At 42.4% G+C, this 109,787-nt stretch overlaps 25 protein-coding genes across 25 annotated transcripts; 11 read left to right on the top strand and 14 right to left on the bottom strand.

The window, feature by feature from the left end:
• The first annotated feature begins 8,190 nt into the window (after nt 1–8,190).
• K444DRAFT_669319 (uncharacterized protein) lies at nt 8,191–10,615 on the top strand. The gene is made up of 3 exons (XM_024887512.1): nt 8,191–8,219; nt 8,313–8,933; nt 9,389–10,615. The coding sequence occupies exons 2-3, from the start codon at nt 8,333–8,335 to the stop codon at nt 10,495–10,497; spliced, it is 1,710 nt and encodes a 569-aa protein (XP_024728447.1). The 5' UTR covers nt 8,191–8,219; nt 8,313–8,332; the 3' UTR covers nt 10,498–10,615.
• Nucleotides 10,616–13,113: 2,498 nt separating this feature from the next.
• On the bottom strand, nt 13,114–14,280 carry K444DRAFT_620639 (uncharacterized protein). Its single transcript, XM_024881749.1, has one exon. The coding sequence runs from the start codon at nt 14,070–14,072 to the stop codon at nt 13,269–13,271; it is 804 nt and encodes a 267-aa protein (XP_024728446.1). The 5' UTR covers nt 14,073–14,280; the 3' UTR covers nt 13,114–13,268.
• A 1,388-nt stretch (nt 14,281–15,668) lies between these two features.
• Nucleotides 15,669–19,797, bottom strand: K444DRAFT_620635 (uncharacterized protein). The gene has a single exon (XM_024881748.1). It carries the CDS (start codon nt 19,644–19,646, stop codon nt 15,843–15,845), a length of 3,804 nt encoding a protein of 1,267 aa, XP_024728445.1. The 5' UTR covers nt 19,647–19,797; the 3' UTR covers nt 15,669–15,842.
• Nucleotides 19,798–20,296: 499 nt separating this feature from the next.
• Nucleotides 20,297–22,563, bottom strand: K444DRAFT_620634 (uncharacterized protein). Its single transcript, XM_024881747.1, has one exon. It carries the CDS (start codon nt 22,521–22,523, stop codon nt 20,475–20,477), a length of 2,049 nt encoding a protein of 682 aa, XP_024728444.1. The 5' UTR covers nt 22,524–22,563; the 3' UTR covers nt 20,297–20,474.
• Nucleotides 22,564–22,756: 193 nt separating this feature from the next.
• Nucleotides 22,757–24,120, top strand: K444DRAFT_544612 (GPI transamidase-like protein component PIG-U; the record flags this gene model as incomplete). The annotated part of the gene is made up of 3 exons (XM_024876067.1): nt 22,757–22,898; nt 22,949–23,216; nt 23,265–24,120. The coding sequence occupies 3 exons, from the start codon at nt 22,757–22,759 to the stop codon at nt 24,118–24,120; spliced, it is 1,266 nt and encodes a 421-aa protein (XP_024728443.1).
• A 316-nt stretch (nt 24,121–24,436) lies between these two features.
• K444DRAFT_233896 (uncharacterized protein) lies at nt 24,437–25,419 on the bottom strand. Its single transcript, XM_024871256.1, has one exon. It carries the CDS (start codon nt 25,171–25,173, stop codon nt 24,634–24,636), a length of 540 nt encoding a protein of 179 aa, XP_024728442.1. The 5' UTR covers nt 25,174–25,419; the 3' UTR covers nt 24,437–24,633.
• A 338-nt stretch (nt 25,420–25,757) lies between these two features.
• On the top strand, nt 25,758–27,488 carry K444DRAFT_504630 (uncharacterized protein; the record flags this gene model as incomplete). The annotated part of the gene is made up of 2 exons (XM_024873382.1): nt 25,758–26,193; nt 26,269–27,488. Coding segments are annotated over 2 exons (1,656 nt in total), but the record flags the coding sequence as incomplete, so codon positions are not given.
• A 236-nt stretch (nt 27,489–27,724) lies between these two features.
• On the bottom strand, nt 27,725–28,767 carry K444DRAFT_233879 (uncharacterized protein). The gene has a single exon (XM_024871255.1). It carries the CDS (start codon nt 28,407–28,409, stop codon nt 27,873–27,875), a length of 537 nt encoding a protein of 178 aa, XP_024728440.1. The 5' UTR covers nt 28,410–28,767; the 3' UTR covers nt 27,725–27,872.
• Nucleotides 28,768–30,527: 1,760 nt separating this feature from the next.
• On the top strand, nt 30,528–31,654 carry K444DRAFT_636817 (uncharacterized protein; the record flags this gene model as incomplete). The annotated part of the gene is made up of 2 exons (XM_024884051.1): nt 30,528–31,415; nt 31,466–31,654. 2 exons carry the CDS (start codon nt 30,528–30,530, stop codon nt 31,652–31,654), a joined length of 1,077 nt encoding a protein of 358 aa, XP_024728439.1.
• Nucleotides 31,655–33,612: 1,958 nt separating this feature from the next.
• On the bottom strand, nt 33,613–36,881 carry K444DRAFT_620630 (glycoside hydrolase family 94 protein). Its single transcript, XM_024881746.1, has one exon. The coding sequence runs from the start codon at nt 36,726–36,728 to the stop codon at nt 34,113–34,115; it is 2,616 nt and encodes an 871-aa protein (XP_024728438.1). The 5' UTR covers nt 36,729–36,881; the 3' UTR covers nt 33,613–34,112.
• A 2,409-nt stretch (nt 36,882–39,290) lies between these two features.
• K444DRAFT_636815 (uncharacterized protein) lies at nt 39,291–40,333 on the bottom strand (the record flags this gene model as incomplete). The annotated part of the gene is made up of 2 exons (XM_024884050.1): nt 39,291–40,122; nt 40,182–40,333. 2 exons carry the CDS (start codon nt 40,331–40,333, stop codon nt 39,291–39,293), a joined length of 984 nt encoding a protein of 327 aa, XP_024728437.1.
• A 2,618-nt stretch (nt 40,334–42,951) lies between these two features.
• On the bottom strand, nt 42,952–44,052 carry K444DRAFT_656757 (uncharacterized protein; the record flags this gene model as incomplete). The annotated part of the gene is made up of 2 exons (XM_024886112.1): nt 42,952–43,062; nt 43,357–44,052. The coding sequence occupies 2 exons, from the start codon at nt 44,050–44,052 to the stop codon at nt 42,952–42,954; spliced, it is 807 nt and encodes a 268-aa protein (XP_024728436.1).
• A 3,405-nt stretch (nt 44,053–47,457) lies between these two features.
• K444DRAFT_669308 (uncharacterized protein) lies at nt 47,458–51,074 on the bottom strand. The gene is made up of 5 exons (XM_024887511.1): nt 50,617–51,074; nt 50,338–50,567; nt 50,081–50,279; nt 49,454–50,035; nt 47,458–49,404 (listed from the first exon to the last, which is right to left on the bottom strand). The coding sequence occupies exons 1-5, from the start codon at nt 51,042–51,044 to the stop codon at nt 47,580–47,582; spliced, it is 3,264 nt and encodes a 1,087-aa protein (XP_024728435.1). The 5' UTR covers nt 51,045–51,074; the 3' UTR covers nt 47,458–47,579.
• A 1,551-nt stretch (nt 51,075–52,625) lies between these two features.
• On the top strand, nt 52,626–55,827 carry K444DRAFT_601880 (HET-domain-containing protein; the record flags this gene model as incomplete). Its single annotated transcript, XM_024878702.1, has 3 exons — nt 52,626–52,870; nt 52,997–55,365; nt 55,504–55,827. The coding sequence occupies 3 exons, from the start codon at nt 52,626–52,628 to the stop codon at nt 55,671–55,673; spliced, it is 2,784 nt and encodes a 927-aa protein (XP_024728434.1). The 3' UTR covers nt 55,674–55,827.
• Nucleotides 55,828–66,058: 10,231 nt separating this feature from the next.
• Nucleotides 66,059–66,235, top strand: K444DRAFT_620624 (uncharacterized protein). Its single transcript, XM_024881745.1, has one exon. The coding sequence runs from the start codon at nt 66,071–66,073 to the stop codon at nt 66,227–66,229; it is 159 nt and encodes a 52-aa protein (XP_024728433.1). The 5' UTR covers nt 66,059–66,070; the 3' UTR covers nt 66,230–66,235.
• A 493-nt stretch (nt 66,236–66,728) lies between these two features.
• Nucleotides 66,729–67,986, bottom strand: K444DRAFT_233716 (uncharacterized protein). Its single transcript, XM_024871253.1, has one exon. It carries the CDS (start codon nt 67,511–67,513, stop codon nt 66,824–66,826), a length of 690 nt encoding a protein of 229 aa, XP_024728432.1. The 5' UTR covers nt 67,514–67,986; the 3' UTR covers nt 66,729–66,823.
• On the top strand, nt 67,889–69,270 carry K444DRAFT_656756 (putative meiotically up-regulated gene 86 protein; the record flags this gene model as incomplete). The annotated part of the gene is made up of 4 exons (XM_024886111.1): nt 67,889–67,967; nt 68,270–68,480; nt 68,537–68,941; nt 69,112–69,270. The coding sequence occupies 4 exons, from the start codon at nt 67,889–67,891 to the stop codon at nt 69,206–69,208; spliced, it is 792 nt and encodes a 263-aa protein (XP_024728431.1). The 3' UTR covers nt 69,209–69,270.
• A 261-nt stretch (nt 69,271–69,531) lies between these two features.
• Nucleotides 69,532–70,463, top strand: K444DRAFT_233724 (uncharacterized protein). The gene has a single exon (XM_024871254.1). It carries the CDS (start codon nt 69,855–69,857, stop codon nt 70,338–70,340), a length of 486 nt encoding a protein of 161 aa, XP_024728430.1. The 5' UTR covers nt 69,532–69,854; the 3' UTR covers nt 70,341–70,463.
• A 2,327-nt stretch (nt 70,464–72,790) lies between these two features.
• On the bottom strand, nt 72,791–73,900 carry K444DRAFT_636809 (uncharacterized protein; the record flags this gene model as incomplete). Its single annotated transcript, XM_024884049.1, has 7 exons — nt 72,791–72,914; nt 72,962–73,071; nt 73,130–73,158; nt 73,213–73,365; nt 73,422–73,453; nt 73,556–73,704; nt 73,760–73,900. 7 exons carry the CDS (start codon nt 73,898–73,900, stop codon nt 72,791–72,793), a joined length of 738 nt encoding a protein of 245 aa, XP_024728429.1.
• A 5,066-nt stretch (nt 73,901–78,966) lies between these two features.
• K444DRAFT_669304 (uncharacterized protein) lies at nt 78,967–80,740 on the bottom strand (the record flags this gene model as incomplete). Its single annotated transcript, XM_024887510.1, has 1 exon — nt 78,967–80,740. The coding sequence occupies one exon, from the start codon at nt 80,738–80,740 to the stop codon at nt 79,013–79,015; it is 1,728 nt and encodes a 575-aa protein (XP_024728428.1). The 3' UTR covers nt 78,967–79,012.
• A 3,251-nt stretch (nt 80,741–83,991) lies between these two features.
• On the top strand, nt 83,992–85,559 carry K444DRAFT_669303 (uncharacterized protein; the record flags this gene model as incomplete). The annotated part of the gene is made up of 3 exons (XM_024887509.1): nt 83,992–84,046; nt 84,123–84,594; nt 84,640–85,559. Exons 2-3 carry the CDS (start codon nt 84,219–84,221, stop codon nt 85,557–85,559), a joined length of 1,296 nt encoding a protein of 431 aa, XP_024728427.1. The 5' UTR covers nt 83,992–84,046; nt 84,123–84,218.
• Nucleotides 85,560–86,443: 884 nt separating this feature from the next.
• K444DRAFT_574095 (HET-domain-containing protein) lies at nt 86,444–88,634 on the top strand. Its single transcript, XM_024877422.1, has 2 exons — nt 86,444–86,823; nt 86,877–88,634. Exons 1-2 carry the CDS (start codon nt 86,466–86,468, stop codon nt 88,442–88,444), a joined length of 1,926 nt encoding a protein of 641 aa, XP_024728426.1. The 5' UTR covers nt 86,444–86,465; the 3' UTR covers nt 88,445–88,634.
• A 385-nt stretch (nt 88,635–89,019) lies between these two features.
• K444DRAFT_620617 (amino acid transporter) lies at nt 89,020–91,618 on the bottom strand. Its single transcript, XM_024881744.1, has 8 exons — nt 91,312–91,618; nt 91,140–91,210; nt 91,046–91,069; nt 90,888–90,977; nt 90,746–90,828; nt 90,286–90,683; nt 89,882–90,214; nt 89,020–89,811 (listed from the first exon to the last, which is right to left on the bottom strand). The coding sequence occupies exons 1-8, from the start codon at nt 91,444–91,446 to the stop codon at nt 89,329–89,331; spliced, it is 1,617 nt and encodes a 538-aa protein (XP_024728425.1). The 5' UTR covers nt 91,447–91,618; the 3' UTR covers nt 89,020–89,328.
• A 2,048-nt stretch (nt 91,619–93,666) lies between these two features.
• Nucleotides 93,667–95,096, top strand: K444DRAFT_601868 (uncharacterized protein; the record flags this gene model as incomplete). Its single annotated transcript, XM_024878701.1, has 4 exons — nt 93,667–93,933; nt 94,005–94,229; nt 94,328–94,476; nt 94,568–95,096. 4 exons carry the CDS (start codon nt 93,667–93,669, stop codon nt 95,013–95,015), a joined length of 1,089 nt encoding a protein of 362 aa, XP_024728424.1. The 3' UTR covers nt 95,016–95,096.
• A 1,022-nt stretch (nt 95,097–96,118) lies between these two features.
• K444DRAFT_656751 (uncharacterized protein) lies at nt 96,119–97,812 on the bottom strand (the record flags this gene model as incomplete). Its single annotated transcript, XM_024886110.1, has 4 exons — nt 96,119–96,815; nt 96,868–96,995; nt 97,063–97,305; nt 97,773–97,812. The coding sequence occupies 4 exons, from the start codon at nt 97,810–97,812 to the stop codon at nt 96,249–96,251; spliced, it is 978 nt and encodes a 325-aa protein (XP_024728423.1). The 3' UTR covers nt 96,119–96,248.
• Nucleotides 97,813–109,787: the final 11,975 nt, after the last annotated feature.

Genomic DNA, 109,787 nt, shown 5'->3' with positions numbered 1-109,787 from the left:
TTGTTCGCGTGGCTGTTCTCCTTGCTCCCACCACCATTGGAACCACCCCCTGATCTGGTATAACCACATTGGGTTGTACGGGCACTTCCACTAGTGCCTTTCCCTTAGGGAGCACCTTTGTCCGATTTGATACTCTCGGAGCAGCCTTTTTGGCCTTCGGAACAGTACAATTTGGCTGCGTCTTTGGTATCTTTTTGGCCACCGTAGCTCGCCCCTTGGCCTCCCTCCCTTTCGCCATCTTAGCCCCCCTCTCAGCCCTCTCCTTGGCTTTCCTCTCTTTTTCTAGCTTATTTTTGAGGGCATTTGCGGCTCTCTTGATCTTTCTTTCTAATTTCGCCTCCTCCTCAGCTGCTTTCAGTGCTTCCTTTTACTCCTGATATTCCCTAGCCTTAACTACCTGCGCAGGAGAGTAGCAATCGACAATACCCTTATTTGGCTGGCCACAAAGATTCAGACAAACTCCTTATTGACCCTTTTTCTTTTGGAGATCAATGGCCTTAAATAAGCCTCGGTTTTGGTATTATAGGCAAGCTACTTATATAGAGAGGTATAAGGTAATAGCAAAGATGTCACGAGCACAAGATCTAGGGCCTGGAAGGTATGGTTAGACTGTCTCTATTCCGACGATTCAAAGCTAAAGAGAGAAGAGGATCTCGAAGGAGCCTCGGATCTAAATAATCGCGAGCTACGCACGGGCCCACGTACTAGCTTAAGGTCGGGGTCACGTGTAATCATCAGGTAACTACAGATGCCAGATGCCTAGCTAGCTCTAGTCTAACCCCTACTAGTACCGTATATTGTAATAACCGTAACATTACCCCCCCCCTCGAAGTAAGCTCGTTCCCGAGCTTCGAAAGTCCCTGTCGAATTCTTAAGTTGCAGTTACATACGAAAGGCCAGGGCCTTTTATATATAACTTACAAGAATTTCCGTCCGTATTATACGGTTCCGGTAGCATCTTATTCTTAGTATAGTCTAACTAATAGGGGAGATTCTGGGGCGATCCTGGCTATTCGGGGTTCTTATTATAGAAGCTCTAAAGAGCCAGAGCGCTATTACTTAATAAGAATACAGAATACCACTCCGGATCTGGATTTTATCCTTTTCACTAGACTCGATACTTGAGCTTCCTACAGAGCAGCCTTACTACTAGTACCTCTTGAACTTTATATTCCGTTTCCCCGTCTTATAGTTCCAATAGCAGAGGCTCCGGATTTGCTTATCCGGAAAGGGGATTATCTGGGTCCTTATATAGCTTCTCTATATAGAATACCGGATATATTCTTATAGATTCCGGAAGCTTAAGCCTAAAGAAATATCCTACTTATTCCAGAATTTCGTATAGTTCTTCTATTTAGTAAGCCAGCTTGCGGCTCGGATAGTTATTCTTCTAGTACTTGGTAGTAATTTACACCTTATCTCCTACTTTAAAGTCTACTAGTCAGTAGTACTTATTAGCTTAGATAGTATAATACTCTTATACTTATATTATATTCTCTTATATCTTTTACTATAATTTATAGAGTCATACTATTAGGGCCTTTACTTCTTGCCTATTTAGCTCTTCTTTCGGAATATCCGATTATACTTGAATTTCCTAGTTAAATAATATCTATAGCTTATAGCCCTTCTCTATAAGAAATAGAAATTGGCCTATAGTCTTATAGACCAGAGCTACCTACTAGTAATTAATTATTACTATCTATTTATCCCAATTATTCTAGTAGTAATTTATATAGAGATATAGCTATTAGTTAAAATACTAGTTAATAATCTCTATCTAGCTATTGGTTTAGGGATAATTAATAGTTAATAACTTAAGCTTTATACTAATATATTTATAGAACTTATTCCAGAAATCCGATATAAACTAGAGGCCTTAATTAGATACTATAGTTTCCGGAATACCGACTTAGCAAATTATATAGATAAGAAATAGGGGTATTAACTCTTTAATTATTACTATATTTCGGATAGAAATTATAATAAAGCATTTATTTAGGCAGTTAATAAAAATTATTACTATATTATACTTATTTCTATTCTCTAGGCACTTCTTAAAATCCACTAATATATATTACTAGAGGCAGTCAGAAACTAGTAATAGATATAAGAGCCCTAGCTTCTTATCTCTAGAAATATAAAATTATTAGTAGATATAGTAGTTATCCCTATACTAATTAATATCTATACCTTAGCCTAGCTAGTAATAGCGGGCCTAAAGAAGCTATTAAAGCTTGGCTTATTCTAGATATTCTATTAGAGGCTATATATATATCTCCTAAATAAGGGCAATATATAGAGATATTTCGGGTATTATTATACTATTAGATATAAATAGTTTACTATATTATAAAAGAAGGCCGTCTTATAATATTTAAGTGCCTTCCTTCTTATTTCTTGCCTTATTCCGTAGCTTTTCTAGCTCTAATAACTCTCGGTTCTTATTTAATAGCTTATTTACTAGCTAGATACTATTATACTAGATTTCTTCCTAAGCCTAGCTTACTAAAGCCTTAATTAGGGCTAACTAGAGATCCTATATAATATTATTATTAATCTTTTATTATAGGAAGAGAATTTAGGTTTAATAGGCTACTATTACCTTATTCTAGATAATTATATCCTTATACTTTCTATTTAGAGTATTTACTTATTTATTTGACTTGCCTACCTAATATATAAGCTTGAAATAGTAGCGGAAAAGATACTTTACCTAGTAAGCTTATTTTACTAAAAGCTTCTTTATAGTTATAAAGTACTTAAAGGCTTAATAGTCTAAATAAATTATAAAGGGTGCCTCCTATAGACCTTCTAGCTCTACTTGCTATTTGGTTAAAAAGAGAATAATAGTAAATATCTCTTTATTATAGATATTATAATTCAGTTCTACCGGCTATATAGTCTTAAAAAAGAATACTACCAGGTACCAGAGTTCTATCTAAAGGTCTTATTATAAGAGAATACCGGCTATAACTCTATTTAATATATTTGTCTTAACTATAATAGAAAGATTCGGATTATAGTAATATAGAATCGGTACTAAGAATATAGCTTATTTTAGCTTTATAAAACCTTCTTAATACTAATCTATCTATTTAAACGGAACTCTCTTATATATTAGAGCTATTAGAGGCTTTACTATATAGCTATATTCTATAATAAAGTACTAATAAAAGTTATAAAAACCCAGAAAGCCTTATATTTCCTTAACTATCTTTAGTAATTATTAGTTTTTAATAACCGCTATTTTATCTAAATCTACTTTAATATTTCTAGTAGAAATAATAAAGCCTAGATACTTTATATAAGTAACTTTAAACTCGGATTTCTTAATATCCGCTTAAAGGCCAGTATTCTATAACTACTAAAGAACTTTTTATATATAGTCTTTATACTTTAGGGAATTATCCGAATAAATTAGAATATTATTTAAATAAACTATATAAAAGATATTAAGGTAATTAAAGAGAATATTATTTATATATCTCTAATATATAATAAAGCTATTAGTTAGGCCTTCCTAAAGGACTTTATACTTATAGGCCCTATATCTTATACGGAATATTATAAGTTCTTCTAATTCTAGATCTATTTAGATCTAATAGAATATTTACTAAATATCTAGCTTTATATAGATCTTAGCTTAAGCTAGCTATATAAGAATCTCGTAAATAAGAGAGAGAGGATAATAGTTCTTTTATATTAAATTATTTAGCTTATAATAGTTAATATAGAATCGGAAAGCTTTATTAGCTTTCTTTATAAAGAGAATCGGAAATATAAAAAAGAACTAGCTTGGTTTAATAAAGCCCTATTAGAGATTCTCTTTAAGAAAGCGCTTAATCTTCTATAGCTTATAGATTAACTATTAATAAAGCAGGAAATACTTTAGATTCTCTAGGCCTTTAGAATTATTAATCTAAATCTTATAATTATATAGTTAATATAGAAATAAGATATTTAATACTTTCTTTAAGAAAATATTTATAAAATTCTTAAACTCTTCTAGTAAAACTTTTACTAGCTACTATAGCTCTGTCTCTTCTAGCTATTACTTGCCCGGAATAAACTTATTCTCTTACTATAATTCTAGCTTTTTATTAATCTCGAAAAATAATATTATAAAGAAAAGATTCTTCTTTTTCTATAGATTTATCTAAAAAGCGGCCGGTAAAATACCTATAATATTAACTAAAGGCCTTAACTAAATCTTATAGCTTTTCTTTAAATAATATAGTTTTAATATCTCTATTTTTAGCTTAGAAGAAACTTCTATATTCCCTAAGGCTACTTGCATTTCTCTATAATATTAAGCTTAATTCTTTTACTATATATAGCTTTCTAAGCCCGGCTTAGAAAGAAAATAAGAGAATTTCCTCTTTATAAGCTAAGATCTCTAGAACTTATCTATAGCTATAGCTTTATCTCTTCTATCTATATCTTCTTAATACTAGTCGCTTTTCCCAGATTTCAAGTTCTTATATATAATAGTTAGGATCTTATCCTAACCCTTCTTTCTAGGCTAATTATCTGGCCAGATTAACCTTCTATTCTTATAATTAATTAGGATACTAGTACTTATAAACTATTATTATCTCAAAATTATATTATATTTACCTAACCCTATAATTAGTATAAATACTAGAACCTTCCGTCTATTAATTAAGAATATAAGCTTAATATAGTAAGTAATAAATATGGCCTACTTGCTATTAAACCCTTTTATATTATAGGATAACACTAATTAAATAGGCTTAATATCTAGAAATTATTTAATTATTTTTATAAACTTAAAATTAATAAAAATATATTTATTTACTTTGGTATTAATAAGAGAAGAAGTTTTAATATCTAATTCATTATTATTAACTATATAAAGAAATATAAACGCTTTACTTTCTAGTAGCTAGCTTAAATCAACTTCTATTATATCTATATAATATAGCCCTAAAAAGAAGACTTTCTTTAGAGGTCTTTATTTCTCTATTCTATATCCTTAGATAGCTTACTTATAATAAATACCGCTAGCTTAGCTACTAAAACTTGTTTTATATATTCTATTTTAGGCTCTAGATAGTTTCTAGATATATAATTAAATCTATTATAATTATAGTACTTAAGATCTAAGAATTCGGGCTTTAGAATAGTAGGCTTATCTATTACTAGAATCTTGGAAGCGGGCTTTATATAAAAGGCGCTTTCTAGGCTTAACTTATCTATATCTTTATTAGCTTTCTTGGATATCTATTCTTTCTTTTTATAGCAAGCTCGAATTTACTAGTTATTTATAGTATAATATTATACAAACTCTATAGTATAAATAGCCGGGTTATTATAGTATATAGCTATAGCCTCTTAGAGCTTTCAGGTAAACTTATTATTTAGGTTATTCTTAAGGTTCTATAGATTAATATTTCCGTCCGCTATATACTTTAGAAATAGAATATAGAACTTCTAAAAAATCTAGCCCTTTTTTATAGATAGTTTTTTAAATACTTACCGAGTATTATACTCTTTATTTGGGTTACTATATAGCTTTTCCAGATAGATATATAGTTCCCTAATAGTCTTATATATATATTAACTATTCTAGTTTAAGTAAAAAGAGATTAGTATAAGAATATAGCTATCTATATAGCCGGATATATAAATAATCTTAAGGTTTTCTATCTAATAGATATTAAAGTTACTATAAAGCTTATTCTTAATCTGAATTAATTAATTATTAAAAGTAATACTATTTTTAGTTATATCTTCGAAAATAGAAGGGTTAGAAAGTTTAACTAAGTATCTATTTTCTAAAGTAGAAGAACCGGTTATTCCGGCAGGCTATATAATAAGCTTCTTAATAATAGCTTTATTCTTTTATAGGGCTTACTTAGTTTCTCTTAGCTAATTATAATAATTCTCGCTATAGGCAAGGATATTATATATCTTTAGAATTAGCTTAATAATTTCTTTATATAAAGCCTCTAGATTCCGAAATAACTTTTAGAACTTCGCCTTTAATAAGGCAGGTCCCTCTTCTTTCTCGGCTCTTTAAAAGAGAGTATCTCTCCTATTATAAGTATTAATAGGATATTCGGATCCCTTAAGAGACTTAATAAGAGGCTCTAGTTCATCTTCTAGTAGTATACTAGTAGTATCTCGCACTATAGCTCCTTCTGACTTGCCCAGTTATTCCGGAACTTGCTTTCTTATAGATCTTTGTCTAGTAGTAAAGTTACTAGCCTATTCGCTTGCCTGGCTGGTCCAGGGCTTTCTTGCCTAGTTATTCTAGGGCTTTCTTTTATTCTAATATTAGTTAACCGGTACGGGAGTAGCTATAGCGTATTGCGTCTATACTCGTTAAAAAACTAATTGGATAGGTATTATTTAAATCCTCTGCAGGATTGAGAAGTGGGTAAGCTTTAAATTATATTATAAGTATAAGATCTAGGGCCTGGAAGGCATAATTAGACTGTCTCTATTCCGACGATTTAAAGCTAAAAAGAGAAGAGGATCTCGAAGGAGCCTCGGATCTAAATAATTGCGAGCTATATACGGGCCTATATACTAGCTTAAGGTCGGGGTTATATATAATTATTAGGTGACTATAGATGCCAGATACCTAGCTAGCTCTAGTCTAACCCCTACTAGTACCGTATATTGTAATAACCGTAATAAAAGAGTTTCTTGACTTTGTCTTTAGTTAGTTCTTTATTATATATAAGCTAAAATTAATAAATTGCTTTTAAAGTCTTAGGTATACGTAATTCTTAAGTCTTTTTAAGTAAAGAGAGTATAGAATAACTAATTATCTTAATAATTATACTTCTATCTATTAGCCAGATACCCGATTTATAAAAAGTAAATTGGATATTATCCTTAGTAAAAGCTTTATTAAATGCAATCTTAAATCTCGGCCAAAAAAGTTCTTTTATTATTCTAATTATTTCTATTATTTCGTCTATTAATTTATTAATTTTAATAGAGTAATATATTAAGAGGGGTTAGAAAAGGCTAATATTGAGAGATTAAAGGCAATAGATTATATAAGGTAGTAAAATCAAAAGAATTATACTATATTAATTAGTTTAATTAATAAATACTATATTAATATAGCTTAAATATCTATCTATAATTAAAAGACGCTTTTATATTATATATTTGGGCTTGGTATAGCATTTAAAGACCTTCTGAAGCTATACTAGCCCGATTGCATTATTAGACTATCTATTACTTAAAACCGTAAAATATACTATCGAATCTGTCTTTACTTTATTAACCCATATATTTATTAAATTACCCGATTCGCCTTTATATATTAGAAGTAGTAGTACCTATTTTCCAATTACAAATATATATACCAAGATACTAATAAACTCCCGGCTTCTATCCTGCTTAGCTTTCGTAATTCTCCCTAAACGTAAAGCTTCTTATATTATTATTCTCTTTAAGGAATATCTAAACCCTATCAAGAATCCCTTTTTATCGAAATTATATATATTTTCGGCCGTAATTCTGTATTTTTCAATAACTATCGCAAGCTAGGGGGCCAGATATATATTAGTAAGTATTCAGATAATAAATATACAAAATAAAATAGAAAAGTGGCTTATAATACTAAAGAAGAATTAAAATATTTGGGGCATATTCGGTACCAGCTTGTAAATTATTAATATTATAAAGGTAAAGGCTTTTTAGCCTAATACTATAGCGCTTAACAAAATGGCCCACCCAGTTCTTCCCCACTTATTCTCCCCTGATTTCCTCTGCAAGATTCTTGACAATATAACTAGTGGGCGGTATACCCCGATCGGTAAGGTAATTGATTCGATGAATTAGAACCTCCTCTTGCTTAATGGTAAGGCATTGGTACCAAAAAGAGTTAGCTTGCTATCGAGTCTTCGTAAGGCCCCGAATATGTCGAGAAACAGCCGAATGCGAGCATCCATAGTAATCAGCTGCCTTGCTGTAATCAGTAAACTCTCCTCTTTGAATTACATCAATTGCCTTCGTAACACGAGCTGATTTGTCGATTCTAGCCATGGTTTTGATGCTGGTGGTGGGACGTGATTTAGCGTGTTTTTGGTCGGGTCGTGCTTTTGGTGGGGAGTTCGGTTATGTGTTGATATAAAATCCACTGCGGCTCAGTTTTTGGTAGCAGACCTCTTCGTCAAACACAAAGTTCTTTGGCCCGCCCCAAATAAGTTTTTGTAAAACGTATTCTAAAAGTACGGTGCAGTTTCTTCATTCAATCTAATATCACTTCGTATTAGAGACACCTATTCACTTGTCGTCATAGCCGAAGCTAACTGGGGCTTCAGATTGCCAATATCACCGAATCATGGCCGAAAAGACACCCGCGAGCGAAATCCAAAACCACCCCGTTACCGATGCGGAGGAGCAAAATGGCAGTCAAGCAGGATTACCTGGCAGCAGTCTATATCGACTCGAAGGCTCGATCATATGGTACCTACTCGCAGTCATAGCCTACGCATTGAGTTCTATCGGTCTGGCAATATACATGTCAAGATGTCCAGTGGAAGCGCCAGCCATTAGGGTCCTTCCAACTGGAAACTTGAAAGTGGACCCCTTCTACGCATCCCTTGCCCTCTCGTGTCTAGTGACTCCCGCCGCTATTTGCATCAGATCATTTTCAAACGATTTAGCTCTGCTCCATCCGTTCGCTGTGGCCTCGAAAAAGCAGGTGAGAGTGAGCGATCTCGATAAACTTATGGATCCTGGACTTTGTTCCCTCATCTGTCTCTTCAAATACACCACAACATCCGCTCTTGTCCAAACATTTTTAATGATTGTTGGCGCGACATTTGTTCCCATTGGTACCTTACTTGTGTACACTGGCACTTATGCCCCCACCTCCTTCTCAGACATCACTGTCGTTGGAATACCTAACCTTAACGGATTCTCCCTTAGCGTTGAATTGGGTGTAGGAGATGAAGTAACCACAGTCAAAACTATTGAACTGGGATCGATTTATCGGTGGAAAATCGATATATTGGAGATTGACAATCTGTAGAATGACTAGTTTTGACTAGATACAGGAGAGTGATTCCATAAAAAACAGAGGGAATGGGTTCCCTAGCTATATTCCTGATTCCCAGCCCACCATGTGATTTACCCCGCACTTACTTGGTGGTGGGAACGATTTACCAATCTGATTCCTGAACGTACGTTTAAGGAACGTAATCGAATGGCGATACTAATAAACGATTGGTGTGCTCGTACGTAAGTAATACCCAATAATCGGACGAACTGAATTAGTGATTGAACCTGGAGTGGAAGGAATGGATGCTAGCCAAGCTAGCTAGTTCAACAAAAACACCAGATGCCTTCCTCCCCGCCAACACGGAGGTATTCACGGGACTTATCATCCGACAAGCTGGTATTGTCACCCCGACAAGCCCTCGGCTGGGCCCGCAGCCTACGACTAATCTAACCTACGTCGAGGGTGCATGGTACGAAGGAATCGTGACCTACTCCTGGAAATCTGGCTGCAACTACACAGAAGACATCACGTTTGCAATTGACAAGTCCGGAAATTATGGAGACGGGACTTTCAACATTACATTTCCTAACGGCCATCAGGTAGTGAACCAGGATCCACTAATTTCAGGTCCCTACATGACCAATATCACCTCAAGCAGCAACATCACCACCACATACTACGCAGTGATAGGCGATACGTCGCAATTCGCCAACGTAACCCAGGCCCAAGCTGCAGGCGCAATCCAAGTCATAGACAGCTCGTTCTTGATCTCCCGCGTAGCATGCACGCCCACCTTCAATTGGGAACTAAGCACCTGTCAATGGAAAAACAACTCTATGACCTCTTGCTCCCCTGCTCCAAACACCAACACCACCGTCATCGACAATGCGGGCCTCGACGCCCTTTCCTTCTACATGAGTGCCATTCCCATGTCCGCCAACAGCGACGACACGCTTGTGTTAGGCTACCCTACTCTGTATTTGGCCCTCATAGTGGATTCCGCAGCCAATAATGGTGGCTCCGTTTTAGCCATTGCCCCTCAACTGTCTAATTACGATAATATGTACGGCCTCGTCGCGCAATCTCTCGCGATCCTTACGACCTCGGGGTACTATGGAGTGTCGAAAGTCCCGGCTTCGATCCCGAAACCGGTATATCTCGTACGCATGTATATTCTCGCTGTCGTGGTCGCCATCCTAGTGCTCGCTCCCCTCCTCACAATATTAATCCTATTGTCAAATTTGCGGCATCAGATCCCCCTGCGCCGAGCGACGTTCCTTACTGTTGCAGTTGCCGTAAGAGGTCCTGGTTGGGATAAGACTTTTTTTGGGCTTTGTGTTATGGGACATGGGAAGTTGGTGAAGAAGTTTAAGAGTTTGAGTGTTATGTTTGGTGTTGATGTTGACACGAGCAGTCATGTGGGATTTGCGAAGAAGGTTGATCCGATTAAGAAGGAGGATTTGTATACTGGGGTTGAGGGAATGGAGAGAAAGGAGAAGTAGAACCTGTGAAGGGGTTTTCCTTCACTCATTACCGTTCTACTATTGCATGCTCTGACATTGTATCTTTTAAGAGGAGGTACAAATAATAAGCTGCTATGCCCTGCTTGTGACGGTATTTGAGAACTTCACAGTATTTCCCCCAGTTTTTCCTGCCATCTACGCAAATGCGAGGCGCAAGAGACCAAGACCCAGAATGCGATCTAGGCCCAAGTTGTCGGGTCTCGAGGAAGGCTCGGAGGACAAAACTCGAATCTCGTTGCGAGAAGCGTCGAAAAAGTACCTCTAGAAGAATCATCAAGGCCCTGTATATCAAGGTGTCGATGAGAGACATGGTGACAGCAAATTGATAATTGACCGCAAAGTTCATACATCTGTGGGAGTTGGAAATGGATCCTTGACCCATCAAGCAAAATCCGAAACACTTTTCGACGCGAATTTCGGTCCTCGAGCCGTTGGCTTTCCGGTCGGCAAGCACTTGCCCACACATTGAACCAGTTAATATATGCTGGGAGGGGTTTTTATACTGTCCCAAGCAAGCGGGCCTGACGAATGGCCAGAGCCCAGACCGAGGGAGTGTTGTAAATCTAGGACGTACTGTGCGTACTTGATCTTACTACTCTCTCACTCTCCTTTCATCCTCTCCCCATCGTTCGCTTCAACATCACGTCCCTGCTTCTTACCCATCCACCTTCTCCACGGCAGCAACATACTCCCCACCCAAACACACAGCACCAACAGTGTCAACGGAATAGCAACCGCCCAATAATACTTAAACCCATCTTTAAGAACCGGAAGATCACCGCCGTCCCAATTAAAGAATGGCATCGCATAGAGAGCCTATATCATTAGTTAAGATTCTGCTCATTCCCCTTTCCTGCAATTCGAGAAAATGGGGTATTAGCAAGAGAGGAGGGGAAGGGTGGTACATACAGCGAGGAATGTCCCGGGCAAGAAACACATAGTCAGCACAGCAATAGCCTTCATTGCCGAGCTATCTTTCTTGCTTTCCCTCGCGATAATGGTCGTCGTTTCCGCGAGCGAGAGATTGACTTTTGAGTCTTTCTGCACCATGAATTGGTAGACCTGCCAATATTAGTCAGACACTTAATTCAATCCTTGAAGGAGAAGAAGGGATAGGAGGGTTGAAGGTTGACATACGACCGCAATCTGTGTCTGCAGCCTCTGATTCTCGAATTCGGCTCGATGGATAAAATTATGGCATGTATTTGCATGATAGGCGATTAACTCCTTTAACCTCGCTCCTTCTTCCTTCAAGTCTCGAGCCCCCTCATTCCCCGCGTCGCAATTGCGGAGGAAGTCAATCTCAGCCTTCACGTTCTCAAGAACAAGAAGATTCGCTTTGCATCTCCAGATCTCCATGTTTAGCCACCTAGACGCGAAATTCAACTGCTTCGTCGCAGACGGGAAGTCGAGTGCAAGAGGGTCTCCCACCGCAAGATCAACCCACTCATGCTGTCCGGCTGCACGCTCTAGGCCATCAATTCGTTGGGCCGCGGACTGGATACGCGGGGCTGAGGACTCGACACTCAGTTCTGCTATGAGTACGGGGAGGTAGAGTGGGTGGGGTGCCAGTGAGGGGTTGTTGGTGAGTGTTTGAATGATGGTGGAGTAGGGGGAGGGCACATCGTAACGGGGTTTGAAGAGGAGGAGGGCGTAGGTTAGATTTTGTTGGGGAGAGTAGCTGGTGGATATGTGGTACTGGCCGTCGCCAAAGAGGGCTACTTTGTGGACGAAACCTGGGCCTTGGTTCGATGGGAGGCCGTTGGATAGTAAAGGGGGGATGAGACTCACAGGTTGCGGGGGTGAAGATGTATGACCCTGAGGGAGAGCACGAGAACTTAAAGGAGCGCGATAAAGTGGTTGTCATTGAGGGAATGAATTGGGAGGGGAGTTGGAAGTGTTCGGAGATGATGTGGAACTTCTCTTCTGCGAAGGGGAGGAGACGATAGCTATTTTCAGACTCGAAATCGCACTGTCCAAGTCTGTAAAGGTCAGCCACCATGATATTTTGAAGATTAGATATGCGCTTACAATAGTCTGAGGCCGCCAGTGAAAATTTCAGTTGTGCCTTCAGAGTCTGCTCCTTGCCCGGTGACATCCTGGTCTTATGAGTAAGGCACCAATGAATAAGGAAGGGATATAACCTTAAACAGCCAGTCTTCTAACGACGAATCGTCTAGATCCCCACTCGAGGTCTTGACCACTGTACCATTTGAGGCATCATAATTCAGAATATCGAAGTAGAGGCAGTTTGTCTCGAGGCTAAACTTGGTCCCCCGCTCGAAGGAAGGATATCCATACTCCAAGTCTCCGCGATTGAGATCAATTCCCATAGTAATCGGCCGTGATATGTGACAGAGGCTATCGTCAAGAGAATTGTCGGTGGAGGCGTGGCCGTCTTGAAGCCTCGTTCAACTTGGGGTGTATGCCGTCTCTCAGCCGCAGTTGCAGGGGTCGAGATGCAGCCTTGCGGAAAGCCTGTGGGAGGCGGCACGAACTCCTTCGCCAACGGCATTCAAAGATCACTTGATCATGCCAAAAGGCGTTGGGCATCGGAGGACAAGAAAAAAGGAAACAGAAGAGTTTGAACTTGGAGGGAATTTTGGGAAATCTGCGGTCAGAAATCAATGTTGTTATTGATGCAGACGGACCCCTTCCTGAACCCCGTTATCCTGACCCCAACCAACCCTAACGCCGTTTCCTATGCCACTAGTATACACGCTGCTTTTATCTCGTCGATGTCCCATTCTCTAATCCTGATCACACCATCCAATTCCCCCAATCCAAGCCTTTCGTCCGGCGCAATGAAGGCACTTCTTGTCCGCACCAAGATTGCTAACCGAACAGCTTTGGCACACCTGCTTCCCACAGCTAGTGCAACAATGATTTCCACCATCCATATCAATATCCATCATCATATCGACGTCCATTGCATCCCCGCCCGCATCTACCGAGGGGTTGAGCGAAGAATTACAATTTTCACAATGGGTAGCTTGGAAGAATGCATTCATTGCGGAAGTTGTAGATGGTGTATTTGCTGATGACGAGGCATTACTCGATGGGGATGATTGGCGCAGAGATGACGGAATCGCCCAGAAGGAATGCAGTGTCGATTGCTGCGTCGACTGATTGCTCGCAGGGAGAGATTCGACTGGTTGTTGTGGTTGAAAGGGAGTAGGGGCTTGGAATTGAGATTGGGGAGTTTGTTGCGCAGAGTAGAGAAGGGATAATGTGTGTTCTGCAGATGGAATTAATGCCAGGGACTGGGCTGACGGGAAGGAGGGTCGCATACGGTGGACGTCGGATTCCGCGGGTCGGTTGTCTCTGTGTCTCTTCCTGGTTCTCGCTGAGAAGAGAGATGGCTGTGAGATTGAATGATAGCTGTCAATATGCATCATGCTCGCGGATGGAGGTGATGAGAGAAGGGAGCTAGAGCTCGAGATTTCAGAGTCGGATCGCTTTCGCTTTAAAACCATGGTTGAGGGTTGTGGATGGGTAATTGAGAATGCCGTGGGTTGGAAATTGGATTGGAACGATGTTGCGAGAATTCCCATCTTGATTGATGAGACGCTAGAATGATGTTAGGGGAATTGACATAGTCAGCGTGGAGATGTTGGATGAAGTGAGAAATGAAGGAGGTTGGAGAGACGCGAAAGGCGCGAACCACTTTAGTGGAGAAAACGCGCTAGTCATTTCGCGACCAACCTTCTCCAGGCCTCACTCTACTCTTCAAACAACAACAATATTATACCTCAATCATTTGCTGTGTGGACACGACGATTTGAGCGGCCTCAATCTCTTGCTCTCTAATATCTCTTTTCTGATCTATTGTTCCCTGTCATCGCTGACTTCCGGTCGGGTCATCTTACCCCAAAACAATTTCTCCAATGAGGTCTTCGAAACTCGCTTTCCAATGCTATAACTTATGAGAGTGAATCGTATGCCTCGCTTCCTGCTGTAGATTCTTTATCTTCAATAGATTATCATCCGCCTGTATTGAAGTCTATCGTGGTCAACTTACCTTACAGAAGCAAGCATGAATGAATCCCACGAGTGTCTCCCTCGTCCCAAAAGACGGAGCTTAGCCTCACAACACCAATTGAACCTTCTCTGTTGTTCATTACCTGCCACCAAGCACGAAAGCTGTCGAGAAGCCCAACCTCTCGTTATCGAATGTGGCAAAGACCCTCCATCACAAGCACCAAAGCACCAAACCTCGAATCAAGTCTATATCCACAACATAAAGAAGTCAGTTGGGCCCGCGAAATAAACTGCCAAGCTGTTGGCTTGGATGCAACTAGAGCAAGTAGCTACAACGTTGTTGGCATAGCATATGTGGGACCGAGCATTGTACGGGACGCAATGCAAAAATAACAAGTCAAACAGCGCCGAGCTTGTGCAGGGCTTGCCAAGGAGAAACACATGCCATTCCACATCTTGTGTTCGCTTCACTTTTCCTTTCCGTTCAATTGTGCCACTGTGGGATATGTTCATATATTAGCGGAGCTGGACCAGCTCCGAGGGCAAAGAAGTTGGAAATTTGGTTTGGGGAGAATAGTTCTGTGTTGGTTCCGGTCTTAGTTAAGACCATTGTCTTATGCATGAATTAAAGCTTGGCAAAGTGGCTTTGGGCTTTGCTATAATGCCACCTGTTTTTGCCCTGAAGGCCTCCTCGCAGCAGGATAACTTCTTTTCGCTAAAGCTACAAAGGAGTGGTTGAATTGTTCTTATTTTCCTCTCGAAGGGCCACTTGCTTTTACCAACTACGAGTGGAGCGAAGGTGGGAGGAAGAATCGACTATTATATCTTTCCTGAGATGCAAGTGGGACCAGTACAATCTTTGATGAACGAGGCCATGACTAACAAAAACTGGATAATCATATTATTCTATCAACTTTAAATTAATAAAAGTATTTTTATTAACTCTAGTATTAATAAGAAAAAAAGTCTTAATACCTAGTTCATTATTACTAATTATTTTAGAGAGTATAAATGTATGACCTTTAAGTATGTGCTAAAATAATCCGACTCTCGCATGAAGTGGTTACTTGCCACAAGGCAATGATGTTTGCACTGGCAAAATTGTGATCCCGAGATGGGTCGAAAGTAACTCATGACCTTGCGTGAGTGAAATTGACATGGAAGACACACAAAAAAAGAACAGATAAGCAGCTGGCTTCAATTTCGACAGGAGTATGTGCACACATCATTACAATTAACTGATCGGGTATCAAATGCCATCCCACACTGATGCAAACCGCAAACCACAACCCTCATCACAACCCCCTCATGGGCCACTTCTCACTAACACAGGAATCCAATCTCTACAACCAAAACAACCACCTAACCGCCGCAACTGCGCCCCTCCCAACCCCCATTACAACCCTGACAAGCACAACCATAAACCAAAGCCACCACATAACGCCCACCAGCGCCCACTCCACCATCACCCAGCCCCCGCGTCTTAACCATCTGAACTTCCTGCTCCGTCTCCGCATCATCTTCGCGATCGTATCACTGATACTCTTCACCTGCAACGTTTGGCTCGTAACCAGATCCTTAGACACTTCATCCGCCTCATCAGCCGCTTTCCTTGTAAGAGGCGTGAGCGTATCGCCAACTCGTGAACGAAGAGTCTCGATTTTATCGAGCAGTTCAGAGACAGTGGTATTGCAGAAGGTTTCAGCTGACGCGTGCCACATCTGCGACGAGAGCTGGATATCTTCAGAGATGATCTTTGCAGCGAGGCGATGCTCTTGGCTTTTCGGTACAAGCTTGAGCTCTTCCTTGGCGAGGAGGGCGACGTCTTTGTACCGTGAGCCTTCATCGGTTCGTATATCTTTGGGAGCGGCTGCTCGACGGGAGATTTCTTTGGCTTTGATGCCGGAGGAGAGGAGAAGGGCTCGCACGCGGGCAATCTCTCGCTTTGTCATGGGACCACGGTTGACGGAGGTGCCACGGTCGGAGATGGACCATTGTCGCTTGCCATCCAGTGATGGACGTGTATCATGACTTGTTTCCAAACTAGATAGACCAGTGATCGGTAGAGCGTTTCGGCGTAAGCCCAAGATCGCGTTCAGACGTGCATCTGCGTCGTGAACACCATTCGAGTAACTGCCTCTTGTCGATTCGATATCCGAGACAGACGAATCCCTATGGGAATGATCCATCGCACCAAGATCAGGTGATGAGGTAGGAGAGGCAGACTGGACATCAATCCGTGGTGGTAGATCCAAGAGATGGGCTCGAGAGAACTTTCTTCTCTCCTCTCGTGCCTGTTTCTCTTGGCTCATTGATGGCTCTGGTGAGACTGGATCATCTTTAGGTCGTGTAGATCTACCACGCCGATCAAAAGGCGATGTGAAGACAGGCATGTCAAGAATGAACGATGGCTTCTCTTTCCGTGCTGCGATGGCATCAAACTCGTCAAGGGGTGTCCCAGCAGAACTTTCACGGGAGCCTTTCTTCTCTGACTTCGTCTGAGATGATCGCACATCCTCAGTGTCCGACTCGTCTGTAGAAAACCCCGACGAAATGCCAGTAGACTCCTTCTTCCAGAAAAAGTCGCTCACCCTAGTGACAGGGTTCTTGCTGCCTTTGAACAAGCCCCGAATCCCCGAATCCTCTCCCTTTCCTCGACGTATACTGCCAGCTCTCCTGCTTAGCTTCGAGCTGTCATCTGTCTTCCGGGACTCTACTCGTTTGATTGGGCTTCGTGATCGTTGTCGGTCTTCTGGCGTATCTGGACTTTCAGGAGTAGGCTCTTTTGAGCCAGAGAGGATCTCGTGAATCTCATCTTCACCACGTACACGACTAGAGTCACGGGTTCGCTCGTAGAATGGCAGAATTTTCGACCTGACTTTAGACAGCGGTCTGTGGCTCGGAGATGTATTCCTGCTTCTCGGTGGAGACAAATCCATCGCAATGCTCGGAACAAAGGCATACTCGGCTTTTGAAGCTTTCGTTTCCGGCGAATTTGGGGCAGTGGAATCGAATTCCAGAGACCTTCTTGGGTTTCCACCCGGCACCTCAAGACTCGCTCTTCCTGATGAGCCTCTCTTCAGAGAATCTCGTTTCAAGCGGCTGTCCTGCTTCACCAATGACGCGGATCTGCTGTGACTGGGCGACGAAGAGGTTTTGTATCTATCGAGAACCCCATTCTGTGACGGCCTTCGGGACTCGGCCGAGTCCACAATCTGTTGGCTTTGTGGATTATGCGGTATTACCCATTCTGTCTGCTTAGCTTCTTTGGCCAGCATCTCCATCATCTGCCTTTCGAGAATATCCCTGCCACGATCCGCGCTGCTTACCGTCCCACTTCGTCTTCTCCTTTGCCTTCCCATATCACTGTCCGAGGAGTCCGAGTCCGACCGACTACGAGACCGTAGAAACCGACGATCATTTATTGAGCCATTATTACGGTGATGAATGCGTGTAGCATCACGAACGTCCCGCAACTTTTGCCGTGCCCTCGATGCTGGGCTATCGTATGCCTTGTCGGAGTCAGGCTTGACTGACTTGAACTCTGGCAATTTCGTGTCTATGCGGAGGTTCGGTTCGGGCGTCTCTTTCTTGACGACAGCTGGACTAGGTGCCATTTTCGGCTCTGGCTCCTCACTTCTTCTTGAAATTGGCCTTCTTAGCTCCGTTCGTTGGGGAAAGATTATTCTTCCATGATGATCCTCAATGAGTTTCTTGTTGTCATCTTGCTCCAGCCAGAAAATATCAGCAATCATATCTGCCGGATTGGTGACCCAGTCTATCCTAGGACGCCTGATCTTCGCGCTCGTAGTTTGAGTCTTGCCGGCTGATGGAGGTGAAGTGTGAGGAGACGCTGCATCTTCAGCAGTTTTGGGGAATGCAGGTAACATCAAGCAGTCTGCGGCTTGATAATCGGCGGAAATTGCTTCCTTTGTTACATCGTCCACCCAAGACATGACCCTGAAAACATCTCCAAATCCTTGCGCCTCGCCATCTATCGCTTTCGAATTCCGTGCTCGCACTTTGCGGTTCCTTATGTATTGCAATGGGTTATATGGTCTGCCAAGTTGCCGAGCTTGAGCAGAGGCTGAGACAGACCGTGATGCCGCCGAAAATGTTGGTGAACCAGGAGCAGTTCCCGCTGTACTCCCAGTGTCAAGCCTCTCAAGAGTCTGCGGTTTTAACGGTGGAACAAATTGCAAAAGCCGACGATATTGAGCCATCAGTTCAATAGCACTCTTTGCCTTCTCTGCCCTTGCAAATGTAGATGCTGAAAAATGGTACTGGTATGGCCCATCTGGGTGTGTATCGAAGGCTGCTTGTAGAGGACTGTTGATTCTCTGCCCTGAGGGGAGTCGAGACGCTCGTTCTGTGCGATCAGGCTTCGGCGATATGTTTCGAGGCACGCGCCGTTGCTGTTGTAGATGTTGTCGTAAGCTCCCTCCCACAGTGCTGTCTCCAATACCTCCCGAAAGTTGGGGAAGCGGCTGTGACAAGACCCGTCTCGAGGCATTTCGTCTGCTCTCACTCAGATTCAAAGCAAGATTGACAATCTGCGCAGAGTCCACATCCAGCGGTGTTGCCGCAGCTTTCGTGGCAGAGTCCCCTTCGTTTGTTTTATCCGCGGCAGAATCTCCCCTATGGCCACTGTGCTCCGGTGATTCAGTCCCAGCGCTGATAACGTTCGCAGCCAAAGGGCTCCCGCCTAGACTGGCCCCGACATTTGGCCGCCGTTTCGTATGTTTCTTCTCAGCACTTCTCAGGGGAGCTTTCCCTTTGCTCTCATGAGTTGAATGTCGTTGTCGGGCTTGTACTTCCGCAGCATTTTCAACAGGCTGGTCAAATCCCGCATTCGAAAGTAGGAATCCACCACTATTCCTGCTTCTGTGACTCCTGTGGCTTCCTCTGCTGTCCTTTCTTGGCATCTCTACATCCAAGCTGCCCTTCTGCCTAGTCGCCTCGTCTGCCACGCCATCGCTGAAGCCAGAAGTAATGAGGCTATTCCGTTTGCTTACTGCCGTGCTACTCTCACCCGTCTCGGTACTCGCACTGCTAAATCGATTCGACAAACTCGAGAATCCCGTGCTCGATGTAGTGTGACGTTGGAGAAGGCTGCGTGATGGCTCGGCATTTGGATTGGAGGTCATAGTGGTGCTCTGAGCGAGATGCACCCTTCATTCACGTCGTGATTCGCGCACTCATGTTTGCATGGAGGCGGAGGGAGAAAATATGGAAACAGGTCACGGCGACGTGTTGGGTTGCGATATCTTCACATGCACCATGGACAGGGAAGCGTTCAAGTTTCGCCAGTGACATTTTCAGGCGTGTAGGACGCGACCCAGCTATGGCACGCTTGGTTTCTGGGGAAGCTTGAAGCTAAGCCTGAAGGAGAAAATTCGGACCTCTCGCTTGCAAGGAACACCGCGAGCTTCAACAACTCGTTGCAAAAAAAGTTGCAAAAATAAGACTGAGGAACAAAAGAATCGAAAGGTCGGAAGTATGGGAACCGAGCCTTAAGACCAGAAACTATGCATGTTTACTGTGGCAGAGCGGCTCTCTTTAAAGCCGAACCCGTTATAGCTGTACCCGGTGTAGCAGCTAGGGTGAGTATAGCTAGGGTATTATCCCATACCATACTCGAAACTTAATTCACGACTGGAGATCTCTGGAGGCAAAAATCCTTATTTGAAATTATTAAGAGGGAGCGGAAAACGGAGTGAATCGTGAAAACAAATTCGCGTATCGATGGCTTTACTTCATGGCGACCGCAGCGCGAGAAGTCGAGGATCAAGTTGAAGTCGGTTTTTAAAATGTGCTTCACACCTGGCTTTCGAGAAGCAGTACGTGGATGTTAAATAGCCTTTACATGTCATTGAAGGCTATCTGTCTACTGTTCAAGAGTCATAGCTACTCCGAGCCAAATACAGAAACTCCGCCCATTGATCGTCTCTAACGCCACACTTTTGCCCGCGCACTCAAACTCTAGGAGCGCCCTTCCCCGACTTCTCAATCTTTCTCCTCTTAGCTCTCAGCAACTCAGCCTCAGCATCCTTCTTCTTGTTACTATAAACCATCTTCTCCATGATCTTCCTCTTCTTCCTGCTCATCATCATCTTTGCTCGCCCGAGCTCCTCCTCTTCCTCCTTCGCCCTCTGTGCTGCTTTTTTCCTCGCATCAGCCTTCGCCTTGGCTCTTGGGTCGAACTCCTTTTCTTCCAATGCAACACCGGTCAACTCAGCTTCCAGCTCGCGTTGTCTTTGCAATGAAGTCGATGTAGCCTCGTCTTCCTCTTCCTCGGCATCGGAGAATCCACCAAATGAGTCTGCATCCTCGTTTTCTGAGGACTCGCCGTCTTCTGATCCTGCGACATCCATACCCTCAGCAGTAGCATCGACTTCGTTTTCGGTGAGAATTTTTGGCTTCTGAACAGCCAAATCGTCTTCATCAGAGAGGTCTTCCTCTTCGTCCATGTCGCTATCGGCTTCCAATTCCTCATCCTCACGCTCTTGCTCATTAAGAGGGGCACTGGGATCGTATTGGCCGCGGACCTTCTTGACGAATGGGCTGAGATGAGGAGGTAACTGGGCACCTGGGGCATAAAGATCTGGTCGCTTGAGCTCCTCGTCATTGATACAGTCCCAAACCCATTGCGGTTGAACGTATATACGTCCAGGTACTCTTGTGCCAGCTTTGAGCTTCTGAGCAGTCTGGCTGTCCTCGAATTCTTCTTCGTTTGCGTTGCCTTCTTGAATGGCTTGAATAGGAGGTCGATCAACGATTTGATGTGTAATTGATGGATCTAGCTCGTTGTGTGTGGATGCACCTTCGCCAAGAACTGCATCCCAGCCAATACGTTTGCAGCCAAAAGCTCTGAGGATGAACTCGAGAGGTTGTCGAGGAGTCTCTCGGGAAAGGAAGAATGTGAAGTTTGAGAATAAAGTAGAAGGGTCGGTCGCAGAATATGAAGGTTGAAGTAGAATATCTCCACCTGGTGCTGCAGGCTCGAACTTGTCGATTGTGTCGGTGCTCTGCTCCTCTTCTTCTCCTTCCTCTGCCAACGTCTGACTGGTTGCCGGTTCCTTCTCAGGCTCATTCAATTGTGACATGAGCTTGTCAATCTCTGCTTGTAGCTTGGGGTCAGGTTTGGCCGATTCTCTATTTGTGATCTGCTTTGGCTGCTCAATTGCTCCGACTCCATTTGCTTCCAGCGAAAATGCTCCCAACTCAGCACCCTGATCATCTCTCATCTTGTCAAACTTTGGCGGGTATACCAGTCCAATAGACGTGTAAAGTTTGAAATTAACAAATCCCAAGAGCGTCTGGTAGAATTCCACGAATGTACCCATGATTCTGAAATCCACATCTCCAGTAACCCTCTGGTTGAATTTGTATGGGACCAACCACAAAATGTCTTGTCCCTGAACTGTCGCCTGGTAATAAATCCCCTTGATAGATAAGAACGACTTGCGCAAGCTATTCGAGACAATCAGATAGTGTTGGAACTCAAGACATAACCGCTCGCATCTCGCGATCATCTTTGCAGGAACAGTCGGTGTGGATGGTAAATTCGCGAACAAGAACAACATGGACAAACAATCGTCGAGATCCCTTAGCGCGTCAATAAACGTAGGATATCTCTCTCGAATAACATGGTCAAGCGTATATTTCGTCTTCCCCGTCTTCTCTGGTCTAGAAGCATTGCGCTCGAGTCTCTGCGCATCATGAGCGTCTCCCCTTCCTAATGCCTTCGAAATCTTCTTCTCAAGCGCCTTTTGATCTCGGAATTTCTGCAGCAGCGGCTCATGGAGAAGATATTGGATGTCTTTGGTGTAGTAGAAGGTTGTCGAGGCGGTCGAGGATTTCGAGGCTTTCTTCTTGTTTCGTGGTTCTCGAGGGTAGATTCCTTTCCAGATGCAGAGTTTTCGGAAATCGGGGAGGCTGATTTGGAGTTTTCGCACGGCTTGGGTTCGGGTGATGAAGTTCTTGGCCTGGCCAGAGACACCCTTCTTCTTGATTTTACCCATTGTTGCTGATTGTGGTGGAAGTCAATTTTGGAAGCTGCAAATCGTGGGGTTGAAATCTTCCAGGAGAAAATGTTCGGGCGGGAAAGCTCAACGGGCAGAAATCTCCTCACCGCCTTTCGGACCAATCAACTCACAGCCAGGGAGGACAGAACGTGAGAAAGGTCTCGAGGCTGTGATCAATCCACGCTCCGGAACGATTGAGCGTCATTCTCTTGCTCTTTTACGAATTCACGATGAACATCGACAGAAGGAAAGCAACGTTGTTCGGTGCAGCCGCTGCAGTCCGACTTCTCCTTTTCACTTCCTTTCCAGGCCTGCCGGATCTGTTGACAGCACGCGTCGAAATATCAACGCCAGTGACCAGCTTCAAAAGATGTAAGACGTCATAGGACGATACTATGAATTCGAAGCTCACATTGAAGCAGTACAAGAAGGAGTCTTCCTCTACAATCACAACGTCTCACCGTACGATGGCGGAGTCTACCACCAAGCACCTCTCCTCTTACCCCTTTTCTCCCTCCTCCCGAGCTCTGCGACATACCCCGCCTTTACATACCTCCTCTACATAATACTGGACCTGTTGAGCGCAAATGCTTTGATGTGCATTGCACAGTCTGGAGAAGCTGTGTCCTCGAAGCTCTTTACTTCCCCGAGGAAGGACAAAAGATGGAGCAACTTTGCCATTGCAGCAGCGTAAGCTTCCAAGAACAAGGACGGTGTGCGAGCACTGACTCTTCCCAGTTTTCTGTTTAACCCTTTCACGATTGCAAGTTGTATAGGACGACCAACGAGTGTATTCACAAACTGCGCCATCCTTCATGCAATCTCGAAAGCCGTGAACGGCAACTCCTTTACTGCCATGTTCGCACTCTCCTTCGCAGCGTACCTCTCTATGTACCCAATCCTCTTATTTCCACCTCTAGCACTGCTTTGTTATGATCGCCGCCCACCGTTGAAGAATCCAGAATCGATCTACAGCTTCGTGCTTGGGAATGCCGTTGCCGTGGGTGGATCGTTATACTCGCTCCTACATATGTCCTCTCTCATAACTGGATCATGGGAGTTTCTATCCTCTACATACGGCGTTCAACTTCTGCTACCAGACTTGACGCCAAACGTTGGTCTGTGGTGGTATTTCTTCATTGAGATGTTCGACTCTTTCAGGAACTTCTTCCTGGGAGTATTCTGGATCCATCTCTCATCCTATGTCGCCGGTCTGACCATTCGACTTCGACGACAACCACTATTCGTTCTTACACTTCTTCTTGGAATCTTCGCAATCTTCAAGCCGTATCCTTCCATCTCTGACACATCACTCTTCCTAGCCATGTTACCACTTTACCGACACGTATTTCCATTGATGAGATACACGTTCTTGGCATCATCAACTGTCCTTTACGCAACTCTGCTCGGACCAGCTTTCTACTATCTATGGATCTATGCAGGAAGTGGAAATGCGAATTTCTTCTACGCCATTACATTGGTGTGGAGTTTGGGCTTGAGTCTGCTGACTTCAGATGCATTGTTTGCGGTGTTGAGAGACGAACTGGAAGTTGAGAGACCAGAGATGAAGGGCATGGAAATACGGCAGATATAGGCATGAATGAAAATTTACGAGGTTGATTCCGTCCAAACTTCAGCTGTTCATGTACTTCTAACTATCCTAGATCCAATCCCCCAATCCCGGCCGTGTTGGATATGACCAATCGTGAACATCTCTATCTCCTTCCAGATTATCTACCAACATTAGATCCTCCCCAGTTTCTAGCCACTCCTCCAACGGCGAAGTACGACCAATACATCCATCACGCCGTGCCTCCCACCTTGAGGACCTCCCCATGATAGTCGTGCTCCGGAGATAGAGCAGCAACTGCCACGGACGGTCCTGCCTCCTTCACATTCCGCTTTTCAAACAACGCCATAACACTCCTCTGAACTCGAAAACTTCTAGCTAAAGTGACAATCACTCAAGTGTTCGCCCTCACATTCTTCTCCTTCCTCTCCTGTTCTCACCGCCTTTTAACGCCTTCCATCATTTCACAGATTCTCCTCTTCTAAGCATCAGCTCTGTTCCACTTGTCGCGTTAGGGACTCATACGCGCCTTGACCTTCACAAAAGCAAGTTTTTGCCTCTCTTCTTGTCACGTTTGACAAAGAAGCTGTTGCGCTCGCGAAAGTCTTGGAATCGGTCTCTCAACCGTTCGCCCAGGGTCTCTCGGATGACTTGGTCCTTGTACGCAGGATTGGAGGAGTTCTCATCGTCGCTGATATAAGCGTTGCCGGACCAGAACTCGGTTACGTCTCTGTATGAGACTGTGACTTGCTGGGAGTTGTGTTCCCCTGTATATCTGGGAAGTCTCTCAGCGCCGGGATTGGAGGTTTCAGCAATGGCGTTGAGATCGGCGATTCCTTCATTTTCAGGGGGAGGAACACGATGGATTGGAGATGAAGAGGTGGACAAGTCGGCGACACCAGAGTCAACCGTTGGAGTATTGGATTTCTTGCGCGCATTTTCGGAAGAGCGGCGCCAGAAAGGCTTCTTGGGCGGTGGGGGTGTTGGGAGGAACCGAGGGTGAAGCTCTTTGGCGCGGGGAGGTAATGAGCGGTGGAGTTCATTGGCGCGAGAAGGGACGAGGAGGCAGGCCCTCATTGTGTTGGAATTTGTGAGGCGCCCAGGGCACCCGTTGGAGTGGGAGCGTGTACGAAGGAGATTCTGGGGAGGAAGTTGGTCGGGGAGGACCAAGGAGCCCTTATAACTTGGGTTACGATGGCATGGAGATGCTGAGCAGTGTGTGATGCAAAGCTCTGCTCACTTGTGGAATAGTCATGCTTGAGTTCAAGGGGCTTATGTGAGTTCGGTAAGGCAGCCGAGACTAAAAGGGGGAATGAGGGATGGGACCCATTCTTGACAGCTGTCAGCGTCACCACCTCGAAATTCTGACCACATACACATAATTGTATCTCCGACGATCTAATCATTAGCTACGCAACTGTGACTTCAAATTTAACAGCCCCCTGCCTCCACGTGATGTCTCCTTTCCAGCCCTTACCCTTCGACTTGAATCCAGCCTAGCACAGCCTCGCCTCACCTCAAAAATTCAACAGCCTCCCTCTCCTCCCAACCACAGTCATGGCCACACAATGTCCTCTCCCTCTCCCACTCTCTCCATCGAAACCCCCAATGCCGACCGCATCATTCCAAATTCTAATTCAGATTCCGACTCCCTAACGCCCTCCCCCACACGCCCGAACCGCTGGAAGGGCCCGCCCTCAACATGGACTTCCTTAACCTCCCAAGAGCGCGGCCTCGCCGCCTCTCTTGACTCGATCCGCAATTCCGACCTCTCTATCCATCTATACAACTCTTATGCACTCAAAAGACGAGCGCGCGATGTTGACAACGGGGAGGTCGAGAAGGGGTTGGGCCATTTGCCGGAAGAGGATATCGCGTGGGAACCGCCGAGGTACTGGACTGCTTGGCCCTTGCAGCCGGAGGATGTTCCGAGGGAGGGGGAGCAGGTAGGGCCAGAGGATCCAGATGAGAAATACACATTTAGGAGAGGAAAAGAACAAATGCCGAGTCGTGTGTTGGAAGAGGTTTTGGTCGGGACTACATTGAGGTTCGCGAAGGAGAGATTCCTGGGGAGGGAGACGGCAGGGGAGAATGAGCGTGTTGGGCTGGGAGGCAATGAGGAGGAAATTGATAATTTAGGCATGGATGAAATAGAAACCGCGGGTCAAAAAGCCGGGGAAGCATCTGAGGCTGCCGCCCGCGACGGGAATACTGGGGAGATACCGCAATCTGCGCAAGGCCAGGAGGAACTGGCGGAATCCGTCATAAAGGAGGCATCTGAGCCTCCGCAGCCTGAAATACTGTTAAAGGCAGTTGTATCAGCGGACGACGACAGATCTGGGGAGCTTCTACGACCCTCAATCCGACATACTCTCTCCAAATTGGACGAAGTGCTCATGGCTCTTCATCACGCAAGGAAGACATGTCGACAGTACTCTCAATCTGAACCGAACAGCGATGACGAGACACCAACTGTTGAAGAAGAGCCTACAACACCAGTTAAAAGACCGAAGGGCAGACCTCGAAAATTTGCGAATCTACCTAACCGCTCAAGAAGTCAAGCTGAACCAATTGACGACGCTGACCTCTTTCGTGCCAAAAAGACGCATCGAGGGCGACCACAGAAAGTCTATGAACGCCTGGAAGGAGAATCACAGCAAGACTACTTGATAAGAATCGCTCGTATCCAAAAGAAACCTCTCCCAGCCTTCGCACCACCACGGGAGACACCAGAAACGCCGGAGCCTGGAAGAAATGGCAGGTCGCCTGCGAGGGTGGCTACTGAAGGGGAAAAGGAGAAACAGCGACAGAGGAGAACTCGACCTCGCGATTGGAGCGAAGTTCTCGGTGCAGCTGCTTTGGTCGGATTCCCGCCAGATGTGATTGCACGAGCAACCCAGCGGTGTGCAAATTTGTTTGGGGAAGGTATGAGTTTGAGGACTATGGCTGAGTTGCCATACTCTGAGAAGGGTGACGATGTTCTTAGTCATTATCGACCTCAAGCCATGCCTGACTTCGGTGAGGGAGAGGCGATTGAGAGCTCAGAGAGTGTGGACTCGGGTAATTCGTCATCCGAGTCGAGGGATAGAAGGGAGCATAAGGCAAGGTCAAAACACCGCATCCAGCTGGGTCAAGCGCCGTTAAGACAGACCTGTTTCTGCCCAATCCCGGATTGCCCGAGAAAGACTAGGGGTTTCAATGGAGTTGGTAAACTCAAGAAACACTTACAAGGGGGTCACCAAATTCCGAAGGATGAGCTTGATGAGTACATCCTTCCGAGTGATGAGGAAATGGATGGTGCTGTTCATGTTGATGGCTTTTTGAAGCCACTGAAGCGGATGGGTGGGGCAAGAGGGAGGTATAAAAAAGAGGGGAAGAGGAGTCGAGATGAGAGTGAAGGAGAAGAGTTTGAAGAGCAGGAGGAGCCAACCTCGAGAGTGAAGCTTCGGACCAATGAGGCGTCAGGTAGTGAAGGATAGCCGGTGAGGATTTTTCTGACGAATAACCTCAATGATATCCCATGTTGACATGGTAAGCACAATTCGTTGTCTAAGGCACGCAAATATACTTTTCCCCCCTCAGATTCACGCCTGGTTTTACATGTTGCGGAAGTTTCCTTCGACGAGGCACCAGCAAGAGTATGATTCATCCGAACGGAAGTCAATCCAAGTGTCAAGTAATTTTCATACTCGCCGTCTGACATTTATTTCCTAATAATTAACGCTACAACTCAAAACTCTATGCGAGCAGTCCTCCAATCAATGCCAACTGAAGATTCAATCTCCAAGTTCCTTCTCGAGGTTGGAGGGTTTGCCACGGTCGACAGCACCGCGCCTCCGATCGATTCTTTGCCTCAAGCGCCCAGGTTCGAAAAGCGCTTCACTACGGGTCCTATCGGAACTTGATTGCAACTTTTTATCTCCTTCGTTCTGTTTGTTGTTTTTCCTCGTTTCGTCACGCTGGTGGGGATTTGGCTGTTTTTCGTAGTTCCTGGTCTTCTGGCTCTGGCCTTTCTGCTTCTCAACAGAAGTTCCAGGACGGATCTCCACCTCTTTGCCGATATAGAACGCCCACGGCACTTTCGCATCACAGATGATATGTGCTATGAGTCCGATAGTTTTGTAGCCGCCGCCTTCCGAACTATCCTTTAGCTTGGTCCATCCATTGCAGTGGCAGGCGATCTCATCACAGTTTCGAGGCTCATCTGATGGTATGTCACCGGAAGGATGCCCAGCTGAACTCTCGCCGATCGTTTCGGTACAAAGAGTCTGAGCGTCCCAATCAGCCCCCGAGGGGGAAGATTTGGTGCACATGTTGATGGTCTTCAATATCAATTATTTTCGGTATCTGTTCAACTCAATCGTAATTGTCAATGGTTGGAGCGTCTGGTTCTGAGGCCAATGGCCTTGAATATATTTCCTTTTGCTAAACAGCGGTGTATAGTTTGCATCGTAGAATATTTCGCCCTGGGGGAAGAATTCGTTTGCATGAGGAGTCATGTAATCTTACATCTGTTTGCAATGACAATTGCTGATGCAAGCGTGACTTCAGAGCAAACGAGCGCTGCCAACCCCCCCCCCCCCCCCCAAAAAAAACCAAAAAAAAATCTGTCAACAAGTATGAAAATTAGGGGCAGGAGTCAGTTGACCATCTCCATCTCTATAGTTTGGATATTCTGTCATTGTCCGCAAAGAGCTCGCACTATGCCTTCGGAAGTTACGCTCGTCTATTTTGGCCTTTTGCTCAATTGATGATTATCTCGATCACAACTTCCCACGTCACGATAGCCATTGCCTCACATGAAACGGTCTACTTGCGTTAGAATCCTGCATCTCTGTACTTGTAACGGTGGTAGAACTCATATCAGCTCCCTCGTTTCGATTCATGGCGCCTGACATCACTGGTGGAGTTTTCGGGGTGCTTTCCAGTGGGGTTCGATCTCTGTGTGCGCTCAACTTCAGTGTTTCCCGGTAGGTAGCTATGATCAATTATACGTTGAGCTGAGTCTATCGTTAAGCAAGTGTTGGCTCAATTTTCATCTAGGGCCTGAGCAGGGATACACTGGATACTTTCGAAGGTGCTGAGTCTTTCTGATGACGTCAAATGAAGTAGTTGTAATCCCCAAGTCACACGACAGTAGCGCTGTCTGTTTCTTGCTTCACCAAGCCATACCGCATCTGCTGTATTCTCGGATAACCGGCAACAGTTATTGAATGGAAACATCTTCCAGCTACTGCATCATTGGATGGCGCCACCAACAGATTCAAGGACGATCACGTGATGGCATTGAGCGACTTTTCACTCTCTAAGCTTTTCCAATACTTTTAAGTCCGAGAGAACATTGAGATTGCTCAAAAATAAGATCTTGCATTTAATATCAAATCAACACACATCCAAACCACATTATCTCAGAAAACAGGAAGCGCCGGCGTTGTGTAGAACGCTCTTGACGAGGTGTTGTCGTTAAAACTGTCGACAAGCACCAAGATCATCGCTCAATCTTGAGAAAATTGGTCTGATACTCAGTACAAACAATGCCTCATGGTTCTAAGTGGTCTCAGAGAAGACGCATGGGGGTGTTCTTTCTCACTAGGCCGTATTAGATATACAGTCTTCTAGCAAGAATGCACGTTTGGAAGACTCACGAGCGTTGCGGAGGCGAGGTATTCCCGTTGGAACAATGAAGATTGCCACCAATCTATCCAGCTCTATCCTCCTGTCCGATGAGAACCATTCGGCCGTGTTGAACCATTCCATTATTTCAGACTCCGTCAAGTTCCGCAAATGGTCCTCATTCGGGGAGAGAACGATTCGATCTCGACGAATATGTGCCTCGGATACTTTGGCCAGCATGGTATATTGGGGGCTTTCGGTGATTGGTTGCCGTTCACATCCGGCAGCCTTCTTGTAAAGATAGAAAATAGTGGTTGGCATTGCTCTGAAGTTTTATGAATCAGGAGTCTGAAGGGGGAGTCAATGAGGGCTCTGGATTTGAGGTGGAGGTCGATAAGAAGCAAGATACCGGGGAAGGGAGTGGGGTTTTATGTTCTCACACCTGGATTCACTTCAGAAGCTGGGATGAGTTGATACCGTCGGGCATGGCGAAGACGTGGTGTACGCAGACTCCTCCAGCCCACAATGAGTTTTACTTTGCTCACATTTCGTTCAGAGGATCAGATGACATATTGATGTGTGGCAGTGAAGTCATGTCCTGCTTGAAGCTTCTGGAGTTTCTAAACGTTTTGGGGAAGCACGGAGAACTTCATCACGGTGTGGCAAAAGACAACCGAACGCGACACATCCAGAACAAACATCCAGCAAGATTAATAAATTCAACCTATGCATCAAATATGAGTCAGGGCCCCTTGAACTGTAACATTCGACGGCTATAAGAAAGGTATTTTGCATGAGGAAAAGGCACACGTTCTGTAATGGGCTGTTGTAAATCGAAAATCTTATCTTCTATTATTCGCCTTCAAGACCATCCAAAGACTTCGGCTCCAATGGGTTCCAACACAAGAACAGGTTCGGGAAAAGGAAAGTTTGAATGCACGTTGAACATCACAGGAATGAACATCGCTGGCGAATGGAACGTCAGAGAGGTCCAGTTCTTACCCAACCAGCAAGCCGAGCAAGCATCTGACTCGAATTCTCGGGATGATGAGGAACACGCGTTGCACGACGACATGGGAAGCAATAGCACGGAAATTGCGCTGGAGCGATTGAATCGTCTCTCCGCAGAAGTCGACTACCATTCAGACGATTCCGGTGACTCAGGTGACTCAGACAACTACACTCCATTTCACCAGAACGCAGAAGCAGGTCCCTCCAATGCCCCCAACAGCGCTTCAAGCTTTCACTTTCCTTCTGGCGCAGCGCTGACCTTCAACAACGAGCACGTACCGGACAAAGACGTGGCGAAAGTGGAACGCTTCATCCGGGTTCTCCACTCCGGGTCAGATGAGTGGGCGATTCTCCAATACAACGGGGTTCTTCAGCCACCCTTCTCTGATGGTATTCTCACACGAGGGATCTTCACTTTGCACAGCGATGAGCTCAGGAGAAAGAACATTTGGACGGTTCTCGACATTGTGAAGAAAGTGAGCATTGGTAAGAAGTGGGGGATAGTTTGGAAACCATCGAATCCTGTCAATGCTGTGAGAAGCATCAATTCCTTGGACGATGCGATCAGATTTGCAGGGCAATCGAATCGGGCGTATCCTCATTTGAAGAGGCCGAACTCGAAGAAGGAGTGGGACGAGGCCTGGGAAGAGGCAAAACGGAAGACTGCCCATCTTGTGAGGCGTTACTGGATCTGCGTAAGTGGCATTTCTATCCTTGAGAAAGAAGCGCTTCTGATGATTTGCAGTGTGTGTGTTACCCACGGAATAGTAACAGAGATCGCCACACCAATTTGAACCACCTCAAGAACACTTCCTGTCATTGTGATCATATAAGATGCAATAGCTGTGAAGATGGCACAGGTATTGGATACCACGCCGTGCAAGAAGTCATTATTGATAAAGAGTGGGAGAAGAATGGGTGGTCAGATCACTAGGGATGAGGGAGATGAGGCTTGGGGGCCACAATGTTGAAATAGTAATCAATGATTTTTTTCTCACCATTCATCTGTGATCTGCAGTTCATGCAAAACTCCTGCACAACAGCGGCTAAACTTACACGCTGAAAAATTACATCGCATTTGTTCTAGCCCAGTCACGAATGAACCCCTTCGCGAATGGCGTAGTATTCGTGACTTACAGGTCTTTTCACGAATAGCATCTGCTGCACTAGTAAAGAATTCTAGTCTATTCTTGACTAGCATATGCCAATGGCGGGTGTGAGGTTATTCTCAACTGGCATATGCTATTCGAAAATAGACTGAAAAGAAGTATTCAGGTGTAAGTGTTTAAATCAATCTAGCTACTTCACTACTCACCCCTAGCAGTATTCAAAATTGGACAGCAACACATGAACAATGGCCAGGGATAGAAGAATCAAGCTTGCAATCAATGTGGTAAATGGAAAGTATTAGGAACACTTCAACGCTACTTTGTAATTTACGTACTGATTAGACTAAGTAGGGTAGTAAAGGCATTCCCAACTGGCACAGGCCCTTCACCAATGGCCTCACATTGGCGTCCTCCTTCTGGACTGGAAGGTTCTATTCGCGAAGGGGAATATTCGTGGTTGGACTTGAACACATTATAACTCACAAGCCCTACCATTTCCTCCTCCCTTCCCCTCCCATCACTTACCCTTCAAAACCTCACACCTCTCACACCGTCCATGTCCACAAATTGCCAACTTATCTCCATCAACTCTAATCCCGGAAACATCGCCCTCGCAAAAAGTGCATCTTCATCTTCGCCTTCAACCGCCTCATTAATTGCATCGCATTCGCACTTTCACGTCAGTCTGATCCCCACAACCCCACAAACCCCAAAGACCTCGAAACTCAGAGCAGGGGGGAGAAAGCAACTAACGCATTTCCACTTCAGCATTTCTTTCTTGTCGTGGATGAACACCCACTGTAATTCATCGATGTCCTTAGAGTTGTCTTTGGGCTTTGACTGACCTCTTGTCCAGCCTCTAAAATACTCCACCAAGTTAAGTGGCAGCGAAATCTGGTTGAATTTAGGCGAGCGGGGACTCCCCTTCGGTACCTTGAGAGAAGTTGTAATCTGGTTCTTCCTGCAAGACTCAAAGATATTTTCCTTAGAAGTGGAAAGTAAAAGACATTTGGATGTCAAGCAGAACCTGAGCTGCGGGTCAAGAGTAGCTATAATATTTGACGGAAAGATACTAGGATGTTTGACGAGCACATGAAGATTTGGGTACGGTATATAGCAAGTCGTTGTAGCAAGCGTATAATTTCTGGACACGAGTTTGGGGTTGGCAGGACTGGCTGAGTGTGTTGGGCAGCCCATGACTTTGCTGGATGGGTGGGAATGAGGTCCAAAATAGTTGGATTTTTGAACAGATGCTGAGAGATACCTTTGAGTCTAGCTTGGAACATCGGATTGAGGACTATAACTATATATACCAATCTTCCCTCTCCACAGTCTTCCATTTTCATGTTGATTCTGAGGAGGCATGAGATGAGTTCCCGCCGTCATATCCATTCGGTTCTAATCAAACAAAGAAATCACGGATAACTCACATTATCTTCTGAATCACCGTCCTACATCCGACTCATCACACCCAAACTCCCTTAATTTTCATATCACGTGACTATAACCTCCCTCAACTTCTAACTCCTCATCTCCCGGCGCGCTTCCACCGTTGACAGTCATCAAGAACCAAGTAGTCAACTTGCGAACACAGCAAGTATCGATATGAAGAATAAGATGACGAGGAGGCTGGACGATCCATGCTGGAAGAAGCACGTGACACGTGATCGCCAGGACAGACTCCGCTGTGGAGCCAATAAGAGTAGCTCGACTAATTTAGTGTAAAGTTTTCAAGTCTATTTTAACCTCACTTGTTCCTGTTCACATATCCATGTACTCACAAGCTCACTTGATTGCCATTTAATTTACATTCATTTTCCAAGCATTACAACGTGATGAGGACATTTATTAAAGAAAAGTAAGTGGCAAGTTGACGTTACTCATTTTGCGGCAATCAAGACAACCACTGTACAGCAGGCATAGACACAAGATTCTGAAGAGGAAAATGCCGAATCTTGCGATTCATTCGGGATCTAACGTACGGAAGTTTCGCCTTTCGATCCAGAAGATGACCAGCCCAGCCCAACCCAATCCATTTCAAGCCTCCCTCATTCCAGTTCAGCAACCTGGTTGCGCTCGCCCGCCCACTGCCTTCCCAAACCAGTTGGATTTTGGTTCGTGACTCTAAAGATATAAACACTAAAGTTCACTACGCAAAAATGACGCACAAGTGCAAACCACCACCTCCAAAGCCAGATGATCTAAACGCAAAACTCCAAAGTTGCAAATTCAGAATCGCTGACCAGTCAGTCTACCCGCCAATGCATCATGGCAGCGCTCAAATTAGCGCGGCACGGAAACAGAAACCTGGTACGTCTTCCCTGCCTCGAAGTCTTTGATGTACGCTTCAGGCACTACCTTCTCTCCAATCTTGACGATCACCTCCTCGACATCCTGATGCCTGATATCGAGCACAAATTTAGCGCCACGGAAGAGACGTGTGACTTTGATGCTGTTCCACTGTGAAGGCAACTGCGGGTTCACGCGCAGGCCGTGCTCATCGCCACGGAGACCACAGAGGCCTTCGACGAGGCAGCGGTAGACCCACGGCATGGTGCCTGTGTTGAATAGATGGCTGGACCGACCTGCAGTGCGTGGGAACTCGTGGTATGCGCCTCGGTAGTAGTTCGGGATATAAACTGGAAGCTGACCACGTTGAAGGTAGTCCTCTTCCGATGGACCAGGCAGCATCTGGCGAAGGAGCTTGAAGGCGCGATCGTGCTCGCCGATGGTGTACAAGCTGTAGATGTAGAAAATGGCAGCGTGGTTGTAGACTGAGCCGTTCTCTGCTGAACCTGGGTACTTCTGTGTCACGCGACCGACGTCTTCACGCATGCTTTGGAACGGAGGCGCAAACATGGCAATGCCATACGGTGTGCCAAGTTGCTTCTCCACCTGTGGGATGATCTTTGCTCGCTGTTCTAAACTCGCTGCTCCACTGAGAATGGCCCACACTTGCGGGTTGAGCCAGATGCGGCCTTCAGTGTCTTTCTGGGTGCCGAAGACCACACCATCATCGGTGATGCCCCGTGCAAACCACTCGCCGTCCCAAAGATGGGTATTGGCAGCTTCGTTGACCGCTTGTACTCCAGCGCGGTATCTTGCAGCCAGCCTGGGTTGGCCTTGTTGGTCGCAGATACCAGCCCAAATCTTCAGCGCCACTCCGCTAGCAACAGTCAGCCAGCCCGAAACACCTTTACCTTTGTACCCGACCATATTCATCGGATCACACCAATCTCCCTCCTTGATGTAGCTGAGGCCACGCTCGTCGCGCGCAGCGATCAACCAGTCCATGGCTTTGCAGAAGCCCCAGAACACAGTGTTGGTGGTTCCATCAACCCTCTTCACCTCCTCGTCCAGGACATCATAATCGCCAGTCTCGGCAAGGTAGACTTCCAACGTGACCGGCAACCAGACACAATGGTCGGTGTGTGGTACCTGATTGATGTACTTCAATTCCGCACCTTCTGCCAAGAGAATTCCGTCTGGCATGTTTCCGCTTGCTTCCTGTTGCGAGAGTGCTTTGAGGAAAGCTTTGCGTGTGACCTCTGGCTTGATGAAGCTCATTCCCATGTTGTCTTGCAGGTAGTTTCTGGTCTGGGGATCAGTGGTTAAGCGGTTCACATCGCCGTGGTAGTACACTTGGCGAGGTAACCAATTGTTCACGAAGTTGTCGAGATGCTTATCCGGGGTTTCGATGTGGAGACATCCCCGCCCCTGCTCGATATACAACGCATAGTCGCGCTGTGACTTGGCGAAGCCCTCCTCGCTGAGATACTTCTTGCGCATAGAATGAATCTCAGTATCATCGACGGCTGGACCGAACAGGAAACGGTAAGCACGCTGCTCGTTTGCTTCCAGCGATGTACGATACTGTACGGCGGCTATCGGGACCTCGTAGCGCGCATCTCCCTTCGATAGGTCGGGCTGATCCATCAGTGCGGAGGGGGCATGCAGGCCACCCTCCCCTTCGAATGCATCCTGCATACATTCCCACGAAGTGGGCGGCGTCTCACAGAGGAAGAAAGTTTTATCCTTGAGGGTCTTGTTCTTGAAGTAGTCTTGCGCCTTCTGGTACGGCGTGACGCTGCTAGCTACCACTCCTCCCAAGTCCTCCCGGTACTCGGCCGCCTGGTTCATCCACGACATGTTGCCGATGGGGAAGTAAGGGTAGACAGAGATCTTGCGGGGGCGGCCGGACAGGTTAGTGACCTTGACGGTCCACATTTCTGCTACATCATGGGTGGGAAGGCTCAGGGTCAATTCCACGTGGATTCCGAGATGCTCCACGGTCCATTGGATGTCGCTTTTGCCAACCGAGAAGACGAAGCGGTTGACCGGCGTGCGGCACGGCTCGTAGGGCGCGGAGAATAGTTCACCAGACTCCTCATCCTTGATGTAGACGAAGCGTCCTGGATGGTGCGCATAGTAGGCCTGCTCGGGCTGCATGAAGGTTTTAGCCTCGATGTTGGGCGCATGGGCGTACTTGGCCGGCTCGGGCTGCAGGAACTGTGCAGTTGCGTACCCGCGGCAGGTGACTTGGATCATCATCCTCTGGTTCCACAAGAATCCGTCGGCCTTTGGCATAGCCGTTGGACTGGTCAGTTCATAACGGTCGCCGTTTTTTGTTGGACGGAGGAGAGGGACTGGATTATCGTCTGCAACGTTCAATTCAAAGCGATCTTTAGCGTCCTTCCTGACAGGAGTAGGAGAGGCTGGGCCATTGAAACTGTTGGAGATGCTGCATCTACGGCCCTGGCCATTGGATCCATTGGAGGTAAGGGATGAACTCCGGTGGTGTCGACCTGAACCATTGGAGGCAGTCTGGTCATGTCCATTGGGCATGGAGGAAATAGAGCCATTGGACCCAACGCGGGCATTGTGAGTGAGGCGCACCATTATGAGTCAATGGATCACAAATAGTCAATGCAGACTAGATGAGATGGTGTGCAGAGGAGAGGTAAGAGAGTAGACTTTTATAGCAACGCCCCGTTGGTCGTTTTTTCCTCGACCAAAAGGTACGAGTGGATTTTCAAAAGGGAAGAAAGAAAACAGAGGGCACAGCAGGGACTCACGATGCGAGATCGCAGCTACCTAAATACAAGCGGTGAGACAATCACGTGGCGGGCAATGCCTGCAGCAGTGGCAGCGCCCACTACCGCCGTGGTGGAAAAGTGGAAGGGGCCCCCTGACGCGAGGATCTTCGGCTGGCTGCATTGGGCGCATTGGTGGACATTTGCGAGCCTCCGGTTAGTTGTGAATCGTGATACACCGAAATCCGGGCCGAAAATCAATGTTTTTTATATTAACTTCCGTAGCAGTGACATTCAAAGTTTTTACAATTTTATCGAGGGTAATCCTATGGACTGCGCATTAATTGATGTTATTTTTAAGGGAACCCAAGTGAGCTGGCTGTTAAAGAAAGTAATGAGGGGTTTGATTTTCGGCCCAGATTTCGGTGTATCACGACTAGCTGGAGGCGCGGGATATTGTTGCTTATTCCTCAACGCCGCTCGTATGTAAATTACGCATGGCATGGGGGTTCCCTTTCGCTTCACGCTTCACGCTTCATCATCCGGCATCTCGATGCTTCTGGAGTATGGCGTGATGTATTGCCACACGTGTTGTTCAGGCGCGCTCAGCTGCTCTCAAAAATTCTGTACGACGAAGTCATACACCAGATAAATCAGGGAATGGCCTCAGCCTAAAAAGGGGAAACGGAGAGGCTGTTGTCACTTCTGCCGTTTATATCTCTATGACATCGGGGCGCATACAGCAAGTGTGTTCCCAACCCGCCACCTGCGCTTGTCAGATGTCAGACCGCAGCTTCCGGGAGACCGGGCCGTCAACTTAGAGATACGGCAACTCAACAAAATTTGCGTGATCAAATTTCCCCTCCTGTTTGACTCTGCCATGAACAAAGAGTGTATTCAAGTGCTGCCAATTGACAAGTAAGTGGACGCTTCGAGACGTCAATATTTCTGAGAAATCTCATCTTCCTAGGTTCCGAAACAAATTTTCCACAACTCCTCGTAATATGGTCATCATCCCATCTTTTCTCTGCCAAGAAATCAACCGAATTCACCGCTCAATACTCTCGGACTGCGAAGTCGAGTCCAAACAGCTCAGCTGCACAATGCCGCATCACATCCACCTCCCTTATCCAATCAATTCTTTTTCAGGGAATATTTTCGAAACATACGATATCACAAATTCATCGATCTTGGATTGCAAACAATCAGACAATGCGGGGTTCGCGCAGACCAACATTCAGTGGGGTGAGAAATCAGCAAGTGTATTTTCCCTCACTGCCTGCTCACCTGGGAACCTGTCTTCTTTCAGGCCGCTCACATCGCCTCGGCTACAGCAACCTTAGCGCAAATCCTTTCTCTACTAATACAGTACGATTATCTCATCGCTTCATCATCAAATTCTCTTTGAGCTCGTATCTAACATATCTGAGCTGCACTGTCAGCAATACCAAGGTTTTTCTTCTTTCTTTCTCGCCTCTCGTGGCAACCTCGCAAGCTCAATTGGCATTCCCCTTTCCGGAACTCCACGGTTTTCTCCTGCCTCCATTCCCCAGACTCCGCGCCACGGACATCCTGATACAGGGGTGGGAGTTGCAGCATGCGAGACAGAGAATCGGAGATATGCTGAGACGCTTCTGGACACTGGCTGCCCGCGGTGGAGGTGGGTGGAGAGGCGTGGGGGGCCTTTGTGGGTTGAGAGGTGGGTATCTGGTGGAGGCCCGTGGGGTGCTGGTCCGTGGCTTGCTGAGGGTTTTTATCTTTGGGGAAAGTTTATTTTGTTTTGATGTTGCTGCTTTGTGTAGGTCAGTTGATCAGGTCTTCCTTGTCAAGTGCGAAGATATGGCATTGCGTCAATGAGCGAAGAATTGTACACTACATCTCAGGGGAAGAATGACGGATATATTTTGTCATGAACACTTTTCGATGTCTCGATGGTAGTTGAAATGTCTTCAGCCATCTTCTCTCTCCATCTAAATGAATCTACAGGACCAACGAGTTACGGAAGCGCAGCCGATCACAGCAGGTTTGATTCTACGTCGTCAAAGGGAACTATCAATCGGCAAGTAATGCCTACTTCTGCATGATTTCAAAATCCTCAACATCTATGGGATGCTCATCGAGACCAGAGATCAGCAGCAGCGAGCGCTTGCAAATTGCACGAAGCTCTCTTTCTTCATCCGCGTTCCCTTCATCAATGGAAGATACGTGAGGAATTAAAAATCATTGATTTAATTGATATTCATCAAAAGCAGCGCGATCTGAAGTCAACCATCACAGTCGTTTCTTTCTCAACAGGCAGAACATGATGTTTCCAAACCTGTATGCTAACACCACCCTCGTCCCTCAATCTCTCTCAACACTACTACGTGTCCAAGAAAACTCCATGTCCATTAGGCTGGGCACTCGGGAGAGAAATTTCTGCCGCACCTCACCTCTGCGGTTTCGTGTTTGGCCTAGGTTTCGGCTTCGGCTTCGGCTGACGATCTGGCTTCGGCGGCGGAGGGTCATGATCAGGCTTGCCCGGCCTAGGTCTCATTTCCCACAATGATATTCCTTCAAAGTCGTCTTCCACCTCAGGCTCGTCTGTACCTGCCTCTTTGAGTTTTGAGAAATCCCATTTTGACTCTTCCAAGCCCAACCAGGGTACCTCCAGGCCAGCTTCTGGGTCGTTGGCCACAGACTCTCCTTCAACTTGCCGGAATGGGCCTTGTGGTTTTGGCTCCGGTATCCAGTCCCCTTCAGGATTCATTGGCGGGTTAGTAAACAGTTTGAATTTCGACCCAACAGCTTGAACAGCAAGCTTAAGGTCGTGAAGTTTATTCATTGTCTTCTTCTCCAGCGAGAGTAGGTCGTGTCTCTGCTCACTAAGCTCATTCTCCATGTAGCCCTGGCTGTGATGAATGCTTTGCACATACATGAGGATCTCAGTCAGCTCTTTGCTTGGCCGGGTCGGAGGTTTGGCTGTCGGTGCTGGGTTGCCGGCGCCTTCTTTGATTCCACTGCCAGATCCACTTCCGCTTCCTCCGGGCAGAGTTTTGAAGAAGGGGTATGGGGATGTTTTCTGTCCGAGGGGATCGAGCCATCGATCGGCATCTTGCTTCCAGACATCAAGGTCGGTGCCTTCAAAACCGTTCCGTCGCGGGCCGGGACCGGGTGGAGGTGGTGGACTAGGGGCTGGGGTTATTGGTTTCGTGGGCTGGTTCGACTCTGACCAGGCTGTGAAGGGTGGAAGTGAGATGTCGAATGTTGGAGCCGGCAAGCTTTGAGCTTTTAACTTCATTTCACTTACATCAAAAAAGATCAAGGAAGGATGACATACCTTGCAGCTCGGAAATCGAAGTTCGTCCATGCGATTCCGAAGGGAGTCTGCACTGCGACCTTGAAACCCTTGTGAAGGTTATGTGGGTCATGGGGAGTCATCTGCCAGGAGGCTTCTTCATTAAGGTTTTGAGTGGGGTTGAGATAGGCCATGTTGGAGTCAAAGTATGAAACAAGTTGCCGAGTGAGCAAATCAGGTAGCACTTTTCCTCACAAGTAACTGTTTTTGTTAAACTTCTGAAGAGTGGCGGCAGGAATTCATCTCTTACGTTCTCAACTTATAGACCAATTCACTCCCCGCAAGTGAGATGTAAATTCCATGAATCTACACAATGAGTGAGGCTTCGCTGTCCAGAAGCCTCAATTTGTGAGCCAGTCGTGGCTCAGCGATGCTCATCATATGGTGTCCCGAAAGGTTGCTCATTTACAACGTTCTCTGAGACATGATTTGCACATTTCATTACAGATACCATAGTTCTAACTATTGAGGTCATATACTGTTGTTGTGGTTGTTCATTGCTCATCTTTTCTCCATGATTGCTTTGAGAAAGTTCGGAGTCACGTAATCACATGCCCCCCCTCCCCCTTTCGTCGAGGTTTACATAGCAAATTTCCAAAACGCAGTCTGCTTTATTAAAAGAGCGTGAAACACCGAGATTAAAATAGGTAGTCTTTATTATTTCTACAATTTAGAACTAGTTTTTCCCAGCTTGCTATGGAAGGCGCCGGGGAGGGGGGGGGTGTGGAAATGGAGATATGGGCCGTTATTTAACCTAAATCCTAACTTTTTATATATGCTCGCTAAGCCTTATAGCATGTAGCCCCTCGCTTCACCACTCGCTCGCCCATCCTCACCCGTTATTTACGTATAGTCTTTATCACCTTACCTCTGTTTACTTAGCCTTAATAGTTTAAAACACCTAGTTAGCAATCCTGTTGACAATTACAACGTCAAGACAGATGGCCAGTGAGCAGCATCTTGCACGAGGTATCTTTGAACTCGGGAGACTGAGCAATAGAATGAACAATTTGTTAATATAAGGAGATGCTGGCACCCGGCCTCCGTCGAGTCAGCCCAACAAGATCATCAGCAGAATATGGCGAAAAGCCGTATGACAGTGACAGAGAAGACGATGTATTGTGTTTTCATGCAATGATAAACAACTTCATGTAGAACTGCGTGCCCATCGTCTCATCTTGTAGCTTTCTATGCATGTGTCCGAAATCATGATTTGGATCAGCTTGCAGCATCTTATCCATATTTGCAAGACTTCGAATCATGGCCATTCCATCCATAACACCATGCACGTATGCCTCCCCAATTAGCTCATACAGCTCATCATCTCCGCTTCGCGGTCGAAGTAATAGTGGCACTTGTCCTCCATTCGGCACGCAAAGGATATCCCCAACCTTCGACTGAGGTGGAAACATACAGTACATACCAGCCACAGTCTTGCCAAAGCGCCAGCCTGCCAGTACAACATGTTCCTCAGGTATATCAGAGCCCTCTGAGATCTCCATATACCAGTTGGCTTGTCTTAGATCTTCTGCGTTGAGTCGTTTATCCACACGACGATCTGTCACGATGGTGCGCCAATACGCGTTGAGAAAGCTTTCATTTTTTGAGTCAGACCACGGATATGGTTGTGAGACTGCGTTTGGCTGTTTCGCTTCAGATGGTGCCCAAGCGAGAACATCACGAATCCATCGATTTCTTGGAGTCTCGCTCTCTGACACAAGGGTTATTGGGTTGATGAGTGCAACTGAATCAACGAAGACTCCAAACATCAATAGTTGAAGCGAAGGAGTAATTGTGCAATTACTGACTTGCATGGCCTCCATGCCTTTCATAGAACCACATGCGTTATACCTCGATAATCCTGCAATGGAGAGACCAGAGATTTTAGCATCCCTAATAATGTTGTCAGACAAGTCAGGAATCCATGTTGGCCAGTCTTTTCTGCGAGGAACCAGAAGCTCTGTCTCAGTGGTGCTATTCCCAGGACTGCTAGGGTGCTGATTGAGATATTGAGTTTTATCGACGCAATAGCTTGTGCTGTGAGATAACAATCTTACGTTGCCTTGCGCAAGGCATATTTTGGCGAAGTCGATTGATAATTGATCCATCGTCCTTCCGTAGTCCACATCTAAGTCCTTTCCATCTGTCGCGAGACTCAACACTGCATAGACTTTATCTCGTTTATCGGTTGCATTCCAGTCTAGGAACCAGAAGAAAGTGGAGAGCAAAGACCTGTTAAAAAAACGGTTGGTTATTTCTGCTGGCATCCGATACGTCCGAATGGTGCCCACTTTCATGGTAACTGTTTGAAGCATTCTAGGCACAGGGCCTGGCAAGTCGAATTGTCTCAAGATGTCGCGGTTGTCGTCGAGCACGCTATCAATACACTTCCAGTCCAGTGTATCTTCGCCACATACGAGGGTAAATTCGGGCGATAGTATCAGTTCTTGGATGATCCAGACTCTGCCCCATACGTCAGGATGTAGGATAAGGCTCTTCAGATCATCCCAGTCTTGGTCTGAGAAGGCCGAGAAGGTTGTCCTTTCGGTTTCAACCATCGATTTACAGGTTCTGTCATGACCGCTTTCACCATGGCCTTGAATCCTTGGGACGAGTTTCATGGCTCGACTGATCTGAGCATCCTCCGGACCGAGCCATAGCAGATCTCGGGTGCAGCTTTGATAAATCCGAGCCATTATTTGGACCTGTTGAGCTTTCTCAACCATGTCCTTTTGATTTATACAAAGTGCATCTACCCAAAGAAGACGGTCTCTATCAGGTAGTCGCAAAGCACGCAGCGCTTGTTCCAAGTTGCGCGTAACTGGCCATGGTAGATATGGAGTCTCGTCAGATTCTTCTTCTCCTTGATATGCAGTCAGGCGGACGTAAACTGGGATATTGTCTTTAGGAACTCCCCATCTGTAAGATAAGGCTTCGAATCCTGGGTTGCGATACCGCGATCGATTATGGACATGGCATTTGATATCGGCACTGAAGTCTATAGAAGGTTCCAGGGCAAGCATACGAAACTGATATTTGGCATTCTCTAGCTTTGGATAGTTCAAACTAATCGTAGATTCGTCCATTGTTGCGTTGGTTACGCCGCTCTGAAAGAAAGTGAGCCGTTGGAGGATGTGTTCTTTGAGCAGAAACTTACATTAGACTTCAAAACCGTTGATATTGCAGCTTGGAGGTCTTGGTCTTGAGACGCAGCAATACCTTCTAAGACGGGAATAGTCTCATTGGTCCCGAGCTCTGAGACTTCTACCGTGCAGAGATCTCGCTGTGCCTGCCGTACCGCTGGGAACTTTTCGACAAGAGCGTTGACCAGCTCTACGACGTCCTCAATCAACCTCTCGAAGTGGTTCTTTTGGTACAATGCCCATTTCACCTTCTGTCGTAGAGGAGTCCTATTCTGCCTTCTGATGGACAGATTACGCATCTTCTCATGCAGGGTCCGGTGGACAGGGTCCAAGTCTGTTTGCGCATCAAGAACCATCAGGCTCGAGTCGCCAACAACTGCGCAGCTCTTGAATTTCGCAGATACCCCTTCAGCGTCGGCAAACAAGTCCAATATTTGTCCAATCAACCCCTCAGCCGTTGGCACATCCTCCGCTGACAGCGCTGTCGGTTCCAAGGACTTGACAATTGCAACCTCGCCGTCTAGCCTCACGGCCTCGCCCCATCGAGAAAGCCGGAGTCTCGCATTATCAAGCTTGAGCAAGTTGGTCTGGAAATCCTTGCCGAAATTACAGCCGAGTTGGATGTATTCGAAGCAGTCTACGGCGTTGTTGAAGAGTCCGGCTAGAGCGACAGTGCTGACAGCTCTAAACGCGAGACTGGTCGGTTCCATGGTGCAGTGACGGCGCGAAGGTGCGGCCTGTATCGAGGATGGTGCGGGAAACCGTGGAAATTCGGCTGACGAAGGCTTCTTTGGCCGTTCCAAAGTGGACTCACTCGACTAGAACAACCGAGATGATGCCTCGGGGGAAGAACAAAGGACTCCTCTAAAAAGCCTTCGTTACGTTGCATTTTACAACGAAAAGAAAGGTGGAAAATGCAGGCTTCCCCACATGGATATCATTTGTGTTGACCATCTGTTTACGCCCATTGGTCAATACGAGTGGTTTAGGAATCGGGCGCTACGATTAGTCAATCGGCCTTCCGATTGATCAATAGGCCTTCCGATTGATCAATAGGTAAGGGAATACGATTCGCAAGCTATAGTGGGTCCCGATTAATCAATCGCATAATATTGAGGTTTCGGGCCTGAGGAGGAGGCTGAAACCCTATAGTTCTCAGTATATAATAAATATATCCTCAGACTAATGGCTGAAACCCTTTACTTCTCAGTATGTAATAAATATATCCTCAGACTAATGGCTGAAACCCTTTAGTTCTCAGTATGTAATAGGGGTAAAGACACTTCTCTAGAGCTTCTAGATATATATAGGGCCTCTGCTCCCTTTTTACTACCTAGATACAGTTTACAGTATACAGTTCACAGCACAGTTCACAGTACAAGTACTAGCTTTCTAAGCAAAACCACTGATTCTATATACCTCTCAATTACTACCTTACTTCTACTATGTCTCTTTTAACCCTTCGTTTATCCCCATCCCCATATACGCCTCGTTAGCGTATATATGGGCGAGCAGAGCAATATTTTGATATTACTGCTCCAGGGGCTCGTTCTTCTGGCATTCAGTTCTTGCCCTCCCCTATTACTAAAGAGCCTACTAATAATTGGTCCGCTGAAGATGAAGCTGCGTGGGATTAAAGGCTTGCTAAGGGTAGTAGTAAGAAAATTCTTACTGCTAGGAAATATATGGATATTAGATAGTGGTTACAAAATCCCGATACTCCGCTTCCTAATAGAATAAAAGCAGAGAAATGCTACCAGGCTAATATTAAGTACGAATCCCACTTATACGAGCTTTAGGATAATCAGATATATTATAAGGAATACTATAATACTCGCCTTAATAAGATCCTTCTAGCTCGCTATACTCTCTACTATAATAATGCCTTTGAGATTTTGACTACTATTTATGAGAAATTAATATATATAGGTAAGTATCCCTTAAATTTACTAATTTTTATACTAATTATATAATAGCCTTTAATACTATATTTGAGTATATAAGGCAAATCTGGTATAGCCTATCCCGTAATAACCAAGTTTGGATAAGTGCCCGCTATACTTACTATAATAAAGAGAAGGCTTAGAAAAATAGTAAAGGGGTTATACCTATCTAATCTCATTATCCTGGCGAGCATATAGTTCTAGATTTAATGGATTTTCGTATAAGTATTCTCTAAGTCACGTAATTTACCCCTATATTTCTGTATTTCCTGTAATTTTTGCAATTCCTGCATTTTTGAGCTTTTCTTGCAATTTTCGCAATTCCTATAATTTTCGTAAATTCCGAACCTTTTTATCCACACTTCATTAATACTATAGTATTACTAATACTATTATAGCATAATCCGGATAGAGAATATATGTAGATCTGGTAATTAAAATGCCATTTTTCCAAGTTTATATGGATCTGTAGGCTCAAGGCTAAAACTGCGGATAAAGCTACGGACGAGCTTATCAAGTGGCTAAATAATAATAAATATATCTCTATTCTAGCCTATAATAATAGGGGTAAGTTTAAGGGAAAAGTAATTGAGATTTGCCAGAAAAGAAGGATAAAGATTATTTGCGGACGAGCTTATTACCCTCAATCTCAGGGCTTTATTAAAGTGGCTAATCGAATCTTCAAGAAACGATTACGGGCCATACAAGCGGATACTGGTATCCGATTATAGATATAGTTACTTCCTTTAATTATATGAGTAATTAATACTATAGCTATACTAGCCCTTCCTAAGGGAAATACACTATATGAGGTCTGGTTTAAACGAAAGCTACCTACTAATTTCCTAGACTATAAGAAGACCGCTCGCCATATATATATTGCCCTAGAAGGTATAGAAGGAGAGGTTGAGAGTAATAAGAGTAGAGAGGAGAGCTTATTCGTTAATAAGGAAGCAGAATAAGAAGAAGTAGCTAAGGAGATAATTTTATCTGAATTAACTAAGAGGGTTGCGGAGTATATAAGAAAACAGAAGGAGAATATAGTAAAGAGGGCGAATTCCAAGGCTCTTAAATATAATATTTAAGAGATTATAACTTTCCAGATCCCAAAGCAATACAGATTCGGTACGGAAATGGCTAGAATTATAGTAAGAGTTCTAGGAAAGACTCCTAAGGTATATACTTTATAAGCCTTTCTTTTAAAAAAAAGCTAATTAAAATAGGGCTACTGTCTAGCTACTAAGTATAGCGAGCTTACTACTCTCTGGCCGCATAGTACCCTCAATAAAATCACCTCCCAATCGACTTATCCTGATTTACCTACTACTGGTGCAACCCACAAGACGGATAAAATCATTCTCCCTAAAGCGGTAGCAAAGGAGAATAATCGTAGTTCAATTGCATCAGTTCAGAAGGCTGGAAGGGTATCTGAGAGAGCAAAGAAGAGAGTGGCTGAGGAGCAAGCACGTGAGAATAGAGCTGGTGAGAATGGAGCTAGTAAGAATGGAGCTAGAGAAGGAGAATCAGGTGATCAAGTGGAGGGGAGGGCACCGAAAAGGGCTAGAGTGGCTACGGGAGCACCTAGACGTAGTGGGAGGCATGTATAATAGAGCTTGATTTGGATAGAGTATACTATTTTGCTATTCCCCAGACCTCAATATTACCCGATTAGGTAATCGGCCCTCCGATTGATTAATCGGGACCCACTATAGCTTGCGAATCGTATTCCCTTACCTATTGATCAATCGGAAGGCCGATTGATCAATCGTAGCGCCCGATTCCTAAACCGCTCGTATTGACAGATGGGCGGGATCACATCGTGTTGCCTGGAGGTCGAACGGTCACCAGACGCACTCCCTTTCAATAGTACGGGCCGTGTGCGCTGCGCCCGACAAGCCTGCAGCCTCGCGCGCTATCCAATCCGAAACGAATAAGCATGATGACATAGCCAATTTTGATGTGTTGTTGCGATGCAGGCGTACAGATGGCCACAAAAGCAAACAATAGAACTTTTATCGGCTTTCATTCCGTGAAGCTGAGTTCACCTTTTGCAATTAAGTTTATCATACGGAAAATTTCCCGGGCAATAGCCACCACGATTTTACAATAGCTTAATGTCGTCTGATAGCATGAATTCCGAGCTCTGTGAATTTTGCCAATCCATTTTTGACTCCGAACTTAAATTTGGTGTGTTAATCTGATAAGCTAGAGGTAAATATTAGATCAACTTCTTAAGGTTTTACTAAACTACAAACATACATTCTTTCTAAATCATTTGAACTTTCCAAAGCCCTTTATTGGGCATAAGACAGACGTTGCAAGCATAGTCCACAATACTCGACTTTGCAAGCATTCTTAAGCATCTCTAGGATCTCCGTACTTTTGTTAAAGTGAGCCCAAGAATGAGCAGTCCAACCATAGAAATTTTCAATGACATGAATATCAGCAGAACGAGAAAGAAGAAATCCAACCATTTCTTTACTATTGTGCAAAGCTGCCCAGTAGAGTGCAGTATTCCCTTCATAAGCATTTTCATTGATGTTTGCCCATCTCGGAACCAAGAGTTGGAGGACTTCCAAATTGCCGGCCACAGCAGCTTCGTACGGTGCACTCCCACATGGTTGATATGAAGTATCACTAATTGCCGTAAGGCCAATTATGTGCGGCAGTGTCCAATCGAAGAAGCTATTAGGCTCAAGACCTCGCATTCGCTGTAGAAGATGTCGCACAACCATGCTATGTCCATGCCAGGATGCCCATTTCATCAACCATCCAAATGTCCGTCTGCGATGATCAACAGATTCTGTTGTCTTCAACAATCGAATAACAACTTCAGCGTTCAGCTTCCGTTCCATTATCATTTTCGAGAGGATATGTTCCAGGTTGACTGCAGCACCAGCTTCCAGCAAGTGGTGAACAATAGAAGCGTGTTCTGCCATGCACCCTGCTTCAAGAGCAGTATGATGCAGCCCTCCAGAAGCATTAACGTTTACCCCTGCCTTGAGAAGAGCAAGGACGGTCTGCTCGTGTCCCTTAAACGAGGCAACTTGCAGAGGACTATCGTAACTGCCACCGGCCTCACAGTTAATAGATGTAGTCTTTAGGATCTCTGGCACCAGTTCGGAAAGGCCAAGGCATGCAATATAGTACAACGGCGGCGCAGGAAGATCGCGGTGACGATGACTTGGAACTAATTGTGGAGGAAAGAAACGTGTGGCTCTGACTCTTTCATCGGAGGTACCAGCAAGTAGATCCCGCATTCTGGTGGAAATAAAGACACCTGTGGGTGTACGGCTCGGTATGTGGCGGTCTATGACAAGGCGTCTGATAGAGATAAATTCCTCGGCCTCTGCACAAATAAATTCCTCGGTTTCCGGAGAAAAGAGTTTTGTCCAAAGCTCTACGACCTTTGCCGATGTAAGGAACCGTATAATGAGGAGCTTCAAGTTCTCAGGCAACTCGGAACCACACCGAAGGGCATGAGTAGCCCAATACTTTGTTGCGTAGACCATTAATGGGGCCACTGAAGCCAACCAATATGGAGACGGATTGACTAATTCGTGGTCGTTTCGTAACGCCCAATAGGATATGTACGCAATACAACTGAAAGATAGGTGATAGTGGGCGGTGGATGGTGTAATATAGAACTTCGCTGCCAGTAATGGAGTTTGCGCCAATCGTCCGGACGAAAGATATTCTCGCACAGAATAATGAGCTAGGCGAATCTCAGTGAACTTTCCCAGCGGAAGCAGTTCAGTCATGGCTTTGCTATATTCCTCATCTTCGTCTTCGTCATCTGGCACAACAGAAACAAGTGCTGATAAGACTGTAAGGATACTTTGTGGGTCAAAGAGTCGATCTTCCGGGTCAAAGGGCTGGTCGACGCTGATATCAATAACGGCTGCCTCAGCTAGTTCATTCAGATATACTGGTCTCTCAGAGGCCATTAACCACATCAAGGCTGATATTGCTTCCTTTCGATATTCTGTTCCAATGTTTAGAAGGATGCGCTCGTACGTCGCATCAAGAGTTGGCGGCAGTGCTTTGAGTGTACTCCTAACAGCGCTTGCTCTTAGACAACCTTTAAGAGAATCCAGTTGGCAAGTGGCCCATCGAAACCTTTACTAAGAATTAGTAATTTTGAGAGAAAGGGGCTAGGGCTTCTTACATGCCATGACATCCGTGTACTAACTCTTTCTCGATTTCTTCTCGAATTGAATGGGGCCATTTGCTTAGCTTTGGATTGTTCGTAACCTCGCTCCGCACATGAATCTGAATATCTTGATCCACTTCCGAGTTTTGGATGCCAAAGGGAGGTTCTGTCAAGATGTGACTTAATGTTTTGCTGATATCGACTTCTCTGCGGCTCGTGACGAGGAGGTGCAAATTTGGAAGATTGAAGTCCTTGATAGAGACAAGTCCTTTCAGCAATTCTTCGCGTTCCCCCATTCGAATTGGACACTCATCCAAAGCATCAATGATGATGAACACCTCCCCAGATCTATCTAAAACCGAACGGAGTGCCGCTAACCATACGTTAATCGGAGGAGCAGTATTCTTATGCTGCCTGTAGAGATCTAGCAAGGTATCTGGGATACTCGACTGCCGACTCGTAAGCTGGTGAAGAAGTGAGCGCATAATGTTCTCCGGTCGCTGCTTCTCGCTGTCGTTGAAAGTGATATAGAAGTAGGCAACGTAATGATTCTGTCGAGAAGAGCAGTATTTCAGAGTCTCTTCGATGATAGAGGAGCTACAAAATTCAGTTGTCAATTATCCCGATTTTGACCTAACTTACCATAAAATTGTCTTTCCGCATCCAGGAATTCCGTGAAGCCAGATGAATGATCCTTGTTCAGTTCTCCAGTCTTCATATGTCTTTCCGTGGATGAACCAATTTCCAGTACCCTCTTGTCGCTGTTTGCAAGCGGAGTTGTGGCTTGAACCGATAATATCAGAACAAGAAATCCAGTTGAGTACATCTTCTCGGATGTTCTCTTCGTTATGAAACGTCAGTACATTTATCATATGCTTTTTGAGGAGTATGGCCCAAACCTGCATTCATTGCCAAATTCATTGCAGCAATGTCATTAATATCTTTATCCAAGCCTTGAAACCCCGCCCGAGTTTCTTTTCGAAGGTTGTCAATGTTCTGGGTTGCAGCTAGATTGCTTTCAAGCATTGTATTCTGGATTGCACGTGTCTCTGCCAGTAGCCTATTGATAGAATCATTGGTGATGGACTGGCCTTGAACAATACCGTCAATAAGCGAGATTGATGTTTCCCTGTTCTCGTTGAGACGATAATCATAGAGAGCGGAAAATGCGAACTCACAGGTTTAATGTCCCCAAGGCGAGACTCAATTGGCCCATGAGTTCCTTAGCAATAATGGTCCGGAGTTTCAAAATGGTCTTCTCTTTCAACGGATACTGCATAGCCAGATATAAAGCTCGCATCCCTCCATCCCCTCTGACATTCTGAATTTTCCTCAGCTTCTTATCAAGGCGAGCCAAACCAGCCCTGCATGCCATGATATGATTGCGAACTCCAGCAGCCGCCGCTGTGTCCACTCCCGGTTGCCCGATTACATTTTGAAGCACAGTCAACATTCTAGACAAAGCCTCAGTCGATTCGCACAAGGCTCGCACATCCTCCCTAGAGCCTCGTGCGGAGCTGTAGAAATCGGTCAGTAGCTGACAGGCTTGGATCCCAAACCCTAGTATACCGACGACGCCGGCGGTTACAGATAATGGATCTGCCATGTTCGATTTGATAGACAGTCTGAGGTTGATGATATTTTGATCATTTCGTTGAAGCGTGCGGCTGAGGAAGAGCAAGGATATGAGGTCAGCCGACCGATCCACTGTAATTCACATGAATCACGTGAATTTACGGGCTGCTAGTAGTCTAGCCGGGCGACGGCTGCCCCCGTGACCATTGAGGTCGTTTCTTTCTACTCCAGAGTCGAGAGTCCGTGATGGAATTTCTTCTCTTAGACTGCTCTTGCTCTCAGTTATTCTGGGACGATTCTTAAATATTCCTCCGTCTCCTCTCCGCAAAGGTTGTATAGCTACTGGAGAACAATCGCAGTGTCGCACTGACATGGAGACGGACATGGATGAGGAATGGAGCCGACGGGTGGAGAGTTTGTCGGTGGAGGAAGATGAGAGAGGAAGGAGCGGCAAGCGTTTAGTCGAGAGTCGCCCTACCACGAGGAGGATGAATTAGTCCTACTTGCTCAGAATTGTCGTTCGCTCTCTGACGATTTCCCCAAGAAGCACGACAAGCTCTCCACCACATCGATTTGAGACCCCAGCAAAGCCAGCCTCGCTGCAAACGGTGTTCTCTACCCAAATGCCCACCTATCTACTCGATCGTCCTATTCTTCACCGATCACGCAGCTTTCACAACCAAATCCCACACCTCGATAGCGAAATATTGCCCGTCCATCATTGGAAGTTAGGAAAAGGACATCAGGTGCTAAGCCTCACGCGGTTTGATCCGGGCTCGTAGTGCCTCGCGATACTGCCTTGCCGCTGGGTAGGTCCCGTGTCTTCTCTGTAAGCAGAAGGCGGCTCGCAGACCACCACCACCACACGGTCCATCCCGTCTCCCGCACTCCTTGCAAAGCCTGGTTTTACTACCACCTGGAACGCAAACCCGAGCATCTCTATCACAACTTGTTGAAAATGGACCCGATTCGCAGCTCCGCGCGGTGCGATTCCCATTCCGTGAAGTGATCAAGCTCAACGTGCAGCTTTGTTGCGCTATCCCGCAGCCGCACAGCAGCTACTTTAGACACATGTATCCTCAGTCAGCCCCATCGCAAGGAAGCCTACTGCCGAATGATTCAACGGTTTGACTTTATTAGCTGATTTGGTCCTGATGGAGTGCGCTACAAAGTTCACACGCTCGTGGTTGATGAGCACAGAAATATGAGACCCGGACAATGCGATTCTTGTGCAACCCTTATTCTACTGCGTGTTGCTTTTATTAGCCACTTTTGCCCTTCTTGCGGCATCTTGAAAGACATGGCTGCTAAAGACACCACTTATCATTCATGATATACGCCACAAGTTTCATATGCGGCCAATTAGTTCATATCAACACCTGGAATCTGGGGGCGTCAGACACACGCCACAAGATTGGAATAAGCCGCCCTCGGGCAGGGCTGTCTCAGTGGCAGAGTCTAGAGAGCCCCCCCCCCCCAAAACAACCGGAAGCCCCATGACGAGTTTCTTCAAATAGACGATGAGTCCTTGTCCTCCTTCCACGCGAACTTGAGACTTTCGTTACGTCCAAAACAGCATTAACTGCCACGAGAGCATTCAATCCGAACCAAGATGACTGAAGAAGCTTCGCACGATGCTCGCAATCTGCCACAAGAAATTCGTTCAAAACTACTTCGGTTCGATGGCGACCATGCCATTCACGAGTTCAAATACGATGATCTGCCAGCGGATAAGAAACAGATCCGGCTCCTTCGCCTATTACCAGGGGTTCTTGACAATCCCCAAATCGACTGCGAGATGTTCGAAGCCGAATTCATTCAATTCAAAGAGAAGCATAAGCTGGTGAAGGTCACCAAGTCTCCAATTACGACACCGCGGACCACAAGACACGCAAACTATTGCCAGTCAGGTAAAGCCAGCCACCCTCCAGTCGTTTACGATTGGTGGCGACAACAGCTTCCTCCCGAAACAGGAAAAGCTAGGAAAGACACCCGAGAGATTATCCATTACGAAGCATTATCATGGCGATGGGGCGATGAGACCGCTGGCCCCTATGCTGTTATGATATTAAAAAATGGCGCACTTTACAAGAAAAAAGTGTCAGAAACACTCGGTCTGGCGCTGAAATATCTACGCTATGAGAGAAGAGAACGCATTATCTGGATTGACGCACTCTGTATCAACCAGAATGACCACGAAGAGCGCAGCTCCCAGGTTTCGATGATGTCTTTGCTTTATAGCGGTGCTGATCAAGTCTGCGTGTGGATTGGAAACGACGATGAAGAAAGCAAGACAGCGATCGAATTCATCACAAACGAAATCAACGAGCTTAAAAATTTCGATAGGCTCTGCACCGACAAACAACATGCTACAAAATGGCGGGCACTTCTTGGGTTAATGCAGCGCGCTTGGTTCTCTCGCCGGTGGGTTGTGCAGGAGATCGCACTTGCGCCGAAGGCAACTGTGTACTGTGGACCAGACCGGATACCGTGGCGAGAGCTGGCAATTGCAGTCGAACTCTTTGTCGAAGTTGAAACTGCTACGCACAGGCTTTCGGAACTCATGAAGAAGGACGACAAGTTGGGACTAATCCCAAATTGGTTTGAGCATATATCCGAACTGGGAGCCAGTCTCCTCGTGAACGCCACGGCCAGGATTTTCAGAGAATACAGAAAGGGTTACGGTGTACCCTCAACAAGACACGTGCAACCTCGCCGAAGTTTGCTTAGTCTGGAGTATCTAGTCACGTCTCTCTCAATTTTCGACTGCGGGCGACCGCATGATTCGGTATATGCTCTCGTCGCTATTGCACGAGATGCAGCGCCATTTCCGCCGACTTCGATCACCGAGAGAACGAAGGAAGCTCTCATCGCCGAGGTCTTCTCTAGTGAACTCGAACAAAAACCTTATCCTCTCGACTACAACCTTCCCTACGCTGATGTTTGCAAGGACTTCACTCTATTTTGCATCCAACGCTGTGCCGATACCGACCCAGTCCAGGCCTTGGACATTCTTTGTCGACCTTGGGCGAAAGACTGGCGACCTGGCGAGTTCATTCCCCATGATCCGAAGACTGATCGTAAGAAAGAAAAGCTCATCGAACCGCAAGCCAATAGCCACTCTCTCAACATAGCTTACTGGGGGGACAAGGCAACGCCGAAATACCATGTTGCATCAACTTCGACTGTACGGAAATGGTTTCCTACTATGGAAGAACAAGTCTCTGCCAAACAGAAAGCAGACTCGGCCAAAGTCCAGAGGGAGCCGGACAGGTCGAGACGGCAGGGAAATAAGAGGCGGAAACTTCACCACGTTTCCGAAGACACAGTTCCAGAGATTCGAGAACTCGGCTTACCATCTTGGGTGGCGAGGATTAATGGCGCACCATTCGACATTTTCCCTCATCCAGGAATGGATATGGTGAAAATGGGTCGCAAGAATGCAGACCCGCTCGTCGGCATCCCTCAAGACGGACACAGAAACTACAGTGCGGGGCAGTCAAATGAAGTTGACCTCAAGAGTCTGAAGTTCAGAAGAAGGGCCCGGCTCGGCCACTACAGTCTCTACGTGAATGGCTTTCGATTCGATAGAGTAAAGGAGGTTGCCCAAGTTTCCCAAGCCGGACAGATTCCGGCTTCATGGCTCGATCTGGCTGGCTGGGAAAGTGCTCGAAGGCAAAGGTCGATTGACGACGACCCCGGAGATCCTCCCGATGAGTTTTGGCGAACTCTCGTGGCTGATCGAGGCCGACACGACCGAAATCCACCATACTACTATGCTCGAGCTTGCAAGGAGACTATCATGAAAGGTGGCCTCCGAAGCAATGCCGTGGATACAACAGCTCTAATATACAACGAGCGTAATTCTATCATCGCCGAGTTTTGCCGGCGAGTCCAAGCCGTCATCTGGAATCGAGCTCTAATCCGAACTGAGAAGGGCATCCTGGGTCTGGCGTCTGAGAATGTAAAGAAGGGTGATTTGATTTGCATAATCTACGGATGCACAGTCCCGATCATCTTGCGGAAAGGAGGTTTAAAGACAGTTAGAGAAAGGGAGATGGAGATTGTCGAAGACAGAGTGGAGGCCATGCATAGAGTGATGCGAAGATGTGAGAAATTTAGGGCCCGCAAAGCACACTACTTGAGAAAGACAGAAGAGGAGAAACAGCAGATTGCCAAAGCCTTGGAGCAGCACAAGGAAGATGCAATCAACGCAGAGCCAAACCACCACTTTGCAAGTAGGCGGAAAAGCTGGTACAATAAGCGGAGAGCCCATAGCGCAGACAGAGGGGAAGAGGAGGAAGTGGAGGAGCGAGGAGAAGATTACAGTCCCTGCAGTCACGACAATTCCAGTGAAGATGAGAGCGAAGAGAGCGAGTTGGACAGTGATGGTAGCGATGATGAGGGAGACGGGCTGGAGAATGGTGTCGATAATGCAGAGGACAGAGCAAACGGCATCACAAACGACAATTCAGGACCGCAGAGGCCAGGTTCACCTGTGAATAAGAAGAAATCAAGGCAAGGGAAGGCAAATCAGAGAGATCCATTCAGGCACTACGAGTTCTTGGGACAGGCTTATATTCATGGAATGATGGATGGCGAGGCTGTGCGGCAGAAGTTCTATGCGAACAAACCAGACCATGTTTTTGAAATCAGGTGATGGTCTGAGTTCGAGGGAAGTTGCAGCTTCGGGGAAAGACTTAAAGGGCCCCCGAGTAGCTTACCGCAGTGTCGATAGCCTTGCGCTAGAATACTTCAGAAAGCCGGACCGTTGAAGTGGCTTATGAGGTAAATTCAATACTTTTGAGATGCCTACTGCTGTATTTTTCTGGATGTTCGTGTGTGAATTGTGAAAGGAGAGGTGGTGAGGGTAGTGCTCGTGTTGGCTTGCTCAGCTCTGCTTTTCCTGGGAACGCGGATCTATGTTCTAGTCCTACATACCTATCGATATACTCTTCGGTTCTATCATCTACAGCTTGCCGCGATTCCACGACCCAACTTTTCATCCCTTAGATTTGGAGGTTCAGAGACATCACGTGCTATCAAAAACCTCGACTTTGTGCAACCAGGGGTCGCATAAGCAGGTGCAAATGCAAAGAGTAAAAGCCAGATTTTCTCACTTTAAGAGATTATATTGTGATCTTAGAGTCCCCCCCCCCCGGAACAAAGCTGCGCAAGAGAAAGTATTCTTTTAAAAGAGGGCTTAGTTTGAAGAGCAAAGTGTTTATTCTTGGAGGAAGGCCCCTAACCCTCCCTTAAGCAAAGGAGGAAGCAAAAGAAGGCAAGAGGAGTCTTTAATCTTTTGGGGGGGGGGCCTAAACCCCCCTAAGCCTCCGGCAGCGAGTCAAATATTTCTCCAGGTCATGTGATTGCGCTTTTTCGCAATCACGTGAGTTTTCTGCCACACCAGTCCACCACGCGTAACTAAAACCCAGCTTCCGACAATTCTAAATCAGGCTTTTAATAATCACTGTCTGCTAGGCCTCACCGCAGCCTCGTTATCTGCCCATCACCCTCTTTGCCAACAGTTTGGCCTCGAGAAAACTAGCGCTCATCTAAAGAGAAAATTTGGTATATCTTCTCATCCCGAGAGAAATCATTTAATAAGTTTGGAAGTGAACAATGGCAGCAATGGCGCTACCCGGGTGTTTTAATAAAAAAAGTATCTTCTAATTAATAAAAAAGTAACCCTTCTTATATTAGGGCTAAGGCTTATTAATTAAGTAGTTGTATTTTTTTTCATTTTATATTCTCGAAGTATTACTAGGGGCCGTATAAGCAAGTGCCAGGTGCAAATATAAATAATAAAAGTGAGATTTCGGTAGAAAACTATATAAGATATATTATTGACATCTTGGGGGGGTCCCGGCCTCCCCAAACCCCCCGGATACAAAAGCGCGCAAGAGAGCGTATTCTTCTAATATCCTAAGAGTTAAGATAATAGTCGTTAATCTTAGGGGAAGACCCCCTAACTATCACGACTCGCTAGACTAAGCGAAAAGGCACGCAGGGAAATAACTTTACCGCGTGGGCAAACGGGTCAAAAGGCATAATAATAAGGTTGCAGCCTTATTAGCTATTCTACTACATAAGAGCACGGGTCTCTCATCTTTCATATACGACAAGGGACTGCCATCCCTCAGATATCAAAGACTTATGTTGCCTTTGAGTAATATCTTAACGGGAATTTGACTCCACCTTCCCTCACCTTGTCTTCTTGCCTAGAGAAGTTTGACAACAAGAATGAACTTGACAACATAACTAAGAACATCTTGCCAAGTGCACGTATGAGGCATGATGTGATCGCCACGTGATAATTTTGAATATCTTCCTCTTGTCGAGACTTCTACCTTTCTGGGTTTGGTCACTTGCACCGTTCGGAGTATATTTTTCTCTGAGAGGTACGGATGTATTCAACTAAGTAGCTTTTGGTCATTCCTCAGAAGGAACGTTTCTCTCGCCAAGCAAAATAATATAGCCCCTAGTCATAACAATCCTCACTCTTGCAAAATACCTGTGCCCTATAGCCTAGTTGCTATGTGCGGAGGTTCCTTGCCACAAACTAGTCCGCTCCGTCTATGTGAGGGTGGGGTTTAGTCATGGGAGTTGATATTGTAAGCCAGCTCTCATTATCTACTAAACCTAATGTTGGAATAGCGGCGTTCGTCTGATCTTCGTCTGAAAAGTTTTACAGCATGGCAACGAAAGTCTTTGAGGCTAGCAAAAAGATCACGATAGTTATTGTATCTTCACGAGCTTTGATTACTATATACAGAGCTTAGAGGAATCTTGACAGCAGGAAATTTGATGACTGTAAACCATAAGGACCTATACTACTGGGTCTAGTAACCTTGACCTGATAAGCACAGATATAAATGATGAGACAGCTACTAAATGAGATTTGCCTTGAAAGAGCTAGGGTTTAATTTGTGGGAGTACTAATTACTAATCTCAACTATCTTGTTTTCAGCAAGTAAATTGTCACACTTAATCTGACTGCACCAACCACAGATTTTATAATTGCATTTAAAGTCAATGCTCAAGTCCCCGTTAAATCAAGTTAAATGTATGCGGGAAGCTAGAGATCGAGGGGAGGGACTTTGATTAGGAAAGTTGAGACTACCTAAGAGCCGAGTACTTGACTATACTTCCCGCGCTCGAGTCAGGGTGTCAATGATGGCGCATTCAAGTACGGGTGCGTTCAATTAAGGGGAAGCACTCAACAGGGTCTCAATTCTAAGCAACAGCTTTTCCTGAGTGAATCCATGTCTATAGTGGTCCGCTTTATTCTTCGTGGTGGTTGGAACAAATTGCTGACAAGGGACGAGAAACGATATCCGATAAGTGACAACAGACAGTATGGCTGGGATTATTTATGGATTCCAGGTTTAAAAACAGTACTTGGCTAAAGTTCTCCGCAGATAGCCACAGTTTTATGGTTCTAGTGCGGCATGTAATTCATGTGATATTTGACTTAAGTGTGTAGGCTGGAAGCCAAGTAAGATCATCTCCTCCATTGTGAATCCATTGCTTTGGCTCAGGCCTCGCCATATTTATATTAGAGGGGACTTCGTACTAGGTAACTGCACGGCTACAACGTGCCGGAGTTCGCAGCCGGTGTGTAATTGGAAGTTCCCCCAAAAATATCATATGATAAAGCTGATTTCCTCCTCATATGGGAGTATTTCACGGAAATAAGAGCCTGTGGAGAAGTTATTAATTTGGGTTAGAGGACGTGCGGGTCTAGGCCTTATGCAGCTAGAACTGCATGGAGAGAACTACTTCAGAGCCGAGTACTTGACGATATTCAGTAATTTTTTGAGGAAGAATGGTAAATGGGTGGTCAATATAGAAAGAATAGACTTGTCTTTTGACTTGGTCCATGTCTGCAGCAGTTCTTCACGTTTTTTCTCCGCTCATGGTTAGGGCGGTAAGTGACAACGGACGGGTAATGACAATAGACGGTATGATTTTGAGACTTGAAGAATTTGAACTTTGAAGGTAGGATTTGGTTAAGGGCTTCTATAAAGTGCTACAATTTTGTATTTAGAAAGCATGATACGGTTGAGGCTTGAGAATGTTGGCTACTAATCAGGATCATTTCGTCTACTATAAACCTATTGCTTTGATTCAAATCTGGTATCTTCCTCTGCAATATTTATATCTGGAGAAAAATTCGTAACAGGTAACTCTGCGGCTGTAATGTACCTACGCTAGCGTACAGTAGGAGTCTTCTTGTATACTACGTAATACTGATCTCTTCTCCTTTTTGAAAATTCTGCAAGCAAGAAATGATTTACCTTTGAGAAAGAGGTGCTCGAATTCTCTATATAATGCAAAGCGTGAGAACTTGGAAGAGTGAGTGCATGGTCTCTTGACTTCATAGCGATTCAACCCCGATGCAAACTGGAAGTGATTCACCGTTTGACGATTGATTCACTTGAGCATTTTCCGAATTGTTGCCTCCTGAAGACGGGATCACATGATAATATGAATGTCTACATGTACCTCGAGAGACCTGCTCCTCCCAGTTTACCGAAGCGTGCAAATACTGTTCTTAGAAGAAGATGAATCATTAGGGGATGGGCTTTCATTCTCAAATCGGAAGGAGGGCAGCCCTTGTCAGGATGCGAAGCATAAACTTGGCGAGGAACATGGCAACTCAACCTAACACGATTCCCAAGCAATCACAGAGACCTTATGCTTGAACTTCTTTTCCACACTCCTGGCCAACTATAAAGGTTAGCCCTAGCCCTTGAGGGTGAGTCCTACATGCAAACAAGTCAACCTTATGAAGAAGAAGTACAGTCTCCAGCATGGCGTTCGTCTGAACTTCGTCCGAAAGGTTTTGCGCTGTGACAACGCGACAAAGAAATTTTTATGAGGCATCTTGGTCCTTTTAGAGGACCTTGTAAAGGTTGGAAATTGTAAAATACTTGCTGAGACAACTTTTGGCAGCAAGATGCTTGATGGCAACAAAGATTTCTCTGGTAGCAGGAGACACCTGTCAGTCAGGAAAGAATATGAGCTTGGCATAAGGAAGACAAGGAACAAGATTTCTGCTATCTCTGCTAAACGAGATCTACATTACTTGAGCCAGTCTTGATGCCTCGATTAATAGAACCAACCAGCTTCACAGCTGCCATCCATCTGGTATTAACCTTTGGTTCTACTCAGATCTGAGAGGTGGATCTATGATATTTATATACAGAAAGGAAAGAGACTTCCTTCCACACCGTCTAGCTCTAGATTCCTCCATATCCAGCGCTACACAGAGATAAAGAGTCCCAAACATTGCTGATCACGTGAATCAGTTAAGATCCTTTCCGCGGTTCTTGATATTTGACTTCGGAGGTATTGATGTAGAGGGAAGGCAATGTTGTTATGGTAAGCTTAACGAATGGACCACTACCAACTACGATTACTTCGCTCGGGGGCAGAAGTCATCGGGCTCGACTTGCAACATATCCAGTCAATGACCATTTCCGTTCGCACGTTGTCAAAACTAGTACCTCACACCTCCAATATGGTCTCCACTATTTGAGGGAAACGAGATTGACAATAGCATGTTGAATGATAACAAGAGATTTGTGTACTCGAGGTCTTTGACTGCACCATCTCATCTCGGACTACTTGCCTTCCCGTGCATAGGTTCAATACCACTGTCAACGCACCGAAAACGAGACAAAGACCAAGCTTCGGAACGCAGTGATTGTACGGCTACGGCGACAGCGATACAGGACTCTTGGATATTATATTGAGGTGGGCAGTCACGAGGATTATATTGAAGAAATCTGGTTGTTTCCAGAATGGAATCGCTCTCGCTGGATTTTGAGATGTGAAGAAGCAATTGCACTTTCAATAAAACAACCATTGGAACTGACGCTGTAAAACAGCGGCAACAAAACGTCTCTGCTTGGGTACCCGCACATTCTGCTCATTGGAGCAATAATTTGGTCTCTAAACGGCCTGCAGTAAGCACAGTCCGTTAAACAATGCGAGGGCGAAAACCCCTGACCATATCAGTACTCTATATTCCTCAGCTTGGATGACTAGGGTTGAGAAGGTCAGACCCGAGTGATTCATGATGCGCAACATGCAGGTACCCCAGAAGTCAGCACCAAAGCTGAGCTGTCCCGGAGAGGTCGAGACGCCGCTGATCTTGGTCATACAAAAGTCAGATCCAACTCAGAAGTTTAAATCAACCACAATAAGGCTGAGATTGGGATGGTCATCCCGCAAATATATGTTCATCGTGAAAAGAATAGTTGAGAGAGAGAAAATAGGTGCTGGAACTTTCCCACCTTATCTTGAGGAGGTTGAAGAATTGAGAAGCATGGCTTCATCGATGCCTCGATGCCTTTCTGCCACTCTCACGCGCATCTGAATTTCAATATCGACAATGTTTACTCATCAAAAAACTGAAAGCGCTCATTTGACAAAGAAAAAAGAAAAGTCTCACACGCCACTTCTCAAGTCAAATCAAGAATGCAGACCACATCCGAGACATCTCGGAGCAACATCCGATTGAAAAGTGAAAAACGCATGATGTCTCTCGCTGGCTCGGAATGAGCTGACGATGTGCTTGACTTGAATTGGTCTTGTGACCAGAGAAAAGTTCTAGAATGTAGAGGGGCGACTCGACTCGGCTTTCCATTCTTTGTGCATTCTTCGTGAGTCGCGAGTGATTGATTACGGGTATTCCTTGCATCACTAGAATGACCCAGAGGCACCGTACGAGCACTTGCCCATTGGAATACCCAAATCCAGAACGAACTCTGCAAAAGATCGCGAGAATTTCGAACCCCGAGGTACTCCCTCGCAACCTCCCCTAGAATCCCACCCGAGTGCCCACACCCCCCTGAATCTAGACCGCGCCTTAACAATTCACCCATTTTCCCTTCCATCCGGGCACGCTACCCGTCATTACCGAAAGCTTGCCCCAAATGACACCTCTTGGTCAAAGCTTATTAAATTTATTTCAAATCTTGGGGAAAGCTAGCTCGCTGGTTAGTTGTATGCGCTAGCTCCAATTTCCATCCGGACAGGAACGAACGCTGTCGTGCGTGAGGATTTGAGGCTCGTACAGCATCGAGGTGGCACAGTTCGGCGTCCATTTTCGGCAGGGAGGTGGCGCGACAACAGGAGGTGGCTCGGCACGAAGGACAGAGGGACAGTATCAGCCACACAAGGAATCTCGTAACGAGATTCTCAATCTCAACTCAACACCGGAAACGAAGTTACAGAAGGTTACACAAAAACTGAGGCAGTTTCCGCCTTGTCTCAAGTCTTGCTAAGTCTCGGATGACATTGCATAGTCCCGCTCTTGTACCGTGAGAATTACCCATTCAGAGCCTCAGCCATGAGCTGAGCAGGTGCCTCGATTCGAATCCAAATATTCATAAGTCCCAGACAAACGATCGTATCTGGGCTTTTCCTCGCACCCCTATTTTTTTCAACATATTTCCTCGTTATCTACCCGTACAGAAAGTTTGTATATCGGTAGATTCGGTCCATCTGTGCCTCGTCCCCACCTCATAAAATCGTTCTTCCCATGCACATTTCACCCCAGCCAACCAAACCGACCCAATCACTAAATAAAATTAAATAAAATTTTTTAAAAAAAGTGAGACGCCCGTTGGAAGATTTCTCGGTTCCGCAGCGCTGGGAAACGGAAATCCGCTCAATTTCCGCAACGGGCCTTTTTCGAGATTCGATGCTGGGGTGGAAGGGGGGCGGCGGCTGGCGGATCCGGAGAAATCGAGCGCGATGAGATGACTTGTCTGTTCGCCAGGTAGGTAAAAGAGGGTGGAAGCATCGGCTTGGATGCCTGTACGTAGATCATATGTCGCCGTGCTGTTGCCATAGAGGCTTTTTACACCTAAAAGTTTAAGAGCAGGGTGTGCACGTGCGTTCACTGTAGCAACACCCGTCTCCGACATATAGCTGCACGTACAGGCGTCCAAGCCGATGCTTCCACCCTCTTTACTTACATTATTTTGCTGGCTGACGAACATGCATCCATCACGAACTGGCTTCTAGAAGAGGTTTGAGGTCTGTGCTGTGCATAGAGGCTTTTCTGACGGTAACGTCTTCCTTTTAAGACTAAGATGTTGGTGCGAAATTGCTAATTGCGAAAGAATTGCGTGTTGGTGTTTGAGATTCTCCCATTTCAATGTTTGAGGTTGCGCAAGGATTCGGTATTTTGAAGTTTTGGATTGGTGGAGGAGGGGTGCAGATGAAGGAGATGGTAAATTATACCTGGGGTAAGGGGTCCATATTATATCACGGGGATTAGGGTTGCTAACGCGGCACGAGTTGCGAGATGAGAGAGATACATACCCTTTCGGTCCCGAAGACGAGCACTGACTGCACCTGAGAGGTGGCTATCGGTAACCTTTCCGTACACGAAGGTCTAGCGTGGGTGGATCTTTGACGTTGAAATTAAAATACTTTATAATATACTTTATATTATTTAGAGTACTAGTGCGTCCCTAATCCCCAGATTCTCGGTATAATATCAACAAAGGTATAACGTTCATCTGAAGCGAACAGTGAGAGGTGAGCTTCAATCTCATCCATATGAAAGAACTCCCTTCTCTTATCGTTCATCGCAGTTCATCTCATCAGAACCTTGTCATTCTCGCCTCCTCGAACTAGTCCTCATTCCCGAGAATCGATACTGCAACCTCACCTCGCCACGCAAGCACTTCCAATCCATGTGCAAATCACGTGCGGACACCCTTCTCAGACCGTGCCCGAATCCCCGTCGCGGGACAGGGAATGTGCTTCCGCCACAAAGAGGAAAACTGTTTTGCCTCGGAGTGGGGCCTTCCGGAAACGCACGCACTTCCGCTCTTCTCTCCGCCGAGGTATTTTTTTTGTAGGATGGGAGAAATTTCTCCGTCGTTCGTCGAAATAAAATTATTTTCTTCACGATACCCCACAACGAGGGTCTGGGAAAGCTTCATTTCATCTCAGGTGATTTCCGGCTGTGGGGTCCGGCCCAAAAAGGCCTAGGGAAAATAATTTCAAATCTCCTGATCTTTTCACAAATATTTATTCCAAAAATACTTGTAGGGACAATAATAGTCGGACTTAACGTCGCGACTAAAGGGGCCCAACCCTTTAGTCGGGGAAAGCGAGTTGTCCCTGGAAAGCGAGATGTCCCGTTTCGGCCTTTTTTGCCTTCTAAAAAACAATATTAAGAACTAGCTATAGAAAATCTAATTAATACGTTTTATTCGCGATCTCATAGTTACCTATTGCATACTTAAGGGCTAAAGTTATAAGTAAAAGAATAAAAATCTATAATTAAGCAAAAGTCGTAGGTTTAATACTCGCGAAACGGTCGCGAACAAATAATTCTGATGATTTTTGTATTCCTCGCGATTTTATTATTAAAACCTTAATAACTTTCTACCCATATCTTTTTTTAAGATTTAGAGAATTGCATCTAGTTTATAATGCTTATATTTTTAATTCTATTACTTAGAATTATTTAAAAAGGTGAAGGTTTCAAGTTATTAAGGATTTTATTTGGTGCGGGACATCTCGCTTTCCCGGGACAACTCGCTTTCACCGACTAAAGGGTTGGGCCCCTTTAGTCGCGACGTTAAGTCCGACTATTAATCCTCAAGAGCCCAGCCGAGCCAGGCCAAGCCACCGGATCAATGGAAGCATGCTTCCCTCTGTCTCGCCAACCGGCTGAATGGAAAATTTGTTTCCCATTTCCTTCGAGTCGAAGGCGCTGAGTGGCTGCGAGATTTCTCCCGGGGGGTTTGTTTTGCATGGGTGGCTTGGTAAGGATTAGCAAGCGCAGAAAGAAGAATCGTGGCTGGGTCTTGGCTGGCGCCTCGTCGCGTGGGCGTTAACGCTCCGATCTGGGCTTGGTCTTGGCTGCGAGCTTGCGAAATCGAACCTGGAAAAGGAAAAAGAGTGTGGGGAAATCAGGTGAGCGTGAGACATCCAGACATTTATCGGATGTTCGCTGCTAAGGGAGAAGGAAGGCGTATGGGTGCGAGGGGCAACTGGTGACAGGTGCTTGCAGTTACGTACTATCCCCCCCCCGGTTCAAAGCTCCATCACGGTATTGGTAACACCACGCCTGCACGGGCCCTATCAAGGGTCGACAGCGAATAGCAGCTCTCGAAAGCACCTGATATTTCCTAATTCGGGGATATTAACGAAGTTTTGGGGTGGCGTTACTAATACCGTGAGGGAGCTTTGAACCGGGGGGAGGATAGTACAGTCTTTTTCTTGGGATGGGAGCGAAGGATGGCAGTGCCTGGTTCCGAGCAAGCCGTGAAGACTTCCAACTCAGGCACGCCAGCAGGCAAAGCAGAAGCGAGAGCCATCCATCTCACAACTCTCGGTCAGCAAGAACACGAACTCTGAATCCGAATTCCCATTCCGGACCCGTGATTGCTGTCACTCAGCAATTGGTGGAGGGCTAAAGTCCGCTGCTCATTTTGGGCCTGGAGTCGTTGAAATTCAGCCTTTCTGTGCCCTGGAGCTGCAGACGGAGTGGCTGCAGCTCCCCTCTCGATTAGGCTTTGCGAGAGCCAAGACGGCGCCTAGAAGCCTGCACGACTTCTGGTCACTAGGGTAACGGTTCTTAGACGCTGCCAGGCAAGGGCAGTGATGCGACGGGGATGACACGAGTTTCTCGTCGGCCTCGTTTCTGATGTCTGGAAGGGGAGGCCTGCGACGACCATGACATCTCGCTCTTCCAATTCGGGACTTGCTGTCTCGAGCCGTGTTTGGTCTGGGAGATCATTGATCAGCAACTTCAGGATCGGCGTTAAGAATGATGATGGGATGATGTTGAGTGAGACGATCACGAGTCACGCTGTTGTCTCTCTTCCCCGCAAAAATCCCGCCACACGGCTGGCTGGCTTGGCTGGCGGTGACGACACGGACTTGAGAACTGTCATCACTCGGCATCTACCATATCCTTCCGACCGAGAATCCCATCACGACGGAAGAGGGGAGGTCAGATCGGCTCTCCCGAACAGAGCACGCCTCATCTGATTCAAGACAGAGTGAGAGTTCAGGATGGAGCATCAGGCGATACCAACGAGATCATTTCAGCGACTCCTGCTTGCGCTTGATACATTACAGTGCTCGTTCATGGGCAAAACTCTGAGCGATGAGCCCAGAGATATACCGAGAGGGAAGGGAGGTCCCCGAGCCCTGGTGATAACTATTGCATGAAATGCACCTGGTTGCAGTGCATCTTACGTGCTCGCCATGTGAAGTCTGCATCTCTAGTTGAGGCTGCACCCCAATCTGCATATTTCGTTTCCGCAAAGGGGCAACACATTCAGGAACAGCACTCTATCTCTCACGCTCCCGAAAGTGTTTTGAATGTTTGGATATAATTAGGAAAGTATGTTGATACGCCGCCGCCGTGCTGTCGCATCTCGAAGTCTCAGCTTGCGTTCGCAGGCGAAGTGCGCACGCCATCGTGATTGGGTGAGATGAGGATTTCTGGGGAAGAGTTTGCCAAGTCGGTTGATTTGTGTTGTTGCTGGGATGTTTGCGGTTTCCAAACACAAGCCAGTAAGCGGCCCAGTATAGACCAAACTCAAAGAGTCGCTGACAACCTTGACAGCGCATTATCCGGAACCAGAAGCAGACGTTCCCAGTTACAGAGCTGCGAGATGCCACTATAAATGGCCTGTACCGTGCAGCCGGCCCCCGAAGGAACTGCTAAAGTCAAGCACTGGCAGAACAAGTTCTTAGTCAGACATGCAATGAAGTCTACTTATATAACCCTACTGTATCCAAATCAAGTGTAGCTTCTTCCTAATTGCAGCTGCGCCCAGACGTGAAGGAATAAATAGATTTAGGTTTGTACGGTATCATTTCAGTAGACCACTCACTGAACACCCTCAACTGCTGGACCAAGATCAGCAGAGGCACAGGCTGAAGAGGAAATACGATCGTCCGAGCCGAGGGCCAGTGCTGCCTTTTGCAGTTTAGCGTGCTGCTCGAAATTCCCACCCCACCAGCGCCATATCCGCAACATCCATCGCAACCTCGTCCACCTCCGCAAACCACCAGGGCCCCCCAGTTCAGGGCCAATCGACTGTCCCCTGTGTCGGATGCTTGCCCGGGTCTGGTGGTGCTTGCTGGCCATGCCAAACTTCCTGGCTGTCTCAGCCAGTCAGGAGTGTGTCCTGCCCCTGTAGTCGCCGTGCGTCCCTCAAGCGTCAGCCAACAGGCCAAAACCTTCGATGGCGAAGTTCCATCGTTCCATCCTGATGCACTTTGTCTCTCTGACGACAAACCACGGCGGGACAGCACGGATGATCTAGTCAGTGCCCTCGCTCCCGAGGCACCGGGGATCTGGAGACTCGGGGCCTTCTGTGCGTGAAAGGCCAGAACCCTCAGACCGATGAAGTCACGACTCCCGAGGAACTCAGCATGGTTCGAGGGGCGTCTAACTCCAGACCTCTGACTTACCAGAAGGGTATCGGCTGTGTGTCTGTACATTACGGAAATTGATGTATCAACCCACCTCGCTTGCTCACATCCCGTTCCCCATGGTTCGAAGAGCAGGAAGCCGGGGTGCGGCAGGCATGCTAGCAGGCATAGCTGCAGGTGGTCTGGCTATCGGGTTCACAGAAGCTCGTCGTCTGGCAACTCCGGTAAGTGGCCTGCGCTGCTCCGGCACGTTGATTGTTCACAGCCACGGGCCATTGCATATCCTGTCCATATTTTGGCCGAGCTGTTTCTCGAGTGTGGATCGATATGTGAGGGCACTATTCCCCTATTGGAAGCTCATCTGCGCTAGGCCGCTTGTTGAGCTTGTTCCCCAGCAGCTCCACGCGGTGGCAGAGCTCACCCCAGACCTGCTGGTCCGCATGGATGAATTACCCCATTCCCGTCATCCGTCTGCCCTTCCCTGGCCAAAGAACGGCCTATATATGGATGGCTGCCCTCGCCCGTCTGAATTTTATTCCCTCTCCCACTGTGCAAGTTGTTAATTGGGTTCAATCATTCACACTCCCTTACACCGACCAGCCAGCAGTGGGTATAGATAAATAGCAGGACTATCCGGACACATCTCTTGCAAAACACCTCGCATTTTGCTCCCCACAGTCACAATGGCCACTACAACTTCTCACGACGGGCTCAACAAGGACGTTGCCGCTCAAGATCATGCGCCAGTCAATGGCGCAGGAGGCTACAACTATGGTGGAAACCCCCTCGCCCACATGAACACTGGCGACTCTGCTCGATTCCCAGCTTTCGGTGGAGAATTCCAACCCGGTCTCTACAGACCCACCACTGAGCGTAAATTCGCCAACCCAGCTCCCCTCGGTCTGAGTGCCTTTGCTCTCACCACCTTCGTCCTGTCCCTGATCAACATCCAAAATCGGGGTGTCGTACAGCCTAATATCGTTGTATCACTAGCTTTCGGATATGGAGGACTCGTTCAACTGCTCGCTGGCATGTGGTATGTTTTTCTGCCCAGAATACAGCAGTTTCCCCGAAGTCTAATTCTCGAAACAGGGAAATGGCCGTAGGAAACACCTTCGGTGCCACAGCTCTCTCCTCCTACGGAGGCTTCTGGATCTCCATCGGCATCGTGCTCACCCCCGGCGGCTTCGACATCGTAGCCGCATACACGACGACCACCTCGCACGTCAACGACTTCAACAACGCCTTCGGCTTCTTCCTCGCCGGCTGGTTCATCTTCACGACCATCCTGCTGCTCTGCACTCTGCGCTCCACCGTCGCCTTTTTCATGCTCTTCTTTACGCTTGACCTCGCTTTCCTCTTTCTGTCCGTCGGCCACCTGAAGGCCGATGCCAAGGGAAATACCAACGTGAGCTTGATCAAGGCTGGTGGATATTTTGGGCTGTTCGCTGCGTTTTTGGCGTGGTATAATGCGCTGGCTGGTATTGCGGATGATAGGTAAGAAGAGCCCCACAAAATCCCCCCTCCACATCCAAAAAACCCTCCCCGGAAACATTTTACCCGAGACAATCAGCCTGTTCATATATCCTGGTTGAACATATTTACCCAATATCACCTCTCAAATTATGGGATTGGCATGGCAGATGGCTAACATGTGACCCGTATAGCAACTCCTTCTTCGTCATCCCCGTCGCGCACTTCCCATGGTCCGTCAAGGGCCGCGAGCGGAGAGCCGTCGGCAAGACTGAGCGTGAGACTGTCTAAGTCCCCTCTGTACTTCAAATGTTTGCTTTGCTACTGAATTGAATTGGAGGGATTGGATTGGGTGGTGTTTTTGACCTAGGACTTGGACATAAGGCTACGAATATACCTGAGATATGGGGACTGATACCTTTTGATGGTGACAAGGGGAGGGGAACATGAATTACAAAAATATCCAGCAACTTGGAAATGGGTTATGGCGATACGAAGCTTACCTCTAATTGTTCAAAGTTTACCTTTTTATGTAAACCCTTAATCTTGAAGCCTTCATTCTCGTAGTGATCAATTTTGCAGTTATCCTCAAACTCGCTCGTGGGGATGCTGACGGGTGTCAGTCAGCAAATCCTCACTCATGTCAATCAATTCTCATGTCATTCAATTCTCAAGCAATTTATCCTACACTCCCAAAATCACGTCAATCTGCAGTCAATTAATTTTCTACCCTTTACTTTCGCATTCGCTCTCGCATCTGCTTACGAGTTTCCTGTCTTGAAGTTCGTCGGAACTCAAACATCCAACGCTTTAGTCCAGCCGGGGGTATGACGTTTCTTCCGCAGCTTCCACGCTTCCGCCGCACCTCAGAAACATACCAGCATCCATCCCTCCCTCTCCCTGAAGTGCCTGCCAACCAAAACCAAAATCAAACCGGATGGCAGATCACACACTCTCCCTTCAAACCCGCAACCGCACCTTTCATTCCGTCCTTTCTCTTTCTTTTAGACATCCCACCAAACCGATACCTGGAGAATGGCGATCATACTACTCGGCGCTGACTGATGACGGCGAGGAGAAACAATCCCCCTCCTGCCGCCCCGGTCGCCCAGATCTACATACGTCCGGTAGCCAGGCCGGTCCAAAGACCGAGTCGCGGCCTGAGCATGGAACGACCTCCTTCCGCGCTTCCTCCCTTTCTCCTTCAAACAACCCTTTCCCTCGTACTCTCCCGCACATGCCATTATTCCCAGTTTATTTTCTTCTGAAGACTCAGAATACGATTTTGAGTTCGCGGTTATTTTTAGCCTGCAGCAGAAGCAGTCGGAAAGCGAACGCTTTTAGATGCTGGGCTGTCAAAGCGTACAGTAGCCAGCGCTTCGCATCAGTAGAGCTCAATTGGGCGACTGGGGTGACGGAGTGACAGGCTTGAGCGGATCGGAGCGGGGTCGCCAAGGTGGCGATCCCTTGCGTCATGGCTCGTTTTGTGGTGGGGTACGGCATGGCGTCGATTCTTTGCTTTTTCCATCGGGTCTGGGATTTGAGTTACTTTGCGCCTTCGGGTTGGCGGTTGGCGTTGCGGGGTCATGTGGCTGCTTGGGGGCCAATGATCTTTTCTGTGGATGATCTAAGCTTTTTGGTGGTGAGTGGTGAGGTAGGTGGGATTTTTTAATTCCTTTTTGGCGGATGGGGAGGGAGGGGCGAATGAGGTGTGTTTGCGATGCAGTGAGTCCGAAGGCGGGGTTTTGAATGGCTGGCAGCTTGGAGGCACCAGGAGGTGCATGAGGTGATTGTAGGTGCAGGTGCGATTGTCGGTGTACCTGGACTTGGAGATTTCGGCATTTGAGGGAGAGATTGAGGGCTTGAGGGAGAAGTTGGTGAGTGGGGAAGAATAATGAGGGGAGGTGGGCTGCAGCATGTGCGGTGGCTCTCAGAATCAGCAGCTTCTCTTGGCTCTAAATACAATACCATCAGGTGGCAGGCTCCTAGGGGACAGAAAATGTGACACTCACGTTCAATGTTCCAATTCAAGCTGGACATTGCAAATACCTCCTTTGCAAAGTACGTGCACGATATTGTATATTCAAAGTCCCTCCCTTCGGATATTTCGGGAATTCTAGAGGACTGGTTCCGTCCCCTCTCGAAATCAAATAAATGTCCAACTTTGACTTGGCACATTGGAATGAGTGACGTTTTTTCTGTCCACCGCGAGACAGGAAAAGAGACTTCTGTCATTCAAGGGCCAAGTGAATCCTCGAGTCGTGAATCACTTCCACCTTCCATCGTCTTCCTGCATTCAAATCGCGCGTCATTGTCTTCAGCTTGTCGATCTTCGCGTCGCCTACATGATTCGGACTTCATTCTTCAAGTTCGGATGCATTTCCTCCCTCATGCAAGTGGCTCCAGAAAAGGGATGTGAATCAAGATAAGAGTGGAAAGAACTTCAATATCACGTGATCATCCCCGCCAATACCCCCTATAGCTGCGGATTCAGGACATTACTTGAGGAGAAGTCATCGCTCGAGTATAAATCTTGAAGATTGAGTCATCTGGTGTGCCTGAATCAGAGCAATGAATTTTTAATTGATGAAAAAGTCTTCGCTGCCGGGACTTCAGAATCTGAAATTCAGAGTCCGTTCATGAATATTCTCGTATACTAACTAAGTCTTACGCTCTGTTTCTACTACAGGCTGTAGTGGTGGATACTAAAACTCTTGTCGCTATTGAATTCCTTGCTCTCAAAGTCGAATGCGAATTCAAACATGCTAAAGCACAACACGCAGGGTTGGAAAGAGCTGTTGCATCCGGAACCTATTTCCTCAACTGGCGTATATGTGTCGAGCAATGTTGCAGTTATCAAAAGATGAGATGCGTTTCGTGGGTAACCTTTTCGGCATCATTGCGGTTTTCTTGGTAGGGATATACTGTTGATACCGAGTTGATGACTGCGTGGTAAATCCCCCCCCCCTTTTTTTTACTAAGTAACGATGTAAAGCTAGCGTTTTTGGGAGACTCATACAAAAGAAAATTTGATGCAACGAGAAACAAGAAGATTTGGAAATAGAGTGGGAACAAGGAGATCATTTTTTCACACATTCTGCTTTTCCATATCCCATGCGTGCAACCACGCTTTGAGAATCTCCAGCTTCTGGGGTCGGACCATAGCCTGGCGTGATTCAATGCCAAATGTTACTCAACTTCCATAATGAGAGAAATTACGGATTCTTATTGCACGTTAGCATTTCGTACTGATTGGAAGGAGGAACATATCAGAACTAGTCGGACCCGTCTCCCTGTCAATGGAGCTGGAGGGTTGTCGATTAATGTAAATTACTGCATTAGGGGAAAATGCGACTTCTTGGCAATGATCTAATATTCATATTGTAACTGCAACCCTTATATAAGGCTCCAGATCAGAATGTAATGGCTGATTGGGTTGATGGTTTGGGAGGAATTTCCGCGTTAATCGATCATTTGGGCAAAGAAACTCACATGGTTTACCCCTTCTCGAGATTACCCCGGACATTAACATCTTACGGCTCATCGTGGGAGCGGAGGTCTGAGAGGATGGGCGAATGAGGTTAAAACTCTTTCCAACTTATATAAAATCACATTCGACTTCCACCACGTATAATAACAACTTCCGACCGTTTTTGTCAGTTTGGTACTTGCATGAAGCCGTAATCGTGAATAATTTTCATGTATAGTTTTGCAAATCAATCGAATTTTTGTAACAACCCGAGTCACGATAGTTATGCAAAATCCATGAATCCTCCTGCCATTTCCCATTTCCTTGCCAAACCAAATTTGCTCACCTCACTGATTTCCCCAATTCCACAGACAGATGTTGCCAACGATACCTATATCTTGGTCTTAGTTCGGGTTTGGACTTTCCAGAACGATCATCGCATAATAGCAAGTCGTCAAATTCTTATCAGAAGTCGAGAATGTCCCAGGGGAGGCCGTCCAATTCCAGTTCTTGGGACCTGAGGGGCCACTGCAAACCGTCAGCTCCTGTCTTTTTCCATATTCCGAGAAACTTACTCTGTACACCACTTAGTTTCCGTAGTATTTGCCTCAAGGATAACATTCTGCCACATCACCGAGCCGAAATCCCAAGTTCCGAGTTCCTGAAGCTCGATGGTGAGAAGTGCCTGTATCCGTCGTTAGCACATTCATGGCTTCTCAACTTGAATCAGCTGCTAGACTTACGCCTGTGTATGGTGCACCCTTTGTTTCGGCTATTCACCTGCGGTCAGTAACTTCTCTTTGAATGAGTGGAAGGAGAAACTTACTGTCGAAAGCAGGATCGAACTCGAATCCTCCACCAAACGGCTGCTGACCAGCAGCATTTCCCTGCTCACCAGGAGTAACGACCCAGTTATTGTACCACTTTCCATTTGGAATATCGAGAGTGAAAACGTTCTTGACGGTATCGCCAGGCCAGACTAAGTTTGATCAGATACATGCACTATATTATTCAGGGTCTCGATCTGGAACGTACCTCGCATTTGTTCTGTCAGGTTTGTTGCCGGGCTGTTGGTGAGACCAGATTAGTATCGAGTGATCAATCTGAAGAGGGGAGGAACGGAAAGGGCACAGAATACGCACTTGCAACAATAGAAAGGCAATAAGTACCACTCGCCCGGCCCACCACCTTGATTCGTGATCACGTTTTGGAACACAGCGTTCGACTTCGCGGGCTCCATGCCTGGCCAGAAAGCTTGGACATCATGCGTTGGAGACTGGTCTGGAGAGCCGCCAGGAAGAACTAGTGTGCTCTCGAACTGTGAGGTTGTTAGTTTGTGCTTGAATCAAGAAAACCAGGTGGAGAGGGGATACCTTGGTGATGATGGCCTGAGGGCCAGCACCAATCCAAACTCCGTAGAAAGTTAAATTTGCGATATCGCCGATGGTCGAAGAGATAAGGGAGGCAAAGGTGAGAAGGAGGATAGCAGATAAATGGGGGAGTGTCGACTTCATGGTTTGTATTGTGTTTGATGACTTGTCTTATTGCGATACTTTTCTGATGTTGGAGGGAAAGGGGGGCAGATGGGATCTTGGGGAAGAAACCACATCAATATAGACAAAAGTGCGCTCTCTGTTAATCATTGTGGCAATTGAGAAAGTTATTGAAAATTTACGTTGTTATTGTTAGAGAGGAGGGAATAATCCCATTCTACTGTTTGTCTTAGGTTCTATTCACACGTGCATCATATGACTCCTGCTGAGAAACCAAATACGGAGAGCAGCTTAACACACTACTGTATACTACATACAATCTTTACAGTGAATAGCAACGAGGTTTACTTCCATTTTATAATTCGCGTTTGTGCCCGGGATATGGCAAAGTCCCAATCGTTAGACCCGGCCCGGTGAGAATGGATACTTCGCTTAAATTTATCTCTTTGAAAAGTCTGGTTTCGTTTTTGAATTTGGGCTGTCTTCTTATTGCAGGGTACGGTATCCAAAGATAACAGATGACAAGTTTCAGCTTCGAGGAGGTGTCAACAAGCTGGTTGTGCTAATTTCTTTCCATGTTGAGAGCGCCATATGCAGAAGTCGTGGCTCAAAAGGGGATTAACCTGTAGCGTTGTAGCAAGAACAGAAGGATGGCTATTCCATAGGAATAGAAATTCAGATTCTCTTTACTCGAGGATACTGGTACTGAGTAAACATGTGTAACCACTCGCGCCCAGAAAGGGAGGGAGAATCGTGGCTTGACAGCCCTCCACCAGCCTCACCCGAACAAGGCTGCAGGATTGCCCATTAATACCATACGATAAGGGTCGAAACGGCTTTTCGACCTGTCATAGGAGTTATCACCAGCAACCAGTACGCCCTGGAAGTTAACCGGCATTTCCAGGATTCGCAGGACTGCCTACTGAACCTCACGCGCGTACCCCTATATATGGGGAAATATAAAACGAGCCCCCCACCCCCGGGTGTCGATTAGGGGTATCGATTGGGGGCCAGACTAGCCACTAACTAAAAGTAGAGGCGCTTGGATAGGAATGCCAAAAAATCTGGTTTTTACTTTGATTTAATTCAATACATGTTTTATTTTCTTTTAGTACTAATTAAGTACTATTTAAATATAATCTTTTTATAAAATTTAGATTAGTAAAAGCTCTTTAAATTAAAGAAGTTAAATTTTTTATATTTTATAACCTAAAATTAAGCTTAAGAAAGCTTAAAAGTTTAGTAAATAAGGTTCTAAAACCAGAGATAAAAGTTTTAAAAGCCTATAATTTATAAGGCCTTATAAAGCTCAAAAACTAGACCTTAATTAATTAGTATATAAACTTCCTTAAATATTATAATTTAGTATTTAATTTAGTTATCTAACTAGTATAATATAGCAAGCTATACTCTATTAAAATTACTTTATTTTAATAGTTTTAATATTTTGGTTATATAATAAAAGCTGGAGCCTTTTATATATAACTTGCGGGAGTTATATAAGAAAGCTAGCTTTTTTATAGTTCTAAATAATAATTCCTTCTTTATATTTAATTAATTAAGCTTTTATATACTATATACTATTTATATACTATATACTATTTATATTTTTAATCTTATTATTTTATTATTAAGTTATATTTTATATTCTAGTATATTTTATATAGGTTTTTATCTTATTATAATTTCTCTTTTATACTAGTATTATTTATATTTAATATCTTTAATTATTTCCGGTTATTTCTAAATTATATAATTATTATAATATATAATACTAATAGAAATTAGACTAGAATTAGCTAAATATATAAAGTTAAAATCGAGAAATAAAATCGAGATTATATATTATAACTTGAATTATATATTATAACTTGAATTATATATTATAACTTTATTTAACAAATATATAAGTTTATATATAGCCTATAATTATTTAGATTTAAAGCTTTTTCGAGATTTTTTTTCTTTCTTTAGTATTATAATTATTATAATATATAATACTAGTAGAAATTAGACTAGAACTAATTAGATATATAAGTTAAAGTTATATATTACGACTTTATTTAAAGCTAATATATAAGCTCAAATATAGCTTATAATTATTTAGATCCGAGATTTCTTTAAGATTCTTTACTTTTTTTTAGCTTTAAATTATTAAAATAAAAATAGTCTAACTATATTTTTTAAGCCCTAGATTTTATATTTATAATATAATTTAAAGCTTATTTATTTTTTAATTTTATAAAAAATTTAAAAATAATTTAATTAATAAATTTTTAATAAATATAAATATAATATATTATAGCTATTTCTATATTAGTTAACTAATATTAGAATAAAAGAAAAGTTCTAGAATAATTAGATAAGAAAGCCTTAAACTAGTTAGGTAAATAAATAAACTAGTAATTTTACTATTAAAAAAGATATAAGAAAGTAAATTCCGAAATAATTAGATAAGCCAGAAAGAGCTATAGTATAAGATATTACTAATATATTACTAGAGAGTAAACTAGAGTCTTTTATTAAATTTCCTAAAAAGTCTAAATATTTCATTAATATTTATAATAGAAAAAAGGCTCTTTTTTAAGAAATAAAGGAAAAAAAGAAACTTGCCTTTTTAAAAGCGAAAATTCAAGAGTTATTTTAGAACCCGAAAGCTTTATATAAAGAAATTATTAAACTAATTCTAAAAATATATAATATTTTTTATTTATAATAAGAATTATTATAATTAGTAAAAAGAAATCAAATAAGCCTTATAAAAGAATAAAGCTATTATTAAGAAGCTTATTATATAGCCTATGAAAATAATTAGTTCTCTTATTTTAAAAAATAAATACTTAATTAAATTTCCCGAGTTTCTTATATTTAAAAATATAATTAAGAATAATATACTTTTAATAATTAGTTAGCTTAAATTAAAAATAAGCTTTATAATAATTCTAATATTTATTAAATAAAGAATCTTAAAATTATTTATATATTTAATTATTATAGAAAATAAATTATAATAAAATAAAAACCTATATAAAGTATACTAGAATCTAAAATATAATTTAATAGTAAAATAATAAAATTAAAGAGATAAATAGTAAAGTATAAATAGTATATAATATATAAAAGCTTAATTAATTAAATATAAAAAAGAAATTATTATTTAGAACTATAGAAAAGCTAGCTTTCTTATATAATTTCTATAAGTTATATATAAAAGACTCTAGTTTTTATTATATAACTAAAATATTAAAACTATTAAAACTAAGTAATTTTAATAAAATACGGCTTACTATATTATATTATATAAATAGCTATATTTTTATATTAATTTCCTTTTATCGAAACTAGAATAATTAATATATATATATAAGATTATTAGAGAATTAAATACCTTATATTAAATAACTTTATTATATACTTTTTAATATATAGAAATACTTAATAAAGTATTTAGTTTTAATATAATAAACTTTTTAATAATAAATGTATTATATTATTTTTATTATTTATATATATATTTATAAAATTCGGAAAACGGAATATAAGTAATAGAATATAAGTAATAAGATATAGAATATAAGATATAATTATATAATCTTATATTTTATAAATAACTTGACTAGTAGCTAGTTTCTATTAAGCTTAATAGATTTAGGAATTATATATTAATATTATAATATTATAATTCTTATTTCTAAATAATAATTACTTTATTAACTTATATAAATAGTATTATATATTTCTAATAAATTAATAAAAATAATTTTTTTAATATTATTTTTTATTAAATATCTTTTAAGTAATAATATTAAATAAAATAATATATTTATTAAATATAATAATAAATATAATACTTTATTACTTTATATTAAACTAGCTAAATAAAGAAGCTGGAGTTATATATTTATAATATAAACTAAGTAAATAATACTAAATTAATTACTATTCTATAGTAATAAATAGCCCGTATATATAGCTCTAAATTCCTATACTAGCTAAACTAATTCTAGCTATATAGGATATTCTAGCTATATTGGGAATTCTAGCTAGATAGGGTATTAAGCTTAAGCCTATTAGGGGCCTCATGTGAGGCACGTAATAGCAGGGTGATGCACAAGTAGTCAAGGTAAGTAAGCTGCGGAGTGACGCTTGCAAGTGTAACTGATTCCAAGAATTGATTCCAACAAAAGACTAATCGATGCCCCTCTCCAAAGCTAGGAGCGTCTCCCTATATATTCCCTAGTGCTTAGCCAGGCATGCGAAGCCCTTTACTTAATTAGGAAATCCCATGCGATCCATACGATTCCGATCGCAAGCTGTACCCAAAATAGGAAACTAGATCCACGACATCTGACACCTGTCCATGCGCCATCACGTGTGCCCATCACACCTCAGGCCCCCTAATTTTAATACTTTACTAGTAAATTTAGTATTATATAATTATATAATAATATATATAGCTATAGTATTTAGAATACCAAGCTCCTATACTTATAAGCTTCCTTTCTTAGTTTAAAATCCTCGGAATAGAGCTATTTTACTTTACTTTCCAAGCCTAGAGACCCGGTCTCGTAATAATAAAGATTTTATATATAAAATTAAGTACTTATAAGAAATAAAAAACGAATTGTATTATTATAAAAACTATAATAAAGTAAAGATCTTTTAACTTATTATTAATTTATATTAAGATATTAAATAATTTAATGCTTTGTAGCTCATCTCGGATATCGTCTGTACTAGAGACTTCCATTTATTAGCACGTTACGGGAGCGAAGAAGCAAATAATATTGAGCGTGAAGACAGGCGGGAAGTGAAATTTCTGCGGGCGGAGGTCGAACGACTCAGAACCGAGTTAAAGGCCAAATGCGTAGAGATGCAAAGTATCAGAGACAAGGAAGACCTGGCCGATCAGGGAAAGTCAGGGGATTCAGTTACGACAAACATGGAACATAGCGCCAGGGTTCAAAAACTCGAACAGCAAATCGTGGATCTGCAGGCCGAGCTCCAGCAAAAGGAGGTTGAATCAGAGGGCTTTGAAGACACGGATTCCGTGATTGCCTCAAGAGACCTACTCAACATTGACGGGGACGTCTATGGTATATGTTTCCCGACTGTGGTCTCGATCTTGCTCTATCAAGGATCTAAGCTGCCCTCGCTGGCCGCATAAACTTGTTTCAGGCGAACGTATACCTGCTTCTTCTGCAACACAAGATCATTCCCGCGATCCAAATACCCGGCTTCCGCTGAATCGTATGTGTTTAGCAGAAAGTGCCACAAAGCCTGTCCGCGGATTCTCTCGTTATCTTCCGTGAAATACCGAAATTTGCGTGCGGTGAGAAAACCAAGCCTCAAAAGTTTGTACAGGATGAGTTTATCCTCGTCAGGCGAGACGACTATGGTTCCGCTTGTGTTGTTATTGAACCACGCATGCACATCGTTCTCAAATCGCCTCATGATGCCTGCACATTTCTCGTCTGCATTAAACTGGCCGTCTATGTCGTCAGCGTAACTTTTGCGTTTCTTGAGAGCGTGGAAACGGGATCGATGGGGTTCGGGATCGGCCTCAAAATCATCGAGCAATCCTTGCAGGCTGGTCATCCGGTTGGCAAATCGAAAGACCAGGTTTTTAGCAACGAAAGCCTCCTCTAACGTCCAGAATCTGGATTTCCAGGTTGAATACCGGATTCGATTGAGAGCTTCTTCGGAGCTGCTGACGACGTGTTGGTAAAGTGGTGGGTCTAGAACAAGAACTGAGCTTGCGCGCGAATAAATATCCCACACCAAATGCAGGGCAGTTTTTCGAATTCGAGTGTCCAGAGGGATGCAGAGGGTGTCGATCCAGAAGAAACTCCCATCAATCTCATAATTCATCTGATCAGCAAGGGATTGGATGAGGGTCAACTGACAGAATGGCAAAGAGTTTCCATCGTCATTGCCCAGGCCTGCCATCCGGACATGGCTGATTGCGATGAACGATAAGGTGCTTCCCTCAGTGAGATCGAAGAGCCTGGTTTCGAGGACTCTTGACGTTCCTGAATCCTGTCGAAATCTGAACACGGGAAACCTTTTGTTCGAAACGCAGCCTTCGACGGTGGAAGTGAGGGCCTCAATATATGCACATTTGCAGAGCTGGTGGGTGTGCCGGGGTAAAACCGGTTCTTCGTCCGTTCGGCTGCAGCCAGAACTTCCATATCCAAGATGCTCCGGATCTCCGCGCACATTTGACCGGTAGTGAAAAGTCAAGTAGTACCGGAAACACACGTCGAGAGGCAACGTCTCTATATCTTCGCGACGATACCACCCTGACAGCCCGAGAAGATGATTGACCAGTGCATGATACTTTGGTGTGGAGAGTGTTCTGGGGGGCTTCAGCTGCGTGTTTGGTGACCTCCAATCTGGAAGCTCAAATTCATCTGCAAGCGTCTGGCAGAGAATTTGAATGACCGGAATTGTTTTGCATATTGGGTGAAGATTTCGAATATCCTTTTTGTGGGCAACTGTGAAGTCAAACCACGATTTCGCTAGAATTTTCGAGATGAGGTTTGACGTCAACATGACATTAGAAGACAATCTTTGCCTGTATGAATCCATCGAAGAGGCTGCTATGACTTTCGATTTCTTAGCAGCGATCAACTCGACTAAGCTACTGGTAGAGAGACACATCTGGCCCCCTTGGAATTTTAGGAGATACTTGTAGTTCGCGAGGTGAATCCCCTCTTCCCCTCTTTTCTTGAATCCAAGAGCCTCCTGTAAAAGTCCAAACCAGAGCCTGGCCGTAAAACGGGAAGAGATCTGAGTAACAGAGCCACTGACGTGTTCACTGGAAAAGGATGTCGAGTCAGCCAAGCTTCTCGTCGGCATTTCCAGATTAATGTTAGACTTACGCTTAGACAAGAGTCAATGTCGTCCATACTCAATGACTGGAGCTGGGAGAGTCTTTATATTTTGGCTGATGTGGCTGATGAAGGTCTATTCCGCCCGGCTAAGCCTAAAGGGAACTAGTACTATTTACAAGGGTTCGATTCCTCCGGTTCCGCCATGGTCTCGTGACAGCCCCTACCTTCACTTTATATTAGAAAAGTAGGTTGGGCGGAAAGGTTGGTAGGATTATAGTCTGTCAGAGAGTCCCTATATACATATAGATGCCTAAGGCCATTACGATGTTAGCGTATACCTCAGCCATGACACTCAGGCCAGAATCCAAGAGAAGTCTAGCGCATCAGGATAAATGTACTTCCGCTCCGAGAACATGCCACGTTCATCTTAGGCTGTCCATCGCGCCACTGCTCTGCGGTTATTTTGTATGCGTTTTTCTGGCATATTTAAATTTTATCTTAAACACCATCGATATTAGACATTATTGTGACGGCGCTGGCTGGGGCCAAAGGGGGGTGGCTGTCACATGACTAGTTTCACCTAGCTAGCCGGCGTTTCAGTGATTTTAGCTAGTACTTCCCTCCCTTTATCCCCTCCTTCTTCCCCCTCTCTCTCCTTCTTCTCTTTAGCTTAGTATTTTCAATAACCGAAGTCCCGCGCCAAAACACGTCCCGCACCAAAACACGCGTGTAATAAAAATATTTTAATTTATTAAAACACAACTACCTTATATAAAAGTCTAATTTTATATATATAAGATCCCCTTAGTATATAAACCTTACTTTTAATAATATATAGTAAAAATACTTAATATTTATTAGTATAATAAACCTTTAATAATTATATTAAATTCTATAAAATTTTAATATAAGTTTTATATTATATATTATTATAAGTTAAAACTATTATAAAATTACTACCTTATTATAATAGTTTCGGGAAATATATTAATATTTTATATAATTTTATCTTTTAAAGTATAATTATAAGTTAAAGATTAAATATTTAAATATTCTTAACTCTTACTTTCAACTTTAAATAAAGAATACTTACTTTATATAATAATCTAAATTTTTATATATAAGATCTCTTTTATATATTAGACTTACTTTTAATAATATTTAATAAGAATACTTATTATTTTATAATATAATAAGCTTTTAATAATTCTCTTAAAACTATATAAATATTAATATAACTTTTATATTATATAATATTATAAGATAAAAAAATTATAAAACAACTCTAATACTATTATAATTTAAAGAATATATATTAATAGTTTATATAATTTTAACTTTCAAAAGAAAATTATAATTTAAAGATTTAAATTTTTTAAATTTTTTAAATTTTTAAACTTTAACTTAAAATTAAAAAGTATTTATAATATATAAAAATTATATATTACTTTAAATATATTATATTATATATATATTTATATTTAAAATATAAAAATACTTAATTTAAGAGCTTTATATTAATAAATATATATTATTTAAATATTAATAACTTTATATATTAAATTTATAAATTATATATTAATAAATATATTAATAAATATATAAAGTTATTAGTTTTTTCTAACTTAGCTATATAATATAATCTTATTTATATTAAAATATTAATATTAATCTTATAAATCCTTTTAATAATTAATAATAATTAAAAGAATTTATATATTAAAAAATGTAATTATTAAATAAAACTATAATATAAGTATTATTTAAAAAATAGTTAATAATAGGAGTTTATATATAATATGAGCCTAAAATAGTATAATTATTATATATAATTATAAATAACTTAAACTTTTATTAAATTCTATATTAGGGTAAATAATATAAATTTTAAAAAATTAAAAAATTATATATAAAGGCTTTTATAATAAGAATATAGTTATAAGTTACTTTTATATATATAATATCTATAAAATAACTAATAAGTTTATTTATAAATAATAAAAAGTTAATTAATTTTTAAAAAATATTTAATTTAAACTTAAATTTTAATAACAAATAATACTTTTTATTAAAAACTCTTTATATATTATAACTAATATTATTAAATAAAGTATAATTTCTAATCTTTATACTAATCTATTTAATTTAAACTTAAATTTTAATAACAAATAATACTTTTTATTAAAAACTCTTTATATATTATAACTAATATTATTAAATAAAGTATAATTTATATAATTATATAATATTTTATATATTTATTATAAAACTATATTAAAAATTTGTAATTTCATAAAAAATTAATATAATAATAATAACCTTTTAATTATAAGAAGATTATTGTTATAATTTTAGTAACTTACTCGATTATATCTATAGTCTCTATATTCCAAAAATGAAGTTAAAAGGATTTGTGGTTATTTAATTATTAAGATTTTGAAATATCGCTAGAGCGTGTTTTGGTGCGGGACGTGTTTTGGTGCGGGGAATCGGTTACATGAGATTCTTGGATCTTTGAGCCCTGGCCATTGCCTCGATCCCGCCGTCACAATTATCATCTGCAAATCTAATCAATTATGCATCAGAGCATGCTCCATCAAATAACGCAGTTTATCTTATTATCCTATGTGGACATCGTAAGAAAATTGCTGATAAGTAGACTCCTTGTCCCGGTCAAAACCAGCCAATCGACCTCAACTGACGTGTATGACAGCAGAGAAATCAGGAACAACATTTATCACGAGAGCTCCTATATTAGTAATTACCATAGAAGTCTTTTCAATGTCGAAAGTAACATATTTAACGCGTTGTTGGGCATTGGACGCGCTTGGCTTGTCGATGCCGACCAAATCCTCTGGAAAACATCGACTTGGGGCCACAACGCCATGGGCTTTGGCGGGGCTCAAGAGGTAGAGTGATTTAACTGCGCAGCATGGCGACGATGGTTTTGGGCCGACATGGTCCAAAATTCAATCAGCTATAGAACAGTAGTAAAGGAATTGAACGATTCTATCCAATTAAAAGTACGGTGTGTGGTGTGGAGGAAAATGGGTTTAGGATGATCTTCTATTTCGTCAAAATATTCCCGCACAGGCCAGTGGGCCTCGGGCCATGGGGTCGAGGTCCACATGTGACTCGCTTAGTTCCACTGGCAGTAACCGTATTAGGAATAGTCCTCGACTTGTGGCCTGAGTGCCTGAGGTAAGAGGGAATAGGCATTTTTGAAGCAGAAAACCTTACGCTTTTCTAATGTAAAAGCCACGCTTTAATCATCATCACGCCGTCTGAAACCTCGAATCAACCTCACAACAGTCGTTGCATGCCCTTGTAGGTACGGATACCTATCGTTAAGGCGTTCTTGCCTGTAGTGTAATGATAAGCATCTTACTTTGGTCTTTGAATCACAGCATCCCTGTCGGTCTGCCAGAAGACTCCGTAAAGCGACTATACAATTGAATCCATACAAATTCTCAGCCTTGACCCAAGCTTATACCCCCCTGGTCATGCCGTACAGCAGGTTCGCCATATTCTCGAGCCTCGTGCTCTTCATAATCTGCGTGTGCACTCCTGCAGCCTGGCCTTTAATCGACCAAATGCCTCTTGGCGGCTCTGAATTAGAGCAGTGGATCCCTGCATTTGACAATCCGACATTCTTAGCCAGAAATAGCACAGACAATGACTTCGTCAAACAGTTCCGCAACCCAAAGGGGATTGTGGCTGTGCTGCTCTTGGTGGGTGCAGATGTGGTGCAGAGAGCAATTGCACAGTCTGCTTCCCGGTCAGAAGCGCACGATGTATGGTCACTGTCCTGGCTCACTCCTGCAGTATTCAGCTTCGGATGGGTGTCTTATGCCGTGAACTCAGTTGCCACCGCCTTAGGTGACGGGGTGTTCATGCCTCCTCCTGACTGACCTGGTTTTGTAGTTACAACAAACTCGGGCGATGTACGGCAGAATCAATCATGGGTGATCGGCCGACTAATACGGGATCTGGAATTGCAAGTTGAGCGTGAGGTAAGCGAAACAAAGTTGGAATCAGGACTCATCGCCACAGTCTACAAGGCCTTGCCCAATGTCCAACATGCAAGATACGGCATGATGAAGCCGGATAGGACCACTGTGTGGATAGCATTCTGGGTAACAGTCGCTTTGCAGGTCGTTGTGGCTGCTGCTCCTTACTATTATGAGAAGGGGACAAAGAGTTGGGCTGTCCTAGCTGTGACGGGGGCCGGTAATATTTTGGCAGTTCTTACAGCCTCCGTTCCTAGGAACAAGTATCCAGCGCGAAGCAACTCCAAATCAATCTACGCGATCACGCGAGGAAATGGATACAGACATGTCTTCATTATCTTGCCTGATACGCTGAGAAAGGTGGATGGAGTTCCTGAATCCTCCCTGCCACACTTGCAAGATATGGCGAGTGCAATTGACCGTGCAAACCTTCCAACTCGAGGCCTCATCTGTCTTTTAGCGCTAGCCTGGGCGGTTCTTCTACTGGCCGTTGCGGGCTTAACAGACGATACGTGGTTTCTTTTACTGGTTGGACTTATGGGGATGGGAAACAACATTTACATATCCAGTCGAGACTGCACCCCCATAGAGCATGGGATCCCCATCGAGAAATTCCAGCTGGACGGCGAACCCAATCCTATAGGACTGCGCCGTCCCGAAGATGCAAGACCTGGAGTCATGGAGAATCTGTTCAAAATAGAGAAGAAATACCCGGGCGCGGGCCAGTCTTTGCTCAAGCTATTCTTCCCTGACCGCCTTACCGACGCGGAGAAGGACAAGTGGGCTGGGGGTGAATACAGCCTGGTCTCCATGGACAGCCGGCTCAAAGACTGATACAAAGAGTGGTATCCATAGCAACGTCAGCAAGACCTAGAAGTGCCGGCGGGTGGGCAACGGGGAGAGGGAGGAGAGGGAGGAGAGGGAGAAGGAGAGGGAGAAGTTTATTTTTATATTTCTGAGTTCGTTAGTGTTTTGTGCTGGCGCTATAGGAGGGTTTGTAATCGTCGGACAGATGTTAAAGGATTATGGCTCTTGTATATCATTTTCTAATATTATAAATCCGAAGCTTAAATCGCAATTATTGTACTGCGTAGGTGAAACTTGCAGCACGAAGCTCATTATGACTACGGGGTACATCAGTCAGGAATGCAAGCTCTGCAAGCAAATTGTGGCGAAAAAGCGCCGCATCCGCAACTTGGGTGGTAATGTCAGGTGCTGGTGTGTCGAACTACTATCCCCCTAGAATAATTACAAGTGGGCCTTGGATATTTTGCTATATTTACTAAGCTTATATTATTATATAGCAATAATATTTTACCTTATATATAATAAAAGTAATAGAGAATAAACTGGATCTTATTTTTAATATAATTACCGGTAGTGGGCCCAAATAGGGGATTGTTTCTTGGTATGAGCTAAATTAGATATAATTGACTTTATTATAAGAGATAATGCAAGGGACTTGTCTTGCTTAAGTAAGGAAGACATTTTAAGGATATACTCTAAAGAAAATCGATATATAAGAAGGGAAAAGGTAAGGAAGAAGGGGGGTGAGGGATGGCGGGGTAGAAAGGCGGTGAGAGCTTGCTTAGTATTAATACTAATCGATCCAGTATTAATCCCTGTAATACTGACTAATACTAGGTGGTATCAATACCGGTATTAATACCTCAGGTATTGTTGCCGAGCCTGGCGCAAACTCCATCCAGATTTAACGTGCCATTCTAGCAACGTCTAATAATGAATAGAGAGCCTTCGTTATGCGAGATATGTTCTCAGATTACTCTCAGACTCCCCGCAAATAAAGCGCTTCTGAGGGATTACCCCGATATTAGCTCTCTCGACGACACGGCCGACAGAGGATGTGCTCTCTGCATTTCAATCCGAGCCTCACACCAGAAGCGCCACGTCATCTCAGCAAGGCATCAGACATTGCCATGGATAGAAGACCAGGTCCAACACTCAAATATCAGTGTATTTCACCGGATCGATCAACCCATCGACCTCGAGAGTAACATTTGGTGGGAATGTTCACAATGGGATTCAAGGCAGAGGTCAATGAATGCATGGCATCTTGGTGGCTTCTTCGCAGATCCTGGTATGACGATTCCTGTAATCCATTCAAAGTAAAGTCCTTTAACGTGATTATAGTTGATTTGGCGGCAAGATATTTTCCAGGCCGGGATGTAGGTCTGGATCCGGCGTCCGATGCCAACTTCGAGCTTGCTAGCCGTTGGCTAAGGGGATGTCTCTCATCCCATCCATTGTGTGGAACAATAAGCGCATCGCCTCTTCCGACTCGATTAATTGATATTGGGAATGGCATCTCGCCTCAAACCCTGCGCCTTTGCATACCTGCTGCTGGTGCTACTGGTAGATACGCGGCTTTGAGTTATTGTTGGGGTACCGCACAGAATAACATTCTAACCAAGGCAAATTTAAAAGACAAAACAGAGAAAATACCCGCGTCTGATTTACCAAAGACAATCCAAGATGCCGTTGAGATAACTCAAAAACTCGGACTACAGTATCTCTGGGTTGATGCTCTCTGTATCATCCAGGATTCCGTTCAAGACTGGCAGACAGAATCTGCAAATATGGGCAGCATTTATAAGAATGCTTTCTTCACTATTCAAGCTTCAGGAGCGAAAGATACACAAGGTGGTTGCTTCATACCACGTGCCCAACAAGAACCACCTCCTGCGAAACTTAGGTTTGAGTTAGCAGAAGACGGGTCTCTTGGATCAGTATTCGTTCGCTCTCATCCATTGGTGGATACCAAGATGGAACCACTACATCAGCGTGGTTGGACACTACAAGAGAGCTTACTATCACCTCGGATATTATCGTACGGAGCAAATGAAATGCAGTGGGAATGCAAAACCACGAACTATAGCGAAGCTGGTAGTCTCCTCCAAGTCCAAGGTTCCTTCCCCGGCTTACCCAAGCCCATTCGGACCAAAACGAAAAACCATCTACTGTCCGTCAATATTGATACCATTGACCCCGCAATGGAGAAGAAACTTGCCTGGTCGTATATCGTTAGGGATTATGCGTCACGCCAGTTGACATTTGCGCAAGACAAGTTGCCAGCACTCTCTGGCCTCGCAAGATATATCTCTCACACACGGCCCGGTGACACGTATCTTGCGGGGCTGTGGAAGTCTGAGCTGGCCGGCAATCTTCTTTGGGGCGTCCTCAAAGGGGTTCGACCTTCTATATATCGCGCTCCATCATGGTCTTGGGCAGCCTTAGACGGCGAGATTACCGTTTTCAACAACGCGTATACTTCCGCCGGTGAATATTGCGAGGCTCTCAACGCATCAACTATCCCTTCAGGTGCCGATTTATTTGGACAAGTCTCGGCGGGTATAATCACGTTGCGTGGACAGTTAAAAGAGGGATGGCGGATACTCGATGAGCAAAGTCTTAATGGTGACCCGAACGTGCAGTATCTGTACAAGGATAACAGACACTTAGAGCGTTCGGATAACACCTTTCGCCTCAAGCTTGGCCTTTGTGAGGTCGATATTTTTGACTCTACTCAGAAACTCGGGGAGCCAGTGTTAACATGGTGTCTTCGAATCACAAATTTGGAAGGCCTCGCTTTGCAACAGGCGTCAAGTGGAATTTTTCATCGTATTGGGGTATTTGGCTTGGATGACGAGAAATCTGGTTGGTTTGGGGAATCTGATGTACGGATATTGGATATTGTTTAAAAGTTGGAGCGGTTGAATGTTAGGTATTTAGCAAGGGTGAAGTTTTGAATGGCGCTGAGATTTGAAGACTTAGCTATGAACTGGTATGGAAATGGACTGTTATTATGAAGGGGTGGAGTGAACAGGGTGGAGGATAACGCTGTCCGCAGTATAGCCAAAAATAAACCAAAATGAGCAAAGAGTATACCCGAACTGGGTGCATATTAGTGGTAAAGATATATCAAATTTCTTTCATATCTAAGAGGGAGGTCTTGTGCAATGCACATCAACCTTGGCGGATGGACGTTCTTTACCCTCGATGCGTCTGGTGAATCTGTGGCTCGCTGGTTCGACTACAGAGGTAAAAAGGAGTAGGAAACGTGACAGAACATCTTGAGCAGAAGGTGAGGCGAGGGTGATTAGTACGTGAGCAATGCGGCGATGCTAACTAGCCGCGTTAGAAGAGACGCAGGTTGAGATTACTCCACGGTGCAGTCTTGCAAGCTAACGTACTCGCAGCGTTAGTACTACAGATACGCTTTACCTCAGGCTCTAATCCGAAAGTAGTACTTCCGAACCGAAAGATCACGTTAAGGGTTTCGATCACGTGGAAACCGAGAGCCCAAATCGGATGCCAGTCCAGAAGCCGAAGTGGGCTGCCCAAAAAGACGAAGGGGGGTGGGGAGCCGAAACTAGCCTCCAGATGCTTCCGAGTATAGGTATCCCATTTTGGTGCTTGTTTGTATTCTTGATTCTGAATGAAAAAAGGTAAACGTTAGGGAACCTAGTCACGTACTGCTACAAAAAAATACATCCAAACCGGCTCCGGCAGATAGGTAATCTATCTTAGCATCTGAATACACCAGCAACTTTTCCCTTTCCCGGCGCGCCACGTGGCGATCTCTCTATAGCGAAATTTCCACAATGGGGCCCGTGTAGACGTGGCGGGCACGGAAGATGTAGTACAAGATAGCGAAGAAGATGGCGCCGCCGATGGCGAGGATGCTCCAGTTCATTTCCGCAATAGACGGATCCATCGAGGACGGCCAGAAGCTGAAGAAGACGATGATGGCGATGTAAATGATCGCGTAGCCGTTGATGATGGTGCCCAGGATGCCGGGGCATCGGAATGGACCCCAGACGAGTTTCGCGCCGGGCACGTTGATAATTTCGTCGTCGCTGTCGTTATACAGGGAGATGTCGCCGCGGACCCGGCGGATGAAGAGCAGGACTGAGACCACGAGGTAGGATAGGTAGATGCCTGATATGGCCATAGATACGATGTCCATCATGGCGATGTTGGAGCCGATCCTGATTATGGCCAGCAGCCAAGAGATAGTCACAGAGACCAGGATGGCGGGGACCGGCAACTGCCTAGAGGTGGATACCTATTTGCGGGGAGCGTTAGTTATATCCTGAATAAATGAAGACTCCTAGGTGGGTCGAGTGGTTCCTTACCCGACTCCACAATCGCCACCCTGGAACTCCTCTATCTCGGGAGAAGGACCAGAGCTGGCGAGAGGCGGCGGCCAGCAGGCCCATGAGCGCGCAGACGTAGATGACGATGACAATGGCAGACATGGCCAGCGAGCCCGACACCGAGTTGGTCGCTTCCAAGAAGATGCCCATGAAGGGATAGCCAGTGATCTGGCCCAACGTGCCGCCAAGATCCGGGCCGGCGCAGAACATCATGGCGATCAAGATGCCAAATCCGAGGCAGCCATTTATCCCGAGGCTGAGCATGAGGGCTTGCGGGATGACCATGGACGCATTCGCGACCTCTTCCGCCATCTATTCGGAGGTTTTGTTAGGGAGGGGCGTCTTGAGGCGGCCGGGAGAGGGCTCTGATGGCAACAACTTACATGCACGGAGGCATCAGCTCCGCCGAAGGCAAACGCACAGGTGGTCATACCGACGAACCAGGACAGCCCCTTCGTCTTGAAGCCTCCTCCGTTCTGGAAAGACAGGAAGACCTGCTCCTTTGTGTTGTGCTCGGCCATGTAGACGAGCGGGATGAGGATGCCGAAGAAGCCAACGATATGCACCACCAAGAGGACCGTCTCGGCGCGAGGCAGGAGCTTGCCGCCGACCAGGTTGATGACCAGTGCCAGACTCAGTGCACACCAAGTAATCAGCGTCGCCTGCCAGGGCAAGGCATTATACGCTTCGTTCCCTAGGATCGCGGCGCCCTGGATCATACTTCCTGCCAAGAAGGCGCTCGCGGCGAACGCCGTCTGCCAGCCGAGGACGGCAAACCAGCCTATGGACCCCCAAACGTCAGCGATCTCGAGCCATCATCGTCTCCTGCGCGCGGAGACTGACCTGTGATGAAACTAACGAACTTCATATGTTTGGATGGGGCAAGCATGGCTGCCCAGTGGTACTGGCCGCCAGCGGTAGGGGCCCTATTCTTGTCGTCAGCCGCTGCTCTGGCACGGGCTCCACCAAGGGTCAAGCCGCATACATCGAGGCCAATTCGGCCAGAACCATGAAATTGGCGAAGGTGCCTATCCAGCCGAAGATGTAGGCGTAGATGGCACCGCCGGAGCCGCCACTGGGAATACCTGTCAGCGGGTGCAGTGGTCATAACGGGACGGCGAAGCGCCTGAGGGGGGTCCAAACTTTGTAAGAGGGCCGGTGAAGGTACTGAGGAGGGAGGGAAGGGTTAGCTATGTGAATCTCTCGACACTCGAGCCCGGGGATCGTGCGAACTCACCCAAGCAAACCTTCCCAAGTACCCAGAATGGTGCAGCTAAAGCCGAGGATGGAGAGGATGCCGAAGTTTCGCTGAGATGGAGGGGCACTGATCAGCAAATCTGGTCTGACGATTCTTCTTCCCCATTTGTTTTCCTCTCGTCTTCTTGAGGTGGTGGTGGTCTGGGCTGTACCTTCAAGACGGGCTTCTTCCCCATCCGCTGGAGGTTCGCATCGTCACGCTCGCGCACGGAAGAGGCAAGCCGGGTCGCTCCCGGCGCTGGCCTTGTGATACTTGAGGCTTGGCTCTTCAATTCATAGGACTCCATGACTCTGCTTTTCTCTTGATCGACGGGTGGGACGGAGACAGGTGGGAGGTTCACATCAACAGGAAGAGAAGAGAAGAGAAGAGGAGTAGAAGAGCAGAAAGAGGGAGTCACCTCTAATCAGCGAGCAGACCCACCCCCCACACACTTGAATTGCTCACTTCTTGACGGAGACGCTAGGAGTAATGTGTGACATTCGGTCGTTTTCATCATACCCAAATCGGGAAGGGATCGACCCAAATTAGGTTCGGAGTACAGCCTGTTTGGATATGAGTGGAGTTAACGCCGACTTTGTTCTAAGAAATCCCGCCCGCAGTATTTAAACGGCTTTTTACTAAATTACTCCTCAAAAAATCATAATTACTTAATTACCCCATTTCTAATAGACCTTACTACATCCCTCAAATCAAAACTTTACTAAATTGCCTTCTTTTATTAAAACCATATTAAATTACCCTTTTTTTTAATTAACTTCTTTTCTTTAAAATAAATAGTTAATAAAATAATATAATTCAATATAATTTAAACCCTTAAAATAACCATTTTTAAACGTTTATATTATATATTAAGCTTATAATCAATTATTAAAGTAAATTGAATCTTATCTAATTTCTTACTTTTTTTTGGCTTATTAGTAATTATTAGAATTAATAGTATATAAGTTAGAAAACTGTAAAATTATATTAAAAATCACTCTCTTTATAAAAGGAAGAAAAGAGAAGTATAGATCGAGTAATTAAGGCTTTTAAGTGCTACGAGAATACGTTTATAAATACAACTTGACTAATTTGAAGCTCATTTAATTACTACCCCTTCGTCTGCTGAGACATGTCCAGCGCTAGCAAGGGGGCCACACTCAGGGCGAAAAGGTAAAAGATGACTAACAAATTTCAACCAAAAGTACGCTAGTTCACTCTGAGCAAGGTCTCCTTGCTAGCGCTAGACATGTCTCAGCGGACGAAAGGGATACATGCTATTGTAGTAGGGATTATTAGGCTGGGAGCAATATATATGGGCTTCCATAGTATGGGATTACAGCATACGAGTGAGACGTGATACCCGCTCGTACCCTCCACTAGTTTCCACTGGTGGTTGGTGAAAGCGACCTGGCCAAGTATTTCATATAGTAATTTGTGTAAGAGGGACTTCTAGCTAGCTAGCTGGTCTGCGTTGGTTTGCGCTACAAATTTAGCGAGGAACACCAATTTGGGGGGTTGACCAGGTAGCTTTCACGAACCACCAGTGGTAACTTGTGGAAGGTACGAACGAGTAAGTCCTGCATAATAATTAAATATAAACCTAATATATAATATAAATATCCTAAATTAATTATTTTTGTAGCGAACTCAATTTGCTAGTCCTCTAGTAATTATTCTTACTTATAGTATATATAGGTATAACAAATAATTAAGAGGGTAAGAGGCAGTTTTATTAAAGATCCGAAGTTGAAAAGGAAAGAAGAAGGAGGAATAAGGTTATGGGCTTTCTTCGCGTCGTGTTTCAAGCTATACCCGTTTATGAGTAGTCTCTCGTAGACCGCGAGGTTCGTTCCGAGCCGTAACACGTGACTCTAGAAGCATGCCCATACCGATTTTAAAGTTTTAAATTATATTGAATCGTTCTACCGATTGAGTTTCATCTATTTTCATAAAGAAAGAAAAAATTAATTAAAAAAATTTCGGGGGCAGTGGGGGGTTTTTAGAAAGTTTTTTAAACGGAGTGATTAATAAGATTTTGATTTTAGGGGGTAATTTTCCATAGTCGTACCCTGTAGTGGTTCCACTATCACCACAGGGACAGCTGTCGCTGTCGAGGCGTGGAAGTGGAAGTTGGGCATGGAACGCTGCTACAAAGCCAGCCCCTAGCAGAACCTGTCTCAAAAAGGCAGGGTCCTGAGACTCTCCTTCAACAGCGCTCTGCATTCTCGTTATGTGCCTGTATCAGGCCTTGCGAGGCCTTGTGCGAGGGCTCTTCGGGATTGCCCTGTCCACAAGGCCTGCCACAGTGAGGGTGGGAAATAGTAAACGGCCTCGACATATGCCGTGCTCGAGGTGATACGAGTAGGCCTAATATCATCAAAGGAGGAGCGTAACCACCGCCCTTCTTAATAACGCATGCTCTCGATAGCTCCATGCTCGTAGCTTGCCTTTTGCTTCACCCTCTCCTCACTGAAGTGAAAAGGCAAGAAGAATCCACACCCAACTCCTCCACATATCTACCGCAATGGGGTCGCGATTCACGGGCGACTCCCAGGACCCCGCGGTCAACGTGACCACATGGCTTCTCATGGTCATCATGGTCTTCAGCGTCGCGACCAGAGTTTTTTCAAAGCTCCACCTTTTCAGGAGACTCATGGCCGATGACCTCCTGATATTTGCCTCGCTGGTGTTTGGCATCGCCCAAGGCATCACCATCTCGCTGGCCGTCGCCGCCGGCTATGGCGACCACTACACGACCGTCTCCAGCGTAGGCTTGGATCGGGTGATGAAGGTGCGCGTCTCCCAACTCTCCCTCCCTCTTTTTCACGCTTGAGGCAGAGAGGCTGACTCTCTCATCGACAGAGCCTCTACGCGGCGTCTCTTCTCTACATCCTGAGCCTGGCGTGCTCCAAACTATCCCTGGCCGTGTTCATCCGCAGCCTCACCCCGACCGCGAAGGATAGGCGACTGGCCGTCGTCGTCGAGGCCATTATTGGGGTCTGGGCCACTATTATAATTTTCGGGACCGCGTTCCAATGCTCAGTGCCCCGGACCTGGGACATATGGAACGGCAAGTGCTTCAGCGTGGTAAGTAGTACCTACCTACCTCCTCTAATCCCCATCGCTTTCTCCTCCTGCGCCGCGAACACAGACCATACTAATTGTGATTCGCCGGGCTTCTACAGTTGGCATGGCGCTACTTCGTCGCCGGCTCGAACATCCTGACCGATCTCTTGCTTATGGTTCAGGCGATCGTTCTGGTTTCCAGCATCCAAACGACGGCGAGGCGTCGCATGATGTTTGCCGCTATCTTCCTACCCCGGCTTTTGTTAGTGTCCCAGTCCCAGTCCTGCACTATCTACCCCCAGACTTCCCCTAAAGAGAGAAAAAAAGAACTCGAAACTCATTTGCCTCGAACTCCATAGTGTTCCAATCGCCGCGATAGTCCAGCTTACCGCCATCAAGAAAGGCACGCAGACCGATGACCCGACGGTCCAGCTGTGCGAGAACACTATCATCGAGGGGGTCATCCAGTGCCTCAGTATCGTGACGGCCTGCTGGGGTCAGCTCAAGCCCTTCACCTCCTGGATGCGCTCGAACGGGCTCAAGCTCAACGACGTCGACAACACGTCCGCCTGGTCCTACAAGATGAGCGACCGCAAGACCAGGACCGGCAAGTCCGACGGCGCCGTCGACTCCGACTTCTCCCTCCCTCCGCGCCGCGACCGGATCCTCATCACGCACGATTGGGACGTCAATAGCCAGTCGAGCCAGGCGAACATCATCATCGAGGCGGAGGACGGGGGGAACAACCACCACGACGACGCCCAGACCAGCGACGGCACCCACCAGGTGCGGTCGCCCGCTAGTTAATCCAACCCAACTTAACAGTTAATAATTGTATATATATGTACTATACCTAGATACCACTACTAGATAAGAATTAGAATCCTTCCGGATAGTGATTTTCTCCTTCTATCCGTCTATCCGTCTACAAACAAAACATGGCAATGGGAATCCTGATTACCACTACCCTGCTTTCAGTCCTTGACCTCCTCAGCATAACCAAGCCAGCTTCACCTACGGAGGCCGTCTAGTGTATGAGACATACATACGGCGTAGGTGACAGCTAGCTGCCAGGTCAGGAGTAGCGATTTGGCGCGTTTCTTGCAGTTTTTTAACCTTTGCTTCTACGGGCCGTAATACATATAGAAATACATTAATGTCTCGGATTTTGGGATTTGGCTCGCTGGCTATTTGGAACACCCTGCCCGGAGGCGGCCATAGGACCTCGCGACCCAGCACCTCGATATCCCTTCAAAGTCAATAACCTATCCTTCTAGCGACTCAGTCAGAGACGGATATTTTACAGGAAGAGCACGAGCGGTAAAGGCTGTTTGGGGGCAAAGGGGTGGCGACGGGAGTCTCTGTATAGCAATGTTGGATGCTATGATGCATCTCTTCGGCGATGTTGATTACACAGATCCGTGAATGGATCTGACCTATGATAGTTTCCAGCCATGGGCGCCTACTGATATTGGGTATGCAGAATGGGTGGCTATATATCAAGACATAAAGAAAAGCAGATGGAAATTGGCCAAAGAATATTAGATCATGAGGGGGAATGAATTCCATGGATAAATCATTAGGTAGCCATATCGTGATAATAGTAGGAAGGTGATATCGTGGTTAGTTTTGTAAAATTTTGGCTTTCGTAGCCATATCCAGTAATTAATGCAGGTAATAGTATATACCGAAGTTACTTCCATTCTTGTCTTACAGAGTTTGGTTCATCTAAAAGCTGCAAAATATTGGCAGTGATGTGTCGTTATAAACAAGAAAAGGGGTTCTCGCTTAAAACGATCCCAGCTTCTTTTTCAGTGACCATGACTGATTTGCCTCTGATTGGATCCTGTTCTGCGAAGCTAAGATCTGCAATCATGTAGAAGCAATGAATTGGAACCACGGAACTTACTCAAAGATGCAATTGCGAATGCTGGCTACTTTGACAATACTTGCGATCTGGCCCTTTCATCAAACATTTGTCCATTTCCCTTCCTTGTCAGATTCCCAAGAACTGTAAACGCTCCGCAACCCAAAACAAGTCTATATCCTCGCTCCCAAATACCTTCCGGTCTGCCAAGCAACCCTCTCGTCCGTCAAGTTTCTCTTCACAAATCGCACAGTCCAAAGCCCGAACAACGTAGACCAGAGATACGGTACTCCCCACCCCACCCCAAAAGCAATCCTCTCTTCCAACGCCACGATCAAAATAGTTGTTACAATCGCTATAATCACGAGGTTAATGCCCCAGAACCACGTAAGCCGCAACAACATGCGTCTGAAAGGTGGACTGGCTTCGTATCTCTTCATCACGGCCTCTCGATGTGCAAGTTCTCCCCGTGCTTCGATCGCCCCCGTATCCTCAAGTATAGCTAGTAATACCGGTCTCCATATCGCTCCCTTTGGTGTGGAGGACATGTCGAAGGGCAAGCGGTAGCCTCTTTGTGTGAGAAAGGCGCTGATGAGGAAGATTATTCCCAGGTAATAGCAGATAGTGGCGCTCGGCATCGCACAGAGCCGAACGATTGGAAGTTCTGGGATAGTGCCAATCAAGAGTAGAGTCTCGAAGATAGAAGCGCAAATGGCAAAATGGACGTTAGTGAACTCCAGCTGCGAGTTGTTAGGTGGTTGAAATGAGGCTTAATTTAGTAGTTACACTCACCAGACGCCATTTTCTCTGCCAGCCAATTGGCCCGTACCGAATGGAACATTTGAGCATCAATCTTAGACATCGATGCGTATAATGAGCGAATGTCATCATGCAAAAGAGGCACGTTATGACGATAAAGACTGCGCGAAGAGAGAAATCAGCCACTATATCAGGGGTTTCTGACAAATTCCCAGAAGCGTCGCCTACCGTATCTCGGTGTCAAGCTCGACGCATACGTCAGGGAATAGAAGAACACAATTGGTAAAATGAACACATCAAACACTGCTAACACAAGACCAATAACCAAAAGTATCTTCCTGTTCTTAGTGGGATTCGGCAAAGCTGGCGGTAACAGGTCAATGATCGCCGTCTTCCCGTTAGGTAGCGCTGCAAATTCAACTGTATTTCGAAGTTCGAAGTCGCCGTGAAATTCCACCCACGACGGGCGGTCTACATTGCTTGCTTGCGGCATCTTTGGTTTATGAGAACTTCGCCATGAACACTACATTTATTTTAAAAGGCAGGATTGTAGCTGTTCTGGTGAAGGTGTTCTTGAAAGAAAGGCAGTGCTAAAACGAAGGTGTGACGCGTGTCCTGAGCGAACACGGGGTGATGGATTCGGAGCAAGCTCGTGCTCGATTGATTCGCTCCTGTTGGCTGGATGCTCAACCTCGCGATCAGTGCCCACCGTAAACACTTTAAAGTTCAATCGTACTTCTTATTTTGCAAGGATTGCCTTTAGAGCAGTGAGCTTACTGGGGAAATTGATGAGCCAAGCGACATTTCGAGGCCAAAATGCGATGGAATCTGGCACATGAAATCCTTACTGACACACCTGAAAGAGAGACATGAATACAGAGTCATTTTATATAGGGGTGAGGCGTACAGTGCAACCTAGCATGGGGGGAATATGGTACTCGATGAATCTGGAGGGCGTTCGGGCTTTTCGGGGGTCATGAGGCACTAGAAGGTTTCACTGGCCAACCGCCCAGACCACCCAACCGCCCAAAATCGCTGTTTCCCAAAAAATCATAATTCAACACCCACATAATATTTTACTATCAAATCAACTGTTTTCTAAAGCCTTTTTGGCCCCTCAGCATGTCTATAAAGAAAAATCACCATACCGAATTCGCGGACCATCCCAACGAGCTCTCAGGGAGCGTGCGATTATAGACGGCTCATAACGATATCTCGATTACAAGAAGACTAAATCCATTGGGAAATACGCGAGAGAGCATGGAATTGCATACGAAACCCTTAGGGATCAAATTAATGGAGCAAAACCAAAGGTATAAGATGCAAAGGCAAGATAGCGTTTATTAGTGAGACAAGAAGTAGCTAGCTAATTAAAAAGAGGCATAAGGTTCACTATATAATAGCGAATTCGATTAATATACGAGCTTTTATAATTGAAAAATCGAGTATTATTTAAATTATAATTGAATATTTATATAATATAAGCGATTCTTTGCCCCAAGAATTAGGTACCTAAATTCAGGCTTATTACCCCACTAAATGCAAGTCACTAATTCTTATTCCAAAGAAAATTTAATAAGAAATATTATTATAATAATGCAAAAAACCTTCTAATATACTCTCTTATATTAAGCCATATATTGCTAAAGAATTTAGGACTGTAACGGCGGGATTAATGCAATAGTCGAAGGCTCAAAGTTCAAAGAATCTCATATTATTGGAAAATACTAAGCTATAGAATAAAGTAGGGAGGATGCCTCGACCTTTAGTATTGTTCCGTCCAAGCAATTCCGGCTTAGCTTCGTTTTATGCCTATTTCCAATATCCTGTCCTTGGCAGATTATACCCTTACGCCAGCCGTCACATTACCCCCCCCTAAAGAGAGGTCTAAATGCCCTTATTTAGGGAATTATTCAGCCGCAGTATAGAAAAGAAAAAAGAGGAAATAACGGCCATTAACCCCATTCCGTCTAATTCCTATAGCTTACTTATAATCGAAGTGTAGTCTTGACTCCGCCAGAATAACCCAGTTCCTAGTACGTTTCCGGCCAGTTCTCAGTATCCGTTACTCGCATTATATCTGCACCTATATCGATAATATAGTCTGGAAGTGCTATATAGGCTATAGCCAATATTGGAACTATTATTATCGGGCGGTCTTCGAATGGGGATAGCAGATCAAGTTCATCCGTTAATACAGGCTTTAATATAGCAGCTTACTTGCCTTTCTTCTTAGTTGGAATAGTAATATTTAGCTTGATTATACCGTTTCTGAGCTGCTTAATTAACTTCTAGGCCTTTTTAAGCTTAATATATATATTCTCAAGTTATTCCTCTATAATAGAGACTTATATATTAAGGGCGGCTATTTAAGCTATTTTATCGTCGAATTCCCGAGCCTTAAGCTATATAATTTTAATCTTATAAAAGCTTCTAAAGAATTTTCCGACTTTCTAAATAGTATTATATACTAATTTATTAATATCTATAGGGCATTACTTCTTTAATTCGGCCTTCAGAATTATTTACTAGCTTTTAGTTTCAGACTAGCGCTTTATATAATAACTACTATTTAGTACTATATATCTTCTGGTTATAATAGACGTCTTAATACTAGTTTAGCTACCTTTATTATAGTTAAAGTTTCCTTTATTACTAGAAGTCTTTCTGTCTTTAGTCTTTTTATTATCGGAATTCTCGCTATTATTCAATGCCTTATACTTCTTAAACGAGCTGGCCTTACTCTTTTTAATTTTCTTAGTATTTAGCTCTATAAGATTAATAAGGAAGTTCTTATTAATACCGTTTATTCCGCCTATTAAACTATTAGATTTATTATTACTAGTAATTAAAACCTCTATTTCGTTATTCTTAGAATATTCTACCAAAATATTCTTTATAGTAATTTCAGATATATTTTTAAAAGTAATATAGGCTATATTCTATATATTAATTTATTCTTAGATAAGAAAGTTACTATTTTTGTCTATAAAGATAGTTTGACTAATAGTTATATTAATAATAGTAATAGTTACTAAACTTGAGATACTACTACTACTATTTAAATTATCCAGGATCTGGTAAGTAGCCTTATTTGGTCCGGCTATAGATAATATATTACCGGAATTTCTTATCTATTTTATCTTTATTAATAGTTCTATTAAAGTAGTAGTAGTAGTATAAATAGTTAAGATTATAAAGGTTAAAGTAATTAGAAAGATTTCCCTCGATTTTTAATAATATTTCAAACTAATATAAGCAAGTATTTACCTTTAGCTTAGCTTTAAGAATTTACTTTTTTTTTGTAATTTATCTAAATAGCAAAATATAATCTAGTATAATAAAGGAAGATATTTTGCCTAGATTTCTAGAAAAGAAAGTAGATACTAATATAATAGAATAAAAGAAATATACTAGAGTTTAGATAAAATCCGGGAAATATCTAGATTTTTCTTTTTTTCTTTAATTATAAAGGCCTTATTATCGAGATTTATTATTATCTGAATAGTTTTTATTAAACTTATTCTCTTTAGTATACCGAATTCCTTTATTTAGCCAAATAGAAGATCCTGTTTTATTAAGGTTCTATTTATAGAATTTATATAGTTTAAATACTAAGTTTTTAAAGTTTAATATAAGATACTATTTATTATCTATATTTTATTTCTTCTATTTAATCTTATAATAAAGCTTACTATAAAATATTTTAAAAGAAAGAATCTTTTTGACTTCCTATTTAAGTTTACTATTAACTTTAGTAGAACTAGGCTCTTTATTAGTCTAGCCAGATAGTAGATTAGTAGAATTCTTATAAAGTCTATTTATATAGAAAATTGGCCAAATCTTATATAATAGAAGAAGATCTAATTAATATAAATAACTAACTATTTTATTAATCTTAAATAGTCTAATAAAGAAATAGTTTAATTTATTAGACAAATAGTCTATTTTCTATATCTTTTTAATTATATAGACTATATTTTCTGGACTAAAATCTAATTCTCGCTATTTCTTATTAGTTTATTTGGCTTAATACTTTTAAGCTATTACTATATATTTTCGGGCGTAATTAATAGTAATATTAATTCTTTTAGCCTACTATTATATTTCTTCCCGATTAAATTTCTCTCTTAGTATTTTAAACTCTATTATTAGTAGTATTTAGTTAAAGTTTAGCCTGAATTTATATCTATAGTTAATTATTAAAGGAAATAAGCCGGTTAATTTATATAGGCAGGCAGTGCCTATAATATTAAATACTAGAAGTAAATCTGCCTAATTATTCTAAAAGTAATTAATAATTTCTATTTATCTATTAGTTTAAGTATATTTTATAATTAAGAGCTTTAGCTTAATTCTAATTAATCTTAATAGTTTATTTATAAAGTCTGAAATAAACTAGAATTCTCAATTACTTATAATAGTAAGAGAAGAATCTCGGAATTACTAGATATAATAGTAGAATAGGCCAATAGTAGTTCTAGCTATAGTATTTTTAGTTATTAGTAGACTTATATATTATTTGAATAATTAATTAATTATAATAAATATATTATTATATTTCTTACTTATAGAGCTAGAAATATAGAAGTCTATAGATAAATTATCCTATATTCTTAGAGGAACCGGTAATAGATATAATAGGCCTAATATTTTATTTCTTAGTTTATAAGACCTTTAATATTTATAGTAATTTGCTATAAAGCAGTTAATATCTATAGAAAAAATAAGCTACTAGTAGAGTTTCTAAACTAGAATTTTTATTTTATTTTAACTGAAATATATAATAGTTATTATAGAAGTTTAGTTTATAGATTATTATATCTGTCCGGTATAATAAGCCTTTTATTATAAAATATATAGCTATTTAATATTTCTTATAGATCTATATTTTTCTGGGCTTTCCTATATTTATTCTCTAGAGCTAAATCTATCTAATTAGCTTATAGAACTTTAACTATAATAAATAGCTCGTCTATTTCTTCTATCTCGGTAAAAGTATAAGCTATATTTATTATTTTAGTAGAAGCGAGAATTAGATCTAATAGAATAACTTATCTAGTTCTTTTAATTTCTTTAGTCTATTTCTAGATTAGTATAAGCTTATTCTTTTGAAATAAAATATTAGTAATAATATTATCTTTATTTGGCTAATAAATAATCTAGTAATAGAATTCTAATAGAAAATCTATCTATTAGATTTATTATTTATTTAAGAGTCTTTTAGTACCGAAATATTTAAAAGCTTTATAGTCGGTAATAATTAGAAAATTAGGTAAGCTAATTAGTTCTACCTACTATTTTCGGAGTTTTTAGATAATAATAAGAAATTTCTTATTATAAACTTTATAGTAGCTTTTGGCTCCTTAAAAAGCTTTAAAGTAAAATAAGACCGGATACTATTATCTATTCTCTAGGCTTTTTTAAGAGAGTATATCTATAGTAGCTAGATCCGAATAGTCGGTTTTTAGGCGGGTTTTCCTATTATATTTGAAATAGAGAAGTATAAAAGCGGACAGAAGTAGATCTTTAAACTAATTAAAGGCATTTAGCTGGATTTTATTAAGTATAAACTTTAGTAAAGTATTCTTTTTAGTTAAATAGTTCAGAAAGCAGAAGATATATCTATAGGCTTAAATAAACCTATAGTAGAAGTTATAGAAACCCAAAAATAACTATATCTCTCTTTTTATTATAGGTCGGTACTAGTTTCGGATAATAGAGGTTTTAGTAAAGTCTATCTATATATCTTAATTTAAGATAATAAATCCTAAAAATATTATTTTAAAAACTTTAAATTTATATTTATAAATATTAACTTATAATCCGGTATTCTAGAGCTTCTATAGAACCATTCTAATATACTATTAATACTTCTTTTTATTCTTAGAAAAGATTAGTATATTATTAATATAGGCTAAATAAAAGTTATTTAAATAATTTATTAGAATAGTATTAATATATTACTAGAAGATTACTAGACTATTATAGAGCCTAAAGAGTAGAACTACCGGTTTAAAGAATCCATATTTTATTCTAAAAGCTGCCTATACTATAGAAGCTAATTCTATATAAATTTAATTAAAAGTATATTAAATATTTAATTTAGTAAATACTAATAATTCGGCTAATTAATTAAAAGTCTTAGTAATAAGTAATAAAAGATAGCGGTTCTTTTTTATTATAGTATTTAGCTATTAATAGTTAATATAAAATTATAGGCTATTATCTTTCTTTTTAATAAATAAAACTAGTAATAAGAAGAGAAATTCGGATGGCTTAATAAAACTCTTTTTTAGGTTCTTAATAAAATACTCTCTTATTTTTTCAAGTTTACTAGAGCTTATTTTATAGAGATAAGCTATCTTTATTAAGGGATTTAGTCTATTAAAACGGAGTTTATAGTTAAAGAATTAAGACTAGAGAAGCTTATCTGCCGCTTTCTTAGAAAATACCCTAGCTATATTATATAACTATTATAGGAAGGAAACTATAATAAGACAAAAACCTATATAAAGTATACTAGAGCGCAAAACGTAACTTAATAGCAAAATAACAAATTAAAAGTATAAATAGTAAAGTATAAATAGTATATAATATATAAAAGCTTAATTAATTAAATACTTATAAAGAATTATTCTCTAAGTCTATAGAAAAACCAGCTTTCTTATATAATTTCTGCAAGTTATATATAAAAGGCTATAGCCTTTACTATATAACCTAAATCTCAAAACCGCTAAAATAATATAATTTTTAATAAGTATAGCCTGCTATATTATATCTGACCCCTTATTTATTTATACTTGTTTTCTAAATACTAAAAATAATAGAAAATTCCTACTTAGAGTCCAAAATAACGAAATATTTAAGATCCTCCTTTATTAGTTAATTTAATTTCTCCTCTATATATCTAAAATAAGACTTATTACTCTTAAATAGTCTTATTTTATACTTCCGAACTTATTTAAAAGTAATTCAAACCCGCTTAGTTATATTCTTATACTAAATCCAATATAGTTTTCTATATTAATTAGTATCTGCCTTTAACTATTACTTAATTTCCGCTTTTATTACTAGATATTAAAGAGGCTTATTATAGCGAATTATATTATAAATTATACTAATATACTTTAAATAAATAGTTCTTTTAAATTTCGTATTATCTATAATATTCTTAAATCGACTTTTAGTAAAAGAAGAAAGCTTTAGATAAAAAGCTTTAATAACCTTATAGAAGATTCTAATTTTATATATTCTATTCTTAATAATAACTAGACTTATTAGAACTATAATAAAAGGCCTATTAAGTAGTAAATTATTATTAAGCTATCTTTTAACTTATATATTATTCGAAAATTAATACTTTTCTATAATTCCAGACTTATAGATTATCTAGCTAAAGGCATTTATTTATCTAGTTAAATAGATTATATTCGGAGTCTTTTCTTCTGCCGCCTTTAGTAAATACTTGCCTATTTCCTTAGCTACTTCCAGCTTAAATTTATTAGAAATAGAGAAGTAATTAATATCTTTAAATAACTTCTTATTAAAGATAATAGCCTTCTTATAGTCTATAAGAAAAATATAGCTAATATTCTAATACTTTTTATTAAAGTAGAATTCGCTACTTAAAGCTTTAGTAATAGCTAGATCTTTAGTATTACCTTTATACTAATTATAATTAATATTTCTAGAAGTAAAGTATTAAACTAGCTAAAAGTAAGTAACTAAATAAATAGAATACTTGCTTAATACCTTATAAAATCCGAGCTATATTAATAGATCTGCTATTAAGAATTAAGAGGCTAAAGTAAAGTAGCTATTACTAAAATCTCTATATATTAATATATTATCTTTTTAGAAATAGAACTATAGTATCTCTATCTCTTTTATTAAAAGCTCTTAAATATTAAGCTTCTTAATTTACTTTAGGTAATTCTTCTTATAAATATAGCTATTTATATCCAGATTAGTAATACTAGACTCAGAAATAGAAACTATAATATTGAATTAGAGCTATAAATTAGAGCGGAATTAATCAGAAATATAATACTTATATTTATACTTCTTAATTTTCTAGTTCTTAAAAAAGAATTCCCGTATTTTCTTATTTACCCAAATAATAAAAATATACTTCTTGCTTTTAGTAACTTTATAGATCTTAGTAACTAGCTTTAGAGCGTCTTTAATCTCTTATATATTAATAAAGAAAGTATTAGTAAGTTACTAAATATATATTATATAAGGAGCTTTAAGAAATTTATTATTAACTCTATAATATTCTCGCTTATAAATAGATTCTAAAATACTACTATATATTTTCTTAAAAATATACTTATTTTACTAAGCAAATATTAACTTCTATTTAGCTAGTATCTTATAGGTATACTAAATGCCTTTATTAAGTTTTCTGGACTTAATATTCTTAATCTTCTGCTTCTTAATTCTAAATATAATTATAAGTATCTTTCTAGATAATATCTTTCTCTTTAGAATAAAGGATTTCTTCTTACTTTCCTTTATTTTACTAATCTTATACTTAGTCTAGTACTTAGATCTCTGCTATTTATTAGAAGTTTTAGGCTTAGCTTACTTTTTATTCTTACTAGATTCTTCTTATCTAGTTATACTAGTTCTACTAGCTTTACTAGTAGTTTTTCTATTAGGCTCTATTAAATTAGCTTTATTTTTCTTAGCTAGATCTAGTTAAGTTAAAGCAGAAATTATAATAGGGCCCTATTTTTTAGGCTTATTTCGGAAAGTAGGAAAAGGCTTATTACTATAAATTCCCTTAATTAGAATTCCGGAAGTATTAAAGATATACTATCTAGCTTTAAGATTATTAGCTAATAGTAGCTTAAACTCTAATTCTCTAGGTTCCGAAATAGCTTTAATATACTTAAGTACCTTAATAATATCTGATTTAGTAAATATACTAGTATTTTAATACTTCTTATCCTTAATATACTCTAAAGTAGCTTTATTAATTAACTAAATAGCTTTATATACTAAAGCTTTTATCTTAAAAAGAAAATATAATTTCTTATAAATATTTTTACTAAGGTTATTACAGATATTATTAATATATTAGCTAAAAGCTTTACTATATAGTATAATTCTATTCTAACTCTTAATATTAAAACCGTTTACTATAGTTTTAATCTTATTAAATTTCTCTTATCTGCCTTTAGAAATGCCTTTAATAATATTCTCAAATTCCCTATTATTAGCTTAGTAGTTCTTTAGCTTCTCCTTAGTTAATTCTAGTTTAGTTCTATTTCTAATAAAGGTTTTCTACTTTAAGAGCTTATTATATATACCGCTTAGCTTATCTAGAATATTTATATTAAATTCGGTAATTATAGCTATCTTTTCTATTATTAATAGGCCTTTTATAACTACCTAAGCTTCTTTAATACTCTAAACTTTAATACTATTAATCTATAGGCTTTTAATAATATTATAGCTTATAAGAACTAGCTACTATACTTTACTAGCTTAAGGAATCTATACTTCAGCTATTTTATTATTCTTAATAAGTTATAAAGATATTATTAGTATAATAGTTATAGATTATAAAGTTAAAGGTTCTTAAGGTTATAAGGATTTCTTTTAAATATATTCTAAAATAAAGAATAAATTAGAATAGTTTTAAATTATATAAAGGTATTATATATATTCAAGTTTTTCTTTTTTTCTAATAAGAAAATAAAGCTAAAATAGTAATATATATAATAGAGAAAATAGATATAATAATTAGATATATTTAAGATAATATAGTTATAAATTAGAAATAATTATAAAAGATAAAATATAGAGTTAGGCTTCTATTATAGAAAAGAATATAAATATATATATCTAAGAAAATATAATTAAAGAAATAATTAAGGCAGATTAAACTAAATAGTAATAATAAAGAAATAAGAAGGTAATATAATAGAAATATAAATATAGTAATAATATTTAAAATATTAGAATATAAAAGAAAATAATAAAAAATTTATAATATAAGTATATTCTAATTCCTTATTTATTTAAAAATATTTCTATTAATTTAAAAAATAATATAAAAGAAAAGAAATAATATAGGAAATATATAAAAGATAAGATATATAAGTATACTAAAGATATTAGGAAAATATAAAGTAAGTATTAATAAAAAAGAAGTTAAAATAATAGAATTAAGAAATAATTTAGAATAAGGTATTACTTTTTCTAAAACTAATTCGTATTTTTTCTAAAGGCTAATTATATTTATTTAGTACTTATTAAAGTCGACTTTATATAATATAAAACTATTTAGTTAGTTAGAACTTTAAAGTAATATTTATATTTATAAAATTAATACTAAAGATATTAAAGTATATAGAAATAAGAATTATAAAATAGTATAAATAGAATTTATAATACTATTATTAAGTTTAAAATAATTAATATTAAAGTTAATATAGAATATAGAAGAATTAAGTATTTCGAATTAGTATTAAGGATATAGGAATTATTTAGATAATATTTAATAGTAAGAAATATATTAATAATAAGAATTAGTAAATTATATTAGCTTTTTAAAGAAATAACCGGTTTCCGGTAATAAAATAGTATTATAGTTAGAGAAAAGGTTCTATATAGAAGAAGTTCTCTATAAAAGTAGAAATATATAATATACTAACTAAGCCTTAATATATACTTTTAAAGTAGCTATAATATATACCTTAAATATAGCTATAAATATATAAAAAAAGAAGTGAGTTTTCTAGTATAAGATAGGCTTTAAATAGGCAGATATAGTTTATCTAATATCTAAGAAATTCCCAGAATTATATATTATTAAATACTTTTAGAAATAACTATTAGATTTAATAAGGTTTTCCTTTCCTCTTATAAGGCTTCTAATTCGGCTATTTTATCTATATATAACTTCTAATTAGAAAGTTTATTTGAATATTATAAGGAAACTTATAATAGTAGTTTAAGTTAAAATCGAGATTTATAAATATTATAGTTAAGCTTTAGACTAGTATAAGCTATAAGAATAGCTAGATAAAAGAATAAGTAAAGCTTTTAAAAGATTTCTAGTTTAGTAAGATATATATAAAAGGCTCTTTTTCTTTTTCTCTTCTTTTCCTATCTTCAAATATAGTTACTATCTATTATTATAGTTCGGAATTAAGAGTCTATAAAGTAACCTCTTAATTCCCTATTTAATTTTATACTAAAAGAAATACTTTATATTTGATTTCTAAGATCTAGTAATAGAATTTCATATATTAAAAATACTATCTAATAATAATAATTAGATAATAATAGGAAATAAGTAATAGTAAAGCTTATTTAATTTCTAGAATAATAGTTTAATAATAATATTCTTTAAAGATTATAAATAATAGTTAAAAGAAAAAATTAAAAGATATATAAAGAATTAAAGGTAATAAACTTTATTTTAGGTTAAGAAAAGCTTCTATTATTAGATGCTTTCTTCTAGTTTTTTATAAAAGAAATATATTTTTACTTTTTCTAATTCCGGTAATTCTAAAATATATATAATAATACTAGTAGCTTTCTTAATTTTCTAAGTACTATTTTACTTATAGTATTCTATAACTACTTCCTTTTTTAATTCTATATTTATTTTGAAATATTTATTTATAAATATATATTTATTATTAACTTTATTTTTAGAAAAATACTAGAATCTATTTTTTTTTAATAAATTACTTAAGTTAATTTCCGGTATATATTCTTTAAAATATAATACTATTAAATTCTTCTAATATATAGTATTCTTTTAGTTAATTTATATATTTTACTTTATATAGGCTAAATTAGTAATATAGTAGCTTTATATTTCTTGACTTATCTTAATTTATTAATTTAATATTATATATAAGAATTAGATTTTTTTCGGAAATAGGCTTTAAATAAATTTAGTAAGTAATATTAAATTACTTCTTTTCCTCTCGGTATTATTTATTCTTCTTTATTTTAGCTTCTTTAATATCTTTATCTCTTATTTATATTTGCTTTATATATATCTCTAGAAATATTTCTTTATTATAGACTTTATTTTATTTAAGTATTTTCTAAATTAGAAAATATATTTCTATAGGTAATATAGCTTCTCTACTATAGACTATATAAAAAGAAATAAATTTAGTTAGTTTATATATAGTAACTCGGTTAGTAAATAGAATATATAATAGTAAATCTATTTAAAGCTTCTTTTTACCTATTATAAATATAATAAATACCTAAATAATTAGTTAATACCCTTTTTTAATTATACTATTTCTTTTGAAATTATAGGCCAAAATAATAATTCTATTAATTCCTAGCTTATTAAGTTCCTGAATTATTACTTCTTTAAATTCCGATCTACTATTTACCTTAAGCTAGCTAAATAAACTATATTTATAAATAATTTCTTCCCAAATAAACTTAGTAATCTTCTTACTAGTTAGATTCTTTAAAGGTCTAGCTTTAATCTATTCTAAGAAGTTATCTCTAGTAATAACTAATAAGTTATATTCTTTATAATCTAGTAGTTTAACTATATTAATTCTAAGGTAATAAAAAAAAAGTATAGCTTTTATTAGATATAGAGCTTTTTCTTATTTATTTTTACTCTTATACTAATAAACTTTATAGGCGTTTATATACTTCTATATATAGTTATAGTAATCTTTCTAGTAATAGCGGCTAGCTACTAAATAAAAAGTACTCTTTTTTCTAGTATATCTAATCTTATTATATAGCTCTTTAATAATAATCTCTTTTTACTTTTAATTATTAATAATAAGTTAAGATAAATATACTCTAGATATAATTCTCTATAGTAATTAATCCCTTATATTATAATTTAAAGCTTCTTTATTTAATTTTCGAAACTCGGTTCTAGATATTTCTTCTAGTCTAAAAAGTATTATAAGATATTATATAATATTCTAATATTATTT

This window comes from Hyaloscypha bicolor (assembly GCF_002865645.1).
Source record: "Hyaloscypha bicolor E unplaced genomic scaffold K444scaffold_182, whole genome shotgun sequence".
Taxonomy (NCBI): domain Eukaryota; kingdom Fungi; phylum Ascomycota; class Leotiomycetes; order Helotiales; family Hyaloscyphaceae; genus Hyaloscypha; species Hyaloscypha bicolor.
Note: the sequence above shows the minus strand (reverse complement) of the source record. Positions and strands in the feature narration are given on the sequence as shown.

What these genes read in the sequence shown, in the direction of transcription:
- K444DRAFT_620639 (XM_024881749.1), bottom strand. Translation starts at nt 14,072, where the DNA reads ATGGGAATTCTCGCAACATCGTTCCAATCCAATTTCCAACCCACGGCA.
- K444DRAFT_620635 (XM_024881748.1), bottom strand. Translation starts at nt 19,646, where the DNA reads ATGACCTCCAATCCAAATGCCGAGCCATCACGCAGCCTTCTCCAACGT.
- K444DRAFT_669319 (XM_024887512.1), top strand. Translation starts at nt 8,333, where the DNA reads ATGGCCGAAAAGACACCCGCGAGCGAAATCCAAAACCACCCCGTTACC. An exon ending in CTCCCTTAGCGTTGAATTGG is followed by an intron (nt 8,934 to 9,388) that starts GTGTAGGAGATG and finishes TCATCCGACAAG; the next exon opens with CTGGTATTGTCACCCCGACA.
- K444DRAFT_233716 (XM_024871253.1), bottom strand. Translation starts at nt 67,513, where the DNA reads ATGTACAGACACACAGCCGATACCCTTCTGGTAAGTCAGAGGTCTGGA.
- K444DRAFT_620617 (XM_024881744.1), bottom strand. Translation starts at nt 91,446, where the DNA reads ATGGAGTCCTATGAATTGAAGAGCCAAGCCTCAAGTATCACAAGGCCA. An exon ending in GGAAGAAGCCCGTCTTGAAG is followed by an intron (nt 91,211 to 91,311) that starts GTACAGCCCAGA and finishes CCTCCATCTCAG; the next exon opens with CGAAACTTCGGCATCCTCTC. An exon ending in GAGCTGATGCCTCCGTGCAT is followed by an intron (nt 90,215 to 90,285) that starts GTAAGTTGTTGC and finishes ACCTCCGAATAG; the next exon opens with ATGGCGGAAGAGGTCGCGAA.
- K444DRAFT_669308 (XM_024887511.1), bottom strand. Translation starts at nt 51,044, where the DNA reads ATGGCAGATCCATTATCTGTAACCGCCGGCGTCGTCGGTATACTAGGG. An exon ending in GCCTTGGGGACATTAAACCT is followed by an intron (nt 50,568 to 50,616) that starts GTGAGTTCGCAT and finishes CAACGAGAACAG; the next exon opens with GGAAACATCAATCTCGCTTA. An exon ending in TGCGGAAAGACAATTTTATG is followed by an intron (nt 50,036 to 50,080) that starts GTAAGTTAGGTC and finishes TGAATTTTGTAG; the next exon opens with CTCCTCTATCATCGAAGAGA.
- K444DRAFT_233879 (XM_024871255.1), bottom strand. Translation starts at nt 28,409, where the DNA reads ATGTGCACCAAATCTTCCCCCTCGGGGGCTGATTGGGACGCTCAGACT.
- K444DRAFT_233724 (XM_024871254.1), top strand. Translation starts at nt 69,855, where the DNA reads ATGGCAGATCACACACTCTCCCTTCAAACCCGCAACCGCACCTTTCAT.
- K444DRAFT_620634 (XM_024881747.1), bottom strand. Translation starts at nt 22,523, where the DNA reads ATGGGTAAAATCAAGAAGAAGGGTGTCTCTGGCCAGGCCAAGAACTTC.
- K444DRAFT_620624 (XM_024881745.1), top strand. Translation starts at nt 66,071, where the DNA reads ATGGAGCATCAGGCGATACCAACGAGATCATTTCAGCGACTCCTGCTT.
- K444DRAFT_620630 (XM_024881746.1), bottom strand. Translation starts at nt 36,728, where the DNA reads ATGGTGCGCCTCACTCACAATGCCCGCGTTGGGTCCAATGGCTCTATT.
- K444DRAFT_233896 (XM_024871256.1), bottom strand. Translation starts at nt 25,173, where the DNA reads ATGAGGGCCTGCCTCCTCGTCCCTTCTCGCGCCAATGAACTCCACCGC.
- K444DRAFT_574095 (XM_024877422.1), top strand. Translation starts at nt 86,466, where the DNA reads ATGAATAGAGAGCCTTCGTTATGCGAGATATGTTCTCAGATTACTCTC. An exon ending in TGGCTTCTTCGCAGATCCTG is followed by an intron (nt 86,824 to 86,876) that starts GTATGACGATTC and finishes ACGTGATTATAG; the next exon opens with TTGATTTGGCGGCAAGATAT.